Below are 144,179 nucleotides of genomic sequence, written 5' to 3'. Positions count from 1 at the left end.
AGATAAGCTACATTGGAGGTAATAGTGTCATTCTATTTAACTGCCAATGGTTCGATACCAATAACAAATGAAGGTTGATCCACAGCACAGACTTATAGAAATCAAACATAGATCAAAAGTTTATGTCAACGAGCCATTTGTACTAGTTGCACAAGCTGCTCAAGTGTATTATACTCCTTTTTCATCAAGAAAAAAAAGAAAAAAAGATTGGTCGGCTGTATGCAAAATTAAGTTCAAGCCGTTTATTACACACTCGAAGAAGAAGAGAGCCCCAATTACCAAAATACTTTCAAGAGGATGAGATAGTAGGAGTTCATCAATCATTCAATGATGTGGAATTGGATGCTCCAAGAATTTTCTTACATGAAGATGGCCAACACGAGGAGGTAGATCTAACTGAGATTGCTTTAAAGGACAATCTTCCTCAAGAAAGGAAAGAGGAAGAAGAAGAAGAAGAGGTGGAAGAAGAGCAAGAAGAAGAGGAAGAAGTGGAAGAATCGGAAGAAGATTCCAAAAGATACCAAACATCTGAAGAGGCCGATGAGTAGTGCTAAGTATATAATTCTTGAATCATTTTAATTACTTATCTTACATCATTTTAAATCTTATATTACCATCCATAATTATATAATTAATTTGATGAATCTATTTATTTTTATTTCTAGAGAGTATACATCATGTCTTTCAGAGATCGGAGCCACGCCAGTCGAGGAGAGAGCGATCACACGGCCACCTCGCATGGTTTTGCATCTCTCTCATCGGACGATAAGCTCTAACATTTAATTTATATATTTTTATTTATATTATTTTATCATTTATTAACTAATATAATATTCTTTGTATTAGATATTTTGCACTCAAGTTCAGAGAATAGAGGGTCACTAGTGACCCCACAGTCGCATGCAGTGGCGACCATCGACTCTCAGATACAGCACCGTGGTTGAGGATCCATCCAGCTTGCAGTACCTTCGATTTGATCTAAGGATAGAGAGATCATCCATATCCAGAGCCACTCGTAAGTACTACATGCTCAATTAACATGTTAGAATTTAGTAATTTTAGAGTTAACATTTATTCTTCAAAAATAATTTTATAATATATTCAAAGAGCCTTCTATATCTCATGTCATTATCGGGATCATATGTCGATTGATGTCAGGATCGATGAACGAGTCTCGAGTTTATCATCGAGAGCTCATGATATAGCTTGAAAGATGTTTCTGGTAAGTCAAAACTAGTTTAATTTTTAATTTTTTGGTATGTTGATATTTTAATTACATATTAATACACACTTGCTTCTATCTTGCAGGAGTACTATCGATTTGAGACTTTTCAGGATGAGAAGGTTGATCGTCGGACCTTCGAGGAGGTGGCCACATGGAGATTCTGAGATGGCCTCTACAGCCTCAGGCAGTCCACCATCCAGCGCATCGATTCTCAGTCACCATCGGACTGGAGATTCTTCATGGATCACTAGATACAGATAGATATATGGCAGGCTCTCTGCGATCAGTAGAGTACTGAAGAGTACTCCAATGGATGGCAGAAGATCCGACAGAATCGATCTGCCTAGCAAGATCCAATTAGGCATACGGGCGGCTCGGTCGGCACACATATTGTGATCGACAAACTGATAAGAAATCTATACCAAAACTTTTTACTAGAATAATAAAAACTCATATATGCATGTTTTAATTAATTTAATTTTATTATTTACTTATTATAGACATGACAGCTGGGTCGTCTACCAGACCAGCCATAGTTATGGGAGGTCACACACCAGGCTAGGAGGACTGGTGATTGGTGACTATTTAGATTCTATATCGCAACAGATCATGGAAAGAACTTCAAATTTTATTTATGAATTAAGTTATTATAGATCTAATTTTTATATTAGAACTAATACATACGCAAAGGTACCAGATGTGCCCCTGAACCTCCGCATCCTGTGTGGGTCAATACTCTAAGGGGCCTGACTGATTAAGAGTTCAACCATTATATCGAACTGGTTACGATTTCATCATCCACGAAGATCAACGATGCACGGACAGTCTCAGCTCGCGATCCAAGGCATGAAGAGCAAGAGCGAGTGAGCTCCACCTCTTCCTCTATCTTAGATGAGAGCGCGACCTGCTCTTCGATCCCATGGTGCTCTTTCTCACCGTTAGCGCCCCGTTAGTGCTTGCTTTGATGGCTGTCACTGCAATCATTGGAATTGGTTGGTCGCTTCCTTGATTGGAAGGACTGCCACTTTTCTCTCTTAGCTTAGCTTGAGATGGATCCAAGTTCTTTCTTCTATAGCTGAAGATTTATGTCAACTGCCAGCACGTATCCCATCTAGCTCTGTGAAAAGCCTACATTTCTGAGCTATGCAAACACATTACGTAGAGTACGTTGCTGAAAGATACGACGATGACCCATCTTCTCAGTCCCCTTTAATCTTAAGGGATGGCTCAACGCTATCGAGGTGGTGAGTAGGAGCCAAGTCATAGTATTTGGCCACAGGTTTGACCCTCCATCAGCTCGATATCCTTCGACATCCTCATAGGCCTCGATATCCCAGACTTGGAGCATTGCACATATAGAGGAGGTCGTGCAGAGGCTTTTGAGCCAGCGACCTCAAAGCTGCTTGGATACCATCCACGATATGGTCGTGAAGCTTCTCCAAGATCTACAATTGTGCGATCGATTGAGCTCGTCATCCCAGCCATCATATCAGGTAATTATATTACTAAACCCTTTTACTTGTTTTAAATTTTTATATTTACAAGTTTCATATTTAGATTTGAGTCTAAGAAGGGGCTCTAGGAGCTAAAAATTTAATCTAACTGTCCAATCAATAGCTCAAAGATATCTATAGCTCCATATCATCGAATAGAACGTATAGAAATAATTTATTTAAGAATCAAAAGAGTATATCGAAAGATACGTCTCCGTATCAAAAGATACACTGCCATATCAAAACTTACTAATATTACTTTATTTATTTCATTACAGGATGCTGGATATCTGGCTCTCATCCACCAGCTGCTGGAGAAGAGTAGGAGGAGGAGGCAAATGATGACGAGGATCGGATTTGATTTTTTTTTTGATGTATTATAGTTTTTTTATACTGATTAAAAAAAATTATATAATTTATATTTTTAATATAATATAATTAATTTTTATTTTTTAATCATCATATTACCTTTGGAGTTTAATTATAATATGTATTAAGAATCATAATTCACTGTGATTAATTAAAATAAATTTTAAAAAATATTTATATTAATTTTTTAAAAAAAATAAAATTAATTATTAGCGACAGTATTAGGGATAAAAAATATCGTTGCTAATACTTATTAACGATGGCATTAGCGATGATATCGCTATCTCTAATATTTTTTTAAAAAAATTATTTAATTTAAAATTTAAAAAAATTAGAGACGATATTAGTGACGATACTGTTTATTGCTAATAATTATTAGCGACGACATTAGCTACAAAAATACCATCGCTAATATTTTTTAAATTTTTTTAAAAATTTAATTTAAAAATTAAAAAATAATTAGCGATGGAGTTCTTCCATCGCTAATACCGTTGCTAATAGTCATATTAGTGATGGTGATATTTTTCGTCACTAATAAAGATATTTAACGATAAAATTTTTTCAGATTGATTGTTATAATAAAATTAGCGACGACAATGTTATTAGCAATGATGGATAGACTATTAGCAACGATAAATAGCCATTGCTAATAGTTTATATTCTTGTAGTGTCTCAATCTTTGAGCCATCACAGATTATGAGACTATCACAGACAAGTAGCTAGATTTGGTTAAAATAGAATTTACTTTGTTTTTATTCTTTTTATGTTTTTCTTTGGTTTGATTCCATTTCAGTTGCCATTATTTGGGGCTAAGGTTTCCATCAGATATTGGGTTGGATCCTTAATCATCTTCCCCATCATCAAAGAAGAACAGCCACTAATCGATGAGTCGGGCTATTTTGCTTATTTTCAATTTTTTTCTATTTGAGCCAATCCACGATCAGTTCCTCTATTCCTTTCTTTACCGCTAGTCACCATCATGATCCACGTAGGAGGCCTTGCTTAGGTGGACATCCGCCATCCCCAGCCAACCTTATTCCTTGTTTAAAAAAAGAAGTATGTGGTTTCCCTATTTTGAAGAAGAACATGAGAGAGAGTTGTCTCTCTTCTCCCTACTCTCTCTCTGCTCACTCTCTTTTTTCTCTCTCTCTCTCTCTTTTAATATTTGTATGTTCGCTCTCACTCCTAATTTCTCTCTCTTCTCTCGTGTTGGATCATAGGATTTTTGGATGTAAGATTTGGAGGACACTATTCTTGTTCATGAACACCCCTAAATCTTGTCATTGATAAACATCCATCATACTATCTTTGAACTAACTTGGATTCTTGTTCATGATCCACTAGTTACTCAGATTTAAAACTTTTGGATAGTTAGATGTTGCTATTTGGCTTATTGTGTTGTTCTCTCTTGAATTATTTCACCATAAACTTTTATTATAATTCATTGGATATTAATTCGATACTGTGGGGTTGCGATCAATTGGATAAGAAGATGTTAGGCTAGAGGATCTATATTATGATTCCTAAATCAAAGTAAATCACTAAATTTTTACTTCTTGGTTAGCCATATATTAGGTAAGATTGAGAAATTTGGGGATTATGAGTAATTCAAATATTAGAGCTTTAAGAATAGGAATCTAATAATATTTTATTACTTCTTATGATGATGGTTGATCGAAGGTGAGTTGAATATATACTAATTGATTGGACATGCTAGTGTTGGACTGATAAATCTTGTTTTGAAGTTTATCATCAATAGAGGTAAGAATTTTTAAATATTGATCACTTACTTATATAAAAATTATTTTATAGATCAGTGATTCTGATCTATGTGATTTTTGATAGTTGCATGTTATATATTTATTTGTTAAGTATATATATATAGCTTTGTATGAAGTTATGTATGATATATCACTAATTCTGACTTCAATGGATTTTGATAATCATGTACATCAAAGTTTACAAAAAAAAATATGATCATAAATTTTAATACTTAATAAGCATGTAATTAAATTGGATGATTGAATGTAGGATTGTGGTACTTTGGTCTAGCCACTTTATTGATGCCCTGCTATGAACTTGAAATGTGGCTATGGTAGTTTAAGATTGAGCACTTATGATCTTTTGGACTAGCCACTTTATTGTTCTGTCACGGGCTTGAAACATGGTGATAGTAGTTTAGGTTCAAATATTTATGGTCCTTTGGACTAGCCATCTTATTGGTGCCCTGTCATAGGCTTGAAATATAATTATGGTAGTTCAAAGTTGAGCACCTATGGTCTTTTAAACTAGCCACTTTATGGATACCCTGCCAAAAGCTTGAAACATGGTTGTGGTAGTCTATAAGACCAGCCACTTTGTTATCCTGTTATGGATAATTATGGTAGTCCACAAGATTAGCCACTTTGTTGATATCCTATCATGAGCCAAAAATATGGTTGCGATAGTCTAGAGCTGAGTACCTTAATATGTTTGGATCCGATGTATGTTATCTCGAGATAATTATATGATGTAAATTATTGTACAAAAAGGCATGTGTTTGCTATACATATTTTATGATCGTGGTATCTTGTGGCATAGAATTTGTATGAGTAATAGCTATAGATAATTTCTTATTTATTATTGTTATATTGATGGTGTGTGAAAATTCATACAAAGCTATAAAGCTCATGACCCTCCTCTTTTTTCATTTTTAAAATTATAGGATAAATATATTTTGCATTCATTGGGATCATGATGATTGAAAGAATTAAATGGATAGAGCATCATCCATATTAGTCAGATAAGCGAGTTTTTTATAAATTGTAAAAGGTCTAATATGTGTTAACATAGAATATTTGTTATGATTTGAGATCAATAATATTCATAAAATTTTGAGATTGTAATAAATATTAAGACCTTACATATTCTTTAGAATCTTATCTTAGAAAGTATGCGGTCATCACGTGACTAATCTGGAGGTTGGATTTGGGACATGATAAAATAGTGTCAGAGCTTAGGTTATAATTTTTAGAGACTTGAGAGATATAGTAGAAATAGATTTAAAACTTAGGTTTGAGCTCATTAAGCATTGTGACAAAAATCTATCCATAAGTAGGCATATGACGAGTATAAAATGGCTGAATAATTTATCGTTCCTAATCATGATAAGAGGAGTTGATCTAAGAGTAAGAAATGTTAATCCTAAAATATAGTTGCGATATTGGTACATTGTAGCATGTGTATTTATTCAATTGTTATTTAGATGATTTTAAAATTTTGAATTTGATGAGGATGCAAACCATTATAGCCCTCTAGTTTTGTTGTGATTATTTAGTTGTAAATTTTGGATTTAGCAACACATTGTTTAGAGTGTGGAATATTCTTCAAGGATTGCACCTAATGGTAGATTATGCATTATATTGACATTGGATTTAATTAATTGGTTTACATATTTATTAAGAGGACATGAGATATACATCTTGATAAAATCTTTGATAATTTAAATTATCACCTTTGGATCAGCCAACTTGATTTTCTTATATTTATTGAAGATTATTGAGTATGTTAAATTTTTAAATCAGAGTTTAAGTTTCTGAGTGACCTAAAGAATCTTGCTATTGTTGTCAAATGGAATTGAAAAATTTTTGAAAGACTCATATAAGTTTTAACATATAAAAATAAGATTTTATATGTCGATTTATTTATTGATGCCAGGGGTCATGATGAAGAAAGTTCTATATAGAATTACCAAATTGATTCTACTCATAGAGATATTGATTTAAATTCTTCTAATTTGTTGAGGTTTAAAGTTAAACTTTTTTTAAAAAAGAAAGGTTGATTTAGAATTGTTTAGTTAATTGTCAGGTAAATCTAGGGTTAACTCACTCTAATTACTTCTACATTGATAGAGTTTTAGATAAGCAAAAGAGCTCATGCAAGGGCTTCAAATATGGAAATAGATTAAGATTTAATTTTCATGTGATATGCTCGAGGTGTAGTAAAGGACAAAAAAATTTAAAAGTTTTGCTCTAAATCTATCAAAAATTTGAAAGGTTAGATCTTTTTAGATTATGAAGTAAAGCAATATTTTTATCTAGATTCATCCGATAAATCTAGAGGATTCGATGGGTTTAGATCAGAGTGTGAAGTAGATGTATGGCGGTTAACTTATATTAAAACTAGTTAAGAATATTAATTCTAACTCAATAAGTATTATGATTGGAGACTTGATTTGATTTTTAGTAAAAGAGACCACCATTGATAAACGAAAGGGCAAGATTGTTGATTCTTAGATTTATCTAGATATTGTAGTACCATCTTTAGTGATTGGCTCTTTTGTTATTGGTAACGGTTAGAAAAATTTTGAGTATCTTAAGTTTAGAGTGAATAGATTAATAATCCTTAGTTGAGCTCAAATATGGAATGTCTTGGCATAGATATTCATTTCTTAGCTTTGATATTATTACTTCATTTGTTTGAAGGGACTTAAGATTTTCTAGGATAAAAACATAATGGTTACATCATGTAAGAAGTTAAAAGAATATAGAAGGCTGTAGATCATGGGGAGCATTTACTACTCTAGCCTTTTTTTATTTTTATTTAGAGTAGATTGAGTAGATTATGATTTTCATATAAAATTAATCAACAACAAATGATTTCATGGGCAAGGAATTATGGTATTTTAAGCCAAGATTAGGAAATCAAGAGAATTCATTATCTTGTGGATTGAGAGGATCTAGTTTTAAAATACCATGTAATAATTTATGTTAAGATATTGTGAAGCAAGCAATCTAAGATGTAGACTAATTGGAAGCTCTAAGACAATATGAGGGTCATATACTTAATGTTCGAAACCTTGGACATGCTAATTTTGAGTAGGGCCGATCCTGACATTTTTTAGACCTGAGACCAAATAAAAAAATGAGGCTTTCTCTATTAAAAATTAACATATTTTAAATATTAATTATCATTGAAAAATTAATCTACATGTATTTTGTGATGCAAAATTTTTTATAAATTTTTTATAATTATTAACAATAACTTTTCGTCAATAGATAGCATAGCTAAATCATTTAATCTTTTTTATAACATTATTGATCATAATATAATTTTAATAATTTTAATTTTGAGAAACTTCTTTCAGCGGAGGCAACAGTATTAAGTATGGTCAATAATACTCTATATGCAATTGATGCATTTAGATAATAATTTATTTATAAAGACTTTATAAATGGAGAACTGGAAAGAGAATTGGAGGAAATAAATGGTAAAGAAAACAAACGAGAGGTGTATGAGAATTACAATCTTCTTTTGACTCCACCCCCAGAAGATCCCATAAACCCCCAAAGAATCTTAAATATTACAAATTAATCCCCAATTTTACCTCCCCTCCCCCATCCTCTTTAAACCAACCCACCCCTATGGACTCCCTCCCCCCACCCCCATAGCGGTCGATGAATCCAACACCAACTGCCTCACTATCGGCCAACTCCCGACTCGGCCGGCTTAACTCTATCGTGGCCAAGTTTTGATTCGAGAAGCGGCTCAATCTCGTCGAGTGGGGCTCCACCTTCACAACGGAGATCCATCCTGGATCGCCACCTTCCTAACTATGGCCTGTATCCTCGCCGACTCCGACGCCATATGCTCCATCTTCGACCGCGACAACCCCATGCTGACGTACAAGTTCTCGCCGGTCGACTCCGGCTACGCCACCTACCTTGAACACATCCATCGTGACCTCATCGTGGCTATAGCTGCCTCCTCCATCATCGGCTCCATCATCATGGGCATGTTCGCCAACCTCCCCTCACCCTCGCTCCCAACATAGGTGCCAACACCTACTTCGCCTACACCAGCGTCGGCTTCCACGGCTCCGACAACCTCTCCTACGGCAATGCACTCGCCATCGTCTTCCTCGAGAGCCTCCTCTTTCTTCTTAAGAAAATTGGGGCCTAAGGACCTGGGCGATCGCCCAGTTCAACCTGTCGGATCGGCCTTGATTTTGAGGATAAAATTATTTTAAAAGGAACGAATATAAGAACCTAGCCCATTGACTATCTTACTTTCTTCGCACCAATTTTAAAGCAAACCTCAAGAAAAGGTTCTTTGGAATCTCATGTGACTAGCACATGAGGCAGGAAGGACTCTTGATGGAGTTCAACTTCTCCAAATCCCATCAGAAGGATTCCTAGGGCTTGCCAGACTCTAGCAAAAGCCTTAGGGATCGGTCTATAAAGGCCCTCAACTCTTTTCTCCTAAGCATCGTGATGCCTTCATCCCCAATCCTTCACTCGCAAAATGCTCGGGATTTTCTTGATATTTCATTGAGTGGGCTTGGAGAGACACTGTTGATTCAACATCGGAGTCGAGACAGGAGGGTCCTGACTTCTTCTCCATCTTCTTCCAGTATTTGAGCCATCACGGATAATGGGATTATTACAGACAAGTTGCCTGATTCGGTTGAAACAGAATTTGGTCTATTTTTATTCTTTTTACATTTTCTTTGGTTTGATCCCATATGAGTTGCCATTGTTTGGGGTAAGGTTTCCACCAGATATCGGGTTGGGTCCTCAATCATCTTCCTCATGATCAGAGAAGAACAATCACCGACCAGTGAGCCGGGCTATTTTGTTTCTTTTCTGTTCTGTTTTTGTTTAAGCCCAATCCATGATCAGTTCTTCTATTCCTTTCTTTACCGTTGGCCAATGTTACCGCTACTCGCTGGCGTGATTTTAATTGGAGGCCTTACTTACGTGGACGTGCGCCACCCCCAGTTGACCTTGTTCCTTTTTTTGGAAAAAAAAAATGTGGTTCCTCTATTTTGAAGAAGAAGAACAAGAAAGAGAGAGAGAGAGAGAAAGTTGTCTCTCTTCTCCCTCTTCTCTCTCTCATCATCCCTCTCTTTTTTCTCTCTCTCTCTCTCCCTTTGTTTTCTCTCTCTCTCTTTGTTTCTCTCTCTTCTCTCTAGTTGGATCATAGGATTTTTTGATATAAGATTTGCAGAACTCGATAGATTCTTGTTCATGATCACCCCTAAACCTTGTCATTGATAAACACCCATCATACTATTTATGAGCTGACTTGGATTCTTGTTCATGATCCACTAGTTACTTGGATTTAAAACCCTTGGACGGTTACATGTTGCTATCCAGCTTATGGTGTTGTTCTCTCTTGAATTGTTTCACCCTAATGTTTATTATAATTCATTAGATATTAATTCGGTACTGTAGGGGGCGATCAATTGTATAAGAAGTTGACCTAGAAGATCAACATTCTGATTCCTAAATCAATATAAATCCATAAACTTTTTACTTCTTAGTTAGTAATATATTAGGTAGGGTTGAGAAATTTGGAGCTTAGGAGTAATTCGGATATTAATGGTTTAAAAATACAAATCTAACAATATTTTATTATTTCTTATGATGATGGTTCATCAAGGATGAGTTGAATATATACTGATTGATTGGACATGCTAGTCCTAAACTAATAAATCCTATTTCAGAGTTTGTCGTTGGTAGAGATAAGAATTTTTTAACATTGATCACCTACTTAAAAATTATTTTATGCATCAGTGATTTTGATCTATGATTTTTGATAGTTGTATATTATATATTTATTTATTAAGTATATGTATGGTTTTATATGAAGTTATATATGATATATTATTGATTCTAATGTGGATAGATTTTGTTAATCATATGCATCGAATTTTGCAAAAGAATATGATCTTAAATTATAATATTTAACAAGCATGTACTTAAATTGTGTGATTGAATGTTAGGTTATGGTATTCTGGGCTAGTCATTTTATTGATGTCCTATCACAGATTTGAAATATGACTGTGATAGTCTAAGATCGAGCACTTGTAGTCCTTTGGGCTAGTCTTTTTATTAGTGCCCTATCATGGACTTGAAATGTGGCTGTAGTAATTTAGAGTCGAGCACTTATGGTCATTTAGACTAGCTACTTTATTGGTATCCCACTACGGGCTTAAAACATGATTGTGGTAGTTCAAAGTTGAGCACCTATGGTCTTTGAACTAGCTACTTTATTAGTATCCCACTATGAGCTTGAAATAGTTGTGATAGTGTACAGAACTAGCCACTTTGTTATCCTATTAAGGATGATTATGATAATCTACAGGACTAGCCACTATGTTAATATCCTATCATGGACCAAAAATATGGCTGCTGTAGTCCAAAGTTGAGCACCTTAATACGATTAGATCCACTGTATGTTGTTTTGAAATAATTATATGATATGAATTATTGTGCAAAAAAATATATATATTTGCATGCATGTTTTATGATCGTAGTAGATTATGGCATGAAATTTGTATCAGTAACTATTGATAATTTCTCATTTATTATTATTATATTGATATTGGTATGTGAAAATTTTTACTAGACTATAAAGCTCATGGTCCTTTTTTTTTTTTTAGAATTACAGGATATATGTTTTGGATTTAGTTGGGATCATGATTGAAAGAACTAAATCGATAGAGCATCATCAATATTAGTGGGATGAGCGAGTCTTGTAAATTGTAAAAAATCTAATATGTATTAATATAGAATATTTATTATGATTTGAGATTAATAATATCTATGAAATTTTAAGATTGTAACAAATTTTAAGATGTTGCATATTCTTTAGGATCTTGTCCTAAAGAGTGTGTGGCTATCGCATAGCTAATTCGGAGGTTGGGTTCAAGGCGTGACATTATCAATCTTCATGCATGCACCAACTAGCAAGTTATTATCTATCATGCATTGTATCTAATTGGAGCTTCATTGATCTCGGTTTGTGGAATTGATCAAAATAGAAAGCGTATTTTGGTAGGGAACCAACATCAGGGGCTTCTTAGGATTCTTGGCTCTTACTTGTGAGACCAGGATTCGAGTCTAAAACACAAAAACAATCTGCACTATTTCTTGTTTACGCACATTAGAAGCTGTACAATTACCTAGCTTTTTTTAAGATCTTTCGTAACAAACATGCATCGAGTAAGACACTAAAATATGCACTCAATCAAAGTCAAATATCGGTTGCTTAATTGGAATATTGCACTTATTCTCTGATGATGCATTTGACACCATATCTAATTTCTTTTCTCTTGAATTAATGGTTAAGGATTAAGATTTCCATTAGTGAGCTCAACTTTCAAAGTCGATCAATCCTTATGAGGGGTACAAATTAAATTGTTGTTTCCTCCAATCCCTAGGAAATTGTCAATGAGTGAAGTTTCCATGACCCATCAACACATGAGCATGACTACAATCCAAAGCAGGAGTGCCGAGAAAAGGATAGGAAATACAAGAGGCAGCATGTCATGACGATCAACTTTAGTGATCCCATGGCCATAGTGTGAGATGGAAGGAAGCATTCAAGTTGCATTTAATAGTTAGCAATCTATTCAGATTATTGATAATTTAATATAATAATTTTAATTATTATATTTAATATTTTTTAAATAATAATTTAGATTATTTTAATAATTCAGATTATTTTATGAAAAACAATTCATATTGCCTTAAAAAAGAATGGCTATCCAAATTATTATTTTTTTGATAATATTATAATAAAAATTTTGAATAAAATTATTTCTTAAAAAAATTATATAAAATCTATCTAAATTGTCAAAATTATCATTTTTTTCTCCCCCCACCCTCCTCTGCATGCACCCCTGACGCACGGCTCCTCCATCTCTCTTTGCTTGCCTGCAGCTCTTCTACCCTTATCCCCCACCATCTTCCGTGGCTCCTCCACGCCCGTTCCCACCACCCCCATAATTTCGCACATGCCCGCCCACTCCCCATCCCTCAGTATCTGTGATTCTCCATATGTAACATCTGGCCCATTGGGCCTTAAACCCAGCCCAAAAAAAAAAATGAAGAAGACTCCCGCAGGGAGTCTTCTTCTCCCGACCGGCTCCTAATCGGAGTCGGAAACCTCATCGGAGAGGAGTCAAACTCTTCTCCTCCGGTTCTATTTAAAGGGAAGACCCTTCTCCCTTCTTCCTACCAAAGAATTCTGGAGCGAAACGGCGAAGATCGTCGAAAATTGCTCGCAGAAACCGTCACTGTGCCCGCCGCAATTTCTCGCTGGAGAGGTCGCCGGAGCTCGAGGTAAGCATGTGGTTCTCTTCCTCTTTTCTCTCCCTTCCTTCCCGTACTGGTGTGCACACTCACTGGTGATCGGAGTCACCGAATTTTGTCATGGGAGAGGTTTTGATTTTTTTTTATTTTCGGACGCCTGTGGCCGTCGCCGGCCATCGATTTGGGACCCTTGGGATGGCGGTGCGCTCTCCTCCGACTACCGGCCATTCTTGTGCCGGCCGATCGCCGATCGGCCAACCGTATGAGGGGACCATTCGGTCCCCTGTTTCATATTTTTCACCCAGGGGAGGCCACGGGAAGAAGTAGAAGGAAGAAAAAAAGAAAAAGAAAAGGAAAAAGAAAAAAAAAAAAGAAAAGAAAAAGAAAAAGAAAAAAAAAAGAAAAGAAAAAAGAAAAGAAAAAGGAAAAAAAAATAATAATAAATAAATAAATAAATAAAAATGAGGGAGAGTTTCTCTCTCTTCTTTTAGTCTGAACCCTTACTTTCTCTCTCTAGAATTGGACTTTCTCTCTCTATTTTCTCTCTCTAAAATTTTCTCTCTCTAGATTATTTCTCTCTCTTGATGGATTTCTCTCTCCAAAGTTATCCTTCTAAGATTAGCGTAGTGAAAGACTTCATTTTGATGATTTTGATCGAGTTTAGGGAAGAGTGATTCTAAGTGAGATTTTGATTTGGGATTTGTTTAGATTTAATTCTGAATTAAAATTAATATAAAAATATAATTTTGGATAATAGGCACGGAAGAATCTCCTAGAAGTTAGTCGATCTATTCATTCAGTGCTTTGTGAAAGGTAAGTAATGAATCATCTTCTCGAGATATTTCATATTTATTTTGAAAATAAATAATTATTCTCTGAAATTATGCATGATTTATGAAATTATGTTTTGAAAGAAAAGTGCTTTTGAAATATTATGGTACGTCGATTATGCACATGTTCTGTGAAAAATTATGATATATTATGATACAAAAGTGTTTTGATACAGATTGGATTTATACTCTCAGCCTAACTATGTTTCAGTGGGCCCCGTCAATGGGGATTATACGTTGGTACTCAGTGGACCCTACCAGTAGGGATTGTGCGCTGGTATTTAGTGGACCCTGCCAGTGGGGGTTGTGCGCTGGTGTTTGTGGACCCTGCCAGTGGGGGTTGTGCGCTGGTATTCAGTGGACCCTGTCAATGGGGATTAAACGTTGGTCATAGTCGAGGCTGTTGAGTTACGAGTGTTTTGAATCGAATCGGATTTATGATTATATGTGAATATTTGAAAAGATTGGATTTGTATAAAATCAGCATGAAATATATTTTTATGTTTATTTACAACATTGTTCTTAAAAATTATATAATATCTGAAATATCTAGTTGAGATATTTGTTACTTACTGGGCTGTCTAGCTCATTACCTTCCTTTCTATTTTTCAGATTCAGATAATTAATTACGAGCGTGGAAAGAAATATTGGGACAGAGCTTTTAGAGGCGAGATTTAGCATTGTCAACTTCATTGAATTTAGACCTATTGTTTTATTTTTAGTAAAATTTTATTGGATGTAAGATATTTGATTTAATTACTTGAATTAAAGTGAATAATAATTATTTGAATTTATTTCACTGTGATGCATTGATATCGTGATGAGATGCCTTGCATGCTTATGGAGAGAGTTCTTCATAAGTATGCGGCGGTTGCCGCGACCTCCTGCTCGCGATCTCGGATCGGGGGCGTGACACCATACCTCTCGGACTGTCACTTCTCTTACTATCACTATACCCACGTCACTCTGTTACTTCTCATTAAAAAAATAAAATCACTAGGATAAAATTATTGAAGATATTTTAAAATTTTGATTTCACATTATCGATAATTTAATTATCATATCAAATATATCAATCAAAATTTTTAATAATTTTAATAAATATTATTTATATATTAAATATAATAATTAATATTATTAATAATTTAATATTAATAATTTATTCTGGGGTGAATCCACGTTGCCCCGCGATGCATCAAACGCAACCTTAACGAGTACACGAACGCAATGCAAGGGAATCGAGTGGTTAAGCAGGAGCAAGCAGAGAGATTGAAAAGCAGGAATGAGGAGAGCAGCAAGCCGAGGTCGTCACATCTCTGTCCCACTAGTATTGTTGATGGACCCTACGACTGGAATCAGATGAGTGCACCAACCACATGCTTCGAGAAGCCCATTGGGCGACGCGTACGGTGCGCTGACACCCGCACGCCCACCAGCCCATGCCCTTCTACTCTCTCTCTGTTCCTCTTCCTCCTCCTCTGTCCAGGGCCACGAGCGATTAATTTCCAGGAATCCCAAAGGCCATAGCGGGGCAGGTGGGACCCGGCTTACGAGGAGGGGGCTCACGCGCCATACCTTAGCTTGTTTACGTTACTGGGTCATGACGTGGTGTGACCGCTGCACGTTTGGTCGGACGTCAAGCGGCCATCTGACCGGAATGATGGGATTTACTTCCACACGTGAGAACTGAGAAGAGAGGGAAGAGAAGAGAACGCCACACAATACGCGAACTGGTAACACGGACAAAGCATCCTATCCGGCCGTGGTCGCTAGGCCGCAAATTTTAGTGACAGTCTAAGTATTTCGGATCAAGTAAATAGTAGATATTTATATTTAAAAGGGCCAGCCTCGCTATACAGGTTATTGTGATCCGTAGATCATTTCTATCAGAAGAAAAAAAAAAAAAAAAAAAAAAGTAAAATTATCAACTCAGAACAAGTTTCCTTCCAATACAAATCTACTATATATTTTTTCTATAAACATTGTTTCCACCAAAATCTGAGGTGAAGAGATTAAACGAGCTAATTAATGGCGAGTGATTGGTTGTGGCTGTTGCGGCTCGTCTTCGATAGAATAGGCGGATCATCGCGTCTGAGTATCGAATGGTAAAAATTTGATGGAGAAGAATCGCTCCCTAGAGAGAGGATACAATCGAGAGGGCCGAGATCGAGAGCGAGGACTCGAGGTGTGTCGAATGGAGGCAAGGTCAACTCAAATCGGATGAAAAAATCGATCATCGGTATCCGATGGTAGCAGGAAAACCTACAAGAAAAGTTTTCGCCAGAGATGGCTCCGGCAAGCAATGACGGAGCGTAAATGGGACCGGGCGGACCACTACCCCCCTTCAAAAATTTTAAAATACTTATTATCTATATATTTATAATATGGTGGCCTCTCCAATATTTTAGTCTTTCACACATTATAAATCCATTGGTTTGAAAAAAAGATCATATAATTTATATATTAATTTTTATTAAAAATAATAATTTTTTAAAAAAAATATTTATTTATTTATTTTTTAATTCTTTATTTATTCTTCAATCTTTAATGTGGAAGAGATTATTGAGATTTTTACATAATCAAAATCGTTTTACAGATGGCATATAGTAATATTTTTTACCTATCTTTATTTATACATAAAATTAAATATTTATTGATATTTTTATAATATTATTAAATATATATATATATATTTTTATTTTATTATTTATTATAAAATATTTTATTTAAAAATTTAGTAATAAATTATTACTTTATCCTTCCAACATTTGATGCCAGGCTTCACCACTGCTGGCGAGAACACTCCGACGTTCAAGTCAGATTTTAACTCAACAAGTGAAGGAGCGAGTGAGGCAGAGTTTTCGGGCTCTGAGTATTAGAATATGCGTACCTCTTGGGGGTCTTCTCTTACCTCCATTTATAGAGAGAGTAGGATGAAGGACGAAAGGATGGGATTGTATTTCAATAATGTCCAATCATACGAAGCCACATAATGGCATCTTTAAATGGCCCTGTCAGCAGGCATGCCTTTTGTCCGGTGCACAAATGGTCACGGTGGCGGGCCTCATCATATGCACATGGTATAATTAATGATTTTGTCGTGTTCTATCACGATACGAAGAGGACCGCTTAGGATATGATCTCAGGATGATGCGGTTTGATGTGACTCGATGTGACTACATGACAGCCTCACTTGACTTCCAATAGTTCGGTCGATGTCGATATCCAGATCGGCCACTAGCCGGGGCAAGATGAAAGGTATTGGAGGCGATCCGAAGTGAGTACTCCATGTGCCAGCAATCTCAAGCTCGCCAAGTAGGGTTAGAAAGTCAGGTTGGTAGATGACCAATCTGAAGTATCAGATGTTGTAGGCAGCTGAAGGATCCGATCTTCGGATCAGAACTATCGTGACAGGTAAGTACATCGATTTCTCACCAAAGCCACTGAAGAAATAGATCGGTCATTGACCGATATAGTCTTCAACTCGAACAATGTCGTCACACCCAAATGATGTTAAGGTTGTACTTTTATCGACCTTAATTTTCAGACGAGGTCGGCCTCATGGTGAGACTAGCTTTCTGGGGACCACGATCTTCTGATGAGATTGGCTTTTACTGAGGTCGGTTAAATAACGAGGATCTACTCCGATACTTGCCCCCCCAACTCTTGCTTTGATTACATAGTCTTCATCGAGCAAAAAGAGTTAACCGATGTATAGATCCAACTTGCTTTTTCTGACGACCATCCTCGAAAGCTGCATGCAGCGAACTTATTGTTTCAAGACATGGGTCGCCATTCTGTAGAGCATCTCGTCAAGTTCGAAGCATGGTGGTTGAGGTGGGGTATGGTCATCTCCACTTTATTTTAGATCAACTAATCCTTAGTCAATCGAATAAAAACCAACTAACCATAATTTTTTTTGTCTGGATCTGTGCTGCGAACTGTAGCTTATACTCCAGTGACCCTTCAGCCATAACTGGTACACTAACAGTCATCGGACTCCATGGCTCTGTTAAAGGGATATTAGCCGACTAACATCGGATTTCGTCTGGGTTTGCACTGTGAACTGTAGCTTATATTCCAGTGACCTTTCGACCATAGCTGGCACACTAATAGTTGCCAGACTCCATGACTTTATTAAATGGGTATTAGCCGAGTAACGTCGGATTTCATCTGGGTCTGTGCAAACTGTAGCTTATACTCCGTGGCCCTTCAATCAAAGCTAGCACACTAACAGTTACCAAACTTTATAACTTCGTTAAACAGGTATTAGCCGAGTAACGTCTCGTCGGGTACCAGCTGACGAAGATGTGGATTGATCGACTGTCAAGCGATCAAGTTGCTGATGTCTGGAGGAGTTTCTCGAGTCGAAAGAACATCCCAAGTCATGTGCCCCCCATAGTGTCGATCTTGTCGAGGTCATGGTCGACTCATTTTGGAGGGACTTCTGGATGACTTCTTAACAGTTCCTCCTTGAATTTTGTCAAGGTGATCTCGTGTCTCGTCAGTATTGCTATTACATCTTGAATTTTGTCGAGATGACCTCGTGTCCCTTCAACGATCTTGACCATACTTACTGCACCTCGAAAACCATCGAGATGACTTGGGGCCTTGATAAAGATTTTTATTGTAGGCCATTCCATCACAGAGGAGTATTATCGTTTAGTGTGCCTCGAATCTCATCGAGACAACCTTGGTCCTTGATTAAAGGTTTCCATCGTCGCATTTCAAATCTGACCGAGATGACCTCTAATTCAGCCGAGGGTTAAGCCTCCGAGAGTTCAATTGTTTAATACAAAATTATAGGAAAGAAAAATTTTTATTTATAAGGTGTTTTTATTGATAATACATCTGTAGATTCTTGATGTTTCAAGTCCGAAGAATCTCTGTACTGTCCAGGCCCTCAATCTTGTATGCTTCAGGTTGTAGAACTACTGAAACCTTATAAAGACCTTTCCAATTCGGGGACAACTTTTCTTGCTCAGTCAGTTTGGAGATTTCGGCTCTTCTAACGATTAGGTCTCTAGCTTGAAAGATCTTTGGCTTAACTCGGGAGTTGTAGTAACGAGCTATCCTTTGCTCATAGGAAGCCATCCTCAGTTGGGCTTATCTCTGAAACTCGTCGAGCAAGTCTAGATCAGCTCATCACTTGTCTAAATTGGTCCGTTTGTCGTAGTGCTCCACCCGAGTCAAAGGTAGGCCGATTTCAATCAGGATCACAACTTTCATCTCAAATGCAGTTTGAAGGGGATCTCTCCGATTGGGATCCGAGAAGTTGTTCGGTAAGACCATAAGATACTGGATAGTTCGTCGGCACAACATCCTCTGACTTGATCAATTCTTATCTTCAGACCTTATAGAATTATCTTGTCGGTCATCTCAGCTTCTCCATTAGACTGCAGATGCCCGATCAAGGTAAATATATGGATGATGTAGTACTTTATGTAGAATTCCTCAAACCTAACATTGTCGAATTGTCGACCGTTGTCGATGATGATCACTCGGAGTAGACCAAAGCACAAATGATGGATTTTCATAAAAAGTAGGTAGTTCTTCTTTTCATTATCTGCGCCAGTCGTTCGGCCTCCACCCATTTGATGAAGTAGTCGATGGCCATGATAACGAACCTCCTTTGCCCACTGACGAATAAAAAAGGATCGAATATATCGACTCCCCACTAATCAAATGGTCATGGTGCCGAAATGATTGTGAATTGACTTGACGGAAGTCTTTGAACATTGGCAAACCTCTGACATTGATCATACTTCTACACCAGGTCAGCAACATCCTTCTGCATAGTCAGCCATCTTTGCCATAAAATCTTGTAGAACAGTGACTTGCCCCCCAAGTGATTGCCGCAAATGCCCTCGTGCACCTCCCGAAGAACGTAGTTGGCTTCAAAAGGCCGAAGGCACTTGAGCAAGAGCAAAAATGCAGACCTACGATAGATTTAGTCATCGATGATCATGTACCAGACCGTCAGTCTCCTTATTTGGCACATCTCAGTAGGATCAATCGGTAAGATTCTATTGATTAGGAACTCAACGAACGGATTGATCCAACTCGATTTATGATCGACTTGAACCTGGTAAATTTTTTCTTCAGAGTCGATACTTGAATTTTTGAGATGCTCGATGAAGATCCTCTCCAAGTCACCGCGGTCAGATGTGGCGAGTCGAGACAAAAAATCAGCTCAGATATTCTTCGAGCGGAGAATATGGTAGACCTCGAAGTAATCAAAATTTGTTTGCAGATATCTGAGTGTCTGTAGATACCTAGAGAGAATTGGATCTCAGGCCTCATGTTCACCTCGAGATTGTCTGGCAACCAACTGTGAGTCAGTGAACATCCTTAGGTATTTTACACCGAGATCTTTGACGATCTTCAGTGTGGCTATCAAAGCTTTGTATTTAGCTTGATTGTTAGAAGCTTTAAAGCCAAATCGAAGGATGTACTCAGTCACCACCCCACCAATGTTGGTCAAAATGAGACCCACACCGCAGCTTTGGGCATTTGAGGCTCCATCCACATGCAAAATCCACACAAGCTTTGAAGCCTCTCCTTAAGGGCGGTCCTCGACTTGACTGTCGTCGGTTAAAGTGCACTCGATAACAAAATCGATGAGTATCTGAGCCTTCATTGAGGATCGTGGGACATAAGAGAGATTGAACTCACTAAGTTCGACCATCCACTTAGCCATCCTCTCCAAAGTGTCTTATCATTGAAGTAGAGTCCTCAAGGGGAGATCGGTCAGGATCTTCACTGAGTGGGTCTGAAAATAAGATCACAGTCGTCGAGTTATCGTGATGACCGTGAAGATCACCTTTTCGATCCGAGGGTATCTGACTTCCATCCCACACAGCATCCGACTTATGTAGTAGATCGATTTTTGTACCTTATTTTTTTTCAGACTAGTACCAAGCTCACGGCTGTAGGAGTCACGGCCAAATACATGAGTAATTTATCGTCGGTATTTGGCTTTGTCAGAAATGGAGAAGAACTTAAGTACCACTTCAGATCGTTGAAAGCCTTCTGACATTCTTCTGTCTAAGTGAAGTTTATTTGCTTGTGGGTTTTAAAGAAGGAGAGGCATCGCTCTGCAGACTTGGAGAGGAACCGACTCAAAGATGCCATGCATCCCGTTAGCTTCTGAATATCCCACCGAGAGGTTAAAAGCTTCATGTTGAGAACCACCCTGATCTTCTCGGGGTTCGCCTTGATGTCTTGCTTCATCACCATGAACTAAGAAACTTTTTCAACGGACATCGAAGGCACACTTAATTGGGTTCAGTTTCATTCGATATCTCCTCAGGATGTCGAAAGCTTCTGTCAGGTCATCGATATGAAGAGTAGCTTCCTTACTTTTTACGAGCATATCGTCGATGTAGACCTTCATGTTACAATCGATCTGATTCTTGAAGACTTTGTTGACCACCCTTTGATATGTAGTCCTGATATTTTTTAGACCAAAAGGTATGATTTTGTAGCAGTACAAGCCTTTGTTGGTGATAAATGACATCTTCTCTTTATTCTCTGGTGTCATCCTGATCTGGTTGTAGTCAGAGAAGGTATCCATAAAGCTGAGCAGCTGATGGTCCGACATAGCGTCGATCAGTTGATCAATCAAGGGCAGTAGAAAGCTATCCTTCGGACAAGTCTTATTCAAATTGGTGTAGTCGATGCATATCCATCACTTGCCATTAGCTTTCTTGACCATCACAATGTTCACGAGCCAATCTGGATAGGTCGCCTTGCGAATGAAGTCGACTGCTAGCAATCTATCGATCTCCTCGTCGATAGTCTTCTACCGCTCGAGAACGAAACTTCTTTTCTTTTGTCTCACCAGCTTGTGCTTGGCATTGATATTTAGTCGATGACAATCATATCAGGTGGGATGCCTAGCATATCTAAGGCAGACCAGATGAAAACATTTGTATACTTCCTCAAAAAATTGATCAGCTCCTCCCTTAGTTCGTTGCTTAAGGAAGATCTGACCTGAACAGTTTTGATCGGGTCCTCCATGTTGAGGGGCACCGAGGTGAGTCGCTCTGCAGATTTTCTTCAACTTTCTTCCTCTCTTTGGTCTAATCCATCGTTGATGGAAAGAGTTTCAGTCGGCTTCTTTTCTTTGTCTATAGTTAAGTAACATTATCAGACTAGTTGCTGATCTCCTCTCATCTCACCAATTTCTTTTCTCATCGAAAAGTGCACGAGCAAGTAATACGTTGAGACGATTGCTCGAAGTACATTCAGCTCGGATTGCCTCAAGATAACATTGTAGGCAAAAGGAACCCAAATTATAAGAAAATTGAGTTGCACGGTCGATTGCCGAAGTGGTCATTTGGTAGTAACAGAAAGTTTTATCTTCCCTTCTACCTTGATCAAGTCATCAGTGAACCTGATTAAAGGAGTGTTGACTAATTTAAGTCGATCAATAGAAAGTTGTATTTGAGAAAAACAATCATACAAAATTATGTCGGTTGAGCTTCCATTATTAATAAGATATTGTTTTACATCATAATTGACTATCATCATTAATACAATAACAGCATCATTATGAGAAGTTTGATCTCCTTGCAGGTCTCCCTCGGAGAAGATGATGTCGTCGTTCGATCGCCGACATTTGGGAGAGCTTTCTGAGTCGTCGGATCTCCGAAGTCTTGGTCCCATCGAGATCACGTTGATCACACCCACCATAGGTTGAGTGTGAGATTTCTCATCGAGGCACGACTAAGGCTGGGAGTCATCGGTAGCTACATAGGTCGATCCCACATGTACTTTCTGAAGTATCCCCACCTTATCAAGTCTTTGATCTCATTCTTCAACTCGATGCACCTCTCAATGTCATGACCGTAGTCACGATGGAACCGACAGTAGCACCTCCGGTTACAGAATGCTGCTCTTATCTTCATCGGCTGGAATCGTCGAAGATAGTCCTTCCCCCTGTATCTTCATGAGCATCTGTGCACGAGAAGTAGTTAAAGGGGTGTAGGAATCGTACCTGGGGTCGAAGTTTTTAGGCTTCGGGCTTGGTCGGAAAAGTGGAGCCTCCCTCTCAACGTGGGCTTAATTGGGTCCCACGAAGGTTCCTTCTTTTTTGGATCCTTGTTCTCAAATCGACATCGATCAGTCTCTTCCTCCTCGGCTCGGATGTACTTCTAGCATGCTCGAAGAGCTCGATATATGTCTGAAAAAGTATCTTGTCCAAAGAATAGGTGAACTTGGAGCTGTGCAGCCCTCGCTTCATGGCCATAATGGCTGTCAATTCGTCGAGGTCCCAGACCTCCAGGGTGGCAGTGTTGAAGCACGCCATAAAATCTCATAGAGATTCTCCATCTTGCTGTTTGACGGAGAAAAGACTGTCGAATATCTACAGCGCCTTCCGATTAATATCGAAGTGCGTCAAGAAGAGCTGTCCGAGCTGGTCAAAGGAATGGATACTTTCTGATTGAAGTCTGGAGTACCACGTTGGAGCATTCTTCCTGAGGGTGACCGAAAAGGGGATGCAGAGGAGGGCGTCGGATGCCCTCTGAAGAAGCATGAGAGCTTTATAGTTTTCAAGATGGTCGAGCAGATCAGTGGAGCCGTCATATGGTTCCACCTGTGGCATCTTGAACCGATCTAAAATTGGTTCATCGAGAATCCATCGAGAGAAGGATGGATGGGTGCTAACATCGAGCTCATCGATAGGATCTCGATTGTTCGCTTGAAGTCAATTCAAGCGGTGATCAAACTCTTTTAGTTTGAGGTCATATTCATTCAACCACCGCTGATATTCATCGAGATGCTTGGAATATCCTAGGATAGAACCTTCTCTAGAAGAAGATATTGATGGAGATCGCAGCCTCTTTTCCTTGTGTGAAGCTCATCGAGGAGAAGGGGACCGGCGGTCACTGAAAGCGGCATGTAGAGTGCACCGAGAGTCAACTTGTGGTGACCGTCGGATGGGTTAAGAAGTCATTTGGAGAGAGCATCGAGACGAGTGGCGGGATGGAGAATGAGGTCGGAGACTCTAACTGAAGGGCACGTCCCGCGGCACCGAATCCTCTGTCCGCCATTGCTACTATTGCTGCTGCTCTGTAGTCTATTGGAGACTATGGATAGCCTTCGTCAATGCTTTGACTTGCTATACTAAGGCGGCAAACTGTTGTTGATCTACTGTTTCCTCCGATCGTGAGGCACTTGGCTCTTCGAAGGTCATCGAAAGTACCTCACGCCGCGATGAGCGTCGAGCGAAACTAAGGAAAGCGTGTTGCACTCTCGTCTTGGCCATTGTAACTTCTGGAATGATGTTTCTCCCTCCTACCTAGTGCACCAAACTGTTGCAGCTCGTCTTCAGTGGGGTAGTCGGATCGTTCCGTCTAAATGTCGAATGGCAGGGAACAGGTGGAGAAGGATCGCTCATCGGAGAGAGGGCATAGTTGAGAGGATCGAGATTAGAAAAGAGGGCTCGAGGTGTGTCGAATGGAGGCAAGATCAACTCGGGCTAAATGAAAAAGTCGACCGACGGCATCTGGTGGCAACAAAAAAACTTGCAAGAAAAGCCTTCATCGAAGATGGCTCTAACGAAGACACTCTGATGCTTAGTCAGTTTTTAGCTCAGCAGGTGAAGGAACAAGTGAGACAGAGTTTTTGGACTCTTGAGTATTGAAATGTGCGTACCTCCTGAGGGTCTCCTCTTACCTCTATTTATAGAGAGAGCAGGATGAAGGATGAAAGAACATGAATGTATTCCGATAACGTCCAATCATATGGAGCTGTATAGGGACATCTTTAAATGGCCCTGTCAGCAAGCATGCCTTTTGTCCGACACATCGGTGGTCGCAACGGCGGGCCTCATCGTGTGCACATGGCATAATTAATGATTTTGTGGTGTCCAATTATGATATGGAGCGGACCGCTTAGGATATGGCCTCAGGATAATGCGGCTTGATGTGACTCGATATAACTGCATAACAGCCTCACTTGACCTTCGATAGTTCGATCGATGTCGATATCCAGATCGGCCACTAGTCGGGGCAAGATGAAAGGGATTGGAGGCGGTCCGAGGTGAGTACCCTGCGTGCCAGCAATCCCGAACTCACTAAGTAGCGTTAAAAAATTAGGTCGATCGATAATCAATCTGAAGTATCAGACGTAGGCAGCTGAAGGACCCGATCTTCGGATCAAGACTATCGTGACAGGCAAGTACGTCAGTTTCTCGTTGAAGCTACTGAAAAAACAGACCGATCTTTGGCCGATGTAGTCTTCAACTCGGACATTATCGTCACGCCCAAATGATGTTGAGATCGTACTTTTATCGATCTCGATTTTCATATGAGATCGATCTCCTGATGAGACTGGCTTCCTAGAAATCATGATCTTCTAATGAGGTTGGCTTTTATTAAGATACGCCTCCAATTGAGATCAGTTGGATGAGATCGGTTAAGTGACGAGGACCTATCCCAACAGTAGCCATGCTCATGTGAAGAGATCTTCTAAGAGTCCAATTTGAAAGTAAGAGAAATACAACACTAAAGATCGCCAGATTTTGCCCAACAAAATATCCTCCATTGTCCAAGTTAGATGAGGATTTTGAGAAAAAAGATAGTAGTAAAAGCAAACATGTTAGGATGAGCAAGAGAGTATATAAATGTCCCTCAGATGCAGCATCTACACAGCAACCTTTTCAAGTAAGCCCTTCACTATAATGCTAAGCCCTTCACTATAATGCTAATTGAGCAAGCACATATCAAAACAATTCCAATCCTATGGAAATGATGCACCATCAAGGATTCATTTAAGCATGGAGAGTGTTGGTTTGCATATATTTCATTTTAGATCGCCAAGTTGTATGGAAAGAAATTGCTGGCCCCAAAACAATCCAAAAATGTGTTTAAACAAATAACAACCTATAAAATGGTGACAGATGAGAACTCAAGCATGTATGAGTAGGACTGACTGGTCCTTAATTATCTTAGTGTTTGCATGTAAGTCATGAAAGTGCATCTCAGATGCTATTGAACTTGTAAGCAAACATGAAAAATCCTCTAGGGACTATAGCAAGCAGTACCAGGTAAAGTCTCAATACAGGGCATGCTTTTCTGATCTGCCTATGCTAGACAAGTTTGAGATAGGATTTGTCGAAAAAAATAAATATACACAAGCATAGCTGTGAAAAAAAAATCTCAAAAAACCTGCAAACTTTGATAATTTTAATATGGGATCACCATGATGTTAACATGTATGATACAAATATGGCTGGACATTTCAATAGGCTGAAGCCTCCAGCCAGTTACTCTTAATGCAAGTTACAACCATCTTCTCTACCTTTTTTAACATATACACACTTGTACAATAGCTAGGCGGGTAGGCATGATAGGTTTGGCTGGTATGAACAAAAAGAATTGCTGACAGGAATTCTTGACCTCCCCTTCTAATTCAGGGAGGGGTCACAAAAAGAACGCTGCCTTCTTGGAAACGAATGTTCTTAATTATCACAAGTTCAACAATGGAACTTGATTTGAATCCACTTCATTGCTTAGATGTTGCCAGGCCAAACCTCCTTGATACTTGATTACTTTCTACCATCGATTCCTTGTAGAAGGTGCAACTCAAGAATTTATCTGTCGCTTCTCGATTCATATTCATGCACAAAGCCCAACATCAGCATATCTCAACATTCTATGCATAATCTTCTCAACTCTGATTGGAAAGTAGGGCTGGAAGTCAGAGTTCGGTGTGCCAGTGTCCTAATGTCTTCTCGAGAACAATCCTGTGAAATGCGAACCAGCTCCCACAAGGCTCCCTCGCTAATCATATCATTTGCATTTACTTCTGCAATCAAGAACCGAAAATATCAGGCCACAAGCACAAGTTTTTTCCAGCTGTTGGGTCAGGAGATAAAAGCTACTTACCATGTTGTGCCAAGTGGCATAATGCAAGCTCTACGTGTCTTCTAATGGGTGCAGCTTCGCTATTGGCACTTTTTACAATCCAAGGAAGTGCTCCATCTTCAATCAAAAGAGACTTTCCTACCTTATTTCCTGTGGTGATCATTTACGTATTAACACTCATAAGTAATTCTTTTACATTGAGATGGTTGCTAGACTTAGGCTTCCATGCTATTAATAAGCTTAAGAAAAAAATATCCCATAAGAATGACATCCTCATAGAAAACAAGCTTGATACAAACATAAATTTCGTATTTATTAACAAATAACAAAAGACAAAAGAATTAAAGAAACCAATGAGTACTTGCAAATTTGCCACTCCATTAATACTCTTCATCTCTTTATCGATACCATGGAAAATCTGAAAGATGTATCAGTCTTGTAAATCATGCTCAATAATTAGTGAGGAAAGCAAGTTTTAACAACCTGTGTACATGAAGAAGCAAGTGTTGCAAACAGCAGCTCTGGTTGTGTGCTTTATAGTTAGGTGGAGAAGGACCCCTCTTTTAATGAGGTTCTTTTTAATTATTTGGACATTGCCTACTAAGAAAACACAGAACAGGGCATTCTTATATGAATCAAAAGCGACAAGAGGTTGATGCCCAACCAGTCACATTCTAATAAGGTTTCAAAAGTTTCAACTAAAGGGCGGATGTCTTGTTGAGGCAACTATCTTGAACCCTGCAATTCCCCTGAAAGTTGAAAAAGACTTGCAACTCCCGGCAGGAATGGTGGAAATAGGGAAGAAAATATCCAAAGGCCTCAGCAGAGGAACAGAGAAAGCGGAAAGAATCACTCCTTTCTGGTGAACATGCAGAGCAACTTAACGAAAGAAAAAAAAATGGTGAAAATCGCACCAAATGAGCTGTCCTCAGGATACAGCAGTTAGGGTTCTTAACGCAGACAAAATCAAGTACCTAAGGTATCAAGAACCTTGTATTGGTGACACCCAAGAGAAAATATGTTTATTTCAAATGGGTCCAAGGAGCCATAGCTGCCACACGGTTAGAAAATAGTTTATAGGGTGGAATTTTGTCAACCAACAAATGCTGGAGGTGAGTAATTTGGCATCATACATAAATTCACTGTTTTTAGGAGGGTGGGATGTTGTTTGTTTTGGCATGCAAGAGGGAGAACATTTGCTCATACAAGATGATGGACTTGAAATTATAAACTACTGGAAAGGTTAAGGGTGGATAACAGATAAGGTGGACTAAGCAGATCCAGTATCTCCCAACCTTTGTTTCATCTCTTACTAGGACTAAAGTTACATTCTACCTGAGGCCAATCCAATTCACCCAGTGAAGGACAATGTTACCAGGACTTGGCACCTATGCCAAGCTTTCAGATGCCCTGAAAGTATCTGACACCTTTTCTTCTTCTTTTGATGTACGTATCCCAAGTAGAACACTTTGCCTTTTAAAAGAGTCATAGCAAGTGTATCTTATGTACATATGCATAAAAATATACATGTTCAAACACATACTCATATACAGGAAAACTAGAACACTGTTGATTGTATCTTGCTGTAAACACGATCAATGCAAGATAAAGATAGCCCTTTCAAAAGGAAAATCCATTCCACTGATTATGATGCACAATGTCAAATTGCCTAGAAACCAAAAATCATGTGTTTCAAAAATCTCCTTTCATGCATCAAGTGGACAAAAATGGATGGATTCAATACAATTAATGAGCTAAACTATATTATACACCATATAATTCCAGCATCCAAACCACTTATCTGATCTACAGATTTTAGAACACAGACATCCAAATGCAATTTATTTGGATGCTTCTAAGCTATAAATTAAACCAAAACATGGCATTACACAATCATAGCTGCCAGGTAATATCAACTTGATATACAGGTATAAGACCTCCAAAACACATAATTTTTTGGCTTTTAAGCAATTGAGACATTGCAGATAATGAACAATAGCATATGGATTTTCATTTTGAAAGGGCTACCACTGATTTTGCATTGATAGAGGTTGTATTATAATCATATCATTATATGGGTACACTTATAATACAGGTTGTAGATGTAGAACTTCACAAACAGCTGCCAAATTTGATGATTGGAGTTGCAAAATGAAAATCTAACCCATTGGATGCGATCTACAAGCTTTAAAATACCTATAAAAAAAAAAAACATACATCTTCATGACTTCTTGCCTGTGCATCAAGTAGTCCAAAAATCAACACACTGTATTTTGCCACTATAAATTTGGGATGATTTGACACACTTTGGACCTTGTTGATCTCCAAAACAATAAATTTTTGTTTACAGGCACTTTAAACCTTGTTGATCACATCGAATGGCATAGATTTTGGTTTTGCAACTTCAATCATGGAATTTGGAAGTTAGTGTAAGGTCCTTTCTACATAGCCTATGTCTATCATAACCATGTGTGCTTGTACATGTATATGCATGTATGTGTGTGTGTGTGTGTGTGTGTGTATTTGTATAACCACCCCCTCCCATCTCTCTATATAATTTGACAATTTAATCATGCATTGAGTTGCACTTCATGTATAATATTAGATTAATGAGAAAGGAAGAAAAATGCATGACACTTAAATAAAAGTCTCACAGCCTTGCTCTGAAGTTCTTTTAAGAGAATACCAAAAATGCTAGGACAGGTGCACATTTCTAGCTTCAACGAGTAGGACCCTCCATTTTTTAAGGGTTCTGAGTAAAATGATATATCATTTAGCATTCAATTGTAAACTAATTTAGGTGCTCCGAAATTATCTATTACATCAGATGAAGATAGATAATTGGCCAGTGACTCCATGAAAGGCTTGTACCATGAGAAATATCATCAAGAGTCCTCCCAGAGTATCAAAACCACCGAGAGAAAGCCAGCCTTGTAGGCTTTTGACAATAATGGTTCATGACAACCATACCAGTCAGAATCCTCTAAAGCTACGCACAGTTCCCCACTTCCTCACTCAAATGAAAGTGAGCATTGATGTCGATAATGATTTCACACAGCTTTCCTTTCAGCTTCAACAAAGGAAAAGGAGGGATCAACTAAGGTGAAGAGCAAGGTTTGCTGTACCATCCGATACAAGATGTACCGTACCATACCGGTATAGCATATACCATACCATAATGAACCGCATGCCGACACTATAATAGGATTGTACCAATACGGCATTCGATACCGAGACAACAAACCTTAGTGCAGAGAATCGTTTTTTGATGAGAAGAGGGTGGTGTAGGAAATTGTTGAAGTATGGAAATATCCTTTAACAATTTATTATAAATTCTCAATAAACAATTCAGAACAAATTCTGTTACACATTCAATATCAAATACTTTCGTGCAAATTCTTCTAAAATGGCACAGCCACTTGTCCTTTTCTAAGGACTACACTTTCCCTGCCCTTGCTCTTAACTTTTCTCCAATTTTTCACCCCACATTGTGACAGCGTACTTGATCTGTACATCAAGAGAGATACATTTTATGGTACCTCCATGTCTACCATTCTTCATTGGGATCACAAAAATGAGACATGATGATAGATCTCATAGTACAGATAATACTGTTCATGAAAATAGAAAGGAAAAAAATATAAGCAACTTCATAAGTAAAGATTTTATATGAATATCAAGTTATAGAACGCCAATACCTGTAAGAGATAACTTGTTAGTTTCCAAAAATATTGCTTTATATGAATGACTAAATGCTAATATGACAGTAATATAGGCTGCCTGACATTAACTCCTTAGCAGAAAATTAGCATGAAAAATAACATCAAGAAACGTGATTAACTGGTAAGTTCAGCAGTCAAAAGGGAGGCCTTTACCTTGTGTGGAAGCTCTAGACTCACACTTCGCAAAGTTTGCAATGCCACGTGCAACTTGAGCAAGAACATCAGGGTGCCCGCATCTAACCATCCCTAGCAATGCTTTAATGCCACCTTCTCCTCTCAGCCTTGTTTGTAGCCTATCTGCTCAAATCGATAGGAAGAAAGGCTGTGATACCTCCCACAACTTTTAGAAGACAATTTTCTTTCTCATATAGGGCTGCATCTTCAAGTCATGTATAATAACATGATATACATATTTCAAGCTCAATGTAGTCACTATTAGCAGCCAACAGGACCAAAATGATTCATGCCATAGAAAAGAGCCCCTACATGGATCCATAGCCCTAATTACATAATACTAAATGAACCTAGTCTATCGGAATGTCAAATGTAACTGCTCATACAAGATGATCTGACCAGCATTTTGGATTATAACTAATCTAAATTAGAGTGATACTGGAAATTTTTGCAATTCTACTTTGCTGCCTTCATATAGGAAATATTATATCATGCCAGCAACCATGGTGATAACATAAGTCTTCAGACATGCCCACTTTTGATCTACCTATGCACATCTTTGATAAATCTCAAGTTGTCCTAGACATCTTCTGCAAGGGTTTTAGCACCAGAAGTGTAAAAGTGATGGTTGACAGGCACAATCCAAGATGGATTAGCAATGGGATTATCATGATCGTGTTAGACAAGCCAGCAAATGGGAATACATCACTGGTGTACCTAAAATCTTTCTAGATTTGAATGAAACAGCTAATATTATTTTCTTTATACATTTATAATCCATATATATACTGTTTCAACTTTCAAATATACAATATTTTACTCATTATGCCTTGGTTCAACTTGAGCATTTTATATGTTGTGTCAGGTTCGTTCCCAATTGTTTTGTTGCTTATGGACCCGCACATATTTGGGGCCACCACTGAGCTCAAAACAAATTAAATAGGGCAACAGGTGGCCTGCCATGAAGGAGTATTAAGTTGCCAATTGTAGAGTCATTCACCCTGACAGGACAAGTGAAAAGGGGAAGGCACAATCAGACTACACAAACCATGGAACTCCTCTTGCATATTGTCTTTCAATCTTCTTTCCCACTTGCACCTCTCGTCTCTCCATTTCTTTCCTTTATACTTTGTACTATTATTATTATTATTATCAACTCCAACATAAAAGGTTTTATAGTCATACTCTAATACATGACCCGCACAAATAACCTATCCTCAAACATCATATTCTGGGGAGTATGATCTTCCACAGACCTACCCTCCTTATGGTGGGTATGTTCTATGGTCACAGCATGTTGTTGCAGTCCATTCCCCCATGCAAGGATGGCCAGGACAATATCAAACTGACCATCAAGGCAACTATCTAGGACAAGATCAGCCACATTATCAGCAAGAAGGGTGGTGGCAATATCCAGGAAGGCATCAGATTGACTAGCCCCACTATGAACATGATCTGGACATCTAAAACACCCATATACACTCTACAGGGGACTAGCAGTTAGTGGGCATTATCTACTATTCTGAAAGTATTTATGCGTTAAAATGTTCAAGTTAGATAATGTTGTATTTTAATTTATGAAAGACCAAGAAGATGCCTCATGAATGAAGAGAATTAAAGCACCAATTTATAAGAATGGTTATATTCAAGATTGTTCTAACTATTGTGATATTGAACTCATAAGCCATACTATTAGTTCAGAGAATCTAAGAGAGTGTGATTGAACACAGATTGAGGTACAACATGAAAGTATCAGAGAATCAATTTAGTTTTATGCCAAGAGGGTCGACTATGGAAGCTAATTTTCTGTAGATTAACGGAGAAGCATAGAGAAAGGAGATAAGATCTTCCTGTAGTTTTTATTAACCTAGAAAAAGCATATGATAGAGTCTCTAGAAAAGTCTCATGGTGAGTGTTAAAAAAGAAAGGAGTTTACCTTAGATTATATTAGTGTAATTAAAGATATGTACAACTGAATGATTACTATTGTGAGAAATAGTGGCAATACTTACGAATTTCCAATAACAATAGGTTTATTCCAAGGATCTTCTCTAAGTACTTACCCTTTAGCACTAGTTATAAAGGATATTCATCGGTGCATGCCATTTACAGATGATACAGTCTTAGTGAATAAAACTAAAGCAGTAAAGCCGATGTCAATCATAATTAGAACTATAGATGAGTGCATTAGAATCTAAGGATTTTAGGTTAAGTAGGACCAAGACGAAATACATGGAATGTGGTTTAGTAAAAATAAGAAATAGAGATGAATGTATAGTGAAAATTGAGGAACATGAAATTTCTAAGCATTATTATTTTGATATTTAGGGTCATTTATTATAAGGAAGAGAAAATTGAAGACAATGTTGTCCTTTAGTTTAAAACATGTTAGACAAAATGGAGAAGTGCAATTAGGGTTGTTACATGATTGTAGGATACCTACCAACTTTAAGGAAAAAATTTATAAGACAAACAAACGACCAACCATGCTTTATTTTACAGAATGCTGTGCAGTTAGAAATAACATGTGCACATGTTGAGTGTGAGTGAGATAACAACATTAAGATGGATGCACGGCAATACAAGAAAAGATAGAATAAAAAATGAAATCATTCGTAAAAGATGAAGGGAGTACAAATTGAGAGGGATGACTTAGATGGTTTAGACATGCACAAGGAAGACCGAGGGATGCACCAGTACGAAGGAGTGCTTTGATATATATGGAAGGAAAAAAAGAATGTAGAGGGAGGCTAAAAATCATATGAGATGAAGCAGTAAGGAAGGACTTGATATCTAACATCCTTTAAAAAACATGGCCCTAAATCAAGCAAAATGTAGGAAAAGGATTCATGCAGCCATCCCCAACAAGTTTGAGATTAAGACTTGGTTGAGTTGAGTTGAACTTCTTGGATATTAGGTCATGTTTTATTTTAATGTATTATTATTTTCTCTAATTTTTTATGAGTCATGGTATCAATATCATACCATGTTGATGTCAAAAATGAAAACCCTAGGACCATGAAAAATTCTTTTCCATTTATTTCTACAACCCAAGGACTAGGTCCAACGCAAAAATATTATCAAATATTCATTTACAAATCCATCCATGCTCACTAAGATTTTAGTCTTTATGCTACCTTGCAAGACAATTTGAATTCCTTTTGTTCGTCTCTTGATTGGGCCATCCTCAATATTCATCACAAATGTCATGCCATTTAGATTAAACATTATTGCAGTACCCTCCATTGATGTAACCTCTATCTTCATGAACTTGTAAAATACACGCATCATTGGAAGCGTCCAGAAACTAGATCTTGAAAGTCATTGTTAACAAGCCTTTTCACATCTAATTTGTTTCAGCATTTTTAACACCTCTTTGCCATTTGTTCATCATCCAAGACTTTTAGCAGGGAACACATCAGGAGACAAAGCACAACTCAAAATTAAGATGGGTCCAAGAAAGGGGCCCGGTACAAAACCTATATGGCTAGGTGGTGGTTGGTGAAATTTTTGTTTGCAAAGAGTCTAAAAGAATGGGGTGCAATGATAACTTTGAGATGCGGAGCTGTATCCATCTAAAGGGCACAAATAGCCAAAGAGACAAATGAAAAACAGTCTCTTTTCTGTCATTTGCTTATACAAAGAATTGTACAAATTCCATACCTATGCAAGACTTCAAATTTTCACATGCAACTCCTCATACTTCTTTCTCACCTCCATGTTGAACCATTCACAACAGCTGAAACCACACCCAACATGTGCTTCTTGTATCTTTATTGAGAATACAATTTAGTCGTTCTCTGCCATCTTACCATCCCTCAACATAACCAATAACCTTCATAAGTTTAGCAAATTCTGTCATCACTCCCATTTCTAAAGAATTCATAAGACCTCATTTATCACTTGAATCTAGAAATAGACAGCATTAGTGCATTACAACTTGCATAGTGGCAGCACTGCAACATTGTACCCTAATATCCCAAAATTAAATATAAATATACATATATGCATACATACATATATATGATTTTATATATATATATATATATATATAGGACTTTCGTGATAGACAATTTCAAACAAATGTCCTCCAGATACTCTTTGCAGCCCATGTTAATTTTGGTTATTTTAAATAAGCCATCAAATCTGCAATATAATTGGTTAACTTCTAAAAGAACCATTCATTTCTCTTCTAAGTGTGCTTAGCTATGTACCAAATACTTACAAGAGTGGTAAAACATAAATAACAAAATATTGAAATACCCTACTAAGATATGTTTCTCTTTGATTTGAAAATCCACAGAGTGCAGATCTTTGAGAGATAAAGCAATGGCTCAAGACAACCAAAGGAATGACAAGAATACATAATGCAGCAGTTAGAAACCTTCACCAAAGTTCCAAACAAAAGCCAAAAACGTAGTCTACTGTAGCTGTTTCTGTTTTTAATACAAGTTATTAGCTCTCTTCTATACAGAAATGTACTCAAAAGCCTCTGGAAAATACTTCAACTTCATTCTTTTATTCTATTAAAATGTTTAGTTACTTCTAAGAACTAGAGAGTATCTTTTTTGTTGCAGAACTTGGTAAATTATCTTTTTTACATGATATACAAAACTTCTCTTTCAAAGATAAATGCAACAGATTAAAGGACAGTGTTAGCAATCTGACAACGATAATAACTAATATTAGAAGATTTACCATTGCCACATAAATTGGCTACAGCCCCTGCAACCATCCTAAGAGTCTGGGGGTCCTCGGCATCAGCTGCAGTCATTGATAACAAACTAATGCCACTTTGAGCCATAATAAGCTCTTGATTGGTTTCTGCAAAGGTCGAAATTGGAGGACAAAAGAATAGATTAACAAATAACCGAAAATGACCAAGCAGAATATTTGACTCAGCGTTGTGTCAACACATGTAACAAGGTCCAGCATGAAGAGTAATAAATATCACCATTTAACCAAGCATGATTACCATTCATGGCAAGATTGGCAATTGCTCCAGCTGCTACCCGACGTATAGTTTCATCCTCTGAGATTCTCAAGAGCATCAGTAATGATGTAAGACCACCAGCTTCTACAATTTTCTCCTGATTTGCTTCTGAATATAACATAACATTAAATATTACTCATAACAGGAAAAGGTATAAATGAATTGATGGCTCCAACAGAGTAACATGAAGGTCCTCTAGCACATAAACTGAAAAGAAACAAAAAAATGCAATGGTGGACAAATGAAAAGACCAAAAACAATATGCTACAGGAGTTCTTAGAGAACAAGGAAAAATGCAAAAGCAAGCAGACAAGGAATATGACACATTTATATAAATGGCACACCTAGGCGGCTTTGGGCAGATCCTTCTAACTAATAGTCATTGGTGAGGGCTACCATGCATTATTTACGCAAGCTTTTAAAGCCTATCTGCCAACTCTGACAAATATCTAAGTACTCGATGTGCAATAAATTACCATAACCATAACAATGAAGCCTTGTCCAAACAATTTTTTTTCCCAATGCATTTAAGTCATAGACTTCAATTCATCAGCATGGCATATTTAATTTGCCACTTTTAAACATGTAGAAGGAATGGAAACAGCTAGTTACCCACTACACAAATTTGCACAGCTGAGACATTATCAATGGTTTTAAATGAATCTATGGTTGGCTCAAATGAGTAAAGAAATCCAAAAATGCGCAATGCAGAAAAGGAACCTATAAATCGCCTTGTAACAGAAGTAACCAGGATGGGTTGGTACCTGTTGAAATACTAATTCCAAGGTTTCAAATACGGTGTGGACTGCATATAGGTTTTCTTCCAGAGCAATATGGTACGAGGTACCGACAGATGGTACGGGGTTGCATCCCATACCGTGTACTGGCACCAGTTTTCTGCCAAAACAGTATGATACTGCTCGTACCATCCCATTCCAGAGGTCTTCAAAACTTTGATTAATTACACAATGAAACAATAGATAAAGCATTATTTTGAAGACACTAGAAAATTGATGATGATGATGCGAATTGCTGATCTAGAAAATTGATACAGGTCTTCAAATTTTCCATTCTTTTCACGTTGTTATGGAGATAAAAGAATCTTTTCGAGTATCCATCATTTGGTCAATGTTCAGAAAGGGATAAAGATGATTATGTACTTATCCCATGTTGTGAGATTAGACTTTAGAGTGTATACTTTGGATCCTAGGCACCTAGTATGAAGGCTAGAACCTAAAGCCATCACTTCTACTATCATATTGGGAGAAACTATTATTCTTATTTAACATAAGGACATTCACAAATTCAGTCAAAAAAAAAAAGGGTCTTACCTGTTATTTTATAAGAAAAAAGTGACTGATCAGGGATTAGGTGTAAAAAGGATTAATTCATCAAAATCTCATCAACTTATTCAACATACTGATATAGAGTGCAGTAGTCATACACCTACAAGTGATTGTTTGAATTATATTTCCTTCTCTTACAATTTAGTGCATCTTTAATGCCTTACAAAAGCATTATATTGTACACTATATTTACTAAAATTAAAGTTATACACAATTCATCCAACCTTGAAATTTTCTAGCAAATTTCTGATATTGTAACATTTTAACTCTCAGCAGCTTTATTTTTCTTTCCAGCATTTCCAAAACATTAAGTTTGAAAGCAAAACACATGACAAGTCCATAAATAAAATAACTGTATGGGCTCATCATAAGTTATAAAGTAGCATTTAGTAAAAAAGAGCATCTTAGTTCACAAGACTCCTGCCATTACAAGATCTGGTGAGGATCAGATAAAATGCAGCATTACCCCATGTGCAGAGGGCTGTTTCCATGTTTTGAACACATGACATCCAGGTCAAAATGAAACAACCTTACCATTGCACAAAGACCCACCCTCTATGAAGTAGCATTTCATGCTTCTCAATTTTAAGCACATGACTTAATAAAAAAGGCATACAAGAAAGGACAAATATATCCTTAGATTACTATTTCCCTGATCTAAAACTTAGTTGTGAGAAATATATACAATTAAAAACATTTCTACTGCTACAAATTTGACATGTTGCATCAAGGTAATGCAACCACTAAAACATAGATTATAAAAGAAAACATAATATACAGTAAAACTACTCAAATAATGAAAGAAATTTTAGAGACAATGTTGATCTATTAAATCTTAAGTCACCTTCAGCTGCTAGGTTTGCTACCACCTTTACTGCATGAATACGAACATCAGCATCTTCTGATTCAAGCAATGACAATATTTTTTGCAACCCCACTGCCATATTTAAGTATCCATTTAAGAAATAGCTCATAAGAATTGCATATTAAACTTTATTGACTTGACAATATTGGTTTATTTAAGTACCTTGTTCAAAGAGTTTAGCAATTGATGCCTTAGGTCCATTTCCTGAGTCTCTAAGCTGTGAATGCCTAGCCTGAGACATAATGGAATCTAATCCTGTTAAGCTTTTCCCAGACCCACCACTTTCAAGACTCCTCCTTGTCTGATACAAGAATATTAAAGCATTGAATAACTATGGCCATAATGATAGGATATCAACAGAGCTGACAAATGAAATTATAATCATAATCATAAGACTGTAGAAGTTTATAATTGATAATCATGCACATGCCCAGGCCCAGTTACGCAAAGCAATTTGGCAAGCATTGACTTATAATGCCTTAGTACGAGCAACTAAGTGTTTGGTTGAACCAGAGAATGGCCAGAAAATAATATGTCGAACCAAAGAATGGCTAAAGTAAAATGCATTCAATTTACACTACATCCATCAATCTGTAAGGACAGATCTAGTTTCCCTAAATGGTGTGTGTAATATGATATAGTGTCAGATAAGAAACTGAAATGACCTCAGATGAAATCATAATGGACAGTGCTCAAGCAATGACTTTGTTGTACTGCCTGAAAAATTAATTTTTGAACCCTATTCACAACACATGCATGCATGGTCGATTCTCAGTCCATACCTTATCAGCTTCAACACTCAACTGCAACAGCTGACCTTTTAGTATTCTTATTTCTTCTTCAAGCTTCTGCTTCTGATTAGCTTCGTTGTCAAGCATCTTGCGGAGCTTTATAATCTCAGCACTTGCCGATGCCTAACAAACAGCAAATTGCACAGTGCATGCTATCAAAATAATCGTATTTAAATGTGACACAATGATAGCCAACACAATCAATTACTGTGGAACGACCATACTTCTAAATTTTTCCAGTGCAGCACTTGGCTCTTAAGGTCATTGACTTCTTCAGTAGATTCTCGTAGGAGCTTTTCATTCAGGAGTAACTGTCCGACCCTGGTAATTTCCTCCGAGTTTGATGCAGTTGATCCCTACAACTTCCAGAGAAATTAATCAGCTATCTAAATCAGTACTAATACTTGACAAAATCAAATATCATATGTTTAGCTGTTTGTATATGAATTCACTGCCTATGGATTAAGTGGGTATATTTAACTGCATATATGTAAGTCTTGGATTTGATTCCTTTGCTAGGGATAAATTTTTTTTTCTCTTCTTAAGAGATTAATGACAATGAACCAAACCAAAGAGTAAACTTTGGCTAACATGCTGATATAACTTAATGCTAATATAGTTATGTTGTGCCCAACGTGAACGCCGACATAGTGCATGAGCCATTTATCTGTTATGTCAAAAGAATGATATAATTAATCACAAAACAAGACCTGAAGAGGCAATTAGTCCATCCTTCAATGCACAAGCTAAGGCCATCTGTCCCTAGTAATTGTGAACCTCATAACTTTCATATATGTGCTATGCTTCTTAAATATGTTCACCAATCAAGTGGATGGGCATTAAATTCCTTGAGATTCAGTATGTAGATCCTAGGATTGTCTTAACAAGAATATAATAAAATGTACCCATGTAGCTGTTGCATCATATCCAACATTAGCCCTCAGCCAAGTAAAATGATCCAGGCAATATAGGTTGTACATTATGGCAAATATGTGAGCATGTTCTTTTCTTTGTTTTTCTTTTTTTTCTTCTGAACAGTAAATACCATATCTAGTTTTTTCACAAAAAAAAAAAAAAAGCTGCAACCAAAGTCAAGGGCGGCAATGGCCATGAACACATGTTAGAGATATACTCACCTGTAACAGGACTTCTACCCTGGATCCGTTACTTGCATTATAAAACAAATTTTAAACAGAACAAATGCACCAAGAACTCAACCTATGCTGCCCTAAATTTTAAACCAAAAGCTTAGAGACTGAGGGTGTTCTTGGTAAATAAGTTATTTCATTTCTTTTTTAATTCTTCCTCAGAAATATATGAAATAGTAATATGAGGACAAATAAAATGGATCATGGAATAAAAATCTGGAAAAAATACTGTCCTACTCAATCAATAGACGAATAAGACTTGAATGGACCATGTATTAGCATATACTGGTGCTTTTGTCATACAGGATATGGTATACAAAAGAAAAGATAAACATTATTAGGGCATAGATTGTGAGATGCCATGTTGTCATGCACTATGGAGAGCAACAACTTGATATATTAATTAGAGAACACAGGAAATTGGGAGTCAGGACATCAGTATATGATAGAAACATGAACCCACCCGTCAAGTTCATGGTGGATCATATTCAAAGAGTTCCCTAGAAAAGAGAAGTGCCAAGTAGTATGTGGCTTCTAAAAGAAGTTGCAATTTGAAAATGATGGTGGACAAGGAATATTTGGTAACATCTGATGATTGTGATATCTTTTTGAACTGTTGCTGTAAATGGAGGAATTGGAAGTTCTGCTTATGGAAAAGAATGAAGGCAAACTTCTCAGTGGTGGTAATTTAGAAGCCTTAAAACTTCCCTTCCCCTGTTGTTTAAACTTCTGACTTTGAATTATTATGAAATCCACTGGTGATAATTAGAAGCCATAAACTTTCTCTTCTCCCCATGTTCTAGCATCTAAGTTTGAAGAATTATGAAATCCAACTTACCGCACTACCTCTCACTCTAGTCTCCTTATTTGTCATCCGCAAACTTGACTATGTTTCTTGCATTACCAATTCAATCCAAGCTAAATCAGTTCTGTTAAAATTAGTTTCAGCAAATGTAAATGTCGCTTTTTTCACTAGAAAACAAACTTAATCTTACCAAACTGTAATTTCTGTTTTCTAAGGATTGATCCAGCATACCTAGCTCCTGTTAAAAATTTTTGACTCTCCATATTCTGTAGTTCACTTTAAACATAATTTCAATTATTATCAGCAAGCAGTTTTGCAATGTACCATCTTAAAGCCCTATCAGTTACAAAGATTGAAGTACCTTCACCTTGTTAAATCAACCTGGTCATTAAAAATTCATCTCCTTGATTGTCCCCCATCAAATGATCTCTTTCTAGCTTGTCATGTTTCTACATTTTGTGACATAGAGTCAGCTACCTCCAACACATGATCAATCAACAAACTATATATGTTGTCTCAATCATATTACCTCATTCAATTATACCAGCTTATATATACATAATGGACTTGATATTTGAAGCCTTATCTGAAATCACATATAAAGCAGCTTTAAAGGCAAAGTTCTTGGTTTATTTGCTGTGTATTTCAGCAATAAGAGCTGCAGAAATAGACACTTAATATGGAATAATAAGTAAAAGAGAATGGAAGCAAGAATTACAAAGATAGCTAAAGAAGAGAAAATAAGTAAAAAGAGAGGCAGATATATAGAGATTGAATACCCATTTCATCCGCCCCTCTTTCCTTATAAATAGGTGTAGGGTGTTCCCTAGTTATCAAAACCCCAGGATGCAGCTGGCTGCATGGTGCTACAGCAACTTTTGGCCAAGGTTTCAAAACGTTTTGGCACTCTGAGTAGACTTTCAATTTCGACAATCTTGGTGGCTTCACCAGTTTCTCTCCAAGTTTCAGAATTTCAACCAATAAAGTCGAAACTTACCCAAAAAGAGGGAAAAAAAAGATTTTTTTTTTTTAAAAAGAAAGATAAATTATTTAACATTATATTATTATGTTTTAAGTTATTAGGATCATAGTTTGTATGGTAATGCTAGTTTTAAGCTGAAATTAAACTTGTTGCATTATACTAGACTTTCCACTCAACAAAAATGTATTTTATTTTCCTACACATTTCCCTAATTGTTGCAACAGACCTACACTTTTCTCTATTGTTTGTAAATTCCAATATTTACCCTTGTTTTTGTATTATATTAAACTTCTCTCAATAAATATTCCATTTTATTTTATTCTAATAACTAGTCCAAGCAGAAAATCCCAACTTTATATATTTCATTTTATTTTCATTTTAAACTCATCTAATCAAGAAAAGACCCACCTAAGCATATCTCATTCATTCATTTTAATAACTAGGAAAGAGAGCCCACCAACGCATATTAAGTTTTATTTCATTTGAATAACCAATCTACGCAATGAAATACCTACCTAAGAATTTTTCATTCTATTCCATATTAATAACCCATCTGAACCAAAAGAAGAAGAAAATAAACCATAAAAGCATGTTTGATTCTATTTCATTTGAACAACCCACGTAAGCAAAAAAAACATATAAATAGCAACCATTTATTTCATTGTTTCAAATTGCAGCTTAACCATCATAACAACAAAGTTTAAACCAAAAGAAATTGATAATTAAAATCTTAGATAAATCTGTGATTGAATAGTATTGGTCAATTTTAGAAAATAGTAGCCATATTAACTTGTTAAGCAAATAAATACTAAATAGTAGTTTCCACCAAAACTGACCGAAACCAAAAATTTCAGTAAGCTCCGGTTCAGTTTCGGCCGAAACCAATCCATTTTGAATGAAACTTAAAACCTTTCTTTTGGCTATAGTTAGACCCAGAGCTAATACTTAAGGCTCAACAACATGAAATTACTCACATATTTCCCTAATAAAGCTCCCAAAGGTTAACAAAATATGATCAGATAACCCTCAAGTGTCCCTCTCAAGTCAGAGAATATCTATCATGACAGCAAGGCTGTAACAACATCCTTATACATTGTGTTTTCTAAGAGACAAGGTGAACACATTAGGAACTAATTCTTCTAGTAAATATGTGGAGTTCATTTTCAAATTTTTGCGTGAATAAATTGGCAATACACTTAAATATGCATAGTTCTTTCATGATGAGTGGGATTACCGACTGTATTGCAGGTTGGTCTCATTATTATTAAATGGTTCTTATCAAGGTCTGAAATCTCGTGCTACACCTCCCCAACATTCACGCACTGATATAGTACGAGATTTGGTACACCCTACATATCTACTTACGGTCCGAACAGGATGATCCCTCCATGTCAATGCAGGTTGATACAGCATGTATTATGGGGTCCATACACTGCAGTACAGTCAAGATTTGAGACCCTAACTAGACCTTTATACACTACATTCTTTTAGCAGGCTTTATCCATATTAGTTCGCATTGTTCTATCACATAACCTGATCTTCAATGTATATCGAAGGCCTAGTCTATCACGTAACATCTTCAATGCATATCCAAGGCCTAGTAGCAGTGTCTTGTTTCTTGTTTCTGTTTCCACCAACAAAGTATTGTAGATTTGTAGTGGATCTCTCATCCACCAGAGAACTTAATTGATGTCAAAGGATCGTTCCATTTGCAGCTGACAAGTGCTTTTCTACAGAATATCTCATCCTGGAGCACCTCATAAGTAACTAAGAATTCAAACTACTACATCTAAGCAAGATCTTCTCGGAGCATGTAGAAACTCCCTAACAACATCCACCGCAAATAGATGCCCAACCAAGTTTAGGTATATCAACTTTTCCATCAAACTTCTGTACCCCCAGAATCAGTTAATAACTCTACTTGATCAAACATGAATTTAGTGTTTGAGTCCAAGAAAACAAGATCTCAGCATGCCTGATGCATGGGAGAGAAGCGTGCATGGCTGCAATCCTATTTAAACAAGATTTGTCTTCATTATTTATGCAACATGGTATATATAAGCCTACTTTTGGCTTGTGTACTACTTTTGTTTCTCTCCCCCAAAGAGAGAACTAAAAAGTAGGGTGATTTACTAAAGATAGGAGTGGCTATCCAGGTGGAAATGCAAAAAATAGGAGAGTGGAGACATGGAGACGGTCATCCACCATAGGAGTTTGTGTTATGATAATAAGATGTCCACCACTTAGGATGCAAACAAATTAGAGAAGCAAATTTAAACCCATATAGTATTTTAGCATCAAGCCCTAACATGCAGTAATCGCTGTATCATTCATGCATAGAATCAATATGATAACCTGATAGGATATTTCTGAATGCTAAACTAATATGACAGCATTTAAGACCATATGAGATAATCAAATAGATATTTATCAAGCCATACTGTCAAGACAGTGTCTTCAAAGGCATTTATAGTATGCAGGCAGTCAAGGAACTGATTTGTGTCTTCAGGCACAAAGTGGCAACTTTGGCCTATTGTATGAGAAAATAAACTAGAATATATCACATATGAAAACAATCAGCAATTTACCAGCAGCTAATAAAAAAGAAAGAAAAGAAAGGAAAATTAAGCAAATAGCACTTATCAAGAACCTATTTTAGAGTGCCGTGTAGCATGCCAAATAGTAAAGTTGTAACTTTTTCCTATAGATTATGCAATAAATTATTGATTGTACTCTGAAAATTGCATGGTTGATAATATCATTACAATTTTATGTGACAAGTACATGAAGCTATACCATCAAGCAGGTAATACAAATAACAACAGGCATCAATTGTGGCTATGACTACTGTCACGTTATAAAATGAATAAACAACTTGAGCTTTCGCCCTTTTGGTGTGAGTGGTGGGTGGGCAGGTTGGTTGTTGATATAGTCCAGGTATGTAAATTTACTGCATTTACCAACAATTGTTAATGATGATTATAGATAACCATGTTAAATTAAAAATAAAATAAAAAAAACTTTTTTTCCCTAAGCATCACAGATGTGCATGTAAAATAAGTAAAACATGCATAACCAGGTCAATAATATAAAATATGCTCATCAAAGTTGTTACATAATGTTGTGATGAGTTAAGGCAAACCTCAATGTTACATGTTTTTTCCAAACATTGTTCATGGGCAACTCTAGTTTTATCATTATTGCTGCTTTGATGATTCATTCTCCACTTCTCCTCAAGTTTCTTTATTGATTCCAAGTAGTCTGTCTGGTACTTTGATCTCTCGTTCTACATTCAAATGAATGAAGAGAGAAAATTACTAGACAATAAAATATTACAAGGTAAAATCTGGTAATCAAAAGGAGGATGGGAAATGAAATGCTCAAGATTGAAGGGTTGAATTGGATTATCAAACAAGGCATTATGTACATAAGTACTTTAAGGACGAAAGATTAAGCTTACAATTTAAAAGCTTGAACAAAGAAAAATACAAAAACAGCATGATTAAAAGTCAGAGATCTATGCACTTTATTATAAAGTCATTTCAGTTCTCCTTTCCTACAGTAATAGAGGTCCAGTTTCTCAACTTTCGACCTCATAACTAAACCATCATGATTTAATCTTGTTCCCATGATAGCTGTTAGAAAATATCAGGCAGCTTCCATCAAACAAAAATTTTACTAATATTAAATTTTTCATACAAGTTTGTTAAGGTAAGTTTTTTATATTATAATAAAACTTTATACGCCATTAGGATTTCTGCTAACAAATATTAGGACTTCTTAGCAAGTCTTACAATGACTAGAAAGTGGGTTATTTTTATAGTCATAAGTTGAGCTGAGATAGTCCTATATCATTAAAGTGCAGTTAAGTGACTGAGGCATCGTTCAATATGGGACTTCATGGCAAGGTTTGCAATCTCATTATTGGACACTGTACCAGTGTGCAACTGGTACACCCTGTACCAAGTGTTGGTACAGTATATACCTCAGTGCCGCACTCTATATGAGGAGTGTATCAAGTCTCATTACCATACCAGTATGCCCCATACTGTACAATATGGTCCAAGATTGTAAACCTTGCTCCATGATGATCCTTTTTTTAACCTCATTAATGATTGTTTCCAAGCTCAAGGAGTTTTATATTTCTTTCTCCATTTTAGTTGTCTACCATCAATACTAGTTTGTCCTATCTTACCTAGAATTGAGTTAAGACTCTCACTTTAGCTATAGATCAGGTTAAAGCAGACCTACTATGTTTCAATAAAAAATATTGTATAAGAAAAGTTCTTCCTTTAATCATAAAGAAGAATTGCATTGAGTATAATGCTAGGACTAGGATTCAAACTCTAAAAGAAGGGACTTGAAAGCAGCAAGTAACACTTATGTAGAAATTTAAAATTTTGTATCCTATTCTTCCACCATCAACTTGTACCGTATGTCTACTTGTGAGGGCACAAACATCCAGGAATGTCCCTAGTGAGTGGCCAACAACCTGATTGGAAGACTCACCCATGTGAGGAAGAAACAAAGGGAAGGAATGGCCAACTTGAGGGGAGGTGTTAGATGAGCCAACCAAGTAGAAAATCAAAAAAAATTGATTAATAAAGAAAATATGAGGTCTACAATCTCTAGACTCCATAATTACAATTAAAATAAACAGTGACCAAAAATTTCCATTAACAAAAAAAAAAAGTAAATATGTTGGTGTCAACTTCATAAAAGCAACAAAATTCAGCTGGCAAGAACATACTATGTTCATTACCTCCTCAACAAAAGGGGAAGTTAATAAAATATACTGCACAGCAAATCTGAATAATAGATCAAGTATTTACTAGACATAATAATTGGGTAAAAAGTAAATAACACCCCGCATTTTATCTCGATTTGCAAATACCTCCATGCATCTCCAAGTGTTGTAATGTCAACCCAACATTTTCCAATTTGTTGCAATATCCCCCACTGACTGTTCAATTTGGGATAGAGCTTACCACTGGTGCCTACGTGACAAAAATAGGTTACTTGGAATGCTGAGGTGGATTTGCTAGGTCATTTAGAATAGGATGGAATATGACATAGCCTTAAAAGCGATAAAAAGACCAACCTTAACCCCATCTCTTGTTTCTAAGATGGCCATACAACCGCCACCAATGACCCCCTAGCCACCGCCACTACTGCCCCCGTCCCCCTAGCCACTACCACCCCCACCCCTGCCCTCCTCTCTCTTCATCTTCTTTTCCCTCTCCCTCTCTTTCCTCCTCTTCTCCCTTCATCTTCTCCTCTTTCCAAAACTTGGGTGAAGAAGATGAAGAGCACTACCAAGATCTTTTTGTTCTCTTCTCTCTATAGCCCATTTGCCATGTACTCGTAGACCAAAATCATCTCAAAGCACTCATCAGACCAAGTGATGATGCCAAAGCTTGGATAACATCTCAATCTCAGTGTGGAATTCAGCAAGCCCTTGCTCAGACCTTGGGTTCCCTCTCTTGATAGCAACTTTAGTGCCATCTTATAGTGTCCCCTTGTAGACCTTTCCAAAATCACCCACACCAAGAAGCAAGCTCTCATCAAACTTATTCGTTGCATCCATGATCTCTTGAAACATAAAGACAAGACCAAGGTTTGTAGAAGCCAAAGAGATGCAGCTTGTTGTTCTGCTCTTCTAAGAAGTTGTCGAGAGCTTCCTGATTGTGTGTGAATTTCCATACAAGGGCAATGGTAACCGTAGGTGACTATATGGGGGCTAGTTTTTGATCTGCGAGCCATGAAACAGCAATATCTGAATACCATTAATGCAACAGCAACTACAAATCCCATGACCATTCCAATTATAATTCCTAACTTGTTCGGTTTTGAGGGTGACTGAGGCAAAAGATCTTTAACAGCATAGAGTCCATCCAAGCTTTTGGCATCACTACTAATCTTCATAATCTCCAAACTATTCATGATTGCATGGGTATAGCCAAGGTCTGATCATTGATCAATTCATCAGGAATCAAGACAACTTCGATCCCATTTACAAATGAAACAGAGCCATTTGATGGAATAAAGGCAAGAACCAACAAATTAGAGGTCACATTTACTGAATACACCATCAACTAAGAAGGCATTGAAAGCAAGAGAAAAGAGCAGCGAGATCCAGCTTGATAGTCTCATCTCCTTCATCTCCAACACCTATCGAGATAAGCACCAGACCAAAGATTACAATAGATCGCTCGAAGATCTCAAGCAAGAACAAAAACATCTCAATAGTGCTTGTCATCTTCTTCACCCAAGTTTTTGAAAGAGAGGGAGAAGAGGAGAAGAGACAGAGAGAAAAGGAGAAGAAGACAGAGAGAGAGGGAAAAGAATATGAAGAGAGAGGAGAGGAGGACATGGGTGGGGTCGGCGGCGGTCAAGGGGATGAAGGCAGCAGTGGCGGTGGCTTGGGGATTGCCGGCGGGGGTTGCATGGGGTTAACGTTAGAGCTTGGGTTATTTTGATATTTTCATCCCCTTCAAGTCCATTTCATATTCCACTTCAGCATTCCAAGAAACTCATTTTTGGCACGTAGGCACCAACAGCGAGCTATATCCCAAATTGGGTAGTCAGTGGTGGACATCGCAACAAATTGAAAAATGTAAAGTTGATATTACAGCAATTAGAGATGCAGGGGCGTATTTACAAATCGAGATAAAATGTAGGGTGTTATTTACTTTTTACCCATAATAATTTGAAATTTGAACAAAAACTACTTCAAAATTAACTTCTTTTTTATACTTAAATAATTCAAAATCATTGTCATATGAAAGACTTTGCTTATCAACATAGAATTAAAAAATCAAAGCCAAACCTCTAGAGAATTCATATAGTTTATTTCAGCCTCAGCAATACGACTCTGCGCATCTGCTCTTATTCTCTCAACCTCATCTTCAAAATCTTTCAGCTGCCTTTCATTTGCTGCAATTAACTTGTCTATCTCAATATCAAGCCTCCTGCATAAGCTTTTGTAATCAAATTCCTCCTTTAATTTCACCATGTTCTCCACCTTCATTGCCTATCAGGGAAAATATTCACAAGAAACTGTTTTATTAGTAACTAATATTTAATTGCGGAAGAAATATGAAGATAATCAAAACAAATTTTTCCTGTATTCAGAACTCATAGAGCAGATCATGTTCATAAAAAATAGGTTAGCAAATTGTACTGGGTCCCACATTTTAGTCTGGTTATGTGTTTCATCTATACTATTAACCTTGGCTATGCAATTGATCTAATAAAGTTTGTATTATCTTTATCTGTTCTTTTTCCTATCAGTGTGTTCTTCCACTTTAGTAGGTTGAAAGTTTTTACATTTGGTAATTTCCTATCTATTTTCTGTTTTGTCAGTTTACATGAATAGTAACTGTTTCAAGTTTTAAGAACCTCTTGGTGGGAAGGAAATCCCTCAGGGAACATGGATTAAGTAGCCATTTACCCCTAAATGAGGTTATATTGCTCAACCAGATGAAACTATATTGTAAAAAATTTGTATATGCTCGTGCAGGCAGTGAATGTCTTGCATGCCAATTGGTGGACCCATACATGTTAGCTTCTTGATAAGGTCCTTTAACCCCCAATGAACTAATTTATCTCATCTTCATCTTAAATTACAATGTTGGATGTGCTATGACATGATAATGCATATAGTATAACTTGGATATGGGGGAGACAGTGTTTCTTGATGCCTCTCACCATTATATTAAACTTCACATTTTAAATTTTTTGAATAAATCACATTCTTCAGCCTCTAAGTGTCTCAACCCTTCTCTCAATGCTTTTTCAGTTGTTACAGGACCAAACTTACCAACAACCATGAAAAACATACCACATCAAGTAGCGCTCTTATCAGCTAGTTTTGTTTCTTGCAGTTTCTGTCCTTCTTAGGTCACTCCCACATTATTCATGGCTGGCAACATTTTGTACTATATGATTCCCACAGCCCTAATTGTCATTGTCAGTTTTTGTATGACATATGCAACTACGGTATAGCATAAAGGCAAGTGAAGCTAAAATTTTGAGAATATTTGAAAACCCCCTTCTAACATTGTCAAACATTAGGAATCTAACATCGTCGTGCTACAATTTTACATTTTCACATTGAGTCATGGATTTTATGCAAAACCTCTCCTAATATTGTCAAACATGAGGAATCTTTTATTAATTCTTATTTATAGGTGAAATTTATACAAGAGCCTTTAGTGGGAAAAAATGAAACTAAGGCTCAAAACAAAGATGAAGCAGCACATACAAACAAGAGAGTTTTGAGTTATATAATAGAATATACAGCCATTTCATCAACCCAACTCTCAGTCTAAGCAACAAGGATGGATGTGAAAATGTGCTCTAGGGATAATAGGAATATATCAAATACTGATGATCAGAATGCCATTCCAAAAATGTAACACAAAAACCATATTCTACATTGATAACTCTATTTATTTTAGTAATGAATTTCCTAAAAAAAATGATAACAGATGGGAATAAATAGAAACGATGTAAAAAAATGATCTAAACTGAAACTTCTTCACTGTAACATAGAATAAGCATCACATTACAAAAGTTTAGAACATTATCAAGTTCTTGTTAATTTTTCATCTTGACAAATATATGGTATAAAATAGATGATTTAGCATGTACTGAAATACAAAAATTTCAACCACAGGCATGATAATAATAAAAGTTAAAGAGAACTTAACAACAAAGCAATGACAGTGCAATATAAGAACCATACTCTTTGTCCAAACATTACAGTACTTGCAGTCTCTCCTCGATGGCGTGGAGATGGGCCAATTGTCACAACCAATGAAGTTCTTGCAGTGCCTGTTAAATTTTTACAATTGTGAAAAGAACTACTTTGGAGTTATTTTAACTTAATCTGCAAGCCTAAATTTTTTTACATATGGTCAGTTTTATTTATCAAAATAAGCATCGATCAAATTTCAAAATGCTTTGTAACTAGCTCTCAATCAAGTATTGAAAAAAAGAACTTGCCACGAAGACTATCTCCAACTGCAGATGCAGACAGTGATATAAACAATTGACTGATGCAGTATAAAAACTATTAATGCCCCTTTGATGTCCTTGTACTGTTTATTTAGTGTTGATTAGATCACAAGCAATAAGGTATTTTTTGACAGGAGAGACTACATAATAATGCCAAATTTTGACACTTCAAGCTGACCTAAGAACTCAATTTTAGAAGTGTCATGGACTGCCATGTCAGACCTTCTAGAACTCCCAAAACCTGAAGTCTCCAAATAACACAAGACAAACTTATTGCAGAATTTAGGCAAAAATAGAATGTAACTCTTTTCTCCATCATGTGGTTCCATGAGCAAGTTGACAAGCCCATCAAGCATATATCATGAGAAATTTTAGGGCAGACTGAATGCTGCACATATCAATCCTTTTTCCAACTTTATTTTCAGGTTAGTAATATTATTGACATTATCTCCTCAAGCATGCCCAAATTTCGCACTAGATCCAATTTAGAGCACAAAAACCACTATTATTTCCTTCAAATCAAGTTTTGATGAGTATTTCCACCTTTTGAAGCCCTCATAAAATACAAAACCAACTATATACATTCCATCCAACAAAGTAATAGCATTGTAATTACAGCTTGAAATTAGACCCATTAAGCCAAAATAAGTCATGATCCCTTTCTATACAGCAGTTCTAGGCTCTGATACTATGAATTTGAGTGTTGGAGTACATGCTCTGAAACAAATATAACTTTGCAAAGAACTCTTCCTCTATTTATCAGAATAAACATAGAGGGGTGTGAGTGCCTTTTTTTAAATTATTCATATGTTTATGGTAAAAGATACTTTCTGCACACAGATTTTTCAAAAAAAATGAAAGAATAAATGAACACAACAAACATATAGGTAGTGCAAGACATGCATACATATCTGGTTGTGTTTGTAAATGCATAAATGTGTGCATCAACATATACGTACATACGAAGGATTCATATCACAAAGATCAGTACTATATCAATGGCTAGCCACTACGGTGTGATCCTTGATATGGGGGAGGTGCGCCTCAGTATGCCCCAGTCTAAATGAGCCAAAAAAAACAAAAAAACTAAGGAAAAAAGGTATACCGAGTAATTCTAGGTCAGTACACCTTGATACACTGCAATACAGGCCCAGTTCGCAAAAACCAGCACATTCCAGAGTCCCCATACCAGTCCCTGGACAGTATGTACAGGGGGTTTTTCAATCTTTTGTAGAAACCCACATGCACATGCACATAGTCATATACACAGATGTATATCTATGTGTGTATGTGTATGTACATACATACATTTATGTGTGTGTGTGCATGCGTGCATCTATTTATATAGAAATGTTCATAGATGTATCGATTTATGCATATACATTGTATATAAGTATGTACCAATGTTTACACATACAGGTGTACAGGCATATGTAAGGATGCTGTGCATATATATGCATGCAACCAAAAAGCTTCAGCATGTCTGCGTGGATCAAACTCAGAAGGCTACAAATTTTAGCGTTCATCTATGAGCAGGTAAGCTAAGTAATTCTATAAGTAGATGATATAGTACAATAAGAAACTATACCAGATTATGACTTCCAGAAACAGGAGAAGCATTCAATAGAAAATCATAGCCATAGATGGTGGATGAAAATGTAAGTCTATGACTAGGGTACACAAAAATATATTCTCAGCAATATAGGACAGTAAGGGCGTCATATTTTTTGGTGACAAAAGAACACCAAGTTGTCTTGCTTAGGTTTTGAAAAATCATCTATTTTATAAATCTTCACATTTGGCTTGTTATTTGAAAAAGGATATAAATGGTGTAAAGCTGTAAATAAATATAGGTTACTAAGACTAATATGCACATAAGCTGTGAAAACAACCAACCATCTAAGCTTTAGAAGCTTTGACCAACACAGCTCAAAATGCTCCAATATCTCACCTCCAAATGAATCTCTAAGCAATCTTGTCAGCTTTGAATCACGAAAGGGAACATGTGGACTATTTTCAGCAAGTGAATTAATGCATTTTCCTAAGGCACTCAGGGACAGATTAATCGATTTTGCTTCTTCCAGAGAATGTCCCTCACTTCCTGACAACAACAACAACTTTCAAAAATAAAAAAAATGTACAACCCAAAATATGATTGAGAATATGCGATGGCAATTCAGAAAGGAACGGTTAACTAGTATTGTTTCTAGAAGCACTCACATAACTACTTGATAAGTTAAATATGTTCATACAGTGGAAATGAATATACTTTAAGACTTCAGTATCTCCAATACAACAAATGTGCCATAAAATTAAAAGGATCAGAACGGATACACATATTTGAAATAATTGCAGCAAGCACTATAGACAAATTGACTGGATGACCATTAGTGACAGATTATTATATATCAGAAGGGAAAAATGTTCTAATAAACCATAAATAAATACATGCAGTCAACAAGTATTCTATGAAGGTCCATGGGTAGCTACAGAGTAATAAGTAGGTAGATGAAAGAAACTTAAAATTTGTCAGGCCTAAAAGGATAAGTTCACTTCAGATTAGAAGTCAAAGATGCAAACAATGATTTATGCAATTATCTTGATTCACTTCATGTCATGACAAAGGATGTGATATTGGCTTTGGTACTAATTCTAAAACATGGAATAATTTCAATGTTATCAAGGTCTGCAATCTCAGTACTGGGTATTGTAATGGTACGTTACCAATTTGATATGGTATAGATCAGTATGGTACGGTATGCACTCCATACTAAGACGACTCTCAAGCTAGGCCCTTCAAGTCATATGAGAATGAATTTCATATGCAAAAAAGGTATAGCAAGAGGCTTGTCTGAAAAGTACCATCGGTAAGTAGATGAGACAACACCCCCATCGCCCCATCATGGATCTTTTGAAAAATTGATTAATCGGAGGAGAATAAAGAGAGTCCCGTTCTACATATCAATACCGACAACAATGAAAATTTTTAGTAAGAGAAAAATCCGTCGACTTTAGGAATCGTTTCGAAAAATATCACATTTTTTAGAAAAACATAAGCTTTTGATCAAGTGTTGGAAGGGGTTCCCATCTCAGAGTGTGAAAGCACTTGGGAGAAGGGAATTGACAACACAACAAAAGCTGCCCCCTCTTTGGTTTGGTTTCTTACTTTTGTCAAGGCACCACCTAAAACCGAGTGGTACTGCTTGGTACATAGTCTGGTACACCTCGATACATCTCGAGACACCTCAGTACAAGTTGGAACAGGGCCTGTATCTACCTCAATACTATTTTTGTACTGGTTCCGACCCATTAAGATGCGGTGTGCCTGGAACTAGGCAGTACAGCAGTCCATGAATGTTATATTATAGTTACAGAAAATGGGCATCAAAGACAACAAATAAAGAATAATAATTAATAATATACCAAAGATACAATAAAACAACAATATGCGATGAATATTATTTCCCTTGTTTGTGGTTAGCATGGTTTGCAATATCAGTTTCAGTACCCATAGTAGTACCATGATGGTACAGTGCCAGTATAGGTCGGTTCGTAGTGTCAACACTTGGTATGCACCCATACTAAGTATCAGTTTCCTACCAGCATGGTATAGTATGGCAAACCATGGTAGCTAGTGTAAGATGAAAATAAAGAGCACCTCTCCTAATGAACACTTTAAGGAGGTCTAAATGCGGCCTCCCTATCACCATTTTTGAACCACCACAATAACTGAAGCCTCCACCATAAAACTAGATGTGGTTATGCTAGCAATCATACAAAGCCTGCATGGAGTTATCATGGCCATGCTCTCTTGACATTATATTTTTCAACATCAATGCAATTCTCATACTCCATGTCTATAGTACTATTATATCTGGTGATTGTGTTTTTATTCCATGTTCAGCATCAATGTTCGATGAAAGATTCTAGCCCATTTCGCTACTTAAAAGATCTTGAGGCTGCATTTTCTTCTCAAGGATAAGTTGCCGTGGTTAAAATTTTTTACTAGTCATGTTTAGTTACTACATATACGCAATTGATACATCGATGGAGTTTAATATGAAGGTTCATCCCACAAATAGGATCACATAGCCGTGTCTATTTGGCATTTCTCTACAAAAGATTCTAAGTCAATCTGTCAATGCTCCTTGATTTGTAGAATGTAGATATTATACGCCCTTCCTGATTTCATCAAGGGACCTTCACTGACTCTCTTCTTCTTTGACAAACCCTCACTCAACACTGCTTTGGCAGATATTAGTTCTATTAGTCCCAGCACTAGCTTCTGCATCTTCCTAGAAGATAACCTCATCTTCTAGAAAAGTAGTAAGCAGAATGCCTCAGCTCTACTCTAGCATTAGCTCTCCCCAATCTCTGATGCCTCATAAAACCAAGACTGGCTTTAGCATCTTCTCTATCACTTAGGTGTTAAGCACTTGACTACCCCCTCTAGTTTGATAAATGGAGTAAGTGGTAACATATATTGCCAGCAAGATGATCTTTCACAAGTGGAGAAAGCATACAAAAGCTGATGACCACTTCTTTTAAGTCCTCTCACCATGCAATCTCTCCGTATATAAATTAATGGGCAAACTGCAAAATTCTTTATGATGGTGAGTAGCTTGCTGATCTCCATTCCATCACAACCTATGGAAGGAGCCTAGACATAATATTGTACCTTAGTGTAACATCAGTTAACTTGTGATTATCTACACACTATATAACTATGCAAAATCTGTAAAATTGTAGAAAAGCAGATAATGGAATAAAGACAAAAATTACAGTAACCAAAATTTCAAGAACAACTGGATATGAAAAGGAACAACAATAGATTAAATTTTCTTGTACAGGCAATGATGGAATGTTTTTGCAAAAAGACAAATACATGTATGAGGTTTTAACAACTTGGATGAAGGATAATAAGATACCAAAAGCAACAATTTACATGAAATAAGGAATTTCCTTGCAAAAATATGCATTAAGGAAGAAACAAATAATAATTGGTAAGTCAAATTGTTGAATATATGAATGATAGCAAAGTAATAAGAGTTGGAAGCAACTGTGGCAAGACTGCTGATTTTCAATAACTGAATCCTGATTCAAGGTTGTAATGTGCCAGTACCTACTAAACCAATTCTTGAGGAGAAACATTCTGGGTAAGCCAATGATATAACATTTAAGTGATGAGGCAAGTCCAAGGTAAAATGTCAAACTGTCTTATGTAGAACAAAAAAGAAGCTTAAGGACTCTGGCTTCAACAATATGAATTTTCCATTGTTTCTCAAGAATAAGTCAAGCAATAACCATATAAGCATGTTGGGCATAGGTAAATCCTCATCAAGCATTGGATCAAACCATGCATGCAATATGGCAAAGCTAGCAATAAATTACTTGCATGCAAGGTTTGCTAAACCGTGCCGCACCGACTGGTTCAAGGCATATTGAACCAAATCGGTCGGGGGCCATCCACCGAGCACGATTGGATTCTCCCTCCCCACCAGGTGCTACATTTTGGATTCCTACTAGGCACGATTCGAGATAGTTCGATATTGGAGAATGCCACTAACCCCCCCCCCCTTCTTTGCAACTGCCTCCCAAAGTGTTTGGTCCCTCTCTCTCTCTCACACACACACATGGGTTAGGTTTAGGGTTTTCTAGCCCTCACCCTCCCTCCCTCCCTCCCTCTCTCTCTCTCATGCACGACGTTTAGGGGTGGGGTTTCTAGCTCTCCCCCTCCCTCCCTCTCCCACTCTCCCTCTCTTTCTCTATCTCTCTCTTCCTTTATCTTTTTCTCCCCCTTCCCCTCCCTCTCCTCCTCTCCTTGTGTCGCTATGCCCTGAAACGACATGGTACAGACTTGTACCATGCCGAACCAGTCGCTGGCCAGTATGCCTTCCAGTACTGGTTCGACAAACAATGCTTGCATGTTTTTTTCCGGATCACAACCTAGAATTTGCACCTAGCATCGCAAATGATAATCAGTAATTTTCCTTCAGTGGCTAAACCATGGATGAGGAGAATAAAATTTGGTCATGTGGTTCAAGTAGAGTTCAAATGGTTGAGGAAGTGACCTATCAGTTTAGGTGATTTGCATGTGGATTGCCATGACTTACCCACTGATAAATGTAGTGACAAAGACCTGCTAACAGGTCAGTTTAGATATAAGTCAAGCCTGTACATCTTAATGCATACTGCAAACCCAGCCTTGGCCACCTTACATAAAATGAATGCATTTATACACAAATATAGTTAGACATATGATACCTGAATATCTATGAATAGAAAGAAGAAACAATTGAAAACAGAAAAGAAAATTAGCCATCAATGACTTTTATCTGCAGAGCATATCTTATATACCCGATTTATCTATTCGCTCTGATCCTGCTAGATCAACAACAACAAGCTTGCTTTTCCTAACAATAGGTGGCCTAAGAGAGGAGAGAAGTGGGGAGGCATTGCCATTCTCTCTAGGTAAACTTGGCTCAGCATCATGCCTTCCCTTAATTGACCTCTTAACATGTACCTGAACCAAAAGAAAGAAAGATGTAGTATTATTCTACTTGAACAAAGAGGATCCAAATTCAATGCAACAATCATAAATAGGAGATTGTAAACAAAAAATTGATAAGTTACCATAAGAATAGCATGGCTTCGAGATGACTCTGTATTCAACTTTGTGTTTGCAGCGAAGCGGTGAGCTTCCCCTCGTCTTAGGAGTTCTACAAAGTTCCTCTGATCTCTTATCTCTACAATGGTGGCCCCAGGTAGTGAAACATCTCCTGTCTTTGGATCTTCTACAATGGCAATGTTATCATTTCCAGGAACAAGAAGGTCCTGAATGGTTTCCATATATAGCTGGACAAATCCATAAAGAAAGCACGCATTAGCTTGCAGCAAAAAATAAAAATAAAAATAAAAAAATACAGAACACATTCAACTTTAGCAGTCTTAGGAAACAAGAATGAAATTTCCATTGATATTGTAATACAAAAAAATTTAATTTCTTGAGAAAAGTAGAGTAAGTATTAGATGATAGTATATTGTTATAATGGCCTGGAACCTGCAAGTAGGATACAGATATGGAATCTGTATCAGGAGATGTATCTGCAAGAATATCCTCCATTGCACGGACCATAATTCCCCGGGCAGCATTGTCTTCCTCTCCTAGCCTTCCAAGAGTGAAAGTCTTCCCGGTACCAGTTTGTCCATAAGCCATAACAGTACCATTATATCCCTCCAGAACACTCTACACAAAGAAACGAGGCTTCATCACAAGCTGCAACAAATGAAAATCCCTAGGAAAGTAATGAGAGGAAAACTAACTTGAGAAGGAAGCAACACCAATCTAACATGGACCAAAATCACATAACCAAGGAAGAATAAGAAGCTTAATGTAGGAGCACTCAACATAAAAATACAGAAAGTGAACACAAAGAATCAGTCAGACCTATGATCAGGAGGAGATCTGATAAGCAATTTGACATGTGATCCATCATTCTCCACAGACAAATCTTGGTTTCCAACAAAGAACTTGTAAACGATTATTTTGCCCTTGACAAAAGGGATTATGAAAACTATGTTTCATGCAAAGCAAGTGGTCTTCGACTCTCAGCTCTATTGGATGAAGAGAGTAACATGGTTGCATTGTCCCTTTCAAGACAACAAGCAAATAAACAAAGAATTATATGAGTTCCATTTGCATGTCTTTTGCAAGTCTACAAAACAAGAGACTCAGGAATGCTTGACAGGTCACTAATCAAAATAGGAAGTTAGATGTAATAATTTAAGGTAGAGAATGAAATAAATGGTGTGGTGCTTGAATGAGCCATAGTGCTTCAAGATTAGATTGATAAAATTAGAGAAGATGTTCCCATAAGCCTAACACCCTAAAAGGGATGAGAAGAAACAATAACACCATTGGATGCGGTTTCTTAAATTTGTAAGTCCCATCAAACACTAGGAAACAATATCAAGAAGCTATAGTTACAGTTAATTGTTTCCATGAGACAAGTCCAGGTAAGTTTATTCATAAAATCCTAGGATTTTAGGAGACAGTTTAACAGAGAGAATTTGATGAAGATAATGGCATTGATTAAGATATCCTATTTGTGGGAGGAGGGATTTGGCTTTGCCTGTGAGAAATTGCTGTTAGAATATATGATGTTAAAAGGAGGTTTCCTGGGGTTCATAAAGGTACTTAAAAAGACATCAGAAATAATTTTATTTCTTACAATAAGAAATTTACATGTTAAATAAATAAAACAAGCATGTGTACAACAAGTTTGAAATGAAAAAGAAAAAAGGCAGCAAGCTCCTCCATAGTCAACTTAGAATCAGAAAATGAACCACCATAAGTCACATCCATAAAGCTTCTACTAGAATAACATGATTCACCTTTAGCAATCATAGAACCAAAAAGACAAAAATCAAGCATGAGGTATTTTTCTCATATGTACCTCAACGACTGGTTTAGCAACAACTTCATAAACACGTTTTTGTGAGGCAAATTCTGTAAGCACCTCATCAAACTCATAGGTCTCTGAGTCCCAATTATTTTTGCGGAGCTTTAACCTTTTAAGCTGCAGGATAGTAAATACAAAATAAATTGCAAGAATCCAGCACCAAGATTCCACACAAAAGTAGCCATAGTAACTTGAAAGAATCAACTAGCATTGCTTGTACTTCTGTTCATTATCTTAAGAATCAGATTGGGTTTTGTCCAATCTTTTCCTCAAGAAAAAAAGAAAAAGAAATTATCAACTAGCCTTTAATATGGACAAGTGAAATAAAACAAAGGAAGAAGTCAAAACCTCTGGTAGCAATTCAACACAATCTGCAAAATCAGCATCTGCCACCAACTCCTCCGCATTTCGAGGCCTAAGTCTAACAGCCACTCGAACTCTTCCAGGAACTGCACGGAATGTTAAAAAACAAATAATTCGTTGTCAATAAGAAATCCAGAAAGAAAGATTAAAAATATCTGCGGTGAAAGATACAACAGTATGATTACAGCTGCATAAACTCAAGATTTTTTTCAATCAATCGATTTGTTTATTAAGGATCATGAGACAAACTAAGATGCACGTGGCAAAAGTCAGCCCTGTAAATAAGTGAGCTCATTCATGGTGACAGAAATGTCAACCAACTACAGAAATTCTAATGGGTAATCAATGTCATGCAAGGCATACCCCACATTCAAGAAAAGCAAAAACAGCTCATGCAAGAAACTGAGGACATATAGTTGGCATGCTGTGTCCATTGGTGTGCTTTGTCACATAACTACCATAGCTTAAGTCAGCAGCATGTTAGAGAGCACAGGAATAAGTATTAGACCTGGTAGATTGGACATAATCCACTAGAGTGATTTATTTATATACCAAACATTTTTACTGTCATATGAACTAGATAGCATACAAGAACTTACCCAAACATATACCCTTTGGCAGCATATGAAGCCTAGATATCAGAAACTTCAGTGACCATAATATTAACCATGGTACATAAACATATTGTTATTGACTCATTGCAATTGGTGAAGAGTAAAAATGATGCAGTCTATGGAAGAGTTGCCAATCCAAATTTAGAAGTTTCACATCACAAATTATACTTGCCAATCCATAGACTATGAAGTCTATTAGAGAGTCAATAGTTTCTTATTTTGTATAAATTTTAACAAAAAAAAAAGTAACATAATTATAAAATAAATCAGTGGAGAACACAAAATAAATAGCAAAATAAAAGATAGTATATTGCAAGAATAATTGTAAGCAAACATAATCATGCAAATCTCATACTCCTTAGAAATAGAATCTATTTTTGTGCTATTACTCCCCAGTTGATTTACAAAATTTTGTCGAGCCAAAGAACTTAACTAGGGATTTACACAAGCTAATGGATTAAAGTAGAATAACATGGATTTCACAATCAAAAGTTCAAATAAGATTCAGAGACCTTGTATATGAAAAGGATTCAAATGGAAATAGTCACCAGAAGAATCAGTACATAATTTTATTCACATGTGGCAATCATACAGAGTAGCATAAGAGGTAATTCAGAGGCCATAAGCAACAAATGCAAGGAAGATATTGGATCCAAAAGAACCATCGTGGAGCCGTAAAGTGCAAGAATAAGGAATAAAGTATAGTGTATGGTGCATATGCCACGGATGCGCTGGCAAGGTCTTCTGCAACAAGTCAATACTCCGCACATACAGGATAGGAAAGAACGGATGTTTGTGAAATTACAGGCAAATCATGGTAAGGTATGCTATTTTCTTCAAATATGGCTAGAATATGAACAATTTAGCTACAATGTACTAGTGCATAAATATATTTCGAATTAAAACTGCAGTTTAACTAATCTATAGGAATCTAGGATGATAATCATCCTACCTGCCTGCATTAGTTGATATTCCATTGCATACCTAGAATCAGCATTTTACTTTTACCGGGTGGTACAAGCCATACCATATCAGCCTAGTATAGTATGAGGGCTCAATATGTCCCCATGCAGACACATGGTACGAGTGTTGTGCCAACTCCCACAAATCATATCATCACTATAGGGACATATCATACTTGTATTATACATACTGTCAAGATTGCTTGAACTTATTGTAGTGGTTAAACCATAGGAAATATATATGCTATAGAATATCTCAGTTTCTAGTCAATGGTCCAATGCGAAAGGATAACTTTTTATTATCAACAGTGTAAAATTTCAACCTGAGTACATCCATTTCAGCTGAAAAAGATCAACTCAGCTGGGAGCAAGCCAAAACCATCCCACAGCTTTTGGTTTTTGCCAGCTTAGGTTAAAGTTGATGAGTTTTGACAGTTTAGGTGGAAACTAACCAACTTTGATGAATTTGACTAGCTGTAAAAGGGGTCACACAGGAATTCACTCTTTTCCTCCTTATCTCTCATTTTCTATAGACTTTCCGGGATTGTGCTCTGGTGGGCCTGCTTTCTATCTCAAAACTTGCTAGTTTTTAGTGGATTCAAGTATTTTGAGCCTGGTTTTGGGGATTTAAGTGTTGGATTCATGAGAACAACCCTGCTACATTACTTCCAGCCAAATTTAATTTACCAAAATTGTCTGATTTTGATAAACTATTTGCCGATCCATGAGTACAACCACAGTAACTTTAATTGCTTGACTTGCATTTTCATGCTTTTTTATGTGTTTGTATCTTGGATCTAGCAATACATTGCCAGAGGTTCTTGTTAGAACATGACTTCACAAAACTTTGTTATATTAATAACTTTTCTTTATTTTCACTAATAACTTTCTGTAGTTGCAAACAAAGAATATCGCTTCATCAATAATGAGCTTGAAACAATCTCATGATTACCTGAAGAAAAAAGGAATTAGGAGATTTATTATATGAACATGACATATTGAAAAGCATTAGTATTGCCTATTTCTACAAGAAATTAAAAGAAATAACCAAAATTAGCCCATAACAAAAAACCTTAGCACGAAAATACAACAATTTGGGCAGTGCTTAGGTTGAAAATTTTGAGCAAACATATGCTAGACAGAGCTTGGGGCTAAGAATTTAACAATGTAATTTGTTGTTTAGCTTAGTGGTTCGAGAATGAGTTCAACATTAGAAAGCCTTGCTTCAAAGAAGTAAGAACTCTACTGATGACTAGGTTATAACCACTCTTATGACTACTTCTCCCTCCTTTAGCTTCACCACACAATTTCCTCCCTAAGCACATTTCTTTAACCACAGCACCACAAGTCCAAGAGAAACCTGTGTAGTTTGACGAACAAAAGTAGATGTTGGTGCTTATGATGAGGCAAGTCCATGAGTTGAGCATTGATTTAAGATGATGATGGGATCAATATTACGAAGATTGTGTTCAATAACCGCAAAGGCAGCATCTGTCATGCAGACAACTTTATAAAATTATGATTCAACTCCTGAATTTTTAGGTGCAGTGCAAGAAATATAGTGCAAAAAGAAATAAGTGAGCTTGGGAATGGATGATGAAGCTAGCAATGTGGGCTTGCAACAACATGAAATGACTGGAAATCCAACTAGAAGTGAAAAGACTAGCTAACAAATTCAAGAGATGCTCAAATGTCCAACCACTTGAAGTTCTAATGAGGATGCTAGGACCAATGATTCAGGTCCCAACGGGACATCCCACGGGACACCGGAATAGGATACCATTCCATGTGTCGAGACAAAGCCATCCTACCAGCATCCCAACATCTCGATCAGGACGTCTTGGCATATCCTGTATCCCAAGTGTCGAAATGGGGTGGGATGGCGGCACATCCCATTCCATAGAAAAATTAAGACAATCCCGTCCCACAGGATTTAAAACCTTGACTAGGACTTTATTTTTCCTAATACCATCTTGTCATAATTGCTGGAGATTCACTTTTCTCTGATTTTTACTCATATTGCAACCCTGTTTTCTGTTCATTTAATTGAATCAAAGCTTACCATTCATGATTCCAATTTATCAGTAATTCATGCTTCCCCCACATAATAATTTCCGAATCAACTACAATCCTAGCTTTCAAAAATTCTTACAACCAGAGGTCAATGTTCAATGGGCTTGCTGCATGAGATACATTTCCATTTACAAATTTTATACGAAGCACCTCGCATTTCCACAGAATGCATATGCTTTAGCTGTCCATAGTTTTTCTTTCTTATGATAAGTTTGTATTGCATTTTAAAGACGTTTGCAGATTTGTGGTCTAACAGGAAGGAGCTTCAAAACAACAACCAACAACCACCAATTAAGTGCTGCATGCAATCTTATTATGGAATGAAAATTTCATAAAATCTGGAAAAAAATAATCTTTTCCAGCAAATTCTTCCAAAATTTAGAAACAGAATGCGGAGCACTCCATAATTTGAATATTCAAATCAAACAGCCTTGGACCCGAAGATTTTTTTATTAAAAAAAGGCATCAGAAAATTTAAAGAAGCTCAAGAACGAGCCCAGCGTCCCAACCCTTAACCTAATTCCCAATTCACAAATCCTAGCAAAAAAAAAAAAACCGTGTTCAACAAACAGGTCACAGAAGCACCAAATAAAACCAAAAGAGCCCATCCACGTGCCATCCACCCCCAGATCTCGCTTCAAAGAGACACATTTAACCGGGGAGGGGGGGTGGGGGGGCGGGGAGGGGGGGTGAAGTAAAGAAGGGGAAGCAAACCTCCAGCGTCACCTTTGTTGCTGGCGGGGGTGGAGGCCGGGTTCCCGCTGCCGCTACGGCGGAGGCTGGAGGCGGCGGCGGGGGTGGCGGGTGGCCGGGACTTGGCGGATGCCTTGGGGGTGGAGTAGACTGCGGAGTGCTGCCGATCGAGCTTGGCCGAGAGCTTTGGGCCCCCATTCCTGTAGCTCCCCGACGCCATGACCGCCTCTCTCCCTCTCTCCAAGAAATGGGTGCAAGGAAATTGGTGCACGAGGCAAGGGGAGAGCGATAGAAGGGAGAGGGGGGGATTCCAAGGCACGAGAGAGAGAGAGGGGTGGGGGAACGTAGTTTAGAGAAAGAAGGGGAGGGAAGGAGGGGGGTCCAGGAAGAGCATCCGCCGGTCCTTGGAGAGCACCGGGGGGCGAAAGAGCCGGTTGCCGTCGCAGTGGACCCCCTGATATTAGTCCCGATCTTTGCTTTTGGAGAGGTCGCCACACTTTTACCCCTACGTTTGGGTTTGATTTTTCCTACCCTTCCCTCTAGAGGGAAAAAGATTCAAACGGCATCCTTTTTTATTGTTTTTTTTTTTTTTTTTTTTTTTTTACGTTGTTTACAGGAAATCAGCAAAATATTTTTTTATGTATTAATTTATAAAATTATAGAAGTAGCAAATTGATGAACAATCGTATATAATATTTTAAAAATTAACATTAGTGCTTCCAAAAATTATACCTATAACAGGGGCTTGCCATCTAAGCATGCGGCTTGCAATCTGAATTATGCTAATGCTAAAATTTTAAGATTTTATGAAAAATTTATTTGTTGTTCAGATTATTTTTTTTTATCATCATCAAATATTTTAATTTTTTTCATTACATAGATTGTATGATGTTTATCATTTTTATTCTTTTTTTCTACAGAAAGCTGATGTTTATGACTAAGATGAGCTTTAAACAGATACAGCAATGAACTTGAAAATAATTGATAGATAGATGGGTTTCAATAAAGTTATATATATCTTGATCTTTGATGAAATATTTTTTATAAAAGATGTAAGTTCATGAGGAAAAAAATATTGTGGTAATGATTCCATTCATACGAGGGTTTCATGTGATTTTGATAGGTTCGTGTTAATTGAACTAATGTTGACCAATTTTTTTATTTTTGGTACCCAAAACCAATCAACTGATGTCAAAATCAAAGCAAACCAAACAAATGGAGATTATTCTCATTTAAAAGTATGAAAAATAAATTTTAACATAATGACTAATTGATTTTATTCAAAAAGCCTACCATGGATTAGCTATAAGCAACATAAACTGACATAATAATTATTCAACAATATCAAACAGCAACAAGGTCCAAAAAATGAATTCTAAACTCTTAATATAGCATGTTTCAATAACAAGGAAACATTACACTCTATTCAACAGACAAATATTGATATGAGTTATTACTTCACAATTTAAGCAATCATGATCTTTTATGTTATAGTAACTTCAAAAATTAGAATGTTCCATTTGGGGCTTGATTGAGTCAAATGCTTGTGGAGTTGAATCGATATAATTAAATTTTTCAAAATTAAAAGCAAACTGGTTCGCGCTAATACTTAAATTGGACCTATCTAATAAAGTCATATTGGTTTGATTCTTATGTTGACCTACAACCATGCGCATCTCTAATTCAAATTATAATCATACTATTGAAATAAAATAGCATCATCAATGTCTTAGGAACAAACGTGTCCATGTCAAGGCTAAGACGATTATAAAAAGGCAAATTTTTGCTTAAAAGATGGCCTCATATATATAGAGAGAGAAAGAAGGATAAGGATGGTCTTAACTAGAGCATAAATCTTATATACTCATGAATGCATTTCCACTCCCATGACTCGTGTGCCATTGGTTGGTGCATCAAAGCCCACCATGGTCCATTACCAAAGTCAACGGCCTTATGCTAGCTAAGGCTGCAAATGGGTTTGGTTGACCTAGACTCTTGGTTATGTTAGGTTCAAAAATTAGACCTCATTTAAATTCTAGGTCAAGTCTAGATCTTATATATTCAATCCAACGTGTCCCATTTGTCATTCAAGTCTAATTTGGATCAACAAAAATGTACCCAATCCAAACCGAACTTGATCCGAGCCGACCCAAAAACCCAAATAATAGAAACCTCATTCTTAGTTTGGTGGATTCTTATTTATATTACATTCATGTACAAATACATGCCCACATATAGTTGCTTAAATGATAGCCTTGTACATATAGATGGATGGCCTCTATTGAAGCATAAATCCTCTATAGTCATCATGCATTGCCATTCCTATGACTCATGTGCCATTAGTTAGGGAATCAAGGCACAGCATGCTCCATCGTCGAAGTCAATGGACCTCTAATGGAGGGAGAGGTTTTTTTTTTTTCTTATGCAACATACCTAAACTACATCCTCTTGTTTCTCAATCGAGTCAACTATGATATAGTTTAACTCTTTTTCTCAACCATAGATTATATCAAACTATGATAATACTAAAATCATTTGATTTCACTTTCTTGGAGTGTAAGAGATAAAACTTATTGAGATTGACATTTTAAAAGTCTTGCCCTAAAATCAAAGTAAAAATATATATCACAAGTTTCTTAGCTTTCATACAACAACATGATTCTAAAGTTTGACATAGTTGGCTTTTTCCATCACTTTCTCATCACTATAAAATATCCAAAATGGAAAAAGAAAAAAAAAAATTTCTATATGTTCTAGGCATGTAAGCAACATCTTTATCGTTCCAATGTATCATCTTTGAGGCATGTGTAATGCATTCATTAACATTGACAAATCATCCAAACTTGCAACAATTTTACCATTTTACTAAAATCTGCACTCTATGTAGAGGAAAAACTTACCAGGTTGACTTAAGCAATTCAAAACTTTAGCTAGTCTTGTTATAATATGTTCCCAATGTGCATGCAACATCAAACCAAGCAGTTGAAATGCTGGTTATCAGTTGCTTTTACGATATGTTTGTTTAAAGGAACTTCCATGGAAACCTTGTTTTAAAAATTAAAAAATATATATATAAATATATATATAATAAAAAATATATATATATATATTTTGACATATATATATAGCTTTTCATTTTTTGTTTCAGCAGAATGTAATAAACTAGTCTAGCGCACAAGGCTCCCAATGCAAGATAGATGAGGGTCAGATACATTATTTCTATGAATGAAGAGCTCATATCGAAAGCAACCTTACCATTGCATTAAGGCCCATCCTCCATTAGAACCAATTCTAAGAATTTTTATTTGTTAACTATTAATTTTTTTAGACTTTGCTCATCAAGATCTTGCAGGTCACCTGAAGAAACTGCCTGAGAGCTTTGGCCTGTAAAACTTTTCTTTTGTTAAAAAAATAAAAAAAAAAAAAAAAAGTTGCCATCTTGGTTTTTGAAAGTTTTGAGATTCAGGGGCAGCAGGTGCAACATCAAAAGGCCATTTTGCGGACAGGGATGCGTCACTGCGATGGGTGAGATTTATTGGGGAGTGACGAGGAACAGAAGTCTTGCAAGCTTTCTTGAAATGATGGCATGCTTTTGCTGGAGCCGGAATTTTTGCTCAAAAGCAGCGCAGGATGAACGGAAAACGCTGCATCAAATGAGTAAAGTGGCCTCTAAAATATATAAAGTAGACACCCTATAGGCGCCAAATGCCATCAGCCTTTCGTAAATTTGAATATCATCTATTCATCTCATCATTGTTTTGGTTACACCTCTCCACTTGTCTTCCAACAAACATAGTAATTTCCTCCTTTTTTGTTTGAGTCAGGGAAGAGAAGTCCCACATCATAGAAGTGCCAAGCATTTTTGACTGGATGAATCTCTGAATGTTTCAGAGAGATAACAGTATTTAAGATACAAACCTTTCACCTAAGCAAAAGGTTGTGACCAATGAGCTAAAACTTGGTTCACAATATATAACGATGATCATTATTTGTCTACTGCGCATACAATAAAATCATAAAAGAGAGGTTTTTTCCTTCTTTTTTCCTGGGAAATACAAGGAGAATGTTAGCCAAAATCTTATCTAAAACAAGGGGTGTCTTATGGTAGATCATCTTCATCATCTCATGTTGTAGATAGAGCTTCATAGATAAATAATACTGCCACTTGATGAAATCCAATGCATGATCCTTATCATCACCTTAACTATGAATTAGAGCAATTAAATGTCAAATTACTGGATATAGATACATGCAAGATGTTATCGATATAGAATAAATACAAACATCCCTATCTCTCTTTCTCTGAGTAGATGATTATTAATAGAGAGAGTTTTAGACTACAGACTCGCTTTAGGACTTGGAGCTTACCGAAGGCACGGCTTTGAGAAGAGCAAGCTAAAAAGACTTGCCTCCTAAATGACTGTAGCTTTAAGGTTAAAATATATTAATAATATTACTAATCTAATTTATTATAAGTGTCTAAATTAATCACCAAACGATTCTTGCTCCTGTTTTTTTTTGTGCTACGTGGCAAATGGTGATTGGTTATTGATTTATCAAAGGATATCACTAAAAAATTAGGGTTGGTGGACCTCTTACTTCTGCCCGCACGTGCAGGGTTGTCCTCCGCATGTGCGTTGTCAGACCTAGAGTTCTTCTACCAAAATAGTGGTCCTTTTAATTTTACGCTTCAATCAAGTGACACAGACTTATAGAGATTAAAACTCCATTAGGATCGGTGTTTCCAACGCCACACGGTTCGAGGACTTTATGCCCAACTAAACTATTAAATTTTGTTTGTTTATTTGTTTATTTTGAGAATAAGTAAGGGACAAACAAAAGTATTATTTTTTTCACCCGTCTCCTTTCCATCGTTTCTAAATTTTTCTTGATCTCACTGGGCAACAAAAAAAATCGATTGGATCAAGCCTCCCATATGATCCTACTCATGATAAAAGGATCAGATTCAAGCAAATTCACTGTATTTTTAAGACGATCTCATTGTCAATATGTACAAGAATGCGAAATTCATTTTTAAAGCAATGTATTCACATGGCATATTTTCTATTCTTTCAATTTTCAAAATTTTTATTATAAGTTTTAGAAATATTATTTCATGTGTATGTTGATAACTTTTAGGTACGATGTCTCCAACAAGCTTATATATGGACTTGAAAATTTCTGCTTTCGATGCTGTCCTCTATCCCCAAAATACGCTGCTGTGGTTGGCAAAACTTGGAAACGATGCCTATAAATGAGTGAAGGGACGAGTTGGCTTCATATGATTATTTCTAAACGGGTATAAACCGTATTTGTTTGGATAAAGCAAATTGTACCTATTGCGACCAATCTCCTCATCGTCTGATCATCAGAAACGAGCACCTACAAAAGAAATCTGCACTGATCGGAGATGATTCCGACGAAAACCCTCCGACGATCAAGTCAGAGAGGAGACTAGACAACAGTAGAAAAGAATCAAGGAGCTCAGCGAGAGAGAGAGAGTAGAGTAAGCCCAAGAGTTTCGAAGGGACTTCCTCTAGCACTGTTGCCTTCTCCATTTTATAGTAGAGCGCAGCATGGCGCTGTCATTAATAGCAGGACAATGGGAGAGTTGTCAAATCATCGGAGACTGTCAGAGTCACCGTGGGACTGTCAAATCGCCGTGGGGCTGTCAAATCATTAGGGTTGACCCATGTCTTAGGTGGGACAATATCCCAGGGCAGCTACGCCGCATGCCGTTGTCAGGGCGGCGACCCTCAGCAGCTGTACGGTGTTCAGAGGAGCCGACCGACTGTACGTCGTCGTCTGGTTGTGGAGTGTCGGGTGAAAACCCAGGGACCCTCCGACGGTCAGTCGGGCGTGTTGCGGGAGTCGGATATCGGGCTCCGTGGTTCAGCCAGTCGGGAACGGAGAGGGTCTGCCCGACCGACGTATACTCGGTCGGACGGTGTCGGCAGTCGTCGGTCGGTGCGGTCGGTAGAGTCGGGCGCTGGTTAGGCGGGCCCGATGGTGAGTCGGCAGAGAGGGACCGATCGGTATATCCCAACAGTTGCCCCCCCACTCCTGAGTCGGATGGCGTGCTGGCCAACGTCCTCGCATGGGGCGACGGCATCGGGCGAAAGGAGTGGATATCCATCGCATTATGCTCCGACTCTGACGATCGTATCATCGTTCGATCCTGTGCCAGACGTCTTACAGATGTCAGATGACTCGTCGGTGTCAGACATCCCGTCGATGTCAGGCATCTCGTCGGTGTCAGACGTCCCGTCGATATCAGGCATCCCATCGATGATGGAAACCGCCGTTTTCGCCGTCTCTTCGGGAACGCGAACCGCCGCGGCTTTTCCACCGCGTGGCAGGGGGCCATTGGGCTGGATCCACTCAAGCAGATGGAGGTGACGTGGCCTGATCTGAGGACAGGTGCGTCGAACCGTCGGGCCGAAGGAGGGCCCAGATGTCGCCACGCATCACGATCTGGGAGATCCTCGCTGATCGTGCTTTCATCTTGGCCGTCGGGGGACACTATATATACAGAGTCACCTGCATCCGGATTTTCACTTTTCAAACTTGCTGTCGAAACTCTGGTTGAGCGGTCCCTTGTCTCAGGTAATCATCTCCGTTTCCTCCCTCAGTGAGCCTCCATTATTGTCCTTTGTCTTCTTCCTTGCTTCCTCGTAGTCCTCTTCCTTCTTCCTCTTATTTTTTGACTCCTGTTCCAGCGTAATAGCTAGAACATCTCCATGAGGAGGTCGGTCGGGGAATCCGACTGATGATCCTCGATCGACCCCGAAGGTGGAGGTCTCTTCACTTTCGGGGCCGAACGTTGATCGGCTCCGGGAGCAGTACTGCATCCCGGAGCAGTTCCAGCTGTTCGCCCCTAGAGCCGGTGATCGGGTTAACAGCCCGCCTGCGGGCCAGGTGCCCCTCTACGTCGAGGACCTCTGGGGCAATCTTCGCTTTTCGATTTCGGAGTTCGTCCGGAATGTGCTTGACTACTACGGGCTGTGTCCGACGCAGCTTGCGCCAAACTCGGTCCGGCTGGTAGTCAGCTTTGCCCTGTTGTGTCGGCTTTTGTCGATCAATCCTCGCATTTCGCTCTTCCGAGCTTTCTTTGTTCTCCGACCCTACCCTAAAGCCCGAGGGTGGTGGTATTTCAACCCTCGGAAGGGTCTCTCCTTTATCACTGGTCTTCCATCGTCGATTCATGGATGGAAGAACCAGTTCTTCTTCGTCTCTTCTTCCGTTCCTTGGGGGTTTCCTTCCCGCTGGGGAGACCCCCGAACCCAACCAAACGAGAACAGTCAGGTGGAGGCCGGGGACTGGGAAGACTTCCACCGTCTAAAAGACATCTCGATGCCGAAGCAGAGGGAGCTCGTCACCGAGCAGGCCCTGTACGATGTCGGTCTCTGCCCGGTTCCTCGCCTAGGTGTGTTTTTTTTTTTTGATGCTGATCCTCTGTTGCCGTTACAGATATGCCGTCGAGGACGAGATTGACGGCAGCCGACGTCAGGCAATACGTGGCGCGGAAGAGGCCGGCGCAAGGGGCCGAACCATCGCGGCCTCCCAAGAGGACTCAGGTAGCTCCGACGGTGGGAACGGAGTTTGTTTCCGAACGGACGTCGGACCGAGAGCCGATCATTGCACTGTCGGTGCCGACAATGCCGGCTGAAGTCCCGTCTGAGGAACTATCGGTCGAGGGAGCAGCCTCGCCCGAGGGACGGGCGGCCGAGGAATCGATCGAGGGTGTGCCGGCTGCTCAGCCGGTGGAAGAGGTTCGGGCAGAGGCGCGCGAGCCCGAACATCCTACGTCGGCGGCTGCCGCGCATTCGGGAGGAACCCAGTCGGGCTCAAGCATGCCCTCCCTTTTCGACGTCAGGGCCTGGGTGTCTGCACGAGGGAAGGCCCCGATGGCACCCGATGATGATAGGAGGTCGGCCGGTGGCGGAGCGTCGACCGACTCCCTGTTTCCCGAAGGGGCGTCGGCCCTGGCCAACCACGACTTGGCCAGGAGGCTATGTCAGGCAGTCATCCTCCCAGCTAATCACGAGGTCATGAAGAACCAGAGGGTGTCTGACATGCTGTCCTCCTTTTACCCGACCGTGATTCGGGTAAGTCTCCTCCCTTCACTTTTCGTTTTCATCGTTGCCTTTCATAAGTTCGATTTTCTGACGGTCGGTTTTGTTGTCCGCAGTTGATTTATAATAAGTCCGAATTGGAAGCCGGGTATCGGAGATTCGGCGATCTTCGGACAGCCTGAAAAGATAAGGCCATGGCCGTCGAAGCCGACAAGGCAGTGTTGGTCGACCAGTTGCAGCAGTCGGTCGACCGGGAGGCCCGGCTTGAGGGGGAGATCTCCCGCCTCTCCGAGGAGGTCTCCCGACTCACCGACGTTCTGGCCACTTCGGGGACTGAGCTGCAGTCGGCCCGAGATGACGCCAAGCGAAAGTCCCGCACCGTTTGCCGGCTGCATCGCGAGCGGGACGACTTCGCCAAGGAACTTAAGGCCGAACGTGAGCAGCTCCGAATCAGCTTAGGGAACCTCGCCAAGGCTGAAGAGAACCTGTCCACCGCTCAGGCCGACGCGGACATAGCAAGGGCGGAGGCGGAGTCGGCGAAAGAAGCCATGGGTCGGGCCGTGGAAGAATTCTGTGACTTCGAAGAATACCGGAAAGAACTTCTAGAGAGCGGCTTCCTCTCGTACCGTGTAGGGTACGAGGACGCTCGGGAAGCCGTCCGGAACCTGTATCCGAAGCTCGACCTCGGTAGCATCATCCCGCCAGCGTCGGAGGCCCAAGCCGAGGGAGAGATGGCTGACCAACCATCGGGAGATCGTACCACCATGGTGGAGGCCGACACAGACCAGGCTGCCGAAGGCCAGGCAGCTCCGACCCCTGAAGCGGCTTCGACCCCTGAAGCCACCCCGACCCGAGCGGATGCGCCGATCGCCCTCGGTCTTCTCCCGGTGGAAGAAGTCGACTCCGAAGAGTAATCGGAGTTTTGTTTTTGTTTGATGTACTTGTAGTCGGGCTTCGACCCATTTTGCGATCTCAATTTGTAATCGGGCTTTGACCCATTTTGTAATCTCAATTTTAAATCTGAATGAAACTGAAAACATATTTTCTTAACTTTCTCTCTTACTTGAATTGCTTTGTGTGTTTGGGATGTATGCTTCACTGAAACACCTTTGAACGTATAAGTCGTAGGCCCGACGCACTAGGTAGGATCCCAGATGGCTAGCCGGGGCAGTCGGTAGTGTGCGCCATGACCAAGGCAGAGCGAACTCCGACTTTAGATCAGCCTCCCGACTGTCGTATGACCCGACAGTCAAGAGCTTAAGTCAAACGCCCGTCACCCAGATGTGAGTCGGGCGCGTTTGTTGAGTCGAAGGTCGACCGACCTCCGGACATAGCTTGATGACCCGATCATTCCGTAGGATCAGATAGTCGAATGTCGTCTGACGCATTCAGTCGGAAAAATGATGACAAGTCGAGTTTTTATTACCCAGACCTCGATCGGGTACATACGTCGCGGCGTGTGATAAACGATGGTAAGTCGAATACCCTTCGACCGATCGTGACCTGGTCGGTAAGTCGCGAACGCGACATTGGTCGCGTTGGTGCTTTGCCTTTCTTGACCGGGGCCAAGTCGGCAAGTTAGCCGATCATTTTGCCCGAGAGTTCGACTGTAGAAGGAGTGTGACTCCCGTCGTTGTGGATATATCGATCCTCGTAAGTGTCCGATGTGTCATTGACGATCGGGCCGTTGATTCTCCAACGGAATGTTGGGCCCAAGTCGGGGCATCGGGGCTCATACTTCTGGCGAGCGCCGACCCACAGTCGAAGAGTCGAGATTTCAGACTCCGAAGTTTTGAAACTAGATTTGTATTCCGGACGAGGGGATACAAAGTTCACTGGTAATACAACCTCAGATTGTCAGCGTTCCAAGTCCGGGGGATGGCCGTTCCTTCTAGGGTCTCGAGTCGGTAAGCTCTCAGCCCGTAGGTGTCGGCTATCTTGTAGGATCCTTCCTAGTTCGGGGACAACTTCTCCTGGTCTAGAGGCTTCGAAACTTTTGCTTTTCTTAAGACCAGGTCTCCGGGCCTGAAAAGCTTTGGCTTGACCTTGTTGTTATAGTATCGGACCACTCTCTATCGGTAGGAAGCCATGCGGAGTTGAGCCTCACACCGGAGTTCGGGTAGGAGGTCCAAGTCGGCCCTCCGACATTCGGAGTTGCCCGGCTCTTGGTACTGCTCGACTCTGGTCGATGGTAGCCCGATCTCCAGCGGGATCATTGCTTTCATTCCGCAGGTCAAGTCGAAGGGAGATTCTCCGATTGGGACACGGGGCATCGTTCGGTACATCCATAGGATGAAATTTAATTCTTCGACCCAGAGGCCTTTGGCTTCATTCAGTCAGGTCTTTAGCCCATGCAGAATGATCCGATTGGTCATCTCGACCTCGTCATTGGACTATGAGTGTCTGATCGAAGTCAGTCGGTGCGTGATATGGAATCTCATGTAGAACTCTCGAAAGTCTCGATTATCGAATTATCGTCCATTGTCGGTAATAATGGTGTGCAGTAGTCCGAACCTGAAGATGATAGACTTCTGGACGAAGTCTTCCATCTTCCGCTCGATGATCTGCACAAGAGGTTCGGCTTCTACCCACTTTATGAAGTAATCGATTGCGACGACTATGAACTTTCTCTGGCCGGACACCGGAGGGAAAAGATCGAGTATGTCGATCCCCCACTGGGCGAAGGGCCATGGGGCGACAACGGGAGTCAGCTGGTTGGTGGGTTGGTGTTGTATGTTGGCGTACCTTTGGCATGGTTCGCATCTCCGAACCAACTCAGCCGCATCCTTCTTCATGGTGGGCCAGTAATAACCCTGTCGTAGGACTTTGTAGGCCAAGGATTTGTCCCCCAAGTGATTTCCGTAGATCCCTTCATGCACTTCTCTGAGTGCGTAGTCCGCGTCAGTTGGTCCCAAATATTTGAGCAGGGGAAGGGAGAACGACCTTTTGTAGAGTCAGCCGTCCATTATCACGTATTGGGAGGCCGCCCATCAGAGTCGTTTGGCTTCCGTGGGGTCTTTAGGGTTGGTTTCGTCAGTCAAATACCGTATGATCGGATCCATCTAGTTTGGTTCGGTCGTCAGTTGCAGCACCTCTTCAGCCCTGTCGATGTTCGACTGCTCGAGGCTCTCCACGAATGTCCGACCCAAGGCGTCGTAGGCCGATGTCGCAAGCCTGGAGAGTGCATCGGCTCGAGCATTCTCCGTCCTGGGAATATGGGAGATCTTAAAATATTTGAGGTGTGTCACGAGATCTCTCACCTTTTGGAGATATTTTGTTATGGTCGGGTCTCGCACCTCAAAGTCACCTCTAACTTGCCCTACGATCAGCTGAGAGTCAGAGAAGACTCTGAGGCTGTCGATCTCAAGCTCCTTCGCCATCCTCAAGCCAGCGAGGAGCACCTCATGCTCGGCTTGATTGTTGGAGGCTTTAAAGTCAAATCGGAGGGCATACTCGGTGACCACTCCCTCCGAGTTGGTTAGCAGGAACCCAGCTCTGATCCCTCGAGCGTTGGAAGCTCCATCGATGTGCAGCACCCAAGTAGACCTGGGGTCAGGTTCGAAGATTGCAACTTCTCCAGGGCTCTCGCCCTTCGGTCCTTGGTCGGTCGTCGGGCACTCTACGATAAAGTTGGCCAGGACTTGGGCTTTCAAGGCTGGTCGGGGTCGGTACTGAATGTCAAACTCACTCAGCTTCATTGCCCATTTCGTCAGTCGTCCTGATGTGTCGGGGCGATGCAGGATCGCTCTCAAGGGTTGGTCGGTGAGAACCACGATAGTGTGTGCCTAGAAGTACGGACGGAGTCGCTGTACTGAAATGATCAGGACAAATATCATTTTCTCTACCTTCGAGTATCGAGTTTTGGCTTCGTGGAGTACTTTACTGATGTAATATATTGGTTGGTGAACTCGGCTCTTGTTCTCTCGGACGAGCATCGAGCTAACTGCCTCTGGGGAGGTGGCCAAGTAAAGATACAGCATTTCCCCGACCTCCAGCCTCACAAGTAGGGGCGGAGAAGTCAAATATTTCTTCAGTTCCTCGAAGGCCCGTCGGCACTCGTCTGGCCAAGAGAAATCCTTCGCTTGTCTTAGGGTCTTGAAAAATGGAAGGCATCTCTCGATCGATCGAGAAATGAATCGGTTGAGCATGATGATTCTTTCGTTGAGTTGCTGCACCTCCTTTTTGATGTCCGGATGCCGCATGTCGATGATTGCTTTGATATTCTCAGGGTTGGCCTTGATTCCTCGTTGCGAAATGAGGAACCCGAGGAACTTCTCCGAGGTTACTCCGAAGGTGCACTTAGTTGGGTTCAGCTTCATCCGATGTCGTCGTAGAGTGCGGAAGGTTTCTTCGAGATCTTGCACGTGGTCTGAAGTTTGCACACTCTTCACCAGCATGTCGTCCACGTACACCTCCATGTTACGCCCGATCTAGTCTTTGAAGACCTTATTGATAAGCCGTTGGTAGGTAGCCCCGGCGTTCTTCAGAAGGGCATTACTCTGTAGCAGTAAAGGTCCTTGGTGGTCACGAAAGCCGTATGCTCCTCGTCCTCCGACGCCATCTGGATCTGGTTGTATCCGACGAAGGCGTCCATGAAGCTGAGCAGTCGATAGCCAAATGTCGCGTCCACCAGCTGGTCGATCTTCGAAAGTGGGAAGCTGTCCTTCGGGCAGGCCCGATTCAAGTCGGTATAGTCGATGCAGATCCTCCACTTCTCGTTGGCTTTCTTCACCATGATGACATTGGCAAGTCAATCGGGATACGTGGTCTCTCTGATGAAGCCCGCCTCGAGTAGCTTGCCCACTTCTTCATCGATGGCCTTCTGCCTTTCGAGAGCGAAAGACTGCTTCTTCTGCCTCACCGACCGCACGCCAGGGTTGATGTTGAGTCGGTGGGTCATTGTCTCCGGGGGAATGTCGGACATATCCGCCACCGACCAAGCGAATACGTCGACATTGGCTTTCAACAGCTCTATGAGTTGTCGTCGTCCTGGGTCGGATAATTGTGATCCGACCCTGATCACCCGTTCGGGATTTTCTGTTATTGGGATGAAAACTAGCTGCTCGACTGGTTCACCCCGTTCCTGCTCTTCCCGTTGATCCAGCTTGTCGATCGACAGAGAACCCTCTCGCGCATCGCTCTGAGTCAAGATTTGGAAGCATCGCCGGGCGAGTTGTTGGTCCCCGCATATTTCTCCAACTCCATTTTTAGTCAGAAACCGGACCAGCAGATGATACATCGAGACTATCGCTCTGAAGGCGTTTAGTCCGGATCTTCCAAGTATGGCGTTGTAAGCTGAAGACACTTGGACGACCGTGAAAGTTAAGTGGGTGGTGCTTTGTCGTTGTTCGGTTCCGGCTGTCACGGGAAGAGTAATTTCTCCTTCCACCGTGACGGCTTCCCCGGCGAAACCCACCAGGGGCGTGGAGACTCTTTCGAGCCGATCAGCCGACAGTCGCATTCGAAAGAAAGTCGAGTAGAACAAAACATTGGTCGAACTTCCATTATCGATGAGAATTCTTTTTGTTGCCTAGCTATGCAACCCAAGAGGGGGGGTGAATTGGGTTTCTAAAAATTTTAAGCTTAACTTATGACTTATGAAAATTATTTGACAATAGCTAAATAAATAGGGAGAGTAAAGTTAATTCAAGGCTAATGGCTAAAAGCAAGAATGCAAGAGAATAATGAAGAGTTAAAGAAGAGCAATTAGGCACACCACAAACAAAAGGATTTATAGTGGTTCGGTGCCAACCTTGCACCTACATCCACTCCCCAAGCTCCTACTTGAAAATTTCAATCCACTAACTTGTATTCAACCCGAATACAAACATCGGAAACTCTGACTCTAGCTATCCCAAGCTAGTCTACTTATTTTTCGGATACAAGCCAACCCAATACACTCCGATTCAAGGTTCGGATCAACCTTCCCTTGTTTTGGAACCCTTCCAAAACAAAAACAATAACTCAAACAAAGTATAACAATGAATAGCACAAGTAAGTACAAAGAAAGCTCCTTTAATGAGCGAATGAGACTTTAAATACACTTTACTCAAAGAGAAGAAGGCTCTTTTTGATTTTCTCAAGGTGGTTGGTGACTTAAATGTGCACTTGAGGAGTTGGTGAGCTTGGATTAAAGGCTTCTTGAATGCTTTGAGTGAGCTTTTGCTTAGGGTTGAAAAGTTGGTTTGAAATCTTCTTTTCAAAATCTCCCTTCTTGATTCTACTTAATGATTCTCACCTTTTTGTCCCTTTTATAGCTTCAAAAAATGGTGAAAAATATTCTGGACTGAAATAGAGCCGTTAGACCACATTAAATGAGCATTAAAAGCACTTAAAATGGGTTAAAAACTAGCCGTTGCGGAACAATCCCGTCACAGGGGTCGACTCATGGGTCGACTCATGCCTGGGGGTCGACTCATGGGTCGACCTCTGTGGAAAAACACCAGAAAATCAAACGGGAAGCAAGGTTCTGTAAAATTGGCCCAAAACCCACAGAGGTCGACTTATGGGTTGACTCATGCCTTGGGGGTCGACTCATGGGTCGACTCACAGGGTGTGCCAAGTTTGTGCCATCCAAAAATTCAGCGTGCCAATCATCTCATATGCCATGAGTCGACTCATATTTTTCAAACACGAATATCTTTCAAAATACAAGTCCAAAAATAATAAAATTTTCACCAATGGATCACAAATCTTTTGTTTTATCATTTGATGCTTTCAAATCAGGATTTGATAAAATTATAATTTTGCCCCTAAAGAGCAATAAATCTTTTTCAAGCGAAAATCATTAGTACCCCTTCAAATGCTTTGTAATCATCAAAATCAATCCAAGGAGCAACAATCTCTCCCTTTTTGATGATGACAAAATACTTGAGCAAAAGCATATATATGAAATAATGAGCATGAATTTCAAAGGAATGAAATGCATTATAGGTAGTTTGAAGATAAATAGAAAATTTACTACCAACTTGAAAATTACTTATAAGTGCATTTGCTTGAAAAGAAGATTGATTCTTTTGGCATGTGATACATGTGCCCATTTGCTTGTGTTGCTTATTTGCATAAATAATTTACCTATTGCTTAATAAATTAAAAATTTGTTCATTTGATTATATGATTTTGATATCAGAGCAAAATTTATTTTTGTTATCAAAGCAAAGCAGAATTTGCCTAAGAATTTTGAAAATTGCTCATTTGAAAATATCTCATTTGCTTGTTTTTCAAATTGCTTAGCATCTTGAAAATTTGCTCATTCTCATTTGATTATTTAATTTTGGTACCAGAGCATGTCTAAGAATTAATTTTAAAGTTTGCTCATTTGCTTTTACTTTTACTTAATAATTTACTCAATTTGCTTTTGATTCTTTTATCAATTTGCTTTTGATTCTTTCATTTCTCCCCCTTTTTGACATCATCAACAAAAATTGTTTACTCCCCCTTTTTCTTTGAATACATTTTCTCTTTTTTTTTTTGATGAAAATAATTTTACTAATGTTACTTCTTGAGCTTCTTGTACTAACATTAATTTTACTAACATTAATGTTTACTCCCCCTGAATACAGCAATCATAAAACAAACATACCATTAGATATCATAGATATGAAATAGCAATGCATAGTATTTTAAGCATGCACTCAATTTGAAAGTCATACATTAAAAGTCAAAGAGTAGATTTATAATCAAAAAGTGACTGATAGCATAGAGTTATTCCAATACATATATCAAAATATAAAAGTCAACCAGTTAACATCATTACATGGCCCAGAAGATAGATCCTAGAAAGAAACAAAAGTCAAGACTAACAACAAGGATCTAGTAGAGCTCATGACTGGATGGATCAGAATCAGATGTATCGGAGATGGGGTGGGGAGATGAAGGATCACGATCAAGGACTCATCCTCTACCCCGTCTGCCTCTGCCACGAGTGGAGGTGCTGGCACGAGTAGGTGGGCGAGATGATCCTGAAGGCTGAGAAGCAATAGACTGAACTGCAAGAGAGAGCTTGATGGTGTCTAAAAGGTTCAGAGCTCTCGAAACAGACTGTAGCAGTGCAGTGAACTGGATGGATGCATGCTCACTAGAGCCTCTGATCTCTCTCCTCAAAAAATCAAATCCACTCTTCAATACTCCTCTAAGTCTGGCAGCCTCCGTAGATAGGTCTGAGACCTCAGTAGTGCATTCCTGTGGCTGTGGATGTGCCAGAGCTAACACTTGCCCCTGCAAGTCAAGTACCCTCCCAGTCAGTCTCAAAATGTAACCCTCGAGCTGCTGAATCCGAACTGACTGATCTGAGATCATCTGAAATACAGTGGAGATGTGGGGGATCAAAGTCTGATCAGATGCATCTAATGATGTGGATCCCGATACAAAAGTTGAAGTACCCCACTGTCGAGAAAGCAAGGAAGCCACACGCTGAGAGATTATCTCAATCTGGTCATCAGCTAATCTGATCTCAGAGGAAAATGCTCTGCTGTCTGGCTGCTGGACTGGGATGTGCCTCCTAGTGGACTCTGAAGGGCCAGCCTCTGGATCTGAAACAAACTGGATGTCTGGAGATGCTGTCCTGATGTCATGGAGAGGTGATGAAGGACCTTCTTCTTCAGCTCTGTCCTCAACTCTCTCTTCTGCACCCTTAATCCAACCACCATCAATCCTAGTAAATCTCATGCGGTGCAAAGTATGTTGGTTGATGGTGTCAGAGTGAGAGAGCCTAGCTGATGCCTCCCCCTCAAAACTAACTCCAAACCTCCTGAAAATCAATGTGAGGGCCATTCTGAAAGGCAGATGTGCCTTGGACCTATTCAGGGTTTCTCTCATAGCTTCTATCATTAATGCAGGGAGGTTTAGGGGGGTTTGGGTGATCACATGAAACATGATGCAGATGTCTCAGCCTGAAAGGAGGTCATGTCTACCACTTCTTGAGAAGAAAAGCTTTGTTACCAATTGATGTAGAATCCTCATTTCAATGGACAGGATCTTGACTTCTAGTTTATTTAGGCTTCCCGAGTAGGTTCCTCCTAAAATCACATTAATTCCTTCTTCCTTCACTAGGAGTTCCATGTTTGAATATCCCTCACAGGGCAAATGAAGAATCTCTTCCAAAATAACAGGATCTAAACAGATATCAATACCCTTAACAGTGGATGTTACTGTTCCATTGCCATAGCACAGATTCAGATAAAACTCTCTAACCAAATCCACATATGTAACTTCTTTAAGTGAACAGTAAAATCCCCAACCTTGGTTTTTGATCTTTGAACCAATGGAGAACCCCTCTTTTTCAAAAAATCTGAAGTCAACATTTTTCCCGGATTCTACCTTTCTGACAGATAGAGGAATTTTACTAGGGCTTAGAGGAGACTGAGAGAAACTTGGAGCAGATGCCGAAGCAGGAATGGAAGCAGAAGAGGTCTGAGAAGCTTGTCTTTTCCTGCGCACGCCCTCTTCCAACTCACGGACTGATTTTATTCTTTGAGGGAGTTTCATTTTTGGAGCCATGCTCACCACCAGAACAAGCAAGGAGACTTGGAAGATCAAATGTGTGAGGAGATAGAGGGTTATTAGGGGATGGAAAGGGATTTTTGGAGGAGAGAAACTCTGATTTGGAGAAGAATGGTGAAAGTTAGGGCATGCTCCAATCGCTCCAATCAAGGGAGAAAAATGGGAATAGCTCCTTTCCTAAGGGGCGATTTGAGGTGGAGAGGTGATGGGAGAAGGATCTTGGGCTTAGACCTTGGATTTGGAGAGAAAGAAGAAGAGGACTATAGGTTTTAGAGGGAGGAAGATGAAGATGGAGAGGGTCGGCTCATGAACGGGGTTTTTAATCAAAAAGAGATGAACCCGTGGGATGTTGGCCGAAAATTGTAAGTATGTCATTGGGTCGACCCTAGGGGGTCGACTCATGATTCACAAAATTTCAAAAAAATTATGAATAAATTTTAAAAAAATTCAAAACTCTGGGAGAAGAAATTTTGCTCTATGAAAAATTATGAGAATGATAATCTTGAGCTTTTAGGTCCAAGAGAAATGATGGAAATTAAGCTCAAAGAAATTTTGACATTGATTCCTTGAAATTAGAGAGATATTTAAGCAGATGGATCAAGAATTCCTAGATCTCTCCTAATTTCACAGAATCTATCTTCACTTAGGACCTTTGTAAAGATATCGACTAATTATTTTTCAGTACAAACATAGTCAAGAATTATATCTTTGTTTTGAACATGTTCTCTTATAAAATGATGTCTGATTTCAATATGTTTAGACCTAGAATGTTGAATTGGATTTTTAGTAAGATTTATGGCACTAGTGTTATCACATCTTATGGGTGTTTCATTAAGTTTGATACCAAAATCTTCGAGTTGTTGCTTAATCCATAAGATTTGAGCACAACAACTTCCGGTTGCAATGTATTCGGCCTCGACCGTAGACAATGCTACCGAATTTTATTTCTTGCTAAACCAGGAGATTAGGTTAACTCCAAGAAATTGATAAGTTTCACTAGTGCTTTTTCTATCTAATCTACATTCAGCAAAATCAGCATCTGAATATCCTATTAAATCAATTAATGAGTCCTTAGAGTACCATAATCCTAGAGTTTGAGTACCATTTAAATATCTAAGGATTCTTTTAACAGCATTCAAGTGAGATTCTTTAGGATTAGATTGAAATCTAGCACACAGACAAACACTAAACATGATATCAGGTCTACTTGCAGTTAAATATAATAGAGAGCCAATCATACCTCTATAATATTTTAAGTCTACACTTTTACCTTCTTCATCCTTGTCAAGCTTACATGAAGGGCTCATAGGTGTGCCAATTGCTTTGGAGTTCTCCATTCCAAATCTTTTGAGTAATTTTCTTGTGTATTTACTTTGGGTGATGAAGATTTCTTTGTTTGTTTGATTTGGAGTTCGAGGAAGAATGTAAGTTCTCCCATCATGCTCATCTCGAACTCCCCCTGCATGAGCTTAGCAAAGTCTTGACAAAGAGATTCATTAGTAGACCCAAAAATAATGTCATCAACATATATTTGTATAATTAATATATCATTTTGATTTCTTTTAATGAAAAGGATTGTGTCTACATTACCTCTTGAAAAATCATTATTTAGTAAAAATTTGCTTAGCCTATCATACCAAGCCCTGGGTGCTTGTTTCAAACCATATAGAGCTTTATTTAATTTAAAAACATGATTAGAAAAAGCATGATTTTCAAAACCTGGGGGTTGTTCTACATAGACTTCTTCAGCAATATATCCATTCAAAAATACACTTTTGACATCCATCTGAAATAATTTAAATTTCATAAAGCAAGCATATGCAAGTAGAAGTCTAATGGTCTCTAATCTAGCAACAGGTGCAAAGGTCTCATCAAAATCAATTCCTTCTTCTTGATTATAACCTTTAGCGACCAATCTTGCTTTATTTCTTATTATATTTTCATGTTCATCTAATTTATTCCTAAAGACCCATTTTGTGCCAATTATTGAATAATTTTTAGGTCATGATACTAAAGTCCATACGTTATTTCTTTCAAATTGATTAAGTTTCTCTTGCATTGCATTAATCCAATTATAATCATTTTCAGCTTCTTCAATAGTTTTAGGTTCAAGATGAGAGACAAAAGCACAATGATTAAATACATCTTTAAGTGAAGAACGAGTTCTTACTCCATGCTTAGGATCACCTATAATTAGCTCCTTAGGGTGATTGTGAACATACCTCCATTCTTTAGGTAGATCATTTGTACCTCGAGGTTGTTCTTGATGTTCTTCACTTTTCTCATCCTGTTCGTCTTCATGTTCCTCATCATCTTGAATTGTTGAATCCTTCAGAGTGATCTCCTTCATTCCTTCTATAAGAGGATCTGCATCATCAACACCTTCATTCTTCCTTGAAAAAGATCGTTAGATTCATCAAAGACAACATGTATTGACTCCTCTACTACTAAGGTTCTTTTGTTAAAAACTCTAAAAGCTTTACTAGTGGAGGAGTAACCAAGAAAGATTGCTTCATCTGCATCAAATTTTTCAAGTCTTTCTTTACCATTATTTAATACAAAACATCGACAACCAAAAATATGAAAATATGCAATATTAGGTTTTCTTCCTTTCCAAAGCTCATAGGGGGCTTTCTTTAAAATTTGTCTAATCAAAGTATGATTTAAAATGTAACATGCTGTGTTAATAGCTTCCGTCCAAAAGTATCTTGGAAGGTTGCTTTCACATAGCATGGTACGGGCCATTTCTTCTAGGATTCTATTTTTCCTTTCTACTACCCCATTTTGTTGGGGTGTCCTAAGTGCAGAAAAATTATGACCTATTCCTTTTTCATCACAAAATTTTTCAAAGTCTTGATTTTCAAATTCAGTTCCATGATCACTTCGAATATTTTGAATTGAAAAACCTTTCTCATTAGTGACTTTTCGGTAAAATTTAGTGAAAACTTGAAAAGTTTCATCCTTGTGTGTCAGAAAGAAAATCCAAGTAAAACGAGAGTAATCATCTATAATTACAAAACCATATCGTTTTCCTCCTAGACTAGTAGTTCTAGTAGGTCCAAATAAGTCCATATGCAAAAACTCTAAAGGTCTAGAGGTTGAAACAATATTTTTGGATTTAAATGAAACTCTTGTTTGTTTATCTAGTTGGCATGCATCACAAATTCTATCCTTTTCAAAATTCAATTTTGGCAAATCAAGAACCAATTCTTTCTTAATTAATTTTGAAAGTGAATGCATGCTAATATGTGCAAGCCTACGATGCCAAAGCCAACTAGTCTCATTAATTTTGGCATTCAAGGATACTAGGCATTGCATGTTTGTTTTGGATAGATCATTTAAATCTACCATATAAACATTACCATGTCTATGTCCCATAAATTTAATGCCATCATTAATAGGACTAGTTACAATGCAAACAGAAGATTCAAAAACAACTTTGTATCCTTTATCACAAAATTGACTAATGCTTAGTAAATTATGCTTTAAACCATCTACTAACAAAATATTTTCAATGTATTTGGAGGGAGTGATACCAATGTTACCTATACCGATGATCTTTCCTTTGCCATTGTCTTCAAAGGTGACCATCCCTCCATTCTTAGCATCAAGAGTGATGAATTGGGATTCATCACCAGTCATATGTCTCGAGCATCCGCTGTCAAGATACCATTTCCTGTTTCCTCCTTAGGATGCTAGACACACCTGCAAGCAAAAGTCAAGTTTTTGTTTTAGGTACCCAAGCTTTCTTGGGTCTTTTTTGGTTAGTCATAATGGTTCCTTTTGGAATCCATATTTTCTTTATATTTGAGTTTGCAGATTTGTTAGAGAAACAAGTGTATGACTTATGTCCTACTCTACCACATTTGAAATAAGTAATATTAGAAGACTTGTTACTTAAAGAGTTTACATAGATATTTTTCAGATACTTTTGTTTCTTCAAGGGGTTATAACCAAGTCCAGCCTTATCATACACGGCCTTTTGATTTTTAAGAATCATATTAAGTTTATTTGAACTCAAGGTGAATTTTTTAACTAATGGTTTTAACTTGACAATTTCATTCTTTAAACTTTGATTTTCTTGAAGCAGGATGAATTTTTCAATTGAAATGCTTTTATTTTATTTTAATAAAGATTGATTTTTTGATTTTAGATCTTTATTCTTTATCCCTAGTTTCTTTAGTTCATCAACTAAATCACAAAAAGCTTCGTGCAGTTCTTCAAATGTAAAGTTACTAGGAGTTTCGAAAATTACCTCATTTTCATGTGTCATAAGGCACAGGTTGGCTTATTCAGTCGAGTCTTCCTCTTCGGAGCTTGAGTCATCACTCGCACTCCAAGTGGCCATCATGACCTTCTTCTTGTACTTCTTGAGACCCTTCTTCAGTTGTGGGCATTCGGACTTAAAGTATCCCGATTTCTTGCACTCATAGCAGATAAGGAGTTGGTCTTTATCCTTTTCTTTGCTCTGTTCCCCTTTTGTGAATGGCCTCTTTCTCATCCCTTGTTTTCTTTTTCTCAAAAATTTCTTGAATCTTCGGGTAATGAGTGCCATCTCTTCATCCTGCTCTTCATTTTCGATGTTATCAGTTTCTTTATCTGGTGGAGCTGTGGATTTGAGGGCGATTGTTCTCTTCTTTTTGACTTCTTCCTCTTGATGTTGCTTCATGCTCAGCTCATGAGTCATCAATGATCCAAGAAGCTCTTCCAAGGGTAGAATGTTCAAGTCCTTGGCTTCTTGGATGGCAGTCACTTTGGCATCCCAAGTTCTTGGTAAGGACCTGAGAATCTTTCTTACAAGCTTACTGTTAGTATAGGACTTATCAAGACTCTTTAAACTATTTATAATATTAGTAAAGCGAGTAAACATATCAGTTATGGACTCATCATGCTCCATTTTAAATAATTCATATTTATGCACAAGCATATTGATTTTGGACTCCTTTACTTGATTGGTTCCTTCATGGGTTACTTCTAATCTATCCCATATTTTTTTAGCAGACAAGCAAGTAGAAATACGATTAAATTTGTTAGCATCAAGAGCATAATATAGAACATTCATAGCTCTAGCATTTAATTGGGCCATTTTCTTATCAACCTCATCCCACTCTTTTTCGGGTTTGGCTGATTCCATACCATCAATAATCTTAGTGGGTGTGTGAGGGCCATTCACTATGATACTCCACATATCATAGTCTAGTGCTTGAATGAATATTTCATCCGAGCTTTCCAATAGGTGTAATTAGATCCATTGAAAAGTGGAGGTCGGTTAGTGGACTGCCCCTCGGCTAGAGAAGTGCCGACTTGAGTTGCCATAGATCTTTGGCTCTTTGATTGGTTAGATCAAAGTAGAGCTAGAGCACCGGGCTCTGATACCACTTGTTGCCCAGCTATGCAACCCAAGAGGGGGGTGAATTGGGTTTCTAAAAATTTTAAGCTTAACTTATGACTTATGAAAAATGTTTGACAATAGCTAAATAAATAGGGAGAGTAAAGTTAATTCAAGGCTAATGGCTAAAAGCAAGAATGCAAGAGAATAATGAAGAGTTAAAGAAGAGCAATTAGGCACACCATAAACAAAAGGATTTATAGTGGTTCGGTGCCAACCTTACACCTACATCCACTCCCCAAGCTCCTACTTGAAAATTTCAATCCACTAACTTGTATTCACCCCGAATACAAACATCAAAAACTCTGACTCTAGCTATCCCAAGCTAGTCCACTTATTTTTCGAGTACAAGCCAATCCAATACACTCCGATTCAAGGTTCGGATCAACCTTTTCTTGTTTTGGAATCCTTCCAAAACAAAAACAATAACTCAAATAAAGTATAACAATGAATAGCACAAGTAAGTACAAAGAAAGCTCCTTTAATGAGCGAATGAGACTTTAAATACACTTTACTCAAAGAGAAGAAGACTCTTTTTGATTTTCTCAAGGTGGTTGGTGACTTGAATGTGCACTTGAGGAGTTGGTGAGCTTGGATTAAAGGCTTCTTGAATGTGAGTTTTTACTTAGGGCTAAAAAGTTGGCTTGAAATCCTCTTTTCAAAATCTCTCTTCTTGATTCTACTTAATGATTCCTACCTTTTTGTCTCTTTTATAGCTTCAAGAAATGGTGGAAAATATTCTGGGCTGAAATAGAGCCGTTAGACCACATTAAATGAGCATTAAAAGTACTTAAAATGGGTTAAAAACTAGCCGTTGCGGAATAATCCCGTCACAGGGGTCGACTCATGGGTCGACTCATGCCTGGGGGTCGACTCATGGGTCGACCTCTGTGGAAGAACACCAGAAAATCAAACGGGAAGCAAGGTTCTGTAAAATTGGCCCAAAACCCGCAAAGGTCGACTCATGGGTCGACTCATGTCTTGGGGGTCGACTCAATGGTCGACACACAGGGTGTGCCAAGTTTGTGCCATCCAAAAATTCAGCGTGTCAATCATCTCATATGCCATGAGTCGACTCATGGGTCGACTCATATTTTTCAAATATGAATATCTTTCAAAATACAAGTCCAAAAATAATAAAATTTTCACCAATGGATCATAAATCTTTTGTTCTATCATTTGATGCTTTCAAATCAGGGTTTGATAAAATTATAATTTTGCCCCTAAAGAGCAATAAGTTTTTTTCAAGCAAAAATCATTAGTACCCCTTCAAATGCTTTGTAATCATCAAAATCAATCCAAGGAGCAACACTTTTTACATCGTGATTAGCTATTGTTGCCGAGACAACGACAGCGTCATCATGGGGAGTTTGGATTCCCCGAGCATCTTCATCCGTGAAGGTGATTACATTATCCTGGCGCAGCTTTTTCGTCGACTCCCCTGTAGCAGTCGTCCCTCGATCCGCTCGTTTGGAGATCATGTTGATGACTCCGGCTGTTGGTTGGTTGTTCGCTGCTTCCTCAATCGATTGGGGTCGTCGGTCAGGGACGGGTCGAGTCGGCAGGCTCCATCAAAATTTGCCGAGGTACCCTCATCGTACGAGGGCCTCAATCTCATCTTTGAGCTGGATGCACTGCTCCGTATTGTGGCCGTAGCCCCGATGAAATCGACAGTACTTTCATCGATCGAGGCCCTTTGCCTTCAAAGGTGGAGGCCGTCGTAGATATTCTTCCCCTTTGATCTCCATCAAAATCTGTGCACGAGGAGCAGAGAGAGGGGTATAAGAATCATACCTGGGATGCGTCGACCTCGGACTCCGCCGTCGAGGTGATCTCGGGCTTCGTCGTTCGGGTGAAACATGTCTGTTGATCGGGGGCTTGCTAGGCTCGACTGGAGCCCGACCCTTCCTTCGCTTCTCCTTCGGACCCTTGGCCTCAGTCAGGCGTCGGTCGGAAACTTCCTCATCTGCGCGTATGTATTTGTACGCACGCTCCAGCAGTTCGGCATATGTCCGGGGGAGGGTCTTATCCAAGGAGTATGTGAATCGAGACCCCCTTAGCCCCCTCTTCATGGCTGAGATAGCCATGTCTTCGTTGAGGTCCCGAACCTCGAGCATGGCCGCGTTGAATCGCGTCATGAAGTATCGGAGTATTTCGTTTTCTCCCTGCTTGAGGGAAAAAAGGCTGTCGGAGATTCGTGGGGGCTTCCAGCTAGTGCTGAAGTGGGCCACGAAAGAGTGCTTAAGCTGCCCAAAGGAGTGAACACTTCCTGAGCGGAGGCCGGAGTACCAGGCCCTGGCAGCTTTGCGAAGTGTGGCGGGGAAGCCGATGCAGAGAAGGGCATCGGTCGCCCCTTGAATCGTCATGAGAGCCTTGTAGCTCTCCAGATGGTCAACTGGGTCGGTGGAGCCGTCATAGGGCTCCACATGGGGCATCTTAAACCGACTAGGGATCGGTTCGTCGAGGATGAGTCGGGAGAGAGGTTGGGCGGTCTGGAAGTCGATGTCGTTCGAGGACTTCTGTCCGTCCACCTGCGGCTAGGCGAGTCGACGGTCGATTTCTTCGAACCTACGTTCGTAGTCGTCGGCCCGTCGGTGCTGAGAGATCCTGGGAGTGGAGTCTCCCGACGAATCTAAGAGGGAGGCGGACGGCGTCCGCGGTCGCTTCTCCTTCCTTGCTCGTTCTAGCTGGGAAGGGGACGGTCGTCGGGACCGGTGGGGATCATGCTGCGTCCGCCCTTTCCCCCCGGTGGGAGTGCCGTGACGGCTGCTCCTGAGGAGGGGATGGAGACCGACGCAGGCGTCGGCGGCTGCTCCTGGAGGGCATCGGGTGTGCCGTCGGTTGCTCCGTCGGCGAGAGTGGCAACTGGGTTGGTTGTTGAAGGCTCTTGACCGCATCCGTCAGCACGGTCATCTACCGCACGATTGCCACGATCTGCGCCTCCGCGGTCACCACAGGATGTGGAGAGCTAGGTTTCGCCATGGAGGGTGGAGGAGAGGCCTCTTCCCGACGGAAAAAGTACCTTGCCGATCCGGTGGCCCTCGATCGCTGAGCTCTGGTTCTTGTCATCTCGAAAGGATGTTTCAAATTCTGTGGGGGTCGTGATCCCTGTCGCCCCCCTACCTGGCACGTCAAACCTGTTGCGGCCAATCCCCTCGTCGCCTGGTCGTCGGAAACGAGCGCTTGCAAAAGAAGTCCGCACTGACCGGAGGTGACTCCGGCTGGGACCCTCCGACGGTCAAGTTAGAGAGGAGACTAGGCAACAGTAGAAAAGAATCAAGGAGCTCAGCGAGAGAGAGAGAGAGAGTAGAGTAAGCCCAAGAGTTTCGAAGGGACCTCCTCTAGCACTCTTGCCTTCCCCGTTTTATAGTAGAGCGCGGCATAGCGCCGTCATTAATGACGCAGACAATGGGAGAGTTGTCAAATCGTCGGAGGCTGTCAGGATCACCGTGGGGCTGTCAAATCGCTGTGGGGTTGTCAAATCACTAGGGTTGACCTATGTCTTAGGTGGGACAATATCCCAGGATGGCTACGCCGCATGCCGTTGTCGGGGCGGCGATCCTCAGCAGTCGTACGGTGTTCGGAGGAGCCGACCGACTGTACATCGTCGTCTGGTTGTGGAGTGTCGGGTGAAAACCTAGGGACCCTCCGACGGTCAATCGGGCGTGTTGCGGGAGTCGGATATCAGGCTCCGCAGTTCGGCCAGTCGGGAATGGAAAGGGTCTGCCCGACCAACGTATACTCGGTCGGACAGTGTCGGCAGTCGTCGGTCGGTGCAGTCAGTAAAGTCGGACGCTGGTCAGGCGGGCCCGATGGTGAGTCGGCGTGAGAGGGACCGGTCGGTATATCCCAACAGTACCAAACAAGTTCTTGGTTTGGCACCCTGTTGGGTTCTAAATTGTCGTTTGTGAAGTGCTCACGGAGGCACAAGAAGCAACGTAGTTTCATGCGAAATTTTTTATGCACCACAGATGGCATAAAAAAATTTCAAATAAAATATATTATTTTATTTGATTAATTTAAATTATTATTATTTTTTAATATATATTTAATATTTATAGATCAATTTTTTTATTTAAAAATTTTATATAATAAAAATATTTTTATCTTTTGAAAATATGTCATTCTATGTCCATATTATGTCATCCTGCGTCTATAATATGCATTGAATGTCATAATTTTTTTAAAAAAATAAATATTTTTATCATTCAAATTTTTAAATAAAAAAATTAATTAAAAATTATATAGAAAAGTGATCGGATAAAAATTATAAATTAGTCATCAGTCTTCTCCTCCTCATTTCCTCAGCTCGTTAACTCCCCCATCCCCTCACCTCCAAGACCCTTCGCTCCCACTGCCCCTGCGACGACGACGACCGCCCCCATCCCATCTCCTGCGGCCCCTCCGCCGTTCTCAAATGCATTCGCTCCATCGACCTCTATCGCTTTCGATCTGACGATTTCACCCTCGACGCCACCATCACTATCTCCCCTCTCTCCTGCAAATCGAACACGATGGAGGCACCCGATGCTTCCATAGGTGGGGAGCAACAGCAGCACCACTTCAACCGATACCAGTCGGACTCGTAGGAGAAGTCGGGGGAGGAGAAGGAGAAGAAGCTGGCGGGGTGGATGAAGAAGTCGGCGAGCGAGAATTCTACTTTCGCTCACTTCGGGGAGGCGGAGATCGTGCAGCTGCCGGCAGCCGCGAGGAGCCGCATCCGAGCACCATGACATCACCGCACTTCCCCTCCATCTATCCACTTCTCCTCATCTCTCTCTCCTCCACCGCATTCATGGAGTCCAAACCCACCTCCCAAACCCTGGAAGCCCCTGACCTTGAATCCCAAGGCTCAGAAGAGCAGCAGCAACCTTTGGAGCTCACCAAACCCCTTCCAATAGCCTCCATTTCCCTCTCCCTCTCCTCCCCCAAAAAACCCTCCCTTTCCGCCTTCGCCCACATCAAAATCCCTCCCAGATCTCCTCCTTCGTCCACCTCTCCCTCTCCACTTCTTCCTCGAAACCCTTCTCCAAAATCTCCACACCTTCTCGTATCGCTAACTCCCCCTTCCAATCCCCCTCCCCACTCCTCCACCGCCGCCCTGCCGACCCCTCCCACTTTGTTGTCGGCCGCCGCTGCACCGTCGTCTGGTTCCGCCCCGACCTCCGCGTCCATGACAACGAGGCCCTGACGGCCACCACCAATGACTCCCTCTCCCTCCTCCCTGTATGTATCTTTGACCCATTGCAAACGTCTAGGCCACCCCGAATGATTTTGGGCCGAACTTGGGCTCAAGTGTGGGCCAAGCCCGGACCTTATATTTTAAAATTTTCGATCTAAATCCAGTCCGAAACTCGAAAAAAAATTCGGATCGAACTCGAGTAAAAATGTAACCCGGCCCAGCCCGACTCAGTTTCAGCCCAATCCAGGAAGTTACACATCCAGTGAAAACATTTAGATTACATCATTTGATAATCAGTCACTGTTGCTGAAGATTTTTTATGCTTGGATACTTCTCATAATTTTAAATACCTATTACAAGAGGATGATGCAATAAATGAATGAAACACCAATGAGCTTTTTATTTATTTTTTAATAATCTCTTTTGTTTGAGTAAAAATCACTTTTGCTTTTAGAAGGGGACAGAGTGATTTTGACTCTTGGCAATAGCTAACCGCTGCGTTGGCCGAGCACTCGGGAGATCTCCATCATGCAAGCTGGTCGTCCATATTTTCTTATTGACCTATCGAGTCAGCTTGAATTACATCAAGTTTAACCAATGGGTTTGAGTCAACTCACCCTTCTTCTTTATCTCACTGAGATCGTTACTCTATGAGAGTCTCTGCCTTGCCTTCACAGCCAAGGCATGTATGAGTCAGACCCTTGGAACCGGCTCTCCCACTTTCATTGGTTTCCTCCTTTGGGGAGACTACCACCATTATTTTCTGTATCGACAAAGTCCTTCGATCGGATCTCTGTCTCACTCTATGGCCAAGTGTTTACTATGTTTATCTGATAGTGGGCTAGCAGATTTCCAATCCAGCCACACTGAATATAAACTATAGAGATGTTCTCATAGATGAATTATTGATAAAAAATCGAATCCAATCCCCAGATGGAAACCCCCGATTTCAAGGGTCATGTGGTGCCAATCTTGACGCAAGACTCGGGCAAATCCTATCCTTCGGTATTAATTGATGCAATCATCTACGAACATTAGTTGCCCAGCCTGCTTGCAATCTGAATGACAGAGGATCTCCCTTAATATTCCAATGAAAGAGCAGCAGCCTGATCCAAACAAGCGCTGACTTGATAACCCCCTCTCCAAGAAAGAACCCTGGCCACCATTGTTCAACCACCATTAATTGATTAGTGATGACCCAGGGCCCCCTCCATGCACATTCAATGGCTTGCATAGCCAAAGGGCCGAAGGCAATCATTGCAACTTGTATATATGGTGATGACATCAAACCAATATTAAATGATCTACATAAGAGAATGTAATCTAGTAAGCCCATGCATCCTCTTGTATGATCATATATTGATATCCATGGTTTTGAGCCGACCTTTTGCAAAAGGCGAAGGTTGGTTTAGTCAAGCATCATGACTGATAAAGTCAGATGGAGCTTATCAAGATGCTTATGATTTTATATTTTTTTAATTGTGCTGTGCGATATGTTATGGCAATTGTTGGTGTATTAACCTGACTCGTTCTTCTTTATATGGCTAATAGGCCTAGCCAATTATATGACAAAGACATCTCTCTCTCTCTCTCTCTCTCTCTCTCTCTCTCTATATATATATATATATATATATATATATATATATATATATATCATAATTAATGTCTATATATCATGATAAGTCAAATGTATAACTTTCTCATGTCACTAGCCATTAGTTGCGTATGTAAACAATGTATTGTATCAGTAATATTGTGTGTAAATTATTAGTTAAATATATAATATAAAAAGTCTATGAAAATAAGATTTCCTTCTTTGTAACTTTGATATATATATTGTCTAAGTTATATTTATCTTGTACTCTTGGGGGCATGGGTGGGGGGAGGTTGGATCTATATTTCATCACAAAATCCCTAAATATGACCCTTTTCTATTATACTTTAGTAATGTTTTTCTCAAAACTAGTAAAAACGTGGTGCTAGGATAAGAGAGGTAGCAAGGTTGCTGGTATTTTAACAAGCATATACTTATACAGTTTTTGAAAGTAAAATTTTTATAAAAAATTATTGCTATTTAGTAATTATATTTCTAAAATATTTTGAAACTTTAATATGCATTTGCTGCTTAAAAAGAAAAATTATATTTGGTATGATAAAATGATAATAATAAATAAAATATTACATAATATTATATAATAGAGTATAATACAGTATAATATTACATATTATTATGTATTAAAATATTATTATAATATATAATATTTATTATAATATAGTATAATATAATATTTTGATAATTATAATATAATATGTTATAATAGTATTATAATAGATTATATTTTATGTTTATAATATAGTAATATTATATTATTATTATTATTATATAATCATGAAATAGAATAAAGTATAATGTAATATAATCCAATATATTATATTTTTATATTAAATATAATATATTATAGTGTTATATTAATTATATTATTAATTTTATTAGAATCAATATAATATTATAATAATATTATTATTATATGATATTTTATGTTATTATTATTATAATAATATAGTATTATGATTGTAATAATATGTTATATTATGCTTGCAATATAATTATAAGAATATATTGTCAGAAAATATATCCTAAAGCCAATTATTTGGATGATTATACTCTTTGTAATTTATATATGAATTATAAATTAATAAAAATTATTTGATATTTTTTATTATAAATTATATTTTTTTTATTAGAACTCTTGTGTTGTGATGAAGTCCTTAGAACTATAAAGTAATCGATAAAAGAGGATTTATCAAATAGTTCTTAAGCCATGTTCGCGACTAAATGATATGTCATTAAAAAATGATGATGTTTATCAAGTATAGATCGTTGTGTGCCATATAGGTTAGTTGTCTTTATAATCAATGAGTGTGGAGATACTAATATAGCATATAGGTGAGATGTAGGAGTACATCGTCACTGAACAAGTGACTCACCTGCGGAGCGCTCTGCTGTCAAGGACAGCTCGCGAAAGATATGGGTATAAGTATCCCTCAGACCTAAAATCATCATGGTGGCTTGCAAATAACTCATTATACTTTGATGCTAGACTATCTATATTTCTAATACAGTGACGGAAGACTACTAGGTACAATCAAGTACTTGTGAAGCTTGTGTGTAGATTGAGATGAGATTGATCCCTCCAGATTATAAAAGATAATGCATCACTGTATTTTAATTTAGTAAAATCTCGATCAGGATAATCCATGTGATGGATTTAAAAGATTAAAATACAATATAGATAACTCATCTAGGATTGATAGTTAAATCCTAGGTTGTCCTGAGCATTCAGAAATAAAAGGATGAATTATGCAGTAAGCATATTCCAAGGTTCTTGAATATTATCTTGCAAACATTCGACTTATCCGAACATTGAAAATTATTGCTAGATGGTAACTTTGGATTAGTACAAAAAAATAGTTTCTATGCTACTGACTTAGTATTCGAATCTATAGAGTCATGTACAAAGTTAGATAAAGTAGAAAAGAATTGACCTAATATCTATGTGTTCAATTTGAAAGTACGAGACTTGATTGACAAAATAGATTAGTTTAATTGAGAATTAAGTTAAGGATCATATGAAATTAAACAGTTGACTATATCTAATTAGCATTGGATATGAGGTGCAGATTTAATTTTAAAAATGATAATGATCTGATCAGTGAACCAAAAAATTTATGAGAGATTGAATTTATCTTAATTAATTTTAGATTAAATCTGATTTAATTAAAGCTAATTGGATTAGAAATTTAAATTAGACTTGGATCGAAATTCTAATTAGATTAGGATTGATAGGCTCATCGAATCTGATTCGAATCAGGTTCGAATTGGATTTAAATGGAGTCAAATCTGGAGTAATTTGGTTTAAAACCAAAGAGTCCCAAAACCCTGAGACTCTCTCTCATCATTGGCTGACTAAAAGAAAGTGGGAGTGCTGATTTATTTCCACCTCATATTTTTGTGCCGCATGAAGAAAGTTCATGTGTTAGTTTGGCGCTCTCCTTTCCTCCTTTGGTTTCTTAAGTGATTGGATGAGATTCAATCTAGTTCAAATCAGATTTGAACCAGAGTCCTAAGTCAATTGAGTCTTTTAATTAGATATGGGCGTCCAACATCTATTTAAAGGGAGGGCTCTAACTATCGATGATGGTGTGAAACTTTTGTGCAACAAAAGAAACAAAACACCGTGATTTAGATAGGTTGTGTGACAACAAGAAAGGAGGCATCCTTTCTTCCCTTGCATGTTGGTCTTCTTGGTGCTGATTTTCTTGGGCATTAAGGGGACTTTCCTAGACATCCTTTAAGAGGAAATCAGATCTTCTCTTTCCCTTTATTGCTTTCAGAAGGTGCGACGTTCCGAGGCTTCATCCTACTTTCCTACGGTGCTTGACATGTGCACGAAGTAGAGGACTTGCACATCCAGACCTCACGAGGCATCAGATTCAAAAAACCCCAACATTCTTGATCCCTTCTTTATTAAATCCACTGCATACAAGATAAAATTTTATAAAAGTTATAAAATTTAGAATAATTTTTTTTTCAAATGCACCCTAGCGATTTGACTCTGATCGGATTATTCTCTTCATTTGGTATCAGAGCCAGACTGATACATGGATGCATAGATATTTTTTTCTGATATATTTACATCTTGTATGTAACCAAATTTTTATGTTAGATATTAAATCTAATTTAAACCTATTAATTAAAATTTTTTTGATCTAGTTTTGATTAAATTTCAAGAATCAAATCAATAGTTGATGATAGTTTGTTATAAATCTGTTATAACAAAAAAAAATTTATTGTAAATTTTTGTTGGAATAACAACCTATTTATAATCTGTTTTAAATCAATTTCTAACAATTTTTTTATGAAATATTTCAGGTTGAAAGTTAGACTTAATCAGGATGTGAATTGAATCTGTTTTGACAGATTTTCAGATATGATCTTAAACAAAATTTTGCATAACATAAAATAGATCTAACCAGAATTTTATTTTCTATGCATTCATATGTGTATCTGATTATTTTTCTATATGATCTAGATTTGAATTAAATATTTTATATGCTGTATAAATTTAATTCTAGATTTAAAATGATATATTGATCTAATTAAATTAGATGTAAAATATGTATGATATGATCATGTTCATATTAGTGCACGCCTAAATTTTGTTAATTACATGTGTAGATGTAATTAGTTTTAGAAATTAGATTTTCAATCTTAGTAGTCCAGTATTAGAATTGAGATGATCATCAGGACGTTCGATCATAAGAGCAAGTAGGATTTAAAGGTCCTCTCTTTCCATTCGATAGGATGCTTTTATGGTATGTTAGGGTGTCATGTAATTATATCTCATAAAAAAGAATAACAAAAGATATTTTAAAATTATTTTGATCATGAATATATTTAGATTAGTTCTAAAGTGATTTGTGATTCAATGTAATTTTAATGAAGTAAAATCAGATATGAAAATTAGTTTTAAGATCTGAATTGTATGTTGCATATGATATAATATATAGTGATCTAAAAGTTTATATGATGCATATGATGTACATATGAAATTTAGATCAAATTGATATATATTTAATTATTAAATATAGATCTGAAAATTAGATTTTAAGATCTGAAAATTGCATGACATATGATGTATGTTTCACTTGAAACCCTAGCAAAATAGTTTTACAAACTGAAACATATATTTTTCACACTTAATTTGAAATTAAGTTTAAAAGATTTAGATTTGAGAATTGAAGATCCTAAGACATCACATAAACCGTTAGGGCAATGGGTTAGCTAAAATCAGGTTATCTAACTAGATTAGACCTAGGGTTAGAAACGAATATAGACTAATTAGAAAAATTGATTAAATCTAATCAAAAAATAAGTTAGATTAGATCAAAATTTTTTTAAGATCAGCCTTAATAGTTATAGCTTGATCAAGTTCATATTTTTGACTATACCAAATAGATCTGATTATAGCTCAGTGGTTTAGTTCGAGTTCTTTGGTTGATCGAATCGAAACTAATTGATCAATTGGTATCTAAGATAAGTATGACAATTCGATCGATGATTTTTAATTGACAGTCTACTTACTTGACTATTTTAATGGTGTCTAAGGCAAGCTGATGTAGATCCTCCCATCGATCTCACTTATCTGATCAATTCGATAGATTATATTTTGATTAAGTTACTGATTGATTCGAGTTGATCCATGCCAGTAAGATAAATCAGTATGACTGATTCAGATGTCTTTGAACCAGCTTGTCTCTAGTCCTCTTCATGATTTGATAAAGTTAGTGGAAGAATTTATGACTTACCAGTTGATCTCTTCTCTGATTCTTAGATCATTAAATCAAATCAGTGTGACTGATTTAGGTGTCATTAGACTAGCTTGTCGTTAGTCCTCTTCATAACTTAGTGAAGTCAGTGAGAGAATTTATGACTTACTGATTAATTTTTTTTCTATCTTCTAAAATCATATAACTAAATCTTCTAAATTATTAGATCCTTAAAATGAAATAGTTATAGGGAAAACTAAATCATAGCCTCTTATTAAGTTGGGTGATAATGGATCTATTAGCTTAATAATCATTGGAGGCACAAATGTCTGGTATTTTTTTGTTATTAAAATTATCATTCATAATATGATGACTCAAATGTGACTTTCTGATGGATGGTTAGGTTGGCTGAGCAAATTTGGGGCTAATCATTCGTTAGTTAGATGCACTGAGTATGGTCATATTAATGGTTGGACCTAACTGAGACTTTTAGTGGAGACTAAAGCCTACTGAAAAAGAATTTGAGGCAAAATCATTACTAAAAATTATTTAAAAAAATAATTAGTTAAGAATCTATCCGTAGATGCATATGGGTTGGTCGAGCAAACTCGAGCTAGTGTGCAATCTGTGTGGATTCTAAAATCCGTTAAGGAATTAAGATAATTCTTCGAATTGAAGGTAAAGATTATCAATTCATATAAAATAGTAGGAGAACCTTTAAACTAAAGTCAAAATCTTTAGGCTTAATTAATTCATATACTAATAGGTCTTAATATTTTTTTCAATTATGGCTAGTCATTTGTCACTCTGTTAACTGTTGGACAGTGACAAACTTATGAGATCTAATTTTGATAATTGGTATCGAAAATTAAATATTATTTTAGAGCATGAGAGGATCCTATATGTGATTATGGATTTAGCACCTGAAGTACCAACTCTTAATGTATGTGCAATGGTTAGAGACACCTATCAGAAGTGACTCAATGATCGTGCGATGGTACATTACATATAAGAGCTACTATGAATGATGAAGTTAATTGTAAATTGGAGGAAGCTCAGTCAGAAAAAATACTTCAAATGTTGAACAAATCCTTTGACACCCTTGAGGATGCATTCTCAGTGGGGCATCGATCCTATGTGAGAGGAAGAAAATACAAGATGCAGAAAAATCATGCAGGGAATTAAGCAGTCTAAGGCAGACCCGAATAGATCTAGGAAGAGAAATAAGCAAATGATTGTTGATCAAGGTGCTTATATAATAATATCTTATAATTTCTCTATCTGTGATACTACTACCTAGGTATTGGATACTGAAAATTTGATTCATATCTATAATTCGTTATAAGAACTTTAGATTAGTAGAATTTGAAAATAACGAACGATTCTTAAATGTTGGAAATGGAAGGACTGTTCTAGTTCTAGCTATAGGAAAGGTTCAGCTTGTTTTCAATTCAAATACCATTATATTAAATAATTATCATTATTGTCCATCATTTCTTATGAATATTATTTCCATAGGCCTTTTGACCAAGAATGGATTTACTTTTTCAATAAAAAAAAATTATAATATCATTGTGAATGGTATTATAATTATGCATGGATAATTAAAAGGTGACATTTATATTTTATCATAGTCTGTTAGTATAATGTATACACCGAACAAATATCTTAAAGTAGATAATGTCACGGATACCTACCTTTGACATTATAGGTTCGATCATATAAATAAGAATAGGATGAACATATTAAATAAGGAGAGAATCTTCGAAGTCAATGATTGTGAATCTTTACCGATCTGTGAATCCTGTCTTCTTGGAAAGATGACAAAGTCATTCTTTACTGGAAAGGATGAACGAGCCAGTGATGTTCTGAGTTTAGTACATATTGATGTATGTGGATCCATGAACACGAGTGTAGAGGAGGATATTACTACTTCATTACATTTAATGATGACCTATCGAGACATGGGTATATCTATCTTATGAAGCATAAGTCCAAATCATTTGAAATATTCAAACGATTATGCAATTAGGTAGAAAAATAAACTGAAAAAAATATTAAAACTCTTTCATCAGACTGAGGAGGTGAATACCTTTTCAATGAGTTTTTGACATATCCAAAAGAGAATGGGATTTTCTTTTAATAGATTCCTTCTGGGATACCGCAACATAATGGAGTGTCTGAAAGAAGGAATCAAACTTTGTTAGACATGGTTCGATTCATGATAGGAATTGTAAGTCTACCAATCTCCTTTTAGGATTATGCTCTTGAGACTGCTTGTCACGTTATGAATAGAGTTCCAAGCAAATCAGTTGCAAAAATACTATATGAGATATAGACTGGATGTAGGCCGATACTCTCTTACCTTAGGATTTGGGACTGTCCGATTTATGTCAAGCATTTGTAGATCGATAAGCTTAGACCCCGATATGATAAGTATTATTTTGTTGGATATCCAAAAAAAATTAAAGGGTATTACTTCTATCTTATTGAAGAACAAAAGATGTTCGTCAATAATAAGATATTCCTTTTAGAAAAGGAGTTTCTTAGTGAAGGAACTGATTCTACTAAGGTTGAACTTGATGAAGTTCGATCGGTAGAAAAGTTAACACAAACAACTATACCTATAGAATCAGATTTATTTAGATCAAATCTGAAACCCATTGTAGAGACATCCTTGAGAAGATTCAGTAGAGTATTGCATCAATCGGACAGATACTATGATTTTTTGATCTGGGATGGCGATCTTGTTAAACTCGATGAGAACAATGAAGATCCGACCACCTACCTGGATGCCATACAAAGGTCTGACTCTGATATATGGCTTGAAGCTATAAAATTCAAAATCGAGTCCATGAAGGTCAATGATATATGGACACTCGTTGATCCACTCAAAGGGATAAACTTCATAGGGTGTAAGTGAATTTACAAAAAAAAAAGATGCAGATGAAAAGGTGGAGACCTATAAAGTCCATCTGATTGCCAAGGGATATTGTTAGCATTATGGTATTGACTATGATGAGATATTTTCTTCTATGACAATACTTAAGTCCATTTAGATCATGCTTGCGATAGTGACATACTTTGATTATGAAATTTGATAAATAGATGTCAAAACTACTTTCCTAAATGGAGAGTTGGAACAAGAGGTATATATGATATAACCTGAATGATTCACATCCACAGATGAATTAAAGATGTGCAGGCTTCAGAGATCTATTTATGGATTGAAGCAGATATCTCGGAGTTAGAACATACGTTTTGATAAGGTGATCAGAACGTATGGCTTCGTTAAGAATGGAGAAAAATTCTTTATATACAAATGGGCTAATAGGTCAGTAGTTGTATTTTTTATTTTGTATGTGGATGATATTTTTTTAATCAAAAATGACATCTATGCGTTACAGAAAATAAAAAGTCTGGCTATCTTCACAGTTCTTTATGAAAGATTTGGAAGAAGCATCCTGCATCTTAGGGATGAAGATCTATGAGGGGATGAAGATCTATGGGGATAGATCTAAAAGGCTACTTAGATTGTCTCAATCCACATACATTAACATCGTGCTAAAACAGTTCAGCATGAAAAATTTCAAAAAAGGCTCTCTCTAAGAAGGATTATCTGACAACCTTACAAGAGAGAGTGTATGAGTAGGATCTCATGTATCTCGATAGTGGAGTCTATCATGTACACTATGACATGTATGAGATCGGATGTGGCATACTCACTATTGATAGTGAATAAGTACCAGTCTGATCCAGATGAGAACTATTGGAAGGTTGTAAAGATAATTCTTAAGTATTTGAGAAATACTAAGAACCAATAGCTTATTTATGGAGATATTGACTTAAAACTTGTGAGATATATTGATTTCAGTTTTCGATCAGATCATGATGATAGTAAAAGTATATTGCGATATGTGTTTACCTTGAATGGAGGAACGATCTACTGAAAAAGTTTTAAGCAGCACACCGTAGTCAATTTAGTATATGAGGTAGTGTACATTGTGGCATCCGATGCTGCTAAAGAAGTAGTTTGGTTGCGAAAGTTCATCAACGAGCTTGCAGTAGCACCCTTCATTGATGGTCATGTTCTGCTGTACTGCAACAGTATCGGAGCCATAGCTCAAACGAAAGAACTGAAGTTCCATCAGAGAATCAAGCATATTCTACGTCGCTATCATCTTATCCAGAAGATCGTGGATCGAGGTGACGTTGACTTTCAGAAGATCGACAGAAAGAAAAACTCAACCGAGTCATTTACTAAAGCCCTCGAAATTAAAGAATTCGACAAAAATAAATAGAAGATGGATTTTAGATACTGTACTGATTGGCTTTAGTCCAAGTGAAAGTTGTTAGAAAATGTATCCTAAAGTCAATCGTTTGGACGATTATGTTCTTTATAATTTATATATGAATTATAAATTAATAAAAATTATTTGATATTTTTTATCACAAATTATATATCTTTCTTATCAGAACTCTTGTGTGGTGATGAAATCTTTAGAACTATAAAGTAATCGATAAAAGAGGATTTATCGAATAGTTCTTAAACTATGTTCACAACCAAATAATACATCATTAAAGGACGATGACGTTTATTGAGTATAGTCATTGTGTGCCATATAGATTAGTTGTTCTCATAATCAAAGAGTGTGAAGATATTAGTATAATATATAGATGAGATGTAGAAGTACATCATCACTAAACAAGTGACTTACCTGTGGAGCACTCTACTATCAAGAGCAGCTCGTGAAAGATATTGGCATAAGTGTTTCTCAGACCTGAGATCACGGTGGCTTACAAGCAACTCACTGTACTTTAGTGTCTGACTATCTGCATTTCTAATGCAGTGATAGAAAGCTACTGAGTATAGTTAAGTACTTGCAAAATCTGTGTGGATCGAGATAGGATTGATCCCTCCAGATTATAAGAGATAATGCATCACTATATTTTAATTTAGTAAAATCTAGATTGGGATAATCTATGTGATAGATTTAAAAGATTAAAATACAATATGGATGATTCATCCAGGATTGACAATTAAACCCTAAGTCATGCTGAGCATTCAGGATCAAAGGGATGAATTATACGGTAATCATATTTTAAAGTTCTTAAATGTTGTCTTGCAAATATTCGATCTATCCGGATGTTGGAAGTCATTGCTGGATGGTAACTTTGATTAGTATAAAAAATAATTTTTGTGCTACCGGCTTAGTGTTCAAACCTATAAAATCATGCACAAAGTCAGACAAAATAGAAAAGAATTGACTTAATATCTATGTATTTAATTTGAAAGTACAAGACTTGATTGAACAAATATATTAGCTTAATTGAGAATTAAGTTAAGGATCATACGGAATTAAATAGTTGACTATATCTAGCTAGCACTGGACATGAGGTGTAGATTTAATTTCGGAGATGATAATGATCTGATTAGTAATCTAAAAAAATTATGAGAAATTAAATTTATATCCTAATTAATTTCAGATTAGATCTGATTTAATTAAAATTAATTAGATTAAAAATTTAAGTTAGACTTAGACCAGAATCCTAATTAGATTATGATTGATAGGTTCATCGAATCTGGTTCGAATTGGATCCAAATTGAGTCAAATTTGAAGTAATTTGGTTTAGAACCAAAGAGTCCCAAAATCTTGGGACTCTTTCTCGTCATTAGCTGACTAAAAGGAAGTGGGAGCACTGATTTATTTCCGCCTCATATTTTTGTGCTATGTGAAGAAAGTTCACGCATTAGTTTGACACTCTCCTTTCCTCCTTTGGTTTCTTAGGTGATTGGATGAGATCCAATCTAGTTCAAATCAGATTTGAACCAAAGTCCTAAGTCAATGGGGTCTTTTAATCAGATATGGGCGTCCAACATCTATTTAAAGGGAGGGCTCTAACTACCGATGATGGTGTGAAACTTTTATGCGACAAAAAAAACAAAACACCATGAGTTAGATAGGTTGTGCAATAACAAGAAATGAGGCATCCTTTCTTCCCTTGCGTGGTGGTCTTCTTGGCATTGATTTTCTTGGGCATCAAGGGGGCTTTCCTAGGCATCCCTTTAAGAGGAAGTTAGATCTCTTTTTCTTTGTTGCTTTCAGAAGGTGTGATGTCTAGAGACTTCATTCTGCTTTCCTATAGTACCTGACGTGTGCACAAAATAGAGGACATGCATATCCAGACCTTGCGAGGCATCAGATTCAAGAAAACCTAAGATTCTTGATCCTTTCTTTATTAAATCCGCTGCATACAAGGTAAAATTTTATAAAGGTTATAAAATTTAGAATAGAAAATTTTTCAGATGCATCCTGATGATCCGACCCTGATCGGATTATTCCCTTCATATATTACATTATAATTATTTACAATATAATAATTTGATATGATATGATATAATATATAATTATGTGATTTGTTGGTTGGTGTTTTGCTCATCAGAAAAGTTTTATTTAAATCTAAATAGCTCCCTGACATTGGTAAGAAAATTTTTTCGGGGATAAGCTCTAAGATGGAGATTTTTCCAAATAAATCTTTCAATTTTTCAATAAAACTAAAGTAGTTTTTCAATTTTTTATCAAGCATTACTATATCATCCAAAAATATTTTTGAAGGACTTTAAAGTACTTTTTAGCTCTCCAAAAATTTTGCCAAATATAGCCTTAGACACATTTCATAATTGATTTAATGGCATATTGTGCATAAAAAAAAACTTTTTCCTCCAAGTTATCTATCCAACTAATCACCGTTAGTGGAATAACCTCCTACCTTATCCATCCATCCAAAAATATCTTTCTATAGAAAAAATTGTATACTTCCAAATTTAATTGGATAATTTTTATTTTTTCTTTCCAATTTTTTTGCCACCAAATGCTATATAAGAGTTTAAATCTATTGTCATAAAAAAATTTATGACCATAAGATTATATATCCTTTAATAGTAGATTGTGGAGCAATGCAAGTAGGGTTCTAAATAATATCTCGATAATCCAACAACTAAGACCAATTATTAGAAGAAATGGGTCAGACACCAAAATAGAAGATGAGAGGCTTCTTGTGTCAGGCTTGGAAATTAATGTATATGAACCAATAATGTGATATATGTTATAATAACAAATTATATGACACATGCACACATGAGATATGAAATATATATTAGCAAATTTTTCATCAATATATAACACTACATCAGTACATGTTCTAGGTTTATTGTGGAGGCGTGCTTATGCACGCGTCTTACATGGTAGTTGTTTTTTTGTGGGAGACAAAAAAAAATGTCCATGTAATCAAAAGCTCAAAAGTAGCATCCCTCTAGGTTAAATTTTCTTATATAAAATAATCTTTTATCTTATTGTTAGTTATGCAATTACTAATTATTGAATTATTTAAGTTTTTATTTGATTATTTATGTGAAAATTATTTGGAAGGTGTCAAGCTTTTATGCATGTTATGCCAACTTGTTGGACCACTATAAATCACTATAAAAGCACTTATATTCGAATAATAGGATATCCAAAATTAGACAAACATTTAGCGTGGAAATGGTGCACTCTTTAATGACCTCTGTTTTTAGAGGATAGTTGCATGGTTGGGCCTACCCTCCATTTTTCTTCTAAACCCTATGTCACTCTCTCTAATTCGAGAATGTTTGGCAGCAATTTTTTTTTTTTATTTACTCGAGTTAGCATTATAGTTGATCCGAGTATTTGACTCCAAGTATTTATATAAGTAAATGACATTTTGAACATATGTTTACATTATTTGATTTTGAATTAGAATTTTGTACATGAAATGCATGCAATTAACTTAAAAAAAAAAAAATTCCTTGGATGGATATAATTAATCATCACTTTGCTTTTTTTAAGAAAAAATAAAAACCAGAAAATAACTCATAGTTTTTCTTGTCTTTGAAAGTCATAGTCTATAAGAGGGTGCATTTAGAGAGACTATGTTTGTTACTTTCCTGCTAACTTTTATAGGTGAGATATATATAGAAAGATATTGAAGAAAAAAAAATTCAAAGCCTTGCTTAGAAGCTGAACCGTTGTACTTAGACTTTCTATAATTAGCCGGACTCCGTGAAAAATGACTTCAAACATAACATATCTTAGTTGACATGGAGCTTCTATTATTGCCATATTGTACTTAATGGTCATAGAATTGGATGGGCAGTCTTTCCAGCACATTTTATTTTTCCTAGGAAAAAATAGCTAAATATATCATATAATTTTTACAAGAAAGTGAGACCACCAGTAAATTAGCAAGATTTAAATAAGTGATCATGATATTCACTATCTGCATTAGGAGTGAAAGTGAATTGGATAATATCCATCCAAATCTATTTTTTTATCTGAATCTATTTAGATATGGATAGAAATTTGAGCATCTTACTAATATCTATATTCATATTTATATCTATTAAAAAAAATAAATATGGATATAGATAGACAATTATCCGATTTATATCGAAATATTTGATTCTATTTGTAATTTTATTTAATTTTATATAGCACTCATGAACTTTTAAAAAAAATATATAATTACATCAACATGTTATTAACTTGATTTACGATCAACTTTGTAATATCTTTAATTTTGTGATCATAAAATTTACTTATTTGACTTATATCTATATTTATATCAATACTTTTGATATTCGATTTGTATTTGTATCCGTTTAAAATAAATATGAATATAAATTTTTATATACGACTAATATTCATATTCAGAAAAAAAAATATAGATATGGATATATTGATATTTGATCTGATTTCAGTCTAATCTACTTAATATATTTGAAAAATATTTTTAAAATTTTTTAAAATCACGTAGCTATGTGGTAATATTTAAATTTATCACTTCAACTGATATTTTTTGCTGACATTACAAAGTAGGGGCCAATGTTCTAGTCCTATCTGCCTGAATTAGATGATGTTCACTAAATCTTGGTAATGCTTAGGTTTTACCGCATGGTCTAGACTCGATCATATGCTTAAGTGCTTCTCTATTTCATCCACCGCCGTCATGTGGATTATCCAAACCAATGTTCGCACAACTCAAAGTTCTTCTCCTATCGGACCGGATCCGGTTCAAGTGCGGCTGGACCGTAGGGTCCCCTTCCACGGTTCCACCACCGCCGTTTATCATCTAAATCATCTAAATCATCCCGTTAACGGTTGCCGGTTTTAAACGTGACCCTTTCGAACTGAATAAATTTGCAGTTCGCCATCTTTTTTCACTCTTTTCTCTTAAATTTTGGATTCGATTCCTGTTCTCCTATCCTTTCCTCGATGCCGCACACATCGCCGAAGAAGCACGCCGGCGAGCAGCAGCCCGACGGAAACGCCGGCCAAAAGTCTCAGCGCTCCAAGGCCGCTAGGGTTTCCGATGACGCCGCCGACAAGAAGGCCTCTACTCTTCCCCTTCCCCTTCCCCTTTTATTTCTGTTGAAAACCTAAATCTTTCCGTAGCAGATACAAGAAATCATGAGATACCACATTATCTTGTTGTTATTATCATCATTTTATCATAACACTTGGTAGTCCGAATTCTATCAGTAAAGGGATGAAGTCGAATATTTTAAGCAATCAAGAAATTTGAGAGAAACTGATAAAAAAATTAGGAAGTTCAGCACTGATGATTTGTTGTTGATGCTTGCCTAAAATGGCACGACTGTAAGTTTCTATGTAAGTGGTATTATTAGCTGGATAGAAGTTAAATTGCGAATGAGTTTTGCTTTGGAGCTCGATTCTTTGAGCTTACTTTATTGTTAAAACTACTCTACATCTTTTAAGTTCGCATGACAATGATGGTATCAATCTCTATCTTGATTACTGATCTGCATGTCACCACAATCCATGTAATGGCTTTTTAATTTAGATCTGCATGTGAATTTTTGTTTTTCTTGATTTAAGCTCATATGGATTTTTTTTGGACCCTAAGGGCCTTTGTGGATGAGCGATTAACTTGTCTATGTGATATCTCCTCTGCGAACAGGAAGATGGGAAGAGGCAACATGGATAACAAATGAAGAAGTAGGAAAGGGTGATTGGGCGTTAGAAAAGGCCCAACAAGTTAGAAGAAACTTCTTGAGTTGCATGGAAGGATTTTAGTTTCTCTAGCTTGAATATCTTAACCAAGGTTCCATCTCGGTTTCGGATCCCATACCGATACTATACTATTATAATGTTGATACACCTAGTATAGTATCCGGTTCAGTGCGCTAAGTGTTAGTGTACCCCCCGTACCACATACCAGTTCAATATCATTACAGTACAGTATGGTCCATACGCACTGCTAATGATTGGTATGGCAAACCTTGATCTTAACCACCCGTAGCAGCTGGAAAATTAACTGTCACCTTTATCTTTGTAGTATATCCTAATTACCTCCATCATGCGCCACCCTTACTAAGGCATTCTTTATCGTAGATCATCTTATCCACTCCTAACTCCATTTTTTGATTCATGGTCTACTATAGTTAATGACATTCCTTGTATGCACGTGGTATAAGCTGTAACATTTTTTTTATTGCATATCTTGTACACAATTTAAATAGGAGAGAAAACAAAGAAGCAACTGAATAATTATATATGATCTTCTATTTTATTTGGACTAGTTATAATGCATGTGCAAATGCACATGACTAAAACTAAATTTAGATATAGGAAGAATTTCAAAAAGATTTTAATATGGATAACTTCCTCATGAATTTGCTTAAGATTTATTTGATATATTACATCCTTGCTCCAGAAAAGTTTAAGTTTTGCTATAGTTTTCTCTCTTGGTCTTCTTATCAGAGTCTAGGAATGTTAGGATCCCTTTTTATAGAAGTTTGGCATCATTTAGACATCTAAGGAAGAAATCTAATTAGGTGTATTATGGGAATTAAAAATTTGGGAAATTAAACTACTTTTGTATAGTTTTAGGATGTTTCGATTGCAAACTAATGATATACTTGGCCATGCCATATCTAGTATAACTTAATTAGCTTGCATCTGGAGCAGCTGTTGAAGTAGACATGACTTAAACTGTGAAACACATAAAAAATGAAAAATAATTTTAAACAAGAAAGTGAGATCATTTATGGATAATCAATATATGGTGTGATTCTATAATTATGACTTGATAAGGAATCTACATATGAGGTTTCTTTTTATTTTTCCTTTTAAATAATAAAGAACACATGGTACATTCATTTAGAAGTTCAAAATGGTTTCATGCAATTTTATGATATGAATAAGGACAATTATGTTAATGAATATAATAAGAAGAACTGCTATTATAATCATAGTGATAGATAGAAGGTTTAATAGGCATGACACCATATTCAGAAATGTTTGGTTACTAGTAATTTAACAATGCCAACATCCTGGTTGATACTCACTTTGATTTAACAAAAAATGAATCTCTTTTTAATAATTTGCATGGATCATTGGTGTCTAAGCTGCATTTCTTACTTTCTCCATCCATAAGTTGATTTCTTCTTTCTACATTCCTTGATATTCTTTTGTTGATTTTTATTCTTCTTGGGAGATTTAGGTTACGTTTGGCATTGTTGTCACTTTTTTTTAAAAAAGAAAATCTTGAAACAGAAATTCTATTTCCTTTTTTTTTGAAAGATTTTTGACGATAGAAAACATGTTTTATGTGCTTTTTTTTATTTTTTTTATTTTTATTTTAAGGAGCCGTATGGCTGGCGATGAGGGAGAGGGAGGGGGATGGGAGAGCTGACGTGGTCGAGGATGAGGGAGAGCTTGATGCCGGTGTGATGAGGCAGTCGAGTGAGTGATAGAGGTAGAGTGTGGATAGCTAGGGGTGACGAGGTTGAGGGCGAGATTGGGCGGAAGGAGAGAGGTTGGGAGGAGAAGAGTGAAAACCCGCTTTTGCAAAAAAAATAGAAGAGAAAAATTTTCACTTTCACTTTTTTCAGAAATAATGGAAGTTGTTTAAAAAGAATAGAAACAGAAATAGGGGTAACCAAATGTATATTCTGCATTGGATTCTGTGTTTCTATTTTTTTTAAAAAAGAAACAAGAAAAAAAAAGTATCAAACAGTCCCTCAAGCTTTTTCTAACCCTATACGAGCAGAGACTTGAAAATGATTGCTGTTTAACAATAGGAAGGAACTAAATTAATAACCATAGAGTGATCTAAATGTTTCTGGAGATGTGAATGAATGGTTCTCCTGAATTCTTCTACTGTTAATCTGAGTCTATACATGGTACAGGTTGGCTTCACTCTCGATGAAGAAATAGGGCATATACATGTTAATATTGTAATTGGGATTTATGAACCTATGGGGGACTTTTGATGGTTTTCTTGATATTTAGAAGGAAATAATTGTCACCTTTGCATGGATAAGTTTATAATCTTAATCAGATGGATGGTAGGTACATGCGAAATTCAATATGAAAGGATCATGTGATGGATGATTATGATGTTGTAAACTAGGTACTGTTCAGACAAATGGACACATACTATATACTTCTTCTACCATGCGCTCTAAATATTATTCGTAAGAGTATCAGAAATGTGTGGTTACCAAAGAAGATTGTTTTTATATGTCTATAGTTTTATACATTCCCCACTTCTGAATCTGCAATCGTTAGTTTCTTTATTTACAGTTTATTACTGTGGACAGTATTAAGTGTAAAAGAAGGATAAGGTAGCATCAAGTAAGACACACACACACACACACACGCACATATTACCAGGATGCCTTTAAGTAGCAGGCCACATTTAGAGCAGCTACTCAAACACTATGGGGAACTTGAGGTGCTTAAACAATGGCCTACATGCTAACCTTGATGTCCTGCTGGTTGTTTGCCTGATCTCAAGGCAACAGATAGTAGGGCACCTAGATGTTCCCCTAATGGCAATGGTATAAAAAGTAGATAAAGCGATGAAGCAACTGTTCTTTCTCTTAAGTTAATGAAATGAATAATAATGCATTGGACAAAAGGGATCTTGAATTTCTTTTTTTTTGTATTATTTTCCAAAATTGAGGATAATTGGAAGAACAGGCTATTGAAAGAAGACATCCTAGCATGCCTTCTGTCTCCTTTGCGACATATACTTTAGGCCAGGCCTGTACTTATAATCTTTTTCTGCAGTTGTTTGGGACATTACCTGCTCTTCATAATAGCCACATGTAATGCCTTGATATATTTAGATTTCCAGATATGCAATACCCTGATTCATTAAGATGCCTTGCAAAATGAAAACAGAATCGAGCCCTTTCCAAAGCATGGCATTTCATTTTCCTTTGCCTGCTGCTGTAGGGAAGTTTTTCGAAGGGAACAATAGCAGCCTTTTTCTTATTATTCCTATCTTCAAGCTTTTTTTTCGTGTGTGTGTGTGTGGGGGGGTGCTTTTACAAAAACTTTGAAGACAAGGTGTGAGGGACATAGCCATTTGATCCTCGCTATTGAATGTGCATGCCTTGAAATGTTCTCTAAAGCAACTTCTGTTGCACATCACCTTGTGGCCCATGTTAAATACACCATTTGAACTATGGTAATAATTTGAAGAGATAGAGGATGCCAATCCTTGTGTCCCTGACAAGGTTATCAAGGGGAAGAGCACCTAGTCACCAAGACAGCAAGGGTGATTTGCAATAACTACAGTTATTCCAATATTACTTTTGTTTTCATGAACCACACCACTAGGTTGGATACAGGTGACCTCATCAATTCCTAAAATCTTGTGTAGGCCTTTCTATTTCAAGCTACTTGTTCTTCTAATGTTCAGTTTTTTCTTTTAGATTTTCTATATTTAGATGTTTTGATTGTTCATGATGAGGTGTTAGAATCATTGGTTAGGAAAGAGCTGGTGTGTACAAGAAAAAATGCAAACCAAAATAGGTCAGAGATCTTTTGTAAGAATAGTTTAATTGTAGAGATTTAATTTCCTACTAACATGCTAAAGAAAGTATGTTTAACCTTTTGTATTATTTGATTGTGAAAGAATAATGATACATCCTCTAGTGCATGCCGTTCATTTGTCATCTTGATATTGAGTTTGTCATGGTCTTGGTAATAAGGTCGTGTTGTCTGTATGATCAGACTAGAAGACTCAAGGATGTGGAGATCAGCTTTCCAATTGTATATGGAACTATATCATTCTGGCTTGGCAAAAAAGCGAGCGAGTAAGCCTTGTCGTTTGCTAACTCTTTTTTTGGTGCAATTCCCATAATAAGAAACTTTATTTTATGATGTGTGATGTGCTATATCATCTTAAGTCAAATAGTAGGTTGGAGGTTGACATCTTGTACTTCTATCATTTAGGTTCAATTCCCACAAATGGACTGTTTATGTTCGCAGTGCGACAAATGAGGATTTGAGTGTGATAATTAAGCGTGCTGTCTTTCAACTGCATCCTAGTTTCAACAATCCAACGAGGGTTGTAGAGTCAGCACCTTTTGAATTGTCAGAATCCGGATGGGGAGAATTTGAAATAGCTATTACCCTCTTTTTCCACAATGATGTTTGTGACAAGCAGCTGGACCTGTAAATTCCTAGCTAAGATCATCAATTTTGATCAGCATTGTCATTTATCTTCTTTCATGCTCATATGCAACTTGTCCTAATAATTTTACAGATATCACCAGCTAAAGTTGTATCCTGAAGATGATAATGGACCCCAGTCAACAAAAAAGCCTGTTGTTGTGGAAACATATGATGAGATAGTTTTTTCTGAGCCTACTGAAGCATTCTTTCTCCGTGTCCAAAATCATCCAGCTGCAATTGTTCCAAGGCTACCTGCCGGTCTAAACTTGCTACCCCCAGGTATAATTATTTTGTTCGCTTTTTCCACCTTTTGTTTTATGTTTCCAAAAATTCTAGAGGAATAAGCTGCCTTCTTAATTCTTATAGGTCCTATTGAACATGTGAATGAAAAGAAAAGAGGTGACACCAAGGATCATCCACTAAGTCAGTGGTTCATGAATTTCTCTGAGGCAGATGAGCTATTGAAACTTGCGGCTGCTCGTCAGCAGGTCAGACTAAACCTATTTTTCTTTTGACTTTGCATACAAATTATTCATATAGGAAAACAATATTTAGATGACATGCATCCAACTCTGACATGTCTGCGCACCAGAGAATTAGAAACTCTAAAATCATGATCGGTAAAATTTAACTTATGCCACTTATCTATGAGTGTAACTAATTGAGAGCTGAGCACTGTAGGAGGCCATTGTATTTAGATGAAAACCAAGTTTATAAAGCTTATATAATGAAATAAAACAAAATCATTATTTTATGTTCTCTAGAATCTGGATGCTGCATTTCAATTAGGAGTAGAGCTATGGACAAATGGAATTCGATTGCTTGTTTCTTATCTCAGTTTTCTATGCTGCATTAGAGGTTTTAAAAGCACCTTCCTATGATCAAACGAACCAGTTGTAAACGGGATTTGAGTCCAGATGTTAATAGATTGGTTAAACCATGTTGATTCTGGTTATCGGAAACATGTCATGTGTATCATGCAATTGTCAGTCAGAATTCTAAATGAAACAAGTTGCATCATGCTAACTTTATACTAAGTTAAGATAATATGATTGTCAGAAAACTCTTTGCAGATGCAGATATTCTTCCATCAACTTCCTATTAAATTGATTTAAAGTAATGACTATATTTTTGTGGTTCACAAATATAATCGATCACGGGCATTTGCTAATGGACCGAGTAAAACTAGCTTTCAGAATTTCTCTGTTATCGAGTTGACTTGTTCCTGAGATCTTGGTGTAGGATGTTGTTGTGCACTCAGACCTAAATGCAACCAAGCCTTGGGCAGAGTCCGATCCATAACAACTTGGATCTAATCTAGATTGGCCTGAACTGTTTGACCCAGATAACCTACCTTCCGCATCTCATCTGATTGAGGTGATTAAGAGATGATGGGTGAAAGTTGGACCCATGGGTGATGTCGGGGCAATGTGTCACCATGTGGCACCCCCCTTATCCAACTGCCTTATCTATCCGTTCTGTATATGAGAGATTGAGAAAGAATGGGGCTGTGAACAAAGTAGATTCCCTAAAAGAAGAGGAAAAAGATAGTTCTTTAGGCTGATAAAATGTGATCATCAAGCCAGTAGACCATGGGCTTAAAGAGCAATCCTCTGATCTGACATCTGTGAAGAGGGATAAGAATATATCAGATTAAGTCATGACCTATCTTCAAGTGGCAAGTGAGGCTTGATTTTGGGATTTGTTCCAAAGTACCATGATACCTTTTCTAGTCTTGATTTTTGTTTGTTTATCTGGAGTTGCGAACCCCAATCAATGATCTGAACAAGCGTTTTATTTGGTGTTACACCACACCATGTGTTGGATGCATTGGTTATGGCAAATATCTTGGATCTGGACCATGCTTTTTTGGTGGCAAAATTGTAGGCTTATAAGTTATAAGATTTAGTGCAATGCCAAAGATGACCGCACCTAATTTGGTATATCATAGCTGCAAGGTAAATATGAGAGTTGCAATAGATCAAGCAAGCTGTAATTGTGGGTTTTTGCTTTGATATTGTTTCTATCCTTCTTTTCTTTTCTTTTTTTGGATACAAAATACTGGGTTTTATAAAATGCTTGGAGTAAAGCCTGTGAATTGTTGGGTCCCCTGATATTTTGTCATTCAGGCTTCTGTACTTTGCATGGACAGTTCTTGCTTGGTATATCCTAAAGGCAAGTTCATCCAAAGCAATGGTTCAGATGAATGTGCCCAGATTAGTGCAATGTATCTATACATATCAAGCTTCTCTTGTCCTGACGTTAGCAAAATATTTTCATAAGAATTTTAACCTTCACTGCATTGTTTATTGCTTATTGGTTTGATCATTGAGGGGAACCTAGCTTCTGGTGAACAGTTACCCTAACATGGTGTGATACAGGACAGAAGAAAGAGATAGAGATAGAGAGAGAGAGAGAGAGAGAGAGAGAGAGAGAGAGGGAATATCTCAATATTCTGTATTCTCAATAATGAAAGTTGTGTTCTCAATTAACACAGCAATGGATTTGCATAGACAACCCAAAATTCTAATGAGGCAAACTCTAGAGTCCGCATAAAAATAAAATTCTGGAGTCCAAATAAAATTTGAGAATCCAAATACGAATAAAATATCCTAATTTCTATATTTGCACCTAACATAAGTGTGCCTAAATTCCTCATTAATGGTGGTGAGGAAATGTGTGTGTGTATGTGAGAGAGGGAGAGAGAGACGGTGTTTATAAGTGGAATTGACAAAGATGGCAATCTTGATGATAGAGGGTAAATGGGTGGTGAAGCAAAATGTAGTAGGCTAAAATGAAAGGAGACCCATTGAAGCATCGCAAACTTAGTTGTAGAGCACTTGTGAGGCATTGGGTTTTTATTTTTTTCTTTTTCCCTTTTTGTTGTGGTGGGTAGTGTGTGGTGTAGATCAATAGTCTTGGTATTGCAGATCCCTTTACATCCATAAAATTTGACCTGCAAGCCATTCCTCACCCTTAATATAATTATAGCAAAGACCACTGCTGTACGATTAGGATTCTTGCTTCATCATTTTTTTGCTGTTTATGCATGCCAATTTTTTGTAACTGAGAATTCATTTTACCTTTTTGTCATTAATGAATTTTCTGAGTATTTTCATTGTTCTTACTCACTGGCACTTATCTCTGCTATTTGAAAGGGACAAATTTGTTCCCTTGTAGTTAGAATTCTGTTTTCACTTTCATTCTACTTTTTGAGGTTATAGTCAGATTCTCTTTCTCCTGGATTTTGCACTACAATCTGGGAGTACTGATGCTCTTTGTAGACTTTCAAGATATGGCAAGCGGAGGAAACAAGATCTATTGGTCTCTTTCTCATTTTCAACCGAAGGCTAAAATGCCTTTATAGGAGATCTTTCATCACGCTCAATATGTCAACTAGCACGAGTGCACTGTATATTTCTGGTTTTGGTCATGGGTCTTCTGTTGTGGCATTGACATGTTCACAAGCTCTCTTTAGGAGCCCTCCTGTTAAATCTAATCTGGGTTTTCAGGTCATTGAATTTTATGCAACTAACTAAAGTTACCAGTCCCACCTCCTAAGGTAATTGAACTCCTCATGTGTAGTCCATAACAAAGGCAGAAACAGCATTGAGAAAGCATCTTTGCTGCAGCTTCTCAGCCCTTGCTTATGTTGCTGTCCTCTGATTTTCTCTCTGGGATTTCATTCAATCCTGCTTAACTACCTGCTTTTCTTTTTATACATTTGATAACATCTCCATCCACGAGTTGTCCATGTTTTCTGTTGAGACCTCTGGAGTCCCTTAAGTATTCATTTCTAGGAAGGAAAGTCCAACCATCCATGATTCCAGGATAAGTCCAACAAGTGATAGCAGAAATCCATGCTTCCTTTTCATGTTTTAAGAGGGGGAAGTCCAATTAGAAGAACTCTATGGACATGTCTTTTATATATATACACATGCACATGTGTATACATATACATGTATTTTCAGGGAGTAGATGAAGTGTCTCTTGCATATTCTTAATACCAACATTGCATATGCCAAATTCTTGCAAATGTAAGAATTAAAATGGATGAGTTCCTGTAGATATTCATTTGACGGACTGGGTTTTTGGAAGTACAAGATGCTGAATTAATTTCAATCCTTGAAAATGGAATTACTTCAGCCAATTATTCTGTGTCACAGGTGCAGGCCCACATAGTTAAGCTCAGGAGACAGTTGAGCATGATTGATGGCCTGCCTCAGCAGTCGAAAGCTGCTTCTGGTCAGTAAGTCTTACCAGATCTTCCTTTCACCTTTCATCAAATACCTTTGGAGACAGAAAAAGGGAAGAAATGAAACTGAATTACTGGTAAAAACGTACTAAATGAATCTAATCCCTATGATCGTATTATTCCTGTTTTGTTCCTTTTTCAGATAGGAGCAATCGGTTTTATGATAAAGGGAGAACGAGTGGGTGAAGGTTGTTGTTTGGTTGTTGGTTTTGGGGGGGTGGGGTGCAGGATGGACCACAAGCATGTCTGTCTTGTTTTACAATATATGAGCTAAACACTTTTTTCTTTGTTTTCTTCTTTTATGAATGTAATGATAGGAGCACCTTTGTTGCACAAGTGGTTGCTTTCTACAAATAAACTTGTCATTTGGTACTTCTTATATGTGGAAAGCAAATAGTCGTCTAATCACCATTATCTGCCTGGTATAAATCTGCTTGCAACATTTTGTCCTTCTGAGAAAAGAGTGTACTTGGAACGAGATAAACTAAAGGAAAATATATTCCAACAGTAATATAGTTGGCAGATTAGAGATTTTTCATCTTCATATTGCTTTATTTACCATTCAGATTATGGCTTTGGAACAATCAAGTAAACCAAGTTGAGGAAGAATGGTCTAAATATCGTTGTTTCCAAATACCTAGATGAATTTTTGGCTTTATAATATATTTTTTTCTTCAATGTCAAGGTTTTTAAGTTTCAATATATTAGTCATCTTGATGAGTGGCTGAGACTATAGTTTTCAAAACCGTCTCGAATCGGACGGTTTGGGGCATGCCGAAACGGACCGGCAGAGAACTGGGATGGTTCTAACGGTGAAAACAATACACGCCGGTGCCAGAGAAGAAAGAGAGGGAAACAAAGAAAGAAAGAGAGAATAAGAGAGGGAGAGGCCGTCGGAGGCCGGTGGTGGCCCTCTGTGGCCGCTGGAGGCCCGTGGAAGCTTGGTTCGCCCGATAGGGCTGTCGCAACGAGCGAGAAAGAGAGAGATATAGAGGGGGAGGCCATCGAAGACAAGAGGATGGGACGACGGAGGGGCCGTTGAAGGTCTCTGGGTGGCCATCGTAGCCATCAGATGACGGAAGCGGTGTGGACGGAGTCGCGGCCGTGGAATAGGGGCGACCGCTCCTGTTCACGTTTTTTAAAAAAGAAGACAAACAGTGAAGTCGGTACTTGGTTTGTCGGCTTTATTTTTTTACATTTTTTTTAAAAAAATTTAAAAATAGTGAAGTTGGTGGTAATCTATTTGCAGGCTTCGTTATTTCAAATTTTTTAAAAAAAGTCTAGAAATAGTGAAGTTGACAAACCCATTGTCAGCTTCACTGTTATCGAATTTTTTTAAAAAAGCCCGTGAAACAGGGACGATCGTTCTTGTTTCACACCGCGGAGCTGTAGGCAGCATTTACGCAACCTAACGACCACGGTGGCCAACCGGATGCCCTCTAGCAGCATCTTAGACGGACCCCCTTCTCTTTCTCTCTCTTTCTCTTCCTCTCTTTTCCTCTCTCTCTTTCTCTGTGTCTCCTCCCCGATTTGTCCCTTCCTCTCATTGTCGGTTCGCACCGATCCGATTTGGTAGGAACCAATATTAGACCGTGCCTCCAGCCGATCGAAACGGCCATCGGTACCAGAACTGAGAATCTTGGCTGAGACTGAGATGAATTGAGATCTCAATTAATCTTGGTTGGTAAGTTGGGAAACTTGGAAGGACCTGAGATTTTCCAAAATGTCAGCCAATATTGTTGGACAGAAATCTTGGCCAATATGGTAAATGCGAGCTTAAGAACTATATTTAAGCATTGATTCCAAAATTTATTCCTTAAATAGCTTTTTAAGAAAATAAAAAATAATTGAAAAATATCAGTTGATATCTAAGATTTTATCAGTTTATGTCGGCTGAGATGATAGGGCCCGGATTTTCTGCATATATTGTATGAGGGGTGCCTGTTAACGAACAATCCGAGACCTTGGCCGAGGTGAAAACCTCGCTCAGGGCTTTCATAAGCGTTGAAGCTGTAAATATGAGGACTGATAAATATGAGTGATGAAGGGGACAACGGACAATACTTTACTTTCATGAAACAAGTCTGTAGAAGCAATCATTCGTGGAGGCTTGGTGCCTCTACATCCTGAATGCATCACAAAAGAAAAGGTAAAGAGCTGCCACACATCTTTGATAGCTTTTGAAAGAGTTTTCTTTCACATCTTTTGATAAATTTGTTCTTGGACTCTGAACTGCAAATCCATACACCTCAGAGGGATGTGAACGAGCGAATGGTTAGTACTAAAAGTTCACAGCATTGACTTTGGTACATGCATCAGTTAGTGAATCGTGAGAACTGGATGGTAACACCATTAGCTTTGTGCAAACATCATCTTGATATTTATTCAAGCAGCATGAAGTCAAAGTTCTATGGATCTACTCGCAGAAAGAAGCTTCACAGTTCTGAAATAATCTTTTTCTGGGAAGCTTCGTTCATTTGCACCAGACGAGTCATGTAAGATCTTGTTGTCAGATTCTGATATTCAGTTAGAGAACTTTGTGCTTGTCTTCCATACTCTAATTCATTACCTTTGCAACTCATGCATTGTCAAAGGCATAACTGCTGTTGGTAGTTCTTGTCATCTAACAACATTATCAAGAAACATGATGAGAAACCGGTCCCGAGTTTTCGACACGATGCCTTTACGGCCTTTTTTCCATGGGCCTCCTTTGCGATGCAGACAACTCCATTGCTTCTTTTCTTTTTCTTCACACTAACAGATTCAGATCAACCGATGTATGTGTTCCTCTTGGTATATATATATTTTTTGCGATTGAAGATTCCTCTTGTTGTATACTTAAAGCATTTTCCAATTTTACTTCACATGTATCCTGAATCACTGTCTGCTCAGTTTGTTCTTTCCTTCTGTATGAAACATATATTTCAGTCTACCATCTAGTCTTTCTTGCCACAGGACAATGCTTACAAGTCCAATTGATCCCTCTGGCTTTGCATTACGAGCTTCCAAGTTAAGTGGTCACCTCTATAAAGTAGCTATCTACTAACATGATCTCATGATATTAGGCTTTCTGTAGTATCAAACAAGGACCGCCAAATTGGAATTGGACCCATGTCGGTTGGTCGGCGGCATAGTTTGGTATGGATCTGTATTGGTTTGTGCCGAACCGAATTGATCGGGTACAGAAGGAGAGAGGGATCTGTGCCGAGCCGAATTGACAGGGTAGAGAAGGAGAAGAAAGAGAGGAAGAGAAAGAGAGAGGGAATAAAAGTAGAGAAAGAGGAAGAGAGGATTTTCGGCGGCTGTTGGAGACTATCTAAGCTCTTGCTGAGCTCGATAAAGATGGAGGGAGGGAAGGAGAGAGAGGGGTAGATGTTTACTGGATCATCGGAGGTCTTCGAAGGCCTCTGGACAGACGGTGATACCATCGCAACCTCTTCAACGACCGATGAGCCAGCATCGAGGGAGGCTGAGGGTGATCGAGGTCAGAGGAGGGCCTTCGCCCTCTTTCAATTCGAAATAAGGCTTCGCTCCTGTTTCGTATTTTTTTTGCTTTTTATCGGATGAAGTAGGCAACGCAGTCGAGTTCGCATTTATTTTATTTTATTGTTATAATTTCGGTTGAAGTCGGCAATCGGTTTGTTGATTTCAATCGAAATTATGAAAAAATAAATAAGATACATGAAGTCGGCAATTGTGTTGCGGACTTTGTCTGGTAAAAAGCAAAAAAAATACGAAATAGGGATGAATCCCTATTTCGAACTGGAGGAGGGCCCCTCCTCTGGCCTCGATCTCTCTTAGTGCTGGCTTGTCAGCTGTCAAAGAGGTCGTGGTGGCGTCACTATTTGTCTGGAGGTCTCTGAAGATCCGAAAAGCATCTCCTCTTCTCTCATTCTCTTTCTCCTTCCTTATCGAGCTCGGCAAGAGCTTGGATGGCTTCCGACGACTGTTGAAGGCTCTCTTTTTTTTTTTTTTTTTTCTTTCTCTCCTCTTTTTTTTTTTCTCATCCTCTCTTTTTGCTACCTCACTCCGAGATGGCCGCTGTGCCATTTTGTATATTGAAATCGGATCGATATTCCGTTAGTATGATTCAGTATGATTTGAACTGTCCGATTCGGCTGTGAGTATCAAGAGCAGTGGTCCTCGAGTCTCTTACAGGGGCAAGAGTAACATGGCCTACATGTGCCAAACAGAGTAAGGGGATCACCTTCACACCCCCACCACCACAGAAATTGCTCTCTTTTGATCATTGCAAACCACTCGTGATTCTCTCCAACTCTTTCTTACACTCTGCATTTCAATGTTGTTCTATCAGTCACATTGAAGAGTTTACAATTTCAGAATTCTCAAATCAAACTTTGTTGAATTATTGTATTCTTCTGCAACTTCATCGAACACCTGAGGTTTTGCATCGAGAGCCATTTCTCACTCGGTGGTGGCTCCATTGGATTTTGCTACCTTGCAGCTGGCAATGTCATGCTCAATCTATGACATTGTTGACAACTTGTTTCGATGCCAAATCAACTATAAGAGAATAGACTGCAAAAGAGTTTTTAGATGCCATAATTCTCAATATTTCAGTAAACATCTGAGTCAATCTTGGGACATATAATGATGTACTAATCTAACAGGATCTTGAAAACCCTAGAAAGCATGTACTGTTACCCAGTATCGTGATTTCAGTGAGTTGGAACCTTTAGACCTTACAGCTCCGGGCATCACCAATGACTTGTCTTTATCTAGTCATGTTCGATCGGGGCAAAATTGAACGACAAACTAAAAGAATTCAGCCTATCGAATATATAATAAATAAATAAATAAAATTTATAAATGATTTAAAAGCTTTGCTAAAGTTGATCTCGCCTAAATCATAATTACACTGTTATCGATGAAGAATGACCTTTTTTAACTTTTACAAGGGAAAGGAAAAGTAAAATTGGTTGGTAAAGCTAAATCCAACTGGCTACGGTAAATTTTATCAAAGATGCTTAATAAGCCACATACATTTTCTGAGCAAAATCATCCCATCTTCTTATTTATATCATCATATCTGCTTTCATAACCAAGATAAAGCGAGACATTGCAAGTGTAGATGTCATGCGATTGAATCAATAGATTAGAAGATAATATACTTGGGACATGTTGATTTTATTAAAAATAAGTGATTTTTATTTTAATTACTTTCATTACGATTTTAGAAGAAGATGAAAATATTTTAATTTTTAAAAATTAATTTTTAATCTTTTTTAGTACAAAGTTCATTCTAATTTTAATTTCATCACGGATCAAATTTGTTGAAGAATATAGCTCTTCGATAATGATTTCAATTTTAATTCGGGCTGTGAACCAAATGTGTTTTAAATTTTACCGTTAAGCAGCCGTTAGATAGTGGGTTCTCTCTCTCCCCACCAAATTATGATAGTACGACCAGTACAAAGTACGGCCCACCATCCTTCATCATCCGTGACTTTAGAACGAAGAGATATCATTGTACTCGTTCTTTTTCTCATCCATGCGTTAGGAAAGTACCAGCAGGATTCTACCAAAAAAAAAGGACGAACCAAAACTGCCTTGGTGAAAATTATAGTGGTCCTTATCAAAAAAAAAAAAAGAAAAAAGAAAAAAGAAAAAAGGTGGGTATCACGGAGGTTTCACGGGAATTAAAACTTTCAGTGAGTAGTGATACCACCCTTAGAGTATCCACCAAGCCCGGGTGAACAGTGGAAAGTCTCTACTTTTTTGTGAGAAGGGAAGTTAGTTTCATATCGAAGTCTAATCATTTGATAAGATCTTGATCAAGCTGCTTGGGTTTGATCCAAAGATGGCTTTAACCATAAATCTGTGATAGGTTATGATGGGTATGACTCTTTAGTCTTTTGTTATACTAGAGTAAAGAAAAAGGGCATGGAGTCTAAGCTTTTGAAATAAACAAAAAGAAAAATGAAAATAACATGAGCATATTAGACAAACTTGTCATCAAGAATATTATCTATCAAATAAAAAAAAAGGCTAGCAACACTTGAGTCTCACTAGCTAGACCGGAATATTGCATGTGTTTTTATCATTACATTAAAGACAACATTTTAAACAGTGGGAAATAGGAGAGTTCTTTCCTTTTTTTCCCCTTTGCTGTACTTGGAGAAGTATAATTTATACATTATCAATGATTTTATTTTATGTGTAAACCACTCTACTAGTTCTATTACTAGAAGGTGATATCTAAAACCATGTAGCTTACTGGTGAGAGAAGCAATAGGAGACTATTAACTTTTACTTAATTATTTTTGTGTGAGATTTCTATGTTATGCTATCAAGAACTTGTTAAGAATAAAGTTGAATGAAATCTCAGTAGTAAATCCAAAAAAATAAAATATATCTAAAAACACTGATACAAACAAAGTTACAGATAGTAAAGTTGTAAAATTTTTAAATCAAAGTTACTTAACATATACAGCCATAGTGCATCATGGATCTCATGCTCACAAACATCCAATAGTCCCAAATGAATGAGAACCACAAATTGCATGTAGCAACCAGGCATCGGGCCACCCGATGCTCGGTGACACAGTACACTATTATTAGTTATGATTGCAAGCAACTGTAACATAATCTAATCCACATCGAATAAAACTATAGTTAACAAATTTAAACTCCTCCAAATTTGGACTCCCTCACATCCAAACTCCAAAGACTATGCCCAAAAGGATAGAAAGTCTCAACTTGCAACTGGATCTACACATGTACATGAAAAGTGAGGGCCCTGCTTGTCCTTCGGAAGGTCAGCAAAGCTACAAAAAAAAGCAAGGTCCAGCATGTCCTCTGCCAAAGCCCCCAACCCACTAGTCCCCTCTTGTAGTGTAATTTTTAGTTGGATCCTAAAGCAACATATACAAATGCATGTGTATTTCATGCTTATTTTCAGTTTTATTTGTGTTGTTTCATGGTTGGACTGGTCCCCTAGCTCAATAAAGAAGTAGGTAGAGAGAGGGGGTGGGGAGGTTAATAAAGGAGTAGGGTCAGATGTGGTGTCATTTTAGTAATTTGGATACTTGTGTTGCTACTTGGATGAGGCTATGCTAATTCTACAACATCTAAGAATCAATTGAAAGAGAAGGTTGACAATTTCTACTGACTTTTAAACCACACATTATTCTCCTTATTTGCACTAAAGCCTGAGACATCAATAACACAATAAAATCAAAATAAACTCTATTTCTTTGCTCAAATAATCACGTACTCAAATAATTATTTGAAAAACTATTTGATGATGATGATGGTGGTGGTGGTAGTGAATATTCATCAATCTTGTATAGGGTAGTACAACTATCTTATTGGAATGTTACTTTTTAATCTCTTTTTTTTGAAAACTCTAACAAACAAGAAGGATCCCATTAATTTTCCGTTGACCATATTTTCTCCACTTCTCTTCTCATAAACCAAACAAATCTTTAAGGTCAAGGTTTACTAACATTATATATGCTTTTTTGTGGGTAATATGAACATTATATACTCATAATAGACTTTCAAATAATATCTATTATTTAGCTATGATACAATGGAAATAGCAGCCATTTTTCAAGGTATTCGAATAAAGTAAAATTCTTTAAATTTAGATCTCCAAGTCAGTTGAAAAAAAAAGAAATAGTTCAGTTAATGATGACACAATAAAATAACATTGTTATTTTACCATTATTCTCTATTTTTTTATTATGATGGCTGCTATATCAACTACTATTTTATTCTCAAAAAAAAAAAAAAAATCCAATCCAAGATTGAACTAGACTATTAGTTGCATTATATTCATTATATCTGATGAACACTTGAATTAAATCATCAGAGGTACGTAATTTTATTTAATTATATTTTATTTATTAAGAATTTGATACTCTCTAGTCTATTTTGTAGATAATTGGGAGTTTGGATACATACAATTCAAATTGTACTCAATCAGATCAGATTTGAGTGAATCAGGCAATCAGCTCCCATTCCAATATGAACGCGACTTAAAGATCAAGAGTTAAGAAGCAACCTTTCTAATCAAAAGCCCAGATTAGAAAATAAATGGAATTAAGTATGAACACGACTTAAATCTCAAGGGCTTAAATTAAAAGATCACTCTTCGTGAAGATCCAAATGTGAATGCGACTTATTGATCAATGGAGGAGAAGTAATATGAAGATCCAAGGGTCCTTATTCACGCTTCTACCTCTCTTTTTATGAAATCCTAGCCTCCTCTCTATAAATACACCCCCGCCTCCTTTCTTAATCCATCAGTGTCCTTGTGGGGTTCTTCATCTTCTCCCCTCTCTCTTCTTCTTTCTCTCCTCCATCAAAGCTCTTCCCTTTCTCTCTTTCCATCAAGCCAATGCCTAAGTTTTTCTCTAAGCTGTTGCCTCCATCTCTCTTTCTTTCTTTTTCATAAGTCTAAGGGAGATACTAATCCTAGTATGACACCATATTCTTCCATAGATCCATTCTCTACATTTTAAGAGGTCTAGGGGAGGTCCTAACCCTAGCACGCCTTCCATCAAATCTAGGAGAGGTCTTAATTCTAATACTGCTATTCTTTCTATATTTTCATACCCTCTTCCATCTACCTTTCTTCCTTGAAGTTCCTAGACCAAGCTTTCCAGCCATCCTACCACTATCTACACGGAGGAAGATGAAGGATTCAAGGAGACGCATCCACCATCGGATGCAGTGAAAAGTTCAACTTGGTTTAACTATCTTGTATCGAATTTTTTTTCTTTTTCATTATGTATACTTTTTTATTTGATCAATAAAAAATATTTTTATTGCAATCTCTATGTTTCATTCTTAGTTTCTTACAATCTATTATTTTTTTATTTATATTTTGAAATAATCGGCCTAAGATCTCTGGTATTGCATGCTTGCCCAATACATTCTATTGGTCTAGGCTAATCATTGTAGAGCACTTTACGAATATTTTTCGGTTATGATGACAAGACCTCCTGATTGGTCTTATCCTTTTGAAATCTTGAGGGACATACCCAAGTTGGTTATAGGTGGGACTCTCTCGTAACGTCTGACTGAAGACGTTAAACTTAGTACTTGTTGGGAGACAACTCAGCTTATACAATATTTTTAGTTTCTTTTCATTTTATAGGAATCTCTAGAAAGATAATTAGTCAAACTAAATCTCTATAGTGGAGTGGATGTGTGATGCTACTAGCCAAGTTGGAGAGAGAGCTATGTTCACACCAATTGAAATCAAGAACACACCACATCCAACAATAAAGGATCTCTTAACAATGAATGCACACATTGAACTCAGATGGTATCCTTTTCTATTATGTTACAATTCTCTTCTTCCATTGGGGACAATGAAAATTAAGTTAGAGAGCGAGAATAACTAATTTAATTAAGCCATCGAGTATGGTCAGAAATAATTAGCTTTGTGTACCTGAATTTTGTCTCGATTTAGAGTTAATCAGGCATCCTAATCAATGAGTGATTGACGGTCTAGATAATTTTTGAGATATCGAGAAGAAAATTATTAAGAACACTCAATAAATGATAGGATTTAGAACAAAATAAATTTTGAAGTAATTCTAGAACCCTCTTCTTACCTATCTTGATGAAGAATCTACTTCGTAGGGGTATGGTTGTAAATATCAAAGTATGCAAAAAGTTCACCTTAATAAAATAGGTTTTTAGCATTTCTCACTGAGTAACCGGATCTCTTCGCCTAAGTAAGCATTGTTGTCCACGTCAAAAGGTGAGAATATGAAGAAAAATCTTATAGAATCAGTCTTAACTCGTAGCTTTTTTGATTCGAGTTAGTAAATCTGAGGGATGTTTTATACCTAATGTCCTAAAATCAACTAGTTTGGGAGTTGTTGGCTTAAAGCTTGCTACAAAAATTAATTAGAAAGCTTAAGAGGTTAGGACATTGCACCGACTATACCTAATTTTTTTTTAAAAAAAAATAAAAAAAGAATAAAAAGAATAAACTGCAAAAAGACACTACACCAAATCCATAGTAAGTTAGAAAACTTAAAGAGTAGAGTGAAAAGTTGGTGAAAGAAGATCTCTAAAATTTTTATGGCTAATATTCAACTACTAATTGGATCAAATTGATAATCCAATGAAGTACCTCTCTAATGATCTAGCCGGATATCAGCTATCGTCAGAAATGCTTAGGATAACTTTTGATTCAAAGATAATTTGATGCACAATGCTAATGTATCTATTTTACTCGAGGACGAATAAAATTCAAGTTGGGAGGTATGATGAACACTTGAATTAAGTCACTAGAGGCACATAATTTTATTTAATTATACTTTATTTATTAAAAATTTGATGCTCTCTAGTCTATTTCACAGGTAATTGAGAGTTTGGATTCATACGATTCAAATTGGACTCAAATCGGATCAGATTTGAGTGAACCAGGCAACCAGCTCCTATTCCAGTGTGAATGCGACTTAAAGATCAAAGGTCAAGAAGCAACCTTTCAAATTAAAGATCCAAATTAGAAGATAAATGGAAGCAAGTATGAACATGACTTAAATCTCAAGGGCTCAGATTAAAAGATCACTCTTCATGAAGGTCTAAGTGTGAATGCGACTTATTAATCAATGAAAGAAAAGTAATATAAAGATCCAAGGATCCTTATTCATGCTCTCATCTCTCTTTTTATGAAACCCTAGCCTCCTCTTTATAAATACATCCCAGCTCTCCTTTCTCAATCCATCAGCCCCCTTGTGGGTTCTTCATCTTCTCCCCTCTCTCTTCCTTCTCTTCTCTATCAAAGCTCTTTCCATCAAGCCAATGCCTAAGTTTCTCTCCAAGCTACTGCCCCCATCTCTCTTTCTTCTTTATAAGTCTAAGAAAGGTACTAACCCTAGCACGACACCATATTCTTTCATAGATCCATTCTCCACATCCCAAGAAGTCTAAGGGAGGTTCTAACCCTAGCACGCCTTCCATCAAATTCAGAAGAGATTCTAATCCTAATACCGCTATCCTACTCTCTTCTTGATAGAAAATAGGGTAGGCAGTATGTGTCGATTTTAAAATTTTGAAAACATGTAGCGAAAAATAAATCAGATTAAATCCTTTAACCCCACATGCAAGATACCAGATCTAAACCTATCCAAGCCCAGAAGAAAGCACATATAATTAATCTGAAATTTAAAAAAAAATATGAGATCATATCTCATTACCTTTGCATGGGTAGAAATTCATCGCTTCAGATGATCTCAGATTCATAGAAGATGGAGCCGCACACGTGTCCGACCTCTACGAGTATCCACCGGGGCATACCATCATTCGATATAGGTGGCTTTTGGCTCATCACACGGATCCTCTCCCAGGACCGTGAGAGGGTTGAATGAGACCTTCCGGTGACTCGGTATCCGCCTCCACCTAACCTAACAAGTGTAGAGAATCTCTTCACTTGTTACTTTTGGTTAAAGGCACAAAGGCCCCAAGATCCATGCCTAGTTTTATTCCTAGGATCTCCACCTCCGTATGTTCTTCCTACAACGAACGGTTGTGGAAGGGGTTTGGCGCCAACATGTCATCATCGGTGAAAATGACAGAAAGGTCACTCCCGCCGCAGAGAGGGGAGAGAGAAGAAAAGCATTACGAATGGCCATCTGATCACTCTCGAACTTTTCTTCTCATAGAAGATTCTTCTTCTCAAGAAGAACTTTGGCCTTGAGGACTCTGATCAATTTTTTTGATCTTAACTAAGAGATCAACTCCTTGATCTGCAGTCTTCTTCTTCTTCTCCTCGATCCTTGATCTCTAAGTCATCAGAACTCTTTCTAGGCGTGTGGAAAAGAGAACACCTAATCTTTGGGCATGAAAAGAAAGAATATGAGAGAGTGGAGGCATGGAGATGGAGAGAGAAAAGATTTTCTTGATGAAAAATCAATATTAAAAAATTCTAGAGACCTCCCTTTAAATAAACATAAGCCCTGACATATATTAGGAACCTTGTCATCTTAAAAAGGTAGATCCTTATCTCATAAGAATCCTCTATCTTTTAAATATGAGTTATGCCAAATAAAATAAGATATAAAAGGTAATTAATTAGCCCTTTTAAGCATGTACCATAGCCATCCATAGAATACATGTCAGGTGGTTGGGATGCCAACTTTTGGTGCCCCACAAAGGGATTCCAGCCATAAGAGATGGGGCATGGACCCCACCCTCTCTCCTTCACACCATGACACATAAGAGGAGATGGGCCTCTCTAGGATATGGCGCTTAATAATTTTTAAAAAAAAATTATATCACCCATTCTTCCATCTATTCCACATGCATACTTAGAGATAATTAGGAGATATGGAAGAGATAATGTTAGGATAATTATGCCAACAAATTGACTTAATTAAATTATCTTGGATTTATAATTAAGAGCTCAATTAAATTCAAATGAATTTAGGTTAGGTTCAAGGCTATGGACTTGATCAAATCAAAGTCTGAAGAAGAATTAGGTTTAACCATGTGCTAGCATAATTCTCATAAACCTAATAGAGTTTCAAATAAACCTTAACCCAATTGGAACTTCATAAGCCCAATTGACAAATTTGAGATTAAATCCCTTAATGTGCGAGCCTATAGGTTCCATTCTATCTGATAGTGAGATATATTGTGATCTCTATCATAATATCATCGAAACTCTTTTCGATGGATTGGAATATTTTCAATTCTATCTTTTGAGGGCCATCGATCATCAAGATGATGCTCGATGAGTCTCACAATCCACCAGTGACACCTAGCAGTATGTAGTGGCGATCCAGTAGAATGAAAATATGACTCCTAGGTATAATTATCGTATGATTTAGTCCTTCTATCTTGAGTCCTGACTTGACGGAGGTCATGGAGAACTCGTCAAACTCCATCGACAGTCTTACGTAAGATTAGCTCGACTCGAGTTCATTTATGAATCTCATGAAAATTCTTTCTCAGTATTCATACTTGCTTTGACCAAAGACTTTCTAAACTCAATCTCATAAATTACATAGGACTTCTCTTTTTCTATCAAGATCGATAAATTTTATCTAGGTGCATCCTACTCCAAACAGCGAACCTGAACCTACTGAAGCCAACATACACAGCAAGGATCCAAATGGCTAGGGACCAAAGAAACGTGCAGTCAAACTCAATAGCCTCATTACGAATAGTCAATATCACCGCAGGTCAAAGGACCACACATACCATTACAGCATCGAGAAGACCACTGACGAGTGAGTAGACTTTTATGTGGTTCTCATATTGGTCACGCTCAGTGTAAGTTGTTCTCTAACAACCACCTGCACCTTCACCCTAGTGTCTCTACACTGCAGACCCAAGACTCATCTGCCCACAAAGAAGGTGAACCGTGCACCGATCTCAAATGGATTGATCACTGTCCTCTGTGATGACCCCTTGATCGAGAGTATTTAGAAATTAATCACTAATTAATGTATGTCTCAAATTCTTAACTCTTTAAGAATATACAAAAATTATCTTTGTTAATTTCTAGGATAAATTATGGACACATAAGCATGATTGGAAAGAAAAAGTTCTTTATTTATAATGAAAGTATTACAAGTATAAATTTAGATCCTGAAAATACATAATATGTCAGCCAACAATTGGCTTCTAGGACACAAATCTAACAAACTCCCACTTGACCTAAAGCCAATTGACCATATACCTTAGACCTATCTTCTTAAGGTAAGCTTCGATCTTCTGTTGGCTGAGAGGCTTGATTAGTGGGTCTGCTACATTTAGGACAGAGTCAACTCTCTGCACTTCGACGAACTTCTTCTCGAGTTATTCGCGTATGATGTAAAATCGTTGCTCTATGTGTTTGGATTTTTGATGAGACCTGGGCTCCTTAGCAAGGGCTATGGTACCGTTGTTGTTATAGTGCAGTGCAATAGCATCTGATGGCATCACACCCAGCTCTGCAATGAACTTCTTGAACCAAAAGGCTTTCGTAGCAGCTTCAGAGGTGGCTATGTACTCGGCTTCCATGGTCGAATCTGCAATGATTGATTGCTTGGAACTCTTCCAACTAATCGTACCATCATTACACAAGAAGATACACCCCGATGTAGATTTTCTATCATCGACATCAGTCATAAAGTCTGAATCGATGTATCCCTCAACTTTCAGCTTCGATCCTCCACTAAAGACTAACATTAAATCCTTAGTCCTTCTCAAATACTTAAGGATACTTTTAATAGCAATCCAGTGTTCTTCACCTGGATTTACCTGATATCTACTCATGACACTCACGGCAAGTGCTATATCAGGATGTGTACATAACATGGCATACATGAGGCTTCCTATTGTCGAAGCATAAGGGATCTTGCTCATGCGCTGGATCTCCTCAGGTGTGTCTGGATACATCTTCTTGAAGAGATGAATGCCATGTCTAAGGGGCAAAAGACCTCTCTTGAAGTTTTTCATGTTGAATCTCTTCAGCACCTCCTCTATGTACATATGCTGTGAGAGTCCTATCATTCTCTTAGATCTATCTCTATAGACTTTTATACCAAGAATGTAGGAAGCTTCTCCTAGATCTTTCGTGACGAACTCTTTTGACAACCATACTTTAACCGATATCAGCATGAAAATATCATTCCCAATCAAGAGGATGTCATCCCCAAATCTTGAGGTACCCAAGAGTTAGTTTCTCACCATGCTATAACTCATATGGTGTGGTAGGAACAGATTTAGGGGGAACCCGATTCAAGAGATGAATCACAGACAGCAAAGTATGTCCCCAAAGAAAGTCAGAAAGATCTGCGAAGCTCATCATGGACCGAACCATATCCAATAAGATTCGATTCCTCCTCTCGGATACCCCATTGAGTTGAGGTGTCTCTGAAGGTGTCCATTGTGAAACTATGTCATTTTTCTTGAGATAGGTCCAAAATTTTCCACTAAGGTATTCTCCTCCTTGATCTGATCAAAAAATATTTATAGGTTTTTCAGTCTATTTTTTTATTTCATGTCTGAATTCTATGAACTTTTCAAAGACTTCAGACTTTTGCTGCATCAGATACACAAAACCATATCGTGAATAATCATCGGTAAAGATTATGAAGTAGATATTGCTACCTCTGGCTTCTACATCAAATGGACCACACACGTCAGTATGTACCAGAGCTAATATCTCAGTGGCCCTTTCTCCTTGTCCCATAAAAGGCAGCTTGGTCATTTTTTCTTGAAGACATGATTCACAGACTGGATAAGACTCGAAAATCAATGGTCCAAGAAGATCATCTTTCTCTAGTTGTTGGTCTGTCTTCTCCAATATGGCCTAGCCTAAGGTGCCATAGATACTTTTGGCTGATCCTATCTCTAGATCTCTTAGACTACATGGCACTCACAATTTGCTCGTTAATGTTTACACTTGCATTGGTATACAAATGGTAAAGATCATCAATCAAGAAAGTACGTACCATAAGTTTATTTTCAAAATAAATAGAACATATGTCTTTATTGAAATAAAAATTGTAATTATCCTGTGCCAGCACAAAGATAGAAATTAAATTTCTACTGACTACAGATACAAAGTAACAGTCTTTCAAAAATAAACTAAATCTTAATGGTAGTCGCAGAGGGTAGGTTTCAATGGCCACAGCAGCAATCCTTGCTCCATTGCCGATTCGAAGTGTGATCTCACCTTCCCTCAGCCCCCTAACTTCTTTAAGACCCTGCATTGAAGTGCACAAATGAGCACTTGAACCAGAATTAAGAATCCAACTAGAAGAAGAAGAAACCATTAGGTCAGTTTCTATAAAAAGTAATTCAGACATACCTTCAGAAGGCCCATCCTTCTTCCTGTTCTTGACAATTGCCAGGTAGGCCAAACAGTTCCTTCTCTAGTGGCCTTCGACATTACAATGGAAATATTTTTCTTTATCGTCGGCCTTCTTCGAAACCTGTTTCTTGGGCTTGGCCTCGTTCTTTTGCTTCTTTGTGGGCTTTTTCTTCTTCTTGAAAGAAGACTTTCTTTTGGAGGAAGCCCGCTCCACAGCCAGAACTGTGCCTTTTGAACTTTTCAAAGTGCCCTCTGCAGTTACCAGCATATTCAATAACGCAGGTAAAGTAGCATCAATCTTATTCATATGGTAGTTCATAATGAACTGTCCATATGAGTCAGAAAGAGACTGGAGGATCAGATCCACCTGTAGTTCCATGTCCATGTTCATACCCAGCTTCTGAAGCTCCTCTATGTCCTTGATCATTGTCAAACAATGATCACTGACGGTTTGTCCATCACGCATCTTTGCTTTGAAAAATCTCTGAGAGTCTTCAAAACGAGCTGTGCGACTCTATTCACCATACAACTCTTACAGGTGAACTAGCATTTCTTTGACAGTCCTCATGTCTTCATGCTGTTGCTGAAGATCATTGGACATGGACGCTAAGATGTAGCACTTTGCTATATTATCTTTGTCCATCCATTTCTCAAGTGTAGCTCGTTGATCAGCGGATGGGCGAGCAGATAACTCAGACGCTTTCTGATCGAGGATATGGGTGAGCTTTTCAGAATTGAGAACGATTCTCAAATTTTGGAGTAGTTTTTGTAATTGATGCTGGTCAACCTATTCGTATCGAGGATTCGGGCTCAAAAGTTTGAACTCGACATGATTATCTGTAGAGAGAATAATTTCTAATTAGATTTTATACTTATAATATTGTTTATTTTAGGAACTTTAAAAACAAACAAAAAACTCTCACTATTTTTTTGAATCTCCCATACTCCTCAGGTAGAGAAACAAAAATCTATACACGATCAGTTTCAAGTGGGTACTGCAATCTCATTAATCTATACACATCTCACCTAACAGTTATTGGTGAGTACAGACAGATGAGTGGATAATACTTTATCCATTGCTTCACTAAGCAAGATGCAGTGGGCTAGGTCTCTAAGTCTTGTGGCCTCATCTAACAGTTATTGGCACATTCCTTAGTTAAGTCAAATCCATCATTCACCAGTGGGTGCAAAGCCATCATTGGGACCCTCACCTAACAGTTATTGGGCCCAACCCCATCTCTACCCCGAAACATCACATGTCAATAGAATAGTTGTACCTTTCTGATACAATCGAATCACTGTAACCAGTCGAGAACGATCAACGTCAGGAAGGCACCCATCTCTACAATGATGGAAGACCTCTAGACTTAATATTTAATGAAGAGATTTGGGTTTAGGTCTCTTTTAAATTAGCAGATATGATATCCGACTGATTAAATTAGATTAGCACATCAATATGTCTAACCAGCCTAGCCTAGTTGGCATGGGTGAACTCGAGTCAACAAGTAACCTAATACGAAACTAAATCTCCCAATATGGTCAGATAAGTTAAGATGCATGGGGGTCCCCCCGTTGCTTTCCTTAGATACCAATTAAAATTGGCTAGGTCAGACAATGGAACCAATTAAATAACCACCATCTAAATACTTGCCTTAGATACCAAATTGGTCGATTAGAATCGATTAGATTAACCTATTGAAATGGGCCCGAGCCACTGAGCTAAATTTTGATCTTGAGTCAATCAACTCATATCAAAATGTGAATCGATGTGACCAACTATAATTAAAGTCGACTTTGAACCCCTTTGATCTAATCCCAATCATCCATCGATTAGGTTCAATCAACTGCTCAAAATCAAAAAATAGATTTTAGCCTGATCTAATCAATTAGACCATAATTGTAGTTTGATCACTTAGACCTAATTTGTTCAACCCATACCCATATGCAACAACTTAATTTTTGATCTAAAAATGATTTTAGATCATATTTCATTGCATGCTATTAATGGCTTATGATCTTAAAACTGTTTCAGATCTAAACCTAGTTTCATATATCGAATATATGTAGTTTCAGATCTAAATTAAATTTACACATATCAAATATGTATAAAATTAGATCTAAAATAATGATTAAAATATTTTGAAAGTATCTTTTCAAAAATTAATTTACATCAAATTAGGACAACCTTTACAATATAGGGGATAAACCCTATATCAGAATAATCTTTTACTAGTTTGATGTGAACTTTTAATCATTCTAATTTCAGATCTAAATTAAAAATAAATATATCATATATGTTAGTTTTCAGATCTAAAAGATTTGATTTAATTATTTAAAAAATTATTTTCAAAACCAATCAATCTCATGCTAGGACAACCTTTGCAGTATAAGGGATAAACCCTATACCAGGACAACCTTATATCCGCACAAAATTAATTTTAAATCATTAAAACTTTCAGATCTAACATAAAAATCAGATCATGTGTATTTTCAAAAAAATTAGCTCTAATACCACTGATAGAAAATAGGGTAGGCAGCATATGTAGATTTTAAAATTTTAAAAATATGCAGTAAAAAATAAATCGGGTTAAACTTTTTAACTTCATATGCAAGATACCAGATCTAAACCTATCCAAGCCTAGAAGAAAGCACATATAATTAATCTAAAATTTAAAAAAAATATGAGATTATATCTTATTATCTTTGTGCGGGTAGAAATTCACCGCTTCAGATGATCTCGGATTCGTAGAAGATGGAGCCGCACACGTGTTCGGCCTTCACGGATATCCATCGGGATCAATCTCGAACTTTTCTTCTCAAGAAGAATCTTGGCCTTGAGGATTCTGATCAACTCTTTTGATTTTAACTGAGAGATCAACTCGATCTGCAGCCTTCTTTTTATTCTCCTCGATCTTTGATCTCTAAGTCACCAGAACTCCTTCTAACGTGTGGAAGAGAGAACACCCAATCTTTGAGCATGAAAAGAAAGAATATAAGAGAGAGGAGGCATAGAGATGGAGAGAGATAAGATTTTCTTGATAAAAAATCAATACTAAAAAATCCTAGAGACCTTCCTTTAAATAGACATAAGCCCCGACACATATTAGGAACCCTGACATCTTAAAAAGGTAGATCCTTATCTCATAAAAATTCTCTACCTTTTAAATATAATTTATGTCAAATAAAATCAGATATAAAAGATAATTAATCAGCCCTTTTAAGCATGTACAATAGCCATCCATAAAATACATGTCAGGTGGTTGGGATGCCAACTCTTGGCGCCCCACAAAGGGATCTTCAGCCATAAGAGATGGAGCATGGACCCCACTCTCTCTCCTTTATGCCATGACACATAAGAGGGGGTGGGCCCCTCTAGGATATGGTGCTCAATAATTTTTTTTAAAAAAAAAATTACGTCACCCATTCTTCCATCTATTCTACATGCATACTTAGAGATAATTAGGAGATATGGAAGAGCTAATGTTAGAATAATTATGACAACTAATTGACTTAATTAAATCCTCTTGGACTTATAATTAAGAGTCCAATTAAATCCAAATGAATTTAGGTTAGGTTCAAGACTATGGACTTGATCAAATCAAAGTTCCGAGAAGAATTATATTTAATCATGTGCTAGCATGATCTCATAAACCTAATAGAGTTTCAAATAAACCTTAACCCAATTGGAACTTCATAAGTCCAATTGGCAAATTCGAGATTAAATTTCTTAATGTGTGTCTCCATAGGTTTCATTCTATCTGGTAGTGAGATATATTGTGATCTATATCATAATATCATCGAAACTCTTTTCGATGGATTGAAATATTTTGAATTCTACCCTTCGAGGGCCATCGATTATCAAGATGACGTCCGATGAGTCTCACAATCTACCAGTGATACTTAGTAGTATGTAGTAGCGATCCAGTAAAATAACAATACGAACTCCTAGGTGCAGTTATCGTATGATTTAGTCCTTCTATCGTGAGTCCCGACTTGATGGAGGTCATGGAGAACTCGTCAAACTCCATCGTCAGTCTTACGTAAGATTGGCTCGATTCGAGTTCATTTGTGAATCTCATGAAATTTTTTTTTCAGTATTCATACTTGCTTTGGCCAAAGACTTTCTGAACTCAATCTCGTAAATTATATAGGACTTCTCTTTTTCTACCAAGATCGATAAATTTCATCTAGGTGCATCCTACTCCAAACAGCAAATTTGAACCTACTGAAGCCAACATACACAGCAAGGACCCAAATGGCTAGGGACCAAGAGAACATGCAGTCAAACTCAATAGCCTCATTACGAATAGTCAATATCACCACAGGTCAAAGGACCACACATACCATTGCAGCATCGAGAAGACCACTGACGAGTGAGTAGACTTGCATGTAGTTCTCATGTTGGTCACGCTCAGTGTAAGTTGTTCTCTAACAACCACTTGCACCTTCACCCAAGTGTCTCTACACTGCAGACCCAAGACTCATCTGCCCACAAGGAAGGTGAACCGTGCATCGATCTCAAATAGATTGATCACTGTCCTCCGTGATGATCATTTGATCGGGAGCATTTAGAAATTAACCACTAATTAATGTATGTCTCAAATTCTTAACTCTTTAAGAATATACAAAAATCATCTTTGTTAATTTTTAGGACAAATCATGGACACATAAGTATGATTGGAAAGAAAAAGTCCTTTATTTTATAATGAAAGTATTACAAGTACAAATTTAGACCCTGAAAATACATAATGTATCAGCCAACAATTGACTTCTAGGGCACAAATCCAACACTTTTATCTACCTTTCTTTCTTGGAGTTCATAGATCAAGCATTTCAGCCATCCTACCGCTATCTGCACGAAAAAAAATGAAGGATTCAAGGAGACGCATCCACCATCAGGCACAGCAAAAAGTTCAACTTGATTTAGTTGTCTTGTATCGAACTTTCATTTTTTTTCATTTTGTATGCTTCTTTATTTGATCAATGAAAAATATTTTTATTGCAATCTCTGTATTTTATTTTTAATTTTTTGTAATCTATTATTATTTTTTATTTATATTTTTGAAATAATCGATCTAAGATCTCTGTGGATACGATCTTGACTCATTCTATTTACATAATAATGAATAGGATTAATTTTGATGTGCTACGATATATATCAATATCAATATTATTAAAACCTTGATTACAATTTATACCATCTAATATCAAGTAATAACTAGCACTTAACCCTAAAAGTCACACTGAATCTTTTATATGTGCCATTACCTTTTATATTCACTTTTTTTTTAATGGCCCTTAAGGCATATCAAAGGCTAAGGTGGCCCCGTAGCTTTGCCTCTCTTTGGTTTCAATAAGAGGACACCTCCTGCCACTCTCAACAACAGGATCATCACTGATGGAACCCAACTCGTTGAAACAAATGCTTTAGTTCTAGGAATCTTCCTCATCATCACACTCAGAAAGAATCAATGGCCAGTTGGAATCGCCTCCAAGTAGGATCTGGTCATCATTTCAATTCAGTAGTGCGTAGATTTTATGGTACCAGTGGTAATGCGTTGGGAAGTCCATTAGTGGGTACCGAAAGTTTCCTGAGTCCTTATCTTCTTCTCCTCCTCCTCCTTCTTCTTCTTCTTTTTTTAACTGATTATCATCTGTCGCCATATAGATGGAAAGATATCATTAATTTTACATTAGTTATCATTCAAAAATAATTTTGATGTAGGTGGGATGAAACTTTCTCTTTTATATAAGATGTCTTTTAAAAGACAAAATCGTGAGGTCCCATACAATAGTATCAAAGATCGAAGTGGATAATACTTTATGTACACGAAAATGAAGACCAATCTGTTCGAGTCCTGAATCTTTGATCGCAATTTTTACTAACCAAAATTTAGTGTAAAAAATGGATGTAGTTCGTATGGAATCAGTTTTCGAGATAGGACCATTTTTCCTCTCCGAGGATTCGGAGGCGCACTCGAAGAGAGGGCTATTTTCTCCTTCGAGGACCGTAGAGGTGTATTCGAGTTATTAGGAGATAAAAGGCTTACATATTTTGAAGTTTGTTGAGATTACGGATCTTATTGAGCGGAGAAATAGAACAGAGGACGGTCAATTCTTTATTGTCTAGCGAGTAGAAGACTCTGAATTTATTTTTATATGATCGTAGAAGTCCAGATGGCATTCGCTCGGTGATTGCTCCAATACTACTCAACAAGGACATGTGTAGGACTGTGATTGGATCACATAGATAGAATATTCTGGATATATCATCATTTAATGAAAATAGCTCAAAACATATAGATTAGAATGAAGTAAGAATTAGTTTAACATGAAAAAAAAAATATCGAAAGGATAGTTGTAATATAAAAAGAGCATAGAAAATAAAAAGAAAAAGAGAACTCATTGTGAAAACTCCGCGTGCCTCTCTTTCTCATTCTAGTAGCCTGGCCTTTCCAAGCCAGCACCACTGTAAGCCGTACTGGCACAATTACGTCCGTGCTTTTTGGACATTGATCTTCCAAGTCATTCAAGTGCATGAGTGCTTGGTTGACAACACGGATGCAGTATCTTTCTTTCTTTTTTTTAAATACGTTCTAAACAGGAGGAATATGAATCAGAAGGCAGTATAAGGCTAAAATAATGCAAACTTTTGGCAACGCATGCCAGCTTTTTGAGGGAAAAGGTAGGAGGAGCAATCAACTCATGGACAAGGCAAAGCAAGCTTGATGACTTTTACCTTTTTTTTTTTTTTTTAATTTAAAGAGATGAAAAGCTTGGATCACAAAAAGAAAAAAGAAAAAAGAAAAAATTCTGTGGAAGACATCCCACGCTCAAACTTTGGCCCACTCTATCAGTGGACCGCCGTCACAAAAAAAAAAAAAAAAGGCATTGGCCCTTGGCTTTTTTTATGATTTACTTTTATGGTTCCATTCCTCCGAGACCCAAACCACTCCTAAATTTTGCTGCTTTATATTGTTTGATTTTATTTGGCATTGTTATTATTTTTTTAATTAAAAAATAAAAAAATTTATTTTTATATTTTATCAAATTTTTTTAATAATAAAAATATATTTAATTTATTTTTTTGATAGTGATGACTCATAGCACAGCCGACAATAAGATATCAGGAGAGGATGGGCTAGTCGGATAAAGAGGTAGTTGGGGGAGCAATAGATCGAGAAAAAAAAAATAAAGATGAGATCGATGACATGATCGAGAATACAGAATAGCTCAATATTGAGCCGAGAAATAGTTGACGAGTCCTAGAGAGTTTATGTGATTGGGTAGAGGTAGAGGTGAGGGGACCGAGGGCAAGATTGGATGAAAATAGAGAGGCTAAGAGGAGAAAGATGATGACCTAATTTTTAAAAATATCAAAAATAAAAATTTTTTATATTCATTTTGTTTAGAAATAATGGAAGTCGTTAAAAAAAAATAAAGACTAAATAACAAATATATTTTCTATATTAGAGTTTATATTTTTTTAAAAAATAAAAAAATACCATGAATTTCTTTTTTTTTTTTGATAATTATAGCTTCCTTTACTTTATGTGTATACAAGATTGGCTGACTTCCTTAGTTTCTATTTTTTTTTTTTTACTAAAGGAGGAGCGATGTAAGTAAATGAAGTCATACGGACATATTCGTAGAGAAAAGGATGGCAGATTTTATAAAGACCTTTGTAATCGAATATTTTGATATATCACATTAAGAGTTTATTGGAATGAAATTTTTTGCAGTACTTAAAAAGTATCGCAGAGTGTTGTATATGGTTAGATGCCATCCATCATAAAATGGATGGCTATTCAAACTATCCAAATATCTTTAGAATTTATATATTTTTTTAATTTTTTTTAACGTACGTGCATGAGCACACATGGCTGTCCATCTTAAAATAGATGATGTCTAATTATGCACAATATCTTATAATACTTTTTGAATACCGTAGAGAATTTGTGCTCGAGTTTATTTGGTCCATCTATGATCGGAGGTGCACTTCATTAGCATTGCATGAGGCTGGGGATTTGCAATGGCTCTAGTTACAAGAGTCTCTTTCTAAAGAGAGATGCTGTTAACGTTGTGATCTTGCTTTGAAGAATTGTTTATCTATTGGTAGAACTATATTTTTTTATTATTTTTCAAATTTGACTAATAATTAACTCCCTTGGCCGCACAAAATATGGCCAACATGTTTGACTTGGGATTGCCTTAGTTTGAATACTAAGTTTAGAGCTGACCTAATTGTACATTCATTATAATATAAATTCATCTAGTTGCTTCCAAATTGAGCTACTATTTTTAAGTTTATCAGATTGTGATATGCAATTTTTTAATCCCTCTTCTCCAAACGTTTCTTCAAATTGAAATCTAGTCCAACTAATAACAAGTACTCCATAAATTTTTTATTTTCTGATGATTAGATTTTTTATTAAAGATTCTGACTGTTGGACTCTTCATTACTGATCTTAATAGATCAATAAAAATCCAAACGGTTATAAATACATATTGGATAATAATAAAAGGACTATCTCGAGATCTGATTTTTGATATCCTATCAATCCTCTCTCTCTTCTTTTTCAAATTTTTCTCCAAATTTTTTTTCTGAAAGGATTTCCATCAACCTTCTTTATGGTCGTGCTCACAGACGAAGGATTCCGGTTGTATCTTGAGATAGTTTTTCTAAATTTTTCTATTCTATAGATTATTTATAATTTTTCGATAATAAAGCTTTGTTAGTTTTTTAAATCACATTAGAAATTTTTTAAATCCTATTCTAACAATTTGGTTGATGGTGGATTGCAAAAGGCTTTTTGGTTCTCTCTTTTTAATTGTAGATGAAGGGTTAACGCTCTACCCCACTACATTTTTCATGGCTTCGGTGAGGTTAGAACCCAGATCATTAGATACCACGGGTGATAGCTTTACCGTCTATGCTCATTGACACCCACTAAAATTATAGGATAAACCAATACAACTGCAAAAGTTGATGTATAGTCTAAATAATACAGGATGAATTGATTTTGATATGAATCAAGTTGTTTGAAATAGATTATTTATTTTGTATGAGATTACTCCAAGCTTAATTATATAAGATACGATCTAAGTCTGATCATGGATGTCGAGCTTAAAATTTATTTTAAGTTGAGCTTGATCAAACTTGAATCCAATCAAGTCGAGCCCATAGGTAACTATAATCTTGTGAAAAAAAACTTTTTATATTTTTTTAAATAATAATTTTAAAACCATTGCTTGATCCATCAAACATTATGTGATAATTTGTGTCTGTGGTCGAATCTGAAGACTGAATGCATTAGAATGAACATAATCTAATGTAAACAGAGTTTGGTTCCTTTTGCTCAACTCTAAATTGCGCTAGGTTGTGGACAAGGTAGGCCCTAGATAAGTTAAACGTGGCAATACTTAACCCGTTTAACTTGATTTAATTCATTGTATATTAAATTAAATTACTTATTTAATAAAATGATGAGGTTCAGATCTGAATAGATCAAATTTATTTGATAAATTTTATGTCTATCTTATGTCCAACTCGATCCATATTTGTGTCGCTCAATTGCCACCACTAAAAATAAGCCTACCAAGTAATATTTATAACAATCCAATGCCTTCGTAAGCATTAAGTGTGATGCCAAGGACATGGAAAGGTTGAGATGTTGTACAATTCGGTCCTTGATGTCCTGTGAGGCATCTTTAGGTCTTGATGTGAAGCTCATTGCACAACTGCCAAAGTATCAATCCTCTCAACACCAAGTTACCAGGAATGTCACCCTCTAGGAAGAGTGGTTTTAGTTGGTCTAATTATATCTAGGAAGCTCAGATGCCCAAAAGCAAACTCTTAAATTCTCTCAAACTAGTACATATGATACTAATCTAGTTAAAGATTGTATCACTTTTTTCTATTAATCACATGATAAGGATGTGGCTGAAAATTTTGATGGTTAAACTTGCAAGCACAAAGGTTACAGATGATCTGTACTAACTGAGGACATGAATATTATGGTCCATGTTAAGCCCTAACACACAATGGTCAATGTTAATCAGCTATCCATGAAGGTGATTTTGTCCAAACCAATAAGTGAAGTCATTTTCTTGACAAAAAGCAGAGTATGCTATGAATTTATATGTACATGCAAATCTAAGGACTTTGTTGTATGATTTCTTCTTTTTCGATGAGAACTGTAGCATTTCTTATCTTGAGTTCGATGGGTAGGAATTTAGAGATACCTACTTGACGAGGATATCTACTCTTTTTGATGAAAATTAAGAAGTTAGGATACTTCTTTTTGACAAAATTAATGGAATTTAGTGATTTTGTAGAAGTTTTCAAAGTCAATTAGAAAAGAGAACTTTGTTGTAACATTTAGTAATAACAAACTAATCTAAGTTGATAACTACAAATTACTTTGTTTTCTATATGTTTTGCACAAGAAAAATGGACCAAATTTTATCATTCAAGCCATCTATTCATTACATGTCATCAATAATGTAATGTTACTTCGCAATCTTATTGAAAACCAGATGCAATGTGTTGAACCCTGATTGCCCTAAAAACATGGGGCATCCATTCATGTAACATGAGCCAGAGCAATGTTGCAACAACATGCAAAATCCACTAGTCTTCATCATTAATCTCCATCCCTCCAACAAAATTTTGCCTAGGGAGGGGCCGCTATTTACACAAGCAACCTTTTATTTTTATTGTAAACTACACAGCAATTGCTAGCTTCCATATCAAGTATTAGATTTATTGTACAATGCCATATCACTATTTTATGAGCTACAGAAATACTTTGGACACCCAGAAAAGAGCATAAATAATGACCCACCCAGTGGCGGTAGCAGTTTATGTCGTCACCCTCTAGCCGGACTTGCACTATTTCTTGAACAAGCAATGACTTACACTTGATAATGTGTTGCAAGGCTCATTCTTGATACCATTTAGAAATTTGTGACATGAGAAGCTATAATTTATTAATGAGCTGGATCTTTGTTTACACCAAAATAAGCTCAACTCTTTTACATGAGTAACCTTTAATATTAACAAGAGATCACTGATAAATTTTGTTTTGCAGCTTGATACATCTCTTCACAATGCATGTAAACCCACTAAAACCGCAGGCATATATATATATATATATATATATATATATATATATATATATATGTGCATACATCATGCACGTGCTCACACGTGTACAATAAAGGATCATGGTCAGATAGGGAGAGTTCGGATCT

General features: G+C 37.5%; 2 protein-coding genes across 7 annotated transcripts; one reads left to right on the top strand and one right to left on the bottom strand.

Annotated features, from left to right (window-relative positions):
- Positions 1–26,163: 26,163 nt before the first annotated feature.
- LOC105059403 (kinesin-like protein KIN-UB) lies at positions 26,164–64,268 on the bottom strand. Of its 4 annotated transcripts, none has more exons than XM_010942680.4 (19): positions 63,907–64,265; positions 59,529–59,629; positions 59,175–59,297; positions 57,779–57,964; positions 57,352–57,573; positions 57,076–57,241; positions 52,670–52,819; positions 50,447–50,535; positions 48,527–48,730; positions 44,840–44,983; positions 38,987–39,118; positions 38,754–38,885; positions 38,134–38,272; positions 37,951–38,043; positions 35,743–35,868; positions 35,466–35,591; positions 30,747–30,890; positions 26,893–27,021; positions 26,164–26,812 (listed from the first exon to the last, which is right to left on the bottom strand). In XM_010942680.4, exons 1-19 carry the CDS (start codon positions 64,103–64,105, stop codon positions 26,652–26,654), a joined length of 2,766 nt encoding a protein of 921 aa, XP_010940982.1. In that variant the 5' UTR covers positions 64,106–64,265; the 3' UTR covers positions 26,164–26,651. The 4 variants fall into 4 exon arrangements, with proteins under 4 accessions (XP_010940982.1, XP_073106144.1, XP_010940983.1 ...); XM_073250043.1 differs by having other exon boundaries at positions 26,468–26,812; positions 63,919–64,265; XM_010942681.4 differs by lacking the exons at positions 26,164–26,812; positions 26,893–27,021 and adding an exon at positions 30,235–30,378 and having other exon boundaries at positions 63,907–64,268.
- Positions 64,269–107,655: 43,387 nt separating this feature from the next.
- LOC105059405 (transcription initiation factor TFIID subunit 14b) lies at positions 107,656–117,674 on the top strand. Of its 3 annotated transcripts, none has more exons than XM_073250070.1 (6): positions 107,656–107,772; positions 112,432–112,514; positions 112,654–112,875; positions 112,967–113,154; positions 113,242–113,363; positions 117,042–117,674. In XM_073250070.1, the coding sequence occupies exons 1-6, from the start codon at positions 107,656–107,658 to the stop codon at positions 117,126–117,128; spliced, it is 819 nt and encodes a 272-aa protein (XP_073106171.1). In that variant the 3' UTR covers positions 117,129–117,674. The 3 variants fall into 3 exon arrangements, with proteins under 3 accessions (XP_073106171.1, XP_073106169.1, XP_073106170.1); XM_073250068.1 differs by lacking the exon at positions 107,656–107,772 and having other exon boundaries at positions 112,342–112,514; positions 117,042–117,120; positions 117,273–117,674; XM_073250069.1 differs by lacking the exon at positions 107,656–107,772 and having other exon boundaries at positions 112,342–112,514; positions 117,042–117,124; positions 117,273–117,674.
- The last annotated feature ends 26,505 nt before the right edge of the window (positions 117,675–144,179 follow it).

This window comes from Elaeis guineensis, chromosome 16 (assembly GCF_000442705.2).
Source record: "Elaeis guineensis isolate ETL-2024a chromosome 16, EG11, whole genome shotgun sequence".
Lineage (NCBI taxonomy): Eukaryota > Viridiplantae > Streptophyta > Magnoliopsida > Arecales > Arecaceae > Elaeis > Elaeis guineensis.
The sequence above is the reverse complement of the archived record's forward strand: the minus strand, read 5'-3'. Positions and strand labels throughout refer to the sequence as shown.

Bases quoted from the DNA above. Each gene is read 5' to 3' on its own strand.
- LOC105059405 (XM_073250070.1), top strand. From the start codon at position 107,656: ATGCCGCACACATCGCCGAAGAAGCACGCCGGCGAGCAGCAGCCCGAC. The intron at 112,515-112,653 runs GTAAGCCTTGTC...TCTATCATTTAG, and splicing joins CTTGGCAAAAAAGCGAGCGA to GTTCAATTCCCACAAATGGA. The intron at 113,155-113,241 runs GTATAATTATTT...TAATTCTTATAG, and splicing joins TCTAAACTTGCTACCCCCAG to GTCCTATTGAACATGTGAAT.
- LOC105059403 (XM_010942680.4), bottom strand. From the start codon at position 64,105: ATGGCGTCGGGGAGCTACAGGAATGGGGGCCCAAAGCTCTCGGCCAAG. The intron at 52,820-57,075 runs GTATATAAGATA...TGTTGTTGTCAG, and splicing joins AGAGCGAATAGATAAATCGG to GAAGTGAGGGACATTCTCTG. The intron at 38,273-38,753 runs GTATGGACTGAG...TTCTTGTATCAG, and splicing joins TGAGTGTTGAAGCTGATAAG to ACAAGGAGGAGTCTTGAAAG.